Source organism: Pristis pectinata, chromosome 9 (assembly GCF_009764475.1).
Source record: "Pristis pectinata isolate sPriPec2 chromosome 9, sPriPec2.1.pri, whole genome shotgun sequence".
NCBI classification, from domain to species: domain Eukaryota; kingdom Metazoa; phylum Chordata; class Chondrichthyes; order Rhinopristiformes; family Pristidae; genus Pristis; species Pristis pectinata.
The window spans coordinates 25,941,161-26,052,391 of record NC_067413.1 but is presented as its reverse complement, the minus strand read 5'-3'; the positions used below and the strand labels follow the sequence as shown (position 1 = coordinate 26,052,391).

General features: G+C 41.8%; 2 protein-coding genes across 2 annotated transcripts; both read right to left on the bottom strand.

Annotated features, from left to right (window-relative positions):
* Positions 1–2,038: 2,038 nt before the first annotated feature.
* LOC127574452 (chymotrypsin-like elastase family member 2A) lies at positions 2,039–99,893 on the bottom strand. The gene is made up of 8 exons (XM_052023469.1): positions 99,798–99,893; positions 98,676–98,752; positions 21,896–22,005; positions 17,041–17,166; positions 11,342–11,478; positions 8,236–8,381; positions 5,149–5,298; positions 2,039–2,059 (listed from the first exon to the last, which is right to left on the bottom strand). Exons 1-8 carry the CDS (start codon positions 99,838–99,840, stop codon positions 2,039–2,041), a joined length of 810 nt encoding a protein of 269 aa, XP_051879429.1. The 5' UTR covers positions 99,841–99,893.
* Positions 47,277–68,845, bottom strand: LOC127574699 (tyrosine-protein phosphatase non-receptor type 23-like). The gene is made up of 4 exons (XM_052023983.1): positions 68,741–68,845; positions 59,091–59,165; positions 51,936–52,063; positions 47,277–47,289 (listed from the first exon to the last, which is right to left on the bottom strand). Coding segments are annotated over exons 1-4 (288 nt in total). The 5' UTR covers positions 68,825–68,845; the 3' UTR covers positions 47,277–47,288.
* Positions 99,894–111,231: the final 11,338 nt, after the last annotated feature.

Genomic DNA, 111,231 nt, shown 5'->3' with positions numbered 1-111,231 from the left:
CTCGTTGAAACATACAAGGAATTAGGGGAAGATGACAAGCGACCATTTGAGATGTTTCTGTTTGTGGGAGAGATTCCAATGAAGGGTCATAGTTGCAAGATAAGGGAGAGGTCATTTTAAAATGACATACTTAGGAATTTCTACTCACAGGTGGTGAAAAATCTTTGGAGTTGTCTTCCCAGAGGGGTGTGGAGGTTAGATCACTGGAGGATTTTAAGAAAAAGTTTCTTGAAAGATCAGTGAATTGAGGGCTATTTGCTACAGAAGAGTAGTTGAGGCCTGGGGCATATCAGCCATGGTACAAGGACACGATGAGAAAGCTTTAAGTGATGTGGTCAATTATATGAGACAGATAATATTGATAGGAAAAGTCTGAAACATCTCCTCCTTGCTGACAATCAACACAGGCGCACTTCAAGGATGCGTGCTTAGCCCACTGCTCTACTCTCTCTACACTCATGACTGTGTGGCTAGGCACAGCTCAAATGCCATCTATAAAATTGCCAATGACACCACTGTTGTTGGCAGAATCTTGATGGTGATGAGGAGGCGTATAGGAGTGAGATAGATCGGCTGGTTGAGTGGTGTCACAACAACAACCTCTCACTCAACGTCAGCAAGAACAATGAATTGACTGTGGACTTCAGGAAGGGGAGGTCACATACCAGTATTCATTGAGGGGTCAGCGGTGGAAAGGGTGAGCAGCTTCAAGTTTCTTGGCATCAACATCTCAGAGGTTCTATCTTGGGCCCAAAACATTGATGAAATCATGAAGAAGGCATGCCAGCAGCTCTAATTCATGAGGGGTTTGAGGAGATTTGGTATGTCACCAAAGACTCTTGCAAATTTCTACAGACTGGTTTCATCACCACCCAGTATGGAGGCTCCAATGCGCAGGATCGCAAGAGGATGCAGAGGGTTGTAGACTCAGCCAGCTCCATCACGGACACAACCCTCCCTGCCACTGAGGACATCTTTAAGAGGCGGTGCCTCAAGAAGGCTACATCCATCATTAAGGACCCTCACCACCGGGGACATGCCCTCTTCATGTTGCTACCATCGAGGAGGAGGTACAGGAGCCTGAAGACCCACACACAACGTTTTAGGAACAGCTTCTTCCCCTCCGCCATCAGATTTCTGAATGGTCCATGAATCCATGAACACGACCTCATTATTCCTCTTTTGCACTATTTATTTATTTTTGTAACTTATAGTAACTTTTATGTCTTCATGTCTTACACTGTACTGCTGCCATGAAACAACAAATTTCACGACATATGTCAGTGATAATAAACCTGATCCTGATTCTGATTCTAATGGTTTTACATAATCCACGAGAGACATTATCTATTAGCTGAGAGGATATCCATAGAATTGGATTATTACTGGTAGGTCTGCAGATGCTCTTGGCGTGGTATGAATAACTTCTCATTGACTTGTACAGCGCCATTGTGGAGTACATGGCGCTCATTCCCATTTGTCTGGGCGTGGCCTATTTAATGTCTGTCACAGCTGGTTCCCTATGCCCTTAAACCATTGGTGAGGAAGGAGCTCTGGAAGTTGGAAAAATTGGACTGTTGTTGAAGGTCCACCAAAGTGATTGGGCTACTCCATTAGTGCTGATCCCAAAGCACACATAATTGTGTGCTTGCAAGGAAAGAACAGGGTCACCCAGATCAGCATGGCTGATGATGAGCAGTATCTGCTGCCCACTTCATAAGATCTATTTGCAGAATTGGCAGATTTTTGAGATTTTAGAGAGCGACATTTGTCTCATGCTGATGTACAACTTAATATGGATTCAGGGGGTTAGAGCTACATAACCATTAATGTGCACAAACCAGGATGTAAGCTTAGATCACATTACCATTCAAGATTAATTCAGCCCCAAAAATCCTTCAATCTATAATGGACAAATGCTGCAAGATGTTTATGCAACCAGAGTATACCAAGATCTTTATGCAACTAAGATAACATCCTCTCTCCCATAGAAACTGAACAAGAACACTTGAAGTTTCTCAGGAATGTACGTGGTAGCTTACAGAATCACCATGTCCAGCTGAAATGGAACAATTGGGGATTTAAACATCCAGAAGTTGTTTATCTGAGCTTAAATATGAATAGTCAAAGACTTGTCCAAGAGAAGATGAAAGGCATATTTGAATGCCAGAGAACTGATGAATGTTCCTTCCTGGAAATGCTACATGTTATCTGGAATTTTTACTGAAATGAACCAGCATATTGTGCCCCATTCCACAAATTGTTGCACAAAGCAGAGCCCTGGCACTGCATTGAAGAGCTACAACAGTTGTATCAGTGATGCTATTTATAGCTTATTAGTGAATCCTCCTAGTCCATTATTGAATTATGAAAACCATTACTGCTGTCATGTCATGTCATGCCTGTAGCTATTGGGGGGACGCAGTCATAACCTATGTTAAAGAATCAGGCTCTGAGCTAGCATTTGTACATGCTTCTCATGCACTTCCCTTCAATGAGACAAATTAAAACTGAAAACATCATGGTCTGGTATGGCAAATCGAATGCGCAGGAATGTAAGTAGTTGCAGAGAGTAGTGGACTCAGCCCAATACATCATGGGCACATGCCTCCTTACTATCAATTGTATCTACATGAGGCACTGCCTCAAGAAGGCAACATCTATCATCAAAGATCCCCACCATCTGGGCCATGCCAGCTTCTTGCAGCTACCATCAGGTGGGAGGTACAAAAACATGAAGTCCCACACCACCAGGTCCAAGAACAGCTACTTCCCTTCAACCATTTAGTTTTTGAACCAACCTGCACAACTCTAGTCTCTACCTCAGCATAGTAACACTGTGACCAATTTGACCACTTTGCATGACAATGAACTTTGCTTTTTTTGTTCTAATTGTGTTCTTTCTTGTAAAAATTGTGTATAATTTATGTTTATGTTATGTTTCTCTTGTGAATGCTACTTATATAATGCTATGTGCCTGTGATGCTGCTGCAAGTAAGCTTTTCAATGTACCTGAGCATACATGTACTTGTGCATATGACAACAAACTCGACTTTGAAATATATCACTGTTCCTTCATCATCTTTTTGGTGTACTGCTGTAAATCCTGGAACCCTCCCAACAGCACTGTGGGAGAACCTTCACCACACTGCCTGCAATGGTTCAAGAAGAAAAAGAAGAAAAGATGAACTCTTGATCTCCCATTCTACCTCGCCATGCCCCTTGCTCTTTATTTGTCTACCGGCACTGCACTTCCTCTGTAACTGCAACACTATATTCTGCATTCTGTTTTCTTTTTACTCCCTTGATGTAATAATGTATGGCATGATCTGCCTGGATGGCATGCAAAACAAAGCTTTTCACTATATCTTAGTATATAATAAACAAATTACTAATTACCAGAAATATGTCTTTTTGGGATGATTCAATTTCAGAAATATCTGGTTAGCAGGAATTTGCCTCTGGTCATGGACCATAAACAGCTGATGGCAATCTTTGGGCTGAAGTTAGCTATTCTGATAATGGCTGCTGCATGACTGCAAATATAGGCTATCCTGTCATCACAACCAGAATGGTCAAAAGAGTGCTGCACCTTGAAGTAGCCCCTTCCTGGTGGTGCTTTCAAATTCCCTTCCCGGTGGTGCTGCCATGTTCTTGAACCCTTAATTCTACTTCAGTTATTGCCACTTTACCATTTCTTTTTGCACTACTTCAGTTTGCACTACTATACTTTGCACCATTCTGTTGTTTTGTGCTCGTTGTTGTATTTAATGTATTTATTATTACCGTGTATACTGTTGACTCTGTGAGCTTCACGGAAGCAAGGAATTTCATTGCATCCTGGTGTATACGAAAATAAACTAAAATGAATCTGAATCTAAATCTGAATCTGAATTCCTCTACGCATGAATTTTCGTGGCAAGAGCTAATTTAGAGTAGGGAATTATTCAATCGTAAATTGTTGACAATGATTTTCTAGTTACAGCTGATGAGATTGGTAGGGGTTGTTGTACTGATATTCCTTTATGGCAACTGTGTTAAGTATATCATCTCAGGGTGAAGTGAATTGGAATAAAAACAAAAGTAAATGCTAGAAACACTTATCAGATTAAGCAGCATCTGTGGAAAGAGAAAGAGAATGAAATTTCATGTTATTCGGAATTTTTACCAAGTCTGACCAGCAAATTGTGCCCCTATTCCACAAGTTGTTATACAAAGCAGAGCTTTAATATTGTGAGGCCAGGGTTGCCCAGGTAATCCCAATGTTTATGGAGCCTTCTTGGTAATAGTTTAGTGAGGACAGTTAGGGAGAGAGTGAAAACAAACAACTGTAGATCATAGCTGTTGCTGAAACCTAAAAGCAAAAGGAGAATGTTGGAAATGTCCAGCAGATTAGGTAGTATCTGTGGAGAGTTAACATTACAGATGTATAACCTTAGAGGAAAACTAGCCAGTTCTGATAGAAAGAGGAAAAATAATCTATCTGAAAACAATTGAATGCAAATTGAGTCTCCATTCAATCTGCAAGGATGACCCTGATCTTTCAATTGCCAGTCGCTTTAATTTTGCAATGTACTCACAATCTGACCTCTCTGTCTTTGTCCTCACATGCTATTCTAGATAAGCTCATTGTAAACTCAAGGAACAGCACCTCAGCTTCTGACCTGAGACTTTACAGGACTCAGTTCAGGACTCAACTACAGGACTCAGGACTCAACACTGACTTCATCAGTTTCAGGTGATCAGCCATTCTAGTCTTCCAGCCAACACTTCCAGCATTCAGTTCTTTGTTTTTCTCTCTTCTTCTGCATCCTCCAGATACACCATTGCCATTCTCTTTTAGCCACATGTGTCATTCAATATCTTCTGGTCTCCACCCTATCCCAAACTTTCTGTTTTGTTCCTTCCACCCTTCCACCTTTTGTTTTAAATTCTAAAATTTGTTTTAATTCTAAATTTTCTTAATTCTAATTAAAATCATCATCTTAAAACAGTGACTCTGTTTTTCTTTCCACAGATGCCGCCTGACCTGCTGAGTATTTCCAGCATGTTTTGTTTTTATTTCATATTTCCAACATTATATTTTATATTGGATAACTATTTTAGCTCAGTGACCTTCTCTTGTGTATTACAATAAAGAAGGCATACCTGGTAAATCCAATCAATGTATGCTGACACACGAGTGAAAACAGTAGGCTTCCTTTCCAGTACACAGGAGGATGGTCCAAAGCTTACAATACCCTGAACATCCCAGGTTCCAGCATCATTCTGACAATTCAAAGGGCTACCAGAATCTCCCTGCAAACAAAACAGCAGACAATAATGTGAGAAAAATTTGTGCCTCAAATGCAATAAAAAAGTCACAGATTATTCATCCATTTTCAGATCCCTAAAATTAAAGTGGCAGCAGCCCAGAATTTCACCAGTGTCTGCAGAGCTGCATTAATTCATCACTGCACAGCAGGTCTATATCTGCTTGAAGTTCAGGAGCACCTAAAGCCCATTGCTGGCTAGTGTATTTGTCTTATACACAGAAAGGACTTTCCTTTGCACACTGCACTGATGCAGAGCAAGTAATTCCTTCACCAACAACCACCCCCCCACAACCATCCCTATCCCCACCCACACACACACACAATCTGCACAACACACTCTGTTCTTCCAGCAGATTATTTGTTGCTTTTTGCAGGAGGATTGGTTGGATAGCATGATCAATATTTGAGAGAGGTTAGTTCAGGTGACTGATGCTCGGGAGGGATTGAGTCAGGTGTCTGATAGAATGGAAGGGTCTTGTGAGGGTCTTGAGCTTAGATGGTACAGAGTCAGTACTGTAGGGGCCAGGGAGTTCCCCTTTAAACTGCATAGCAAACAGCATACCAAAAACCTAATTGGTTGTAAGAACCCAATGACAGATAATGCTTTTAACAATACATTTAACTTCTAGCAACACTCTACATAAATATTGCATCAGGAATTAAGTCTATGACCAAAGTGGAAAATGACTCATCTGCAATGGGCTATACCTGGTCAGATTTCTGGAGTGGAGTGATTCAGCATTGTACTCTTCAAAAGAGCTATTTTCATTTCCATAATAAGGTGCAACCAAACCTCGAGTCAAGCATTCTCTTATGTTAGGATTAATGCACCTATAGACTTCACAAAGTTTCTTTTTCTGTACATATTCTAATCTTATTCCTAACCAAGTATTTTTAACTTCCTTTTTTTAAACAATACCTCAACTCAGAATTAAATGTGACATGTTTGGTGAGGCTTCTTATTCAATATAAAACAAAACGATTTGTGCTGCCCAGCATATTTTTATCACTGATTCTCCATAAGATGGTAATATGGGCTCTGGAATGGTGAACTGTTTACTGTGTGTTGGTTGTTGCAGGCTTACCTCCACGTCAAAAAGATGTGGCACCAAGTCCAACCATTGTGACTTGACATCTAAATTGGTATAATATAGATTGCAAACTGGATGCCACACTCTACTGGTGTGCCAATTTAGATTTTGGCACTGCCAGAGGAGTCTTTTAGTCGAGTTGGTAAAACCAAAACCCAACTGCCCTCTAAGATAGACTTAAAAAATCATTTGGCCCTTTTCAACTAAAGGCAGGGAAGTTATTTATGGTATCATGGGCAATGGCTTTGTCCTCAGTTAACATCACTAACTAGATTACCTGGTCTTTTCATAACACTGATTGAGGAAACTTGCTGTGTGCAGATCAGTTAGTGCATTTCTGACATGTCAAGTACTTCAGTGGTTGTTGTGAAAAGCGTTGTATGAATTCAAGTTTTACTTTTATCCTTCTGAAGATTATGGAGAATTCATGATGGAACAAGCCATGTGATTTTGTTTAGGGCTGATAGTGCATCTGGCATGTTATAACTGACTTTAGCAAGAATTTCACTGATAGTTCTGAAACAGACCAGGTGAAATCTCCAAATTCAGAACTAAATTGTTTGAGCATAGGCTGGGTAGAGAGGACCATTGCACTACTTTCAAAAGCTTTTAAAATATTTTATATTAATCTATGTTCTGTATTTTTAGTTCACCATACCTTTATAATGAGCTGTTTTGTTATAATTCTCTTGTAATTTATCTTACCAACTGAGGGGTTAGCCGGGAGACTGAGCCCCTCTGCAGTTCTACTATGCAGTCAGCTTTTGCTTTGATTTTCAATGGGATACCTTGCCTTTCTGTGGTGCTTGTGTAGGTGAAAAAATATCTTCTTCCATGTTACAATGCAACACATCAAATCTTCATTGTCATTATGCACTTTCCCTTATATCTCACACAGGACTGGCACTGCTTCCCAGTGAAGTGAATGGCAGACAGTTTGCTCAAGCAGTTCCCATTTTGTTTAAACTATTGAACAAAATAGGAAATGGATAAAGTAATTTGTGCTTTTAGACAACCTATCATGCTTCAGGACACACCAAAGTGCTTTAGAGTCAGTTAATTGCTTCTGTGATGTGGTTGCTGTTGTAACAGAGGAAATACAGCAGCTAATGTGTTACAACCAGAGGAAATACAGGAGCTTATTTGGAATTTCCAAATAACAGCAGTGAGATTTATAATCAGATGTTGGTTGAGGAATACATATTGGACAGGACTTCGGGCAATGACTTGATCCATTATTTTGCTTCTTACCCTGTAGATATGCATCAGGGATTATTTTCTATCTGCTACTATCCATTTTTTCCACTCAGGCAGCTGTGAAAACCCAACCCCTTAGCCTTCAATTAACAGTTTCCTTTCATTATGATGAGGCTGGTAAATCATTGTGCAATACAATCCCTTCCTTGGATAAAAACTGAAAATGCTGGAAATACTCAGCAGGATAGGCAGTGTCTGTAGAGAAGGAAACAATAGATACCATTTTAGATTGACAACCTTTCATTGATGAAAGGTCTTTGACCGGAAACCTTAATTCTGTTTCGCTCTCACAGATGCTGTCTGACTTCTTGAGTATTTCTAACATTTTCTGATTTTATTTCAGATTTACAGCATCTACTGCTTTTGATTTTTTCAATTGCCTTCCTAGGTTAACCTGCTGAGGCATTGGACAATGCAATCCAAATCCAAATTGCTAATTAACTGAATAGTGTGCTATCAAGTTGAAGTATAAACCTGCGCTGTTCCTACCCCATGGGCTACTAGACCTCACATATTCTGGTGGAGTAGGTATAAAGACTGTACCACTACATGATAAAAATGGAGTTCATTACCATACAACCACCACTGACACCATCACCCCCTGCACAAATCATGTCTTGGGTGACCAGGCTTGACCACCATTTTGGTGATGTGCATGTAGCATAGTCCACCACTCGGAGCAAGGCTTGCTGTAGCATGGGAGCGGGAAGACCAAAAGCTGAAAGATTAAGAGAGCATAGAAGAATTATTTAATTATATTTTGGTTACTTTTTAAATTTTACTATGCAATTTTGCTGCCAGACTCACACTGTCAGTTTTGCAGCCTGCTGATGAAGTGGTTGACGTGTGTAATGGGATGGGTCACTTACACTATGATTTCCTTTCTTTTGCACTATAACATTGTGCAATGATGTTAAGCTCCACAGATTAATTTGGGTAAACATCTTAAGCAATGAATCATAGAAAAAAATACAGCGTTATGCACAAGGAGACCATTCAATCTATTTCCTTACACTTTACTGCATTAAATTTCATTTGCCACCTTTCTGCCCAATTGACCAAACCATCCATATCTTCCCAGAGTTGAAAGCTTTTCTCCTCACTGTCAACAATGTGACCAATTTTTGGATCATCTATAAACTTTTTTGTAATGGCCAAATTATTAACAGCAGCAAGGGAATACATCCTTTCAAGATGTAAAGTAGGATATAGTGACACCTAATGGCAAAATGTCCAGGCTGCAATTTTGCTTCCATTTTACCAAAGATAAAGGATACAATTTTCCCAGATACCTTAGGCAGTAAATGACATACCACATCACCAAAAAAAGTTTAAACTGAAACGCTGGTTTAGCCTGCATGTAGCAAACATTGCCACCTTGCTGTAGAATTAAAATCTGGGCTGGGAATGCCTTCCTTTGAGATTATTAAAGGGTACTACTTGTGGTCATTTAGGAAGTTGCAGGCCATTCTCTTCTAACAAGAGCAAGTGGATTGGGTGCAAGTATGTAATTCCAGAGGATCTGAGTAAATGTCTATCACCTTTCACTATTTATTTGCTCATGGAGGTTTTTTTTTGAGGAAAGGAATAGGAGGTTATGATGCCAGGCAATGAAGTACCAACTGCTGAGTCAGGGATGGGCAGGAGGGGAAGTTGTCTCCCCCTCTCCTGTAGCACCCTAGGAACGGAGAACCTGTCTTCCTCCGGACCTCCTTCGCCTGGATTTCCAGGCTGATTTGTGTCCCCTGACTCTATCTATGGGTTTGGTATATGAGGAGTGATGAGGCAGACTGTGCTTGTACTCTCCTGAGTTTAGGAGGTGAACTTATTGAAGTATTCAAAATTCTTATGGGGCTTGACAGGTTAGATCAGAGTTAATCTTTCCCCCTAGCAGAAGGGAGCACTGTTTCACAAAAAGCAGTCAACCATTCAGGCCAGAGATGAGAAGAATTTCTCAGAATTCTCTACCCAAGAGGTCTGCAGAGGCTCAGTCAGTAAGTATATTCAAGACAGAGACTAGAGATTTTAGATATTAAGGAAATCAAGGGAAATGGGGACAGTGCAGGCGAGTAGCGGTGAAGAAGATGATCAGGCATCATCTTACTGAATGGCAGAGCAAACACAAGACCTTACTCATGGACTTGCATTGTTATGTTCTCAAGCCTGGTACTTTATTCCAGGCAGCACATTCCGCCACCCCCCCTCCCCCAATGGAAATGGGTGGATGGAACACACATATTTGCTGCATTGTAGAGACTGCTTAACCAGTGTTTCAATGTTAACTCTGCTTTAGCACTTCCAGCCGTGCTCAAATTATGGTAATCACCATTAGGATGAAAACTGTGTTCAAACATTATCAGTTAAGCATTACCATTGCCAATATTTCATTTATTCATGAAAATATTCTCAAGCTGCCCACCTTGAACATCATGAACATTTTTATTGTGATTATTTGGACTGGAAATGATACCCTGAATGTTTAGCCATCTGAGAGAAACCTATGATAAACACCAGCAAAATTCCCTACATGAATATTCAATTACAGACTTTTTTAAATTAACTTTGCAGTCCACTACACTCATGACTGTGTGGCTAGGCACAGCTCAAACACCATCTATAAATTTACCGATGACACCACTGTTGGCAGAATCTCAGATGGCGATGAGGAGGCGTACAGGAGTGAGATAGATCGGCAACAACATCGGTTGGTGTCGCAACAACAACCTCGCACTCAATGTCAGTAAGACCAATGAATTGACTGTGGACTTCAGGAAGGGGAGGTCACATACCAGTATTCATTGAGGGGTCGGCGGTGGAAAGGGTGAGCAGCTTCAAGTTCCTGGGCATCAACATCTCAGAGGATCTATCCTGGGCCCAACACATTGATGCAATCACGAAGAAGGCATGCCGGCAGCTCTACTTCATTAGGAGTTTGAGGAGATTTGGTATGTCACCAAAGTCTCTTGCAAATTTCTACAGATAAAGGTTGGAGAGCATTCTGACTGGTTGCATCACCGCCTGGTATGGAGGCTCCAATGCCCAGGATTGCAAGGGGCCGCAGAGGGTTGTAGACTCAGCCAGCGACATCACAGGCACAACCCTGACTGCCACTGAGGACATCTTCAAGAGGCAGTACCTCAAGGTGGCGGCATCTATCATTAAGGACCCTCGTCACCTGGGACATGCCCTCTTCATGTTGCTACCATCGAGGAGGAAGTACAGGAGCCTGAAGACCCACACTCAATGTTTCAGGAACAGCTTCTTCCCCTCCACCATCAGATTTCTAAACAGTCCATGAACCCATGGACACTACCTTGTTATTCCTTTTTTGCACTGTTTGTTTATTTTTGTAACTTATAGTTATTTTTATGTCTTGCATTGTCTTGCTACCACAAAACAACAAATTTCACAACACGTCAGTGATAATAAACCTGATTCTCGTTCTCATTCTCTAGAAACTGATTGCATAATCCAACCAACCTTGAATATTATCCATACTCTATATTAGCCTCCTTCACTTTCTTTACTGGTTCCCACCCTACGATGTTCAACTAATTTCCTTTCACCGGATATCCATGTAGCAGTGATTTCCACATTCTAATAATTATTTATATAAACCCTTTATTTGATCTGTTCTGTGGTTGTCTTCTATTTATTGTCACATTGTTTTGTACTTACGTTCCGTTAATCCCCATCCTGTGATGTAACATGGGTACCCATCGGGAAGGATCTGACCAGAAGGTGGTAAGGTAGCTACTTTTACATCAAGAGTAGTATACGCAGGCTCTGCCAGTCGGATTAGGGCAATATCATTTCTGAAGTTCAAGGGATAGATATAAAATGTAATTCCTATATGCCTTACATTGGTAAAAGATTCCCAGTTATTCCTGAGTTAACAGATCACCAAACAAGTACTACAATGTTGCCAGGATTCAGGGGCCTGAGTTATAGGGAGAGGTTGGGTTGGCTAGGACTTTATTCCTTAGAGCCTAGGAGACCTTATAGATGCATATAATATCACAAGGGACATAGAGAGGGTGAATGCACACAATCTTTTTCCCAGGAAAAGGGAATCAAAAACTAGAGGGCATAGGTTTAAGGTGAGAGAGGAAAGATTTAAAAAGGACTCGAGGAGCAATTTCTTCATGCAGAGGTTGGTGCATATATGGAACAAACTGCCAGAGGAAGTAGTTGATACAAGTACAATAACAACATTTAAAAGATACTTTGACAGGTACATGGAAAGGAAAGGTTTAGAGGGATATCGGCCAAACGAGGGCAAATGGGACTAGCTTAGATGGGTGACTTGGATGGCATGGACAAGTTGGGCCGAAGGGCCTGGTTCCGTGCTGTATGACTCCATGACTCCAATTAACCTCCTTTATTTCTCCTCCATGAGGTAAGAGAGAAGAAATAAAGTCAGCCATCATTCTCATGGTTGAGCACTACTTTGTTGCTCTCTACCGGAAAGTTTAAATATCAATTTATTGAAACCAGTGTAACTTTTATTTACATTGTGCCTTTTATGATCTTAAACCATCCAAAGTGCTTTATAGACAATGAAGTACTGTAGATGTATAATCACTATTGTTTTCACAAAATTACTGAATGGTTACAGTACGGAAGGAGGCCATTCTGCCTGTGGTGTCCATACTGGCTCTATTAACAGCCTGTTCCACTCCCCAAACTTTTCTCTCTGCAAACTCTTTCAGCTACTATCCATTCCCCTTTTGAATGCTACAATTGAATCTGCCTCTACCACTACACTTGGCAATGGATTCCAGACAATAACCACTCTCTGAGTAAAAAAAATTTACTCATGTTCTTGACCCTTCCCCCTGCGGTAGCTATCTGCTCTGTCTGTGCCTTTCCTGATTTTAAATACACCATCAGATGTTCCAGATAGAACAACTCCAGCTTCTCCATTCTATTTGCAAACCTAAACTCCCTCATCCTTGCAATCATTTTGGTAAATCTTTTCTGGATCATCTCTAAATAAATACCAGAAATACCTGTGAACCAAGGGCCTATTGAGAGCGAAGAAACAAAGGAAATAACTATTAGTGAAAAAAGTGCCAGAAAAGTTGATGATACTAAAAACCAATAAATCCCAGCAGCTCAGTGATCTAGGTTTCAGAATGGGGACTGGTACTTGGACCCCAGCAATTCACAACTTATATCAATAACTTGGCTGAGGGGATCAAATGTTATATTTCCAAGTTTGCCAATAATACCAAGGATTCACCAGGATGATGCCAGGGATGAAATGTTACAGTTGTGAGGAGAGACTGGATAAGCTGGTTTGTTTTCCGAGGAGCAGAGCAGGCTGAACGGGGAACCTGAAAGAGGTGTACAAAATTATGAAAGGCGTAAAGAACTTAGAAGTATACAGTACAGGAATAGGCCCACCGGCCCATGATGTCTGCGCCAACCCTGATGCCAAATTAAATTAATCCCACCTGCCTGCACATGGTCTACATCCCTCCATTCCCTGCCTGTTCATGTGCCCGTCTAAATACCTCTTTAGCATTGCTATCATATCTGTTTCCACCACCTCCCCTGGCAGCACGTTCCAGGCAGTTCTCACTCTGTGTGTAAAAACTTGCATCACAAATCTCCATTATACTTTCCCCCTCACCCTAAAGCTATGCCCTCTGGTAATTGACACTTCTATTCCCGGAAAAAGACTCTGACTATCTACTCTTAGCTTCCGACGCTCAGGAAAAAACAATCCAAGTTTGTCCAACCTCTCCTTATAGCTAATACTCTCCAATCCAGGCAACATTCTGGTGAACCTTTTATGCAACCCCTCCAAAGCATCCGCATCGTTCCTGTAATGCGGCGACCAGAACTGCACACATTACTCCAAATGTGGCCTAACAAGTTTTATACAATTGCAACACAACTTCCTTACCTTTATACTTAGTGCCCCGACTGATGAAGGCAAGCATGCCATGTGCTTTCTTTACCACCCTATCTACTGAAGGAGTTATGGACTGCACCCCAAGATCTCTCTGCACTTCAGTGCTCTAAAGGGTCCTGTCATTTACTGTATACTTTCTTCTTACATTTGATAGATCCCATTAGGCACTTGGGACTTATCCACCTTAATTTTCTTCAAGAAACCCAACACCTCTTCCTTCTTGATATCAACCCTGATATCATTTCCTCCACGTCCTTCTCCTTGGTGAATACCAATGCAAAGTGCTCATTTAGTACCTCGCCCGCTTCCTCTGGCTCCAGGTATAAATTACGTTCTTTGTCTATATAGACAGTAAGAAAGTTTTCCCCATGGTAGAGGTGTCTAAGACTAGAGTGCACAGGTTTAAGGTGAGGAATTAGAGTTTTACAGGAGATCTGCAGAAGAATTTTTTCACCCAGAGGGTGGTTGCTATCTGGAGCACACTGCCTGAGAAGGTGGTGGAGGCAGGTACTCTCACAAAATTTAAGAAACATCTGGATAAGCACTTGAATTACCAAGGCATAGTAGGTTGTGGACCAAGTGCTGATAAATGGGATGAGTACGGATAGGTACTTGATGGTCAGGATAGACATGGTGAGCTGAATGTCCTGTTTCTGTGCTGTATGACTCTACAACTCTTTGACTAAATTTGGTTAGATTATGAGTAGGGAGGAGGATGTCAAGAGATTTCAAGAAGTTGAAGGAGTAGATTTCCATTTTGTTCTCTTTTTGGTCCCACCTCTCCTCTTACAACCCATTACCTGCTGTCTATAGAATATTTTTGATTTCCCCTCTTCTATATTTACTGCCAGTCTTTTTTCAATCTCTCCCCTTGCCTCTGTAGCCTCCTTTTTACTTCCCCTCTGATTCTACTCTTTTTACCTGCTCACTTTTATTCTCTGTCTTTTTGGTCATTCAGGCTTTAATTTCCCTACCCTTCAGCCTCATGAAAATGTACTTAGACTGTAGCTGAAGCCTGTCCATCTCAGTTACTATTTTGCCTGCCAAACTTTGTTTCCAGTTTATTTGGCCCAGCTATGTTCCCTACCCATTGAAACTGACAGTTTCTCAAATGAACTAGCTTTCCCTTGGATTGGTCAATATTCTTTCCCATAGCTATTCTAAACCTTGTGATCTTATGACTGCTGTTTCCTCACTAATATTTCCTCCATTTGGCCTGGCTTATTTCTCAGAATCAGATCCAGCAATGCTCCCTTTGTCACTGGGCCAGAATAGTATGGAAATGCTGCAGCCAACTTAGACACAGCAGTATTCCACAAAAGGCAGCAAATAAAATGAGTGGCTTTAGTGATGTTGGTTGAGGGAAACATATTGCACAGGATAATGGAGGAATCCCTCCCTAGAAACTGGATTTCACTCATTTTTTGCTGTGATAAATGGGTACTATGTTTTTCCTTGATGCCAAATTGGGATCACCCAAAATACCTCAAAATTGGGACATCCTTACGTCAAGATATTGCTATTGCTATTCTCTGCCATCCACAAGCAGTGGAACCCATTCCTTTATCAGTAGTGTTTGTCTGGAAAAGGACAACATAAAGAAATCTCTCGGATTGACTCAGTAACAATAAAACTGATGTCCCTGTGGGGACCTGTTAAATCAAACATGGTTCATAATTTGCTGTGGGGTTAGCTTTTGTTTAGCAGTATTAAAAAGAAGGCTGAAGGCTGATTTGTCCTTCCAAAATGCAACACCTCACACTTGTCTGCATTAAATTCCATCTGCCATTTTCTGGACGATTTTTCCATTTGGTCCAGATCCCTCTGCAAGCTTTGAAAGCCTTCCTCACTGTCCACTACACCTCCAATTTTAGTGTCATCCGCAAACTTACTAATCCACTTTACCACATTATCGTCTAGATCATTGATATATACAACAAACAACAATGGCCCCAACGCAGATCCCTGAGGCACACCACTAGTCACAGGCCTCCAATCTGAGAAACAACCATCCACAACCACTCTCTGTCTTCTCCCACTCAGCCAATTTCGAATCCAGTTTACAACCTTTCCATGCATACCCATTGACTGAACCTTCTGAACTAATCTCCCATGTGGGACCTTGTCAAAGGCCTTACTAAAGTCCACATAGACAACATCCACAGCCTTACTTTCATCTACTTTCTTAGTGACCCCCTCAAAAAACTCCACAAGATTCGTTAAACATGATCTACCACGCACAAAGCCATGCTGACTATCCTTAATCAACCCTTGGTTGTCCAAATACTTATATGTCCTATCTCTCACAACACCTTCCAATAATTTACCCGCTACTGATGTCAGGCTCACTGGCCTGTAATTACCCGGTTTACTCTTTGAGCCTTTCTTAAACAATGAAACAACATGAGCTATCCTCCAGTCCTCTGGCACAGCACCCGTGGCTAAGGACATTTTAAATATATCTGCCAGGGCCCCTGCAATTTCTACACTAGTCTCTCTCAAGGTCCGAGGAAGTATCAAACATTTGTAAATCAAGCAATTCCATTCCTACTTTCCATAGACATACTGTAGTTTTACACTTGCCAAACATACTGTAGTCTTACACTGGTCATCATGATTCCTTTCTACACCTTCTTGGAATAAAAGAGTTGCTTCAATTAATGGCATTTATTACCCACCCCTCTTTAACATTAGAAGGTGGCAGTGGGGTTTCCTGTGCGATTAACTTTGCTAAATCACTTCAGAATGCCTCGAGTGATGTAAGACTAGGCGCCCCAAGACAGAGTATAGTGGATTTCCTTCTTAATGGGTATAACAATTTGACAGCTGCTGCCACATATCGAAACCATACGTCTCAAAGTGTTATGGTGAGGTTTGAACTTGTGTTTACTGCATTACTAGTCCAGCAACATAACCACGTACTGTACTCTAGGACCAGTAAGTAGTTGAAAATCAAGGCCACAAATTTGTTAAGAAGCATGCATTTCCATTGTGCGTATCAGCATAATGGGCTCATATATTTATAGGAGAGTATTTTGTACTTTCCTGAAACTAACAGTGGAAAATCCCACAAATATTGCTGCTGATATTATACGTAAAAGTATTTCCTCCCAATTCTTTTAATTATGGATGAGGGCTGACAATTCTAATGAAAAATATAGGGCATAATTTCATAGAGAAAAACTTTGTAAAAGGGAGCCATTGATTGTGAAAATAATCTGGACAATTTATATCATCCTTCTATCAAAAACAAATTGTAAGAAAGAGTTTCTTGTACATTTGCTGCAGCTTGTGTCTTTCAGAAATATTTCAGATACTTCATGCATAATTGATTATTCTTGAAGTGCGCCAACAGTCATTAAGTAGACAGACGTACCAGCTGTGCAGCTATAGATTAATTCGTAAAAAGAGCTCTCAATAGTTGAAAGTTCTAAATTTTAAAATTCTTAATTACCCATTTCCAAGATACATTGGGTTCCATTTAGGATGAGTGATGATTAATTGAGCATGTCTCAAATATTCATTGCCTTTGTGCTGCAGATCGTGCTCTCCAAGAACAACAGCAAATCTTCCCGGGACGCTGAAAGGAAAACAGGAAAGATTTCCTTCAATGTAACACCTTTCACAACCGAAGGAAACCGTAAAGCATCTTACAGTTAGTTAAGGAGTTCTGAAATGCTGCCTTTATTGTAAAGTAGAAAATGCAGCAGTCGGTTTGCTTACAACAAACTCTCATGGTTACAGGGAAAAACTGACCAGATGTAATCTGTTTTACTAATATTGATTGAGGGGTAAATATTGGCCAGGATAACATCTCATAGGAAACAGGAAATAAAATTCCGTAATTAATTACGAACACATGTATGGGAGATTCTCGTTTGAGGTGGAACCAGAAGGGAGGACTTTTTCCAACCCATCAATACTATCCTAGCCCTTGCACTTTTTCTTTGGATAGGGATTCATTTGGCAACCAGGAGTTACTCCAGTGGGCTAAGGCATCAGCAAGCAAAAATCCCACTAAAGGTGGAGACTTCCTGCAGTGCAACTGCTATTGAATTTCCAAAGATGGGAACTCATAATTTAAAAGGATTTAAAGCCAAAAAATGATGCAAATTGTCAAACATTATACTGTTTGACCAAACTTAGGGTCTAAAAAGATACCACTGCATATACATCCGTGTGACAGATATCAAATTATCCATAAATTTCAATTAATTGCTCTAGATAATGTAGATAATAAAAAACTATCCATCACTTTTTCACACTCCTCCCCTCTTTCCCTGACTCCCGCCTCCCCTCGGCTCACACTCCTCCCACCTCCCATTACTCTCTTCTCCTTCTTACGACCCCACTCCTTACTGCAGCTTCAACCTCTGCTGGATCTTCACTATCTTCTCCATCCTCCCGCTCTATGATGCTAAATGGTCAGTCCTCAACAGGGACCTTAGGTTTGTACCCCTGCACAAACTGGCAAGGAGTCCTCACCCCCTGCTGATGACCCCTTCTCATGTCTCTAACACTCCCCTTCCTCTTGGACACCCCCTTCAGGCCTTTTTCCCTCTCTTAACCTTTCCATCTCTAATTGCTGATATGACATCAACCACAGCGATTTCTCCACTCCCCTCGTCAACTCTAACCTCAACCCCTCCGAATATGCAGCCCTCCATTCACTTTGCACCAATCCCAACCTAGTCATCAAACTCACAGGCAAGGACGGTGCTGCTCAAGTCTAACAGGCTGACCTCTACCTTGCAGATGGCAGCTCTCGGATACGTCCTCATATGTCCCCTGGAGCATGACCCCACCAATGAACACCAGGCCACAGTCTCCCGCACTTACACATATCTCATCATATCAGGAAATCCCCCCTCCACAGCCTCCAACATGACAGTGCCCCAACCCTGTACTTCCTGCTGCTATCTGTTACCCAAGATCCACAAACAGGACTGTCCTTGTAGGCCCATTATTTCTGCCTGCTCTTGCTCCAATGAACTTATCTCCTCATACTTTGACTCCATCCTGTCTCCTGTCTCCTCTTCTCCAGTCCCTTCCCACCTACACCTAGCATACCTCGCTGCTCGACCTGCTGAGTTCCTCCAGTAGATACTTTGTCATACTATTCTTCACTTTATCCAAAGGATGCAGCCTGTGCTTAGAGAGGAGTACATTCAAAACTAACAATAGTTCAATAAATGAGTTGTGGAACTGGACTCCAGCCCAGTGATTAACAGAGTCCAATATATACTGAATAGACTCTTTCCATAAAAAAACATATAGGAACAACAAGTGATTGTGCACCCAAAACTCCCCACCACTGATAGTTTTTCTCACTTGACATCTGAACCTGTTGCAGAGTAATTGATAGAAATTAATTCTTGTGATCAATTAATAATTCTATTTTTGTTAAATCATAGGACTGCAGGGAGAAAGACTGTTTGCCTCAAATGATTTTATAAATTTTTATCAGGTTGTTTCTCAGCCTCCAGCGCTCCATAAACAACAATCCAAGTTTGTCCAACCTCTCCTTATTGCTAATACTCTCCAATCCAGGCAATATTCTGGTAAACCTCTTCTGCACCCTCTCCAAAGCCTCCACATCCTTTCTGTAATTCGGTGACAGAACTGCACACAATACTCCAAATGTGGCCCAACCAAAGCTTTATGCCATTGAAACATAACTTGTTAACTTTTATACTTAATTCCCTGACTGATGAAAGCAAGCATACCGTACACCTTCTTATCACCCTATCCACCTGTGTTAGCACTTTCAAGGAGCTATGGACTTGCACCCCAACATCCCACTGTACATCAATTCTCCAAAGGTTCCTGCCATTTACTGTATACTTACCTCTTGCATTTAACCTCCCAAAATACAACACCTCGCACTTGGTTGGATTAAATTCCATCTGCCATTTCTCCACCCAAGTTTACAATTGATTCATATCCTGCTGTATTCTTTGATAACCTTCCTGCTGTCAACAACTCCGCCAATTTTCATGTCATCTGGAAACCTACTAATTAGACCATCTACATTTTCTTCCAAATCATTAATATATGTTACAAACAACAGTGGTCCCAGCACTGATCCTTGCAGAACAGCACTGGTCACAGACCTCCAGTCAGAGAAATAACCCTCTACTTTATGACCAAGCTAATGTTGGATGCAATTTCCCAGCTCATTGTGGATCCCATGTTACTTAATCTTCTGGACCAGCCTACCATGAGGGACTTTGTAAAATACTTTACTAAAGTCCAGAGACACAAAAAATTCTGCAGATGTTGGAATCTGGAGCAATACACGAAAAGTGCTGGAAGAACTCAGCAGGTCAGGCAGCATCCATGGAGGGAAATAAACAGTCGACGTTTCGGGCCGAGACCCTTCATCAGGACTGGAAAGGAAGAGGGCAGAAGCCAGAAGGTGAGGGGAGGGGGAAGATCACACACAGGCAGGTGATAGACAAGTCCAGGTGAGGGGGATGGTAGGTGGATGGGGGAGGGGGGGATGATGTAATAAGCTGAGAGGTGATAGGTAGAAGAGGCAAAGGGCTGAAGAAGGAGGAATCCAGTAGGAGAGGGCAGTGGACCATGGAATAAAGGATGGGGGAGGGAAGGAGACGAGATGGCCAAGTCATCAAGGTGGGGGAAGGGAGCCACGGGAATAAGGGAAGACAAAGGAGTGGGGGGGGAAGAAAAAGGGAGTGGGGTTACCGGAAGTTAGAGAAATCGATGTTGGGCCATCAAGTTGGAGACTCTCAAGGTGGAATATGAGGTGTTCTTTCCCCCAACCTGCATCTGGCCTCTACGTGGCAGTAGAGGAGGCCATGAATACACATGTCAGTATGGGAGCGGGATGTGGAATTCAAGTGGGTGGCCACTGGGAGGTCCTGGCTGTTGTAGAGGACAGAACGAAGGTGCTCGATGAAGCGGTCACCCAATCTCCGCCAGGTCTCACCAATGTACAGGAGGCCGTACCGGGAGCACTGGCTGCAATAAATGACATCCTTGGACTCACAGGTGAAGGGCTGCCTCACCTGCAAGGATTGTTTGGGACCTTGAATAGTGGTGATGGAGGAGGTGTAGGGTCAGGTGTAGCACTTGGTGCGGTTGCAGGCATAAGTGCCGGGGGGTTATCAGTGGGGAGGGATGAGTGGACAAGGGAGTTGTGGAGAGAGCGGTCCTTGCAGAAGGCAGAGAGAGGGGGTGAGTAGACGATGTGTCTGGTGGTAGGATCCCGTTGGAGGTGGCAGAAGTTGTGGAGAATGATGTGTTGAATACGGAGGCTCGTGGGGTGGTAGGTGAGGACAAGGAAAACCCTGTTCCTGTTATGTCGGTGGGGGGAGGGGCTAAGGGCAGATGTGTGGGAAATGGAGGAGATATGGGAAAGAGCAGCATTGAAGGTGATAGAAGGGAAACCCTGCTTACTGAAAAAGGAGGACCTCTCTGATGCCCTAGAATGGAAAGCCTCATCATGGGAATAGATGCAGTGGAGGCAGAGAAACTGGGAGAAAGGGATGGCATTCTTACAAGTGACAGGGTGGGAAGAGGTGTAGTCAAGGTAACTGTGGGAATCAGTGAGTTTGTAGAAGATGTCTGTGGTTAATCTGTCTCTGGAGATGGAGACAGAGAGATCCAGAAAGGGGAGAGAGGTGTCAGAGATGGATCAAGTGAATCTGAGGGCAGGGTGGAAGTTGGAGGCAAAGTTGATGAAATTGACAAACTCAGCATAGGTGCAGGAAGCAGCGCCAATGTAGTCATCAATGTAGCGGAGAAAGATTTGGGGGGCATTACTGGTGTAGGCTTGGAACATGGCCGACAAAGAGGCAAGCATAGCTGGGGCCCATGCGGGTACCCATGGCTACACCTTTAGTCTGAAGAAAGTGGGAGGAGCCGAAAGAGAAGTTGTTAAGGGTGAGTTCCACCAGACAGAGAAGGGTGGCAGTGAAGGGCAACTGGTTTGGTCTGTTATCGAGAAAGAAACGGAGAGCCTTAAGGCCTTCCTGATGGAGGATGGAAGTGTACAGAGATTTGTAGAAGAAGTGGAGATGAGGCGGTCAGGGCTGGAGAACTGGAAGTTGTTGAAATGATGGAGACCATGCGAAGTGTCTTGGACATAGATAGGAAGGGACTGAACCAAGTGGGACATAATCCATGTAGACAACATCCACTGCCCTACCTTCATCAATCATCTTCATCACGTTCTCAATAGACTAAATCAACTTTGTGAGACAAGAGCTCCTCGGCTTGCTTCCATGCTGAATATCAGTACAAATAAAAGTAATACAACGCTTATCTTAATATAACAGACTTACTCAACAATGCATTGTGCAGCAGTCATGACCCAATTTGCAGAAATGAGGCTTCCGCCACACAAATGTTGGAAGAAGTCAGGGTCGAAGTCATAAGCAAACTGCAGAGAGGCCTAAAATTAAAAAAAAGGCCTTGGATTATTTTCCTTTTTGGTACAAAATAGACTCAGGCTTGGAAAACTGTTTGAATGGCAAAGATGTGCCCATGCTCAGTATGTACCAGAAGAGTACCTTTGAAACTTGAGCTCAGAACATTAATAAGGTTCACTGGATTACGGAAATGCAGTTCTGAAGCATCATTATTGGGCATAAAGGGAAAGAAAAGATTCAAGGAAATATGTATCCTCACATCAAACAAACAATTAAGGAAAAATTAATGTCCTTGCATTAAACAATTTCTCCTTCAAATTAAACATTGCTGTTGAGCTGTGGATACAAAACTGGTATTCTGCGCTAGTCACAGGTCAACGTGGTGGTCAGACCTAGGAAGAGGAATGGAAGGAAGGAGGGAGTTCTGAGAACTATCTTGAATGCATCTGTAATGAATTCATGCGGATACAGAAAACAAAACTAAAAATTTCCTTTCTTTAAGTACCTTTGATGAGACAATTAAATGCTTAACTTAATTCATATGGCAAACTTTACCATTTTGTACCTATATTTAACATTTAATGAATTACAATCAACAGAGACAATGCATATATTATATGTATATTATATATATTATATGTAACAGAAAACTCTATATATCATAAAGAAGAGCACATCCATGGAGTCATATGGGACTCTGCTTACTTGATAAACTCAATTTTCAAAATTGTAAGGCTGATATTTTCTTCCAACTATCCTATTGTGCATCGTCAGTGTGCTAAGAATTAATAAAGTTTGCTTACCTGCCATGGCCAGCTGTGAGGCTTTGCTTCCTGCCCACCAACAACACGCCCTGTGAGTGGGTTCGCAGCTATAGCCCCTACCACATAGAAAGGCAACATAAAAACAAATTAAGTAGAAGTAATTTCATTGACATTTAACGTGGGAAGAAATTGCCTTAAGAGTAGTTATTGTTTTTAATTCCTTTGCTTTCCAAACTGGCAATGAAGTAAAAACAATTTTAAGTCATGGTCTTACTGAGGCAAAGAGTCAAGAGCAGGTACTGGAACATGTTGAAACCTGGACTAAGCTTAATTGTCAACCAATTTCTCATAGATATATATATATTCTTGCATGCGTCACAAGACATTGTCCATTCCAATATATTAGATAACAACCGTTCAAAGGCCATTACCTTATTAGACAGTGCCAAAACTGCCTGTGAAATTGACCAGACCCACTAAAAGTCATCAGTAAAAGAAATTATTTACATTGATTGGCAATCTTGATTCATACTTTTTCCTATGCTGTTTGCTGTAAGGACTATTCCAAAGACTTTCCAGGAAGATATCTTTGAGATTTCCTTCTTTTGACACTACCATGTCTTGCCCTCTACCGTGTTTGTCAGAGTCCTCTACCACATCTATTTCCTGCAACTTCACACTCACCCCTTCTTCTCCCAGGACCAGAAGGTTCTCCTGGTTTTCATCTTCTACCCCACTGATCTCTGAATGCAGCAGATTATCCTTTCTATGTTCTGCCACCTTCAATGTAGTTCTGTCTCCAGGCACACCCTTCCCTTCCCTTCCCCTCCCCTTCCCCTCCCCTTCCCTCCCCTCCCCTTCCCTTCCCTTCCCTTCCCTTCCCTTCCCCTCCCCTTCCCTTCCCCTCCCCTTCCCTCCCCCTCCCCTTCCCCTCCCCGTGCCACAGTCCCTTTGTGTCTTCCTGGTCTGTTTTTCATCTCTAGAAGCCACCCTTTTTATGGCTCTTTACTATAGAACTGCAGTAGATATAACACCTTCTTACCATTCAGACACAAACAATCCTTCCAGGAGGTGCAGTGATTCATTCAGACTTTTTCTAATCGAGTTTATTGCATTCAATGTTCGTGTTGTAGTCTCCTCTACATTGGAGAAAACATTTGCAGATTAGGTGACAACACTGCAGAACACCTCTGTTTAGTCCACAAGGATAACCTAATCTTCATGTTGCCTGCCATTTTAGCTCTCCATCCCACTCACACTCTGAGCTATCCATCTGTGGCCTTCTACACAGTTCCAACGACGGTCAACATAAGTCTGAGGAACAGTATTTCATCTTCCATATTGGCACATTGCAGGACTCAATAACAAGTTGAACAATTGCAGATAAGAGTTTTTCTGTTTGTGTGAGAACTGGCCAATGCTACTGTGAGATTATTCACTGTAGTAGTAACACCATTTATCTCTCTCCATAGACACTGCCTGATCTACTGGGTACTTGCAACACTTTAAATCTTAAATTTTGACCCCTCAGCTAATGGAAACTAATCCTTCCTACTTACACTATCCAGCCCCCTCATATAATGCTGTACTTCATTTTACTCTTCTTCACCCTCCTCTGTTCAAAGAAAACAACCCCAACCTACTAAATTTTCTCTCATAGCCTCAACTTTCTAGCTGAGGCAACATCCTCATAAGTCTCCTATGCACATCTCCAATATAATCACATCTTCCTCTCGTGCATGTTGACCAGAACAGCAAGTAGTACTCAAATTGTGGCCTAATATTGCATACAGTGTGAGGATAACCTCCATGCTCTTATATTCTATGCCTCATTAACAAAGGAAAGCATCTAGTGTGCATTTTTAACCATTTTATTGACCTGTCCTGCTATCTTTAAGGATCTGTTAACCTGAACTCCAAGTTATGTTTGTTCCTCCACGACTCTCAATATCCTCCCATTTACTCTATATTCCCTTGCCTTATTGTTCCACCTGAATTGGCTAGCTTGTCCATAAATTCTTTCAGTCTTTCCCATTCACTGTCAACTGCTTGGAAAATCTTTGTATCATCGGTAAACTTCCTTATCACTTAAGTCAAATTTATTAACTAAAAGCAGAAATGAGTCCCTGCCCTATGGAACCCCACTGGTAACAAACCTCCTGTCACAACAATGCATTTCAAGCATTATCCTTTGCTTTCCGTCACTTAGTAGATTTTGGATCCAATGTGCCTTTCTCTCATGGATCCTTTGGGCTTTTACTTTGAACAAAGTTAATGTGCGTTTCTTAAGCACTAACCAGGATAGAACATAGAACATAGAACAGTACAGCACCGTACAGGCCCTTTGGTCCGTGATGTTGTGCCAACCTATATAAACACCTACTCCACGATCAATCTAACCCTTCCCTCCTACACAGCTCATAACCCTCCATTTTTCTTACATTCATGTGCCTATCTAAGAGTCTTTTAAATGTCCTTATTGTATCAGCCTCTACCACCACCCCCGGCAGTGCATTCCAGGCACCCACCACTCTCTGTGTAAAAAACCTACCTCTGAAATCTCCCCTAAACTTTCCTGCTTTGACTTTAAACTGACGTCCGCTGGTACTGGCCATTGCCACCCTGGGGAAAACGTGCTGGCTGTGCACTCTATCTATGCCCCTCATAATCTTGTGCACCTCTATCAAGTCGCCTCTCATCCTCCGTCGCTCCAAAGAGAAAAGCCCCAGCTCGCTCGACCTTTCCTCATAACACATGTTCTCTAATCCAGGCAGCATCCTGGTAAATCTCCTCTGCACCCTCTCAAAAGCTTCCACATCCTTCTGATAATGAGATGACTAGAACTGAACACAATACTCTAAGTGTGGTCTAACCAGAGTCTAATAGAGCTGCAACATTGCCTCGTGGCTCTTGAACTCAATCCCCTGACTCATACCCCTTCTTAGCTACCCTGTCAACTTGCACAACAACTTTGAGGGATCTATGGACTTGGACCCCAAAATCCTTCTGTTCCTCCACACTGCCAAGAATCCTGCCATTAAACTTGTACTCCACCTTCAAGTTCATTCTTCCAAAGTGTATCACTTCACAATTTTCTGGATTGAACACCATCTGCCATTTTTCTGCCCAACTCTGCATTTTGTCTATATCCTGCTGTTAACCTATGACAACCTTCTGTGCTATCCACGACACCTCTAACCTTCGTGTCATCTACAAACTTATTAACCCATCCTTCCACTTCCTCATCCAAGTCATTTATAAAAATCACAAAGACCAGGGGTGCCAGAACAGATCCCTGTGGAACACCACTGGTCACTGACCTCCAGGCAGAATACTCTCCAACTACCACCACCCTCTGATATCTGTGGGCAAGCCAATTCCAAATCCACACAGCCAAGTCTCCATGGATCCCATGCCTCATGACTTTCTGGATGAGCCCACCATGGGGAACCTTGTCAAATGCCTTACTAAAGTTCATATACACCACATCCACCGCTCTACCTTCATCAATTTGTCACCACCTTAACTCACACTGACTCAGTAGATGATCCCTCCACGACGTCCTCCCTTCCTGCAGCTGTGATATTATCCCTGATTTGCAATGCCACTCCCCCCACTCTTTTTACCTCCCTCCCTATCCCTTTTGAAACATCTAAACCCCAGAACATCAAGCAGCCAATCCTGCCCTTGCGACAGCCAAATCTCTGTAATAAACATATGGGGAACAAGGAAAAGCAGAGAAATTAAACAAGTATTTTGTGGCTATCTTCACAGAGAAATGTCCATGCTGACCAGTGGACACCCTTTGGCATTAGTACCATCATCATGTTGGGAGATGGGATTAATACAGAAAGGTGCCCACTGGTTGGCATAGATGAGTTGGGCTCAATGGCCTTTTACAAAGCTGTATGATTCTTTGACACTAAGACACAGAAATCTTCCTGGAAATAGTGGAGAATAACAAATCAGACAAGGGGCATTAAAAAAATGACGAAATTAAGGAGATTGAAAGTCGATAAATATCCAGGACCTGGTGATCTGTATCCTAAGATTTTGAAAGACAATTTAAGAAAGAAGGGGGAAGTTAAAAGAGGAATTACAGTTTGGTTAGCTTGCCACCAGTTGTAGGGAATAGCTAGAGTCTATCATTAAGGAATTGTTAATAGGGCTTGTGGAAAATAATGGTAAGATTGGGCAGAGTCAACATGGATTTATGAAATCCGTTGATTTTTTTGACATTGTAGTTTATGGATACCAGTGGATGTGGTGTATCTGGACTTACGGAAGGCCTTTGTTAAGATGCCACGAAAGAGGTTTGGTGTAATATACTGCCCTGGATTGGTTAACAGACAGAAAACAGAAAGTTAGAATAAATGGGATGTTTTTGAGCTGGGAGCCTGTGATGTTTGCGGTGTTACAGACATAGATGCCAAGACTGCACCTATTCACTAGCTATATCAATGATTTGGAATCAGGTGTAATATATCCATGTTTGTAGATGACTTGAAGCATGTGGCACTGTGGGTTGTGAGGTGGATGCCTCACAAACAAGGGATAAAGACAGGGTATGTCAATAGGCGAGGACATGGCAGATGGAAACTAATATGGAAAAATGTGAGGTCATCCACTTTGATATGATATAGGAAGGCAGAGTGTTTTTATTAATGGTGAGAGATTGAAAGGTGTTGTTGTTCAGAAGGACCTGAGTGTCCTTGTACATGAATCACCAAATGCCAACCTGCAGGCTTAGCAAGCAGTTGGGAAGGTAAACAATATGTTGACCTTAATTTCAAGTGTTTTTGAGTACAGAAGTAAATACATCTTACTGCAGTTATGCAGGACCCTGGGAAGATTGCACCTGGAGTATTGTGTGCAAGTCTGTTCTCTCTATCTGAGGAAGAAGGCATTCGGTATGCTTGCCTTCATTGGTCAGGGCATTGAGTACAAGAGTTGGGATGGCTTGGTATGGCAACTGCTCTACCTGAGACCGCAAGAAACTGCAGAGAGTTGTGGACACAGCTCAGTACATCATGGAAACCAGCGTCCCCTCCATGGACTCTGTCTACTTCTCACTGCCTCAGTAAAGCAGCCAACATAATCAAAGACCCCACCCACCCTGGACATTCTCTCTTCTCCCCTCTCCCATTGGGCAGAAGATACAAAAGCCTGAAAGCACGTACCACCAAGCTTCTATTCCACTGTTTTAAGACTATTGAACCATCCCCTACTATAAGATAGAATCTTGACCTCACAATCTACTTCGTTATGGTCTTGCAACTTATTGTCTGCCTGCACTGCACTTTCTCTGTAACTGTGACATTTTATCTTGCATTCTGTTATTGGTTGCCCTAGTACTACCTCAATGCACTGATGTGATGAAATGATCTGTATGGATGGCATGCAAAGTTTTTCACTGTACCTCTTTACGTGTGGCAATAATAAACCAATTTACCAATTTACAGCTGTACAAGACGTTGGTAAGACTGCAGTTGGAGTATTTTGTGTGGTTCTGGTCACTTGATCTATAGGAAGGATGTCTTTTAGCTGGACAGGATGCAGAAAAGATTCACAAGGAAGTTACCAGGACTGGAAGGCATGAGTTAGAAGGAGATACTGGATAGGCTAGGGTTTTTTCCCTGGAGCACAGGAGGCTGAGGCTGACCTTATAACGGTTTATAAAATAATGAAGGGCATAGATAAGGTGAATGGTCACAGTCTTTTACCCAGGGTAGGGGAGACTAAAACTAGAAGGCATAGTTTTAAGGTGAGAAGGAAAGATTTAAAGGGGATCTGAGGGTCAACTTTTTCACACAGATGGTGGCGGATATATGGAAGGAAACGCCTGAGGAAGTTGTAGAGGCAGGTACAATTACATTTAAAAGATATTTTGACAGGTACATGGATAGGAAAAGTTTAGTGGGATATGAGCCAAGCACAGGCAAATGGGACTAGCTCAGGAAGACAACTTGGTCAGCATGGATGAGTGGGGCCAAAGGGCCTGTTTCCGTGCTGTGTACCTGTATGATTCGATGTCTATTAAGAATTTACTTGCAATAGAGGGAGTACAACAAAAGTTGACCAAATTGATTCCTGGGATGAGGGATGAGGAATTAAACATCGAGTAAGTTTTTCATTGCACCTGTGCATACATGTACTTGTGCATATGACAATAAACTCAACTTTGACTGCTCTGACCCACTGAGTTCGTCCAGCAGTTTGATTTTTGCTTGGTGTCCCTTTAGTGGCTGATGCTCTTCTCTGACTGCTGTGTAGTAAAGTGACAGGAGCTATGATGAATTGAGTGTGGTCCAGTCAGGAACTGGGCAAGTCCCATTTTCAAGCTTCTTTCTGAGTGTAAACTGCCCGAATGCTGTTTCAAACTTGCTTATGACCAAGTCTGCAAAACTTTGAGGGGATCTGGTAGTACTAGTGCTAAACACAACAATACGTTAACGCTCCAAAAATAGGTGAAAGCAAATTACTAGGCAATATGATCCAATCCTCACCTAATCAGGGACGTAGATTTTGTTCTTCATGACAGAATCAGAATCGGAATCAGAATCAGAATCAGGTTTATTATCACTGACATATATGTCGTGAAATTTTTTGTTTTGCGGCGGCGGTACAGTGCCAGACGTAAATTACATAATAAATAAATAAGGCAGTGATAAAACGGAATAACGAAGTGGTGTTCATAGGTTCATAGACTGTTCAGAAACCTGATGGCAGAGGGGAAGAAGCTGTTCTTGAATTGTTGAGTGTAGGTCTTCAAACTCCTGTACCTCTTCCCCGGTGGTATTAACGTGAAGAGGGCATGTCCCAGGTGATGAGTGTCCTTAATGATGGATGCCGCCTTCTTGAGGCACCGCCTCTTCAAGATGTCCTCAATGGTGGGGAGGGTTGTGCCTGTGATGGAGCTGGCTGAGGCTACAACCCTCTGCAACCTCTTTCAATCCTGTGCTTTGGAGCCTCCATACCAGGCGGTGATGCAACCAGTCAGGATGCTCTCCGCCGTACATCTATAGAAATTTGCAAGAGTCTTTGGTGACATACCAAAACTCCTCAAACTCCTAACGAAGCAGAGCCGCTGGTGTGTCTTCTTTGTGATTGCATCAATGTGTTGGGCCCAGGATAGATCCTCTGAGATGTTGACACCCAGGAACTTGAAGCTGCTCACCCTTTCCACCGCTGACCCCTCAATGAAGACTGGTGTGTGTTCTCCCAACTTCCCCTTCCTGAAGTCCACAATCAATTCCTTTCTCTTGCTGACATTGAGTGCGAAGTTGTTGTTGTGACACCACTCAATCAACCGATCTATCTCACTCCTGTATGCCTCCTCGTCACCATCTGAGATTCTACCAACAATAGTGGTGTCATCGATGAATTTATAGATGGTGTTTGAGCTGTGCTTAGCCACACAGTCATGAGTGTAGAGAGAGTAGAGCAGTGGGCTAAGCACGCATCCTTGAGGTGCGCCTGTGTTGATTGTCAGCGAGGAGGAGATGCACTGACTGTGGTCTCATGTTAAGGAAGTCGAGGATCCATTTGCAGAGGGAGGTACAGCGACCTAGGTTTTGAAGCTTGTTGATTAATACTGAGGGGATGATGTTGTTGAACTTTGAGCTGTAATCAATAAACAGCAGCCTGACATATGTTTTGCTGATGTTTAGGTGCTCCACAGCAGAGTGGAGAGCCAGTAGGATACAATCTGTAAACCTGTAGTGGCGGTAGGCAAATTGCAGTCGGTCCAGGTCCTTACTCAGGCAGGAGTTAATTCTAGTCATAACCAACCTTTCAAAGCACTTCATCACAGTAGGTGTGAGTGCTACTGGGTGATTGTCATTGAGGCAGCTCACCCTGCTCTTCTTGGGCACCGGTATGATTACTGCCCTTGTGAAGTAGGTGGGAGCCTCCGACTGCAGCAGTGAGAGGTTGAAGATGTCCTTGAACACTCCAGCCAGTTGGTTGGCACAGGTTTTCAGTACCAGTGTGAAAAAAAATGGTGCCGGAGAGGGGCATGGCCTAACTCAAGGATTCTACTTGATTCTCAGGCTTTTATTTGCCTATATGGAACAGAAGTTTTTCCATTACTTTGGTATATTTCCACTCAATATTTGAAATATGTCAGGTTTATTAATGTCACACTTAAAATACCTTCCCCTTGTGAAATGGGAAAAATTGCACCTGGATGTAATGGAAGGCCAATCTGCAATGATTAAGATCAGATGTACCTGTAATAGTTAATCAATGAAGAGTTTTTGTTTGGTTCTTTTCCAATTTCTCCCTCTGTTACGCCGGCTCACAGTTCTCACAGTGGGGGCTCCCATAGTTGGCAACTGCCGAAAAAAAGCACCAGATCACAGGATCTGTTTGAATGAGCAGTAATACTAGTTCCTCCACCATCTTGTTGTTTTTTCATCTGTTTGAATGAACAAATGGACCAACAGTCCATTTCGTTTCAAGCTTTTTGAATAACAATTAAACTACTTTCCGAGTCTTGGCACCTGATCAGACATATGGAACCTCAGTTTAACGCCTCATCCAAGGATACAATCTCTGATCATGCAAAACTCCGGTGTGAACTCAATCGTGTCTTGATGTTGGTCTTGAAACCTAAATCATATGAGTCAAATCTCAGCCTTTGTTCATTGGTTATAAATTTACCCCTGACACAGAGGATTGTGGGTGGTCCAGAAACTTGGCTATATAATCAACGTTAGCTCTGAAATTATTCTACGGCACTATATCAGGAAGAGCTGAGGAGTTCTTCCTCGTGTTCTGGCTAATGCTTATCCTTTAACCTGCATCACTAAAAGCTTATTTGATCTTCATCTCATTGGTGATTACGGGCTGCTGTTTTCTGCTGTTCCCACATTATAACAAGGTTTACACTTCACTAGCTGCCCAGTGCTTTGAAGAAGTGAAATGTTTTATAGTCAAATCATTCCAAGAATAGTATGAGGCTAATGTAAGTTACCCTATTGGAAGAAATAAACAAAAGTTTCTTGAATAAACACCTTCATCTCAATTATGATGTTGCTTTGATCTGGTGATATGCAATCTGATATAAATGGATTCCCTTACTTTGGCTTCAACTTAAAAGTAGTTCTCCCTCAGTGAGAAATCCTATTTTCAATCAAAGGAGTGCTTCATATCAGGTAGATCAATTAGTGACATGTAACAGTCTAAATTAAGTAACTGCAAGTAATAAGCTGTAGTCCATCCACAGAAAACCATAGAAAACTACAGCACAGAAAACAGGTCATTTGGCCCTTCTAGTCTGTGCCGAAACATTATTCTGCTAGTCCCATTTACCTGCCCCCAGCCCATACCCCTCCAGACCTCTCTTGCCCATCTATCTATCCAACTTACTCTTAAAAGTTAAGAGAGAGTCTGCCTTTACCACATCAGATGGCAGCCCATTCCACACTCCCACCACTCTTTAAGTGAAGAAGTTCCCTCTAATGTTCCTCCTAAACCTTTCCCCTTTCACCCTAAAGCCATGTCCTCTCGTACTTATCTCTCCTAATCTAGGTGGAAAGAGCCTACTTGCATTAACTCTGTCTATGCCCCTCATCATTTTGTAAACCTCTATCATATCTCCCCTCATTCTTCTCCGCACCAAGGAATAAAGTCCTAACATGCTCAATCTTTCCCTGTAACTCAACTCCTGAAGACCCGGCAACATTCTTGTAAATTTCCTCTGCACTCTTTCAATCTTACTGACATCCTTCCTGTAGTTCGGCAACTAGAAATGCACACAATATTCTAAATTTGGTCTCACCAATGACTTATACAACCTCACCAAAACATTCCGACTCCTATACTCAATACTTTGATTTATAAATGCCAGGATGCCAAAAGTCTTTTTTACAACCCTGTCTACCTGTGACTCTACTTTCACGGAATTATGTATCTGAACTCCCAGATCCCTTTGTTCCTCCGCACTCATCAGTGCCCTACCATTTACTGTGTATGTCCACCCTTGATTTGTCCTTCCAAAATGCAACACCTCACACTTGTCTGCATTAAATTCCATCTGCCATTTTCTGGACCATTTTTCCATTTGGTCCAGATCCCTCTGCAAGCTTTGAAAGCCTTCCTCACTGTCCACTACACCTCTAATCCATCTCAGTGTAAAACGTTGTTTCAATCAAAAATGTGTATTTTAAGTAGGCAGTGGATCACTTATTCAGATAGGCTTCATGCACCTCAAACTGTCCAGCAGCTTCTCAGAAGTGAATGCTAATCAAAATTATGTCATCAAATCTGACTCAGAAATGGAATGTTGCTCATCAGCTAAGGCTTAGATCAGCAAACTTCACCAGATGTCAAAATATTTTGTTTCTGTTTAAAATGTATATTAGTTAATTTGAACAACCTCAGAGAGATGTCCAAACAGTTGAAAAGCTCTTATGCTTTATTTTCTTTCTTATCTCATTCTTTTTGAAGTACATTAGCAAAGAACAAACCTTGAATTAATAATTTTTAGCCAGATAGTTGCAATGGCAATGAAGTATTTTTTGACGATATAGTAATCATTCTTCAAGCAAATTAGTTATCCCATGTCCATCACATGTAATCAAACAATTACACATTAATATCAATTCAAGTCCAAGAATATAGGACATTATCCAACAACGTGGAATAATTTCTAGGATTAGAAATTGTAGCATCTCTATGTTCCTTTGTGTTACTTCTTGCTAAGGCAAATAACAAAGATAGAGCTTTGTTATAAATAACAAATCACAAAGTTAGAGCAGAACATCCTTTGTTAAAGGCAGTAAACTTTCAAGTAACAGTGGTGCCTTGTACAACAATATATCTGAAGCCATACCATACACACTTATACTTAAGCACAGGTACACTGCATACTAACTCATACAAACCATCAACTATTTAAATGTGTAAATTTATATTTAGAAATAACTACTGACATTAATATATAATTGTAAATTCAACTAACTATAAGTTCACTCAATCAATTAGCCTCTTTGTTCACTGAAATTTTCACGATAAGCTGCACCTGACATCTCTGAAATATCCACTCAAGGTATTCACAATTTCAGTGGATCACTTTTTCAGATAGGCTTTTGAAGGGTTATTCGGATGATGGGTTATTGAGCCGAAATGTTACCTTTGTTGCATTCTAGGCAGCTGCTGCTTGATCTGGTGACGATTTCTGATATTTTCTGTTTCATATTTTGTTTCATGTTTCCAACATCTGCAATTTTTTATTCGGTTCATGCTTCAGGTACATCTGTTCTCACATCTACTTCTTGATCATGATCTTCCTGGTGTTATTTTTTGCACGAAATTGTTCATATAAAACGTGACATAGAGTCTAAATATTCTTATCATCTACTGCACCAATACAACCATTTTCTTTGTATGCTATTTGATATCATGGACTCATTTGCAATAACCTCCACTTGGATTGCTTCTTAAGGCTTAGCTTTCACTTCATCTCCGCCCCGGCAGGTGATGAGAACTGGATCAGAAGAAGTATTTAAAGTGGATGTGGATAAATATTTGCTAGATCAAGGAATAGAAGGTTATGGGGAAATGGCACAGAAGAGGAGCTGACTCACTGAGGAGCCGTTCCCACTCAGACTTCAGACACCATACCATTCCTCTTTCCTGTTTATCCTCTTGTCATTTTGGAGTAACAAAGTCACTCTTTTCTAACTTTCCAAAGCTTCATACTTTTGAAATGGTTTCAATCTGTTTGCCACACTTTGGCTTTTCTCCATTTGATGAATAATAGTAATCTATCCCTGCCATGACACCCATCATAGTTTATTCAAAGATTTTGAGCAGCCTCCACATTGCAATGCACTCCATCGTAACAGTGCACAACTCAATCTGTGCTTGATTCAGACCACTCGGGAGTGCTGTAAACACGCAACACTGATTTCTCTAGAATTCGTGTGGTTTCATCTTCTCCAACAGTATTTTCTGTTCCAGGTTCAATTGCTGTTACCATTTTTAAGTGCCAATACTGAACTTCTATTTGTCACCCTGCTTGTAGACTCTCGTATAAGCACAGTCATTGTTTGGGGCTCTCTCATAATGTTTAAACAAATTAAAACCTTTCTTTGAACTGCATGCCATCGAGGTTTATGAATAGTCCTATTATACTGACAATACTAACAATTTTGATTCAGGTTGCTTATAACATCTTTATTTCTGGGACACCTCCCCCTAGTCTATTTGCTTTGCAGGTCTGTTTCCTTCAATATTTGCCTCAAGTCCCTGACGATTAGATTCTTTGTCAATATTAACCGCTCTCAGTTCAAACCACCTTCCTATACACAGCCATGTGGCTTCACCATTGCCCTTGGGTCTATGTCACTGAACTTCCTCACAATTTTCTGAGTACACAATATCTTCATGTTTTGGCCAAACTACTGTTCTATCTCCTTCCAGATGGTCTCATGTTTAACCACTTGGCTTTCCTTTCAACCCAATGTTCATATTCCTTATCGGTCAAATTGCACCTGCAATGGAGCCAGTGTATCCACAACTTGATCATGCACCTGGTCTCATGGAGAATGCTGCCTGCATTTGTTGCAAACTCATCGCAGGTTTATTTTCTCTCATTGCCCCATGTAACCGTATGGTCGCCATCAAACTAGTGTTTTCCATAATTATTACATTTGAGATGAAGCCTGCAACCCAGGTCTGCCATTGCATGCGAGCTGGTCCTGACACCAAGCTCACCACCATTTAGGCAGCGACCCCCAAAGTACTGTGGCTCCTGTGTTCCCTTGCATCCCAATGTGATGCCCCTTGCATCCCAATGTGATGCCCCTTTCAAAACACAGTTTGGATTGGAGGGCTTGAGTTGAAAGGAGAGATTGGATAGGCTGGGACTGTTTTCCTTGGAGCAAAGGGGGTTAAGGGGTGACCTTATGGAGGTTTATAAAATTATGAGGGGCATAGATCAGGTAGATAGTTACAGTCTTTTTCCCAGGGTAGGGGAGTCTGTAATTAGAGGCATGGGTTTAAGGTTAGAGGGGAAAGATTTAAAGGGGACAGCCACAGGAGATTCCCGCACTATCTGCCTGTCCCTTCTGGAGGTCACCTATCTACCTGGCTGAACTAGCAGTGAGATATTTAAGATATCTTTAATAGTCACTCGTAAATCGAAACACAGAGTGAAATGCATCTTCTTGCGTAGTGTTCTGGGGGCAGCCCGCAAGTGTCGCCACACTTCCGGAGCCAACATAGCATGCCCACAGCTTCCCAACCCATACGTCTTTGGAATGTGGGAGGAAACCGGAGCACCCGAGGAAACCCATGCAGACATGGGGAGAATGTACACACTCTTACAGACAGCAGCTGGATTTGAACCTGGGTCGCTGGTGCTGTAAAGTGTTACGCTAACTGCTACACTACCATGCCTGCCCTACTTCCCTGAAACTCCTATTTATAACACTTTCTGCTTCCTTTATGCTTCTCAATGAATGGCCACATTTCACTGTTTTGAGTCTTCCTCCAGGATTTTGACAATATTGTTTCCCCTCAGGAATATTTCTATTTCATGTGCAGGGTAGCTGGCTGCACTGCAATTTCTCTGTAGCTGTGACACTTTACTCTGTACTGTTGTTGTTTTTACTTGTACTACCTGAATGCACTCTGTACTAACTCAATGTAACTGCACTGTGTAATGAATTGACCTGTACAATCAGTATGCAAGACAAGTTTTTCACTGTACCTCAGTACAAGTGACAATAATAAACCAATACCAATAAATCTGCTCAGATCCCTTGTGCATGCCAAAGTTTCCACTCAGAGAATTCATTCGCAATCACATTAGGTCAATATCTGGCTACTGTCTCAAGTAGAAACATTGGATGCTTATGGCTAATGTAGTGTTTATAGACTCTTTAGTTCTGCTATTTGCAAAGACAAATAGAAGTAGAGTTAAACAAAGCATCCCTTATTGAAAGCAGAAAGCACTCAACTAACATAGAGTCATATGCATGGAAACAGACCCTTTGGCCCAACTGGTCTACGCTGATGGTGTTGCTCAGCCAGCTAGTCCCGTCTGCCTGTGTTTGTCCCATAGCCCTCTAAACCTCTCCTATCCATGTCTTTTAAGTATTGCTAATGTACCCACCTCAACCACTATTTCTGGCAGCTCATTTCAAATACGCACCACCCTTTGTGTGAAGAAGCTGCCCCAATGTCCCTTTTAAATCTCTCGCCTCTGATGTTAAACCTGTGCCCTCTTGTTATTAGCACCCCCTCCCTGGGAAAAAGACTATGTGCTTTCACCCTGTCTATGACCCTCGTGATCTTATATATCTCCATCAGGTCACCCCTCAATCTCTTATGTTCCAGGGAATAAAGTCCTAGTCTATGCAACCTCTCCTTGTAACTCAGGCCCCCAAGTCCAGGCAACATCCTGGTTAATCTTTTTTCCACTCTTTCTGATTTAATAACATCTTTCCTATAACAGGGCGACCAGAACTGTACACAATACTCCAAGTGAGGCCTCACCAATGTCTTATATAACTGCAACATAACTTCCCAACTCCTATACTTAATGCCTTGATTGATGAAGGCCAGCGTTCCATCAAGCTATTTCACATAGTACACTTTCAGATGTGCATCACACTTGTACATCTACAACATACAACAGTACAGCACAGTACGGGTCCTTTGGCCCACGATGTTGTACTGACCTAAATAAACCTACCCCATGATCAACCTAACCCTTCCCTCCTACACAGCTCATAACCTTCCATTTTTCTTACATTCATGTGCCTATCTAAGAGTCTTTTAAATGTCTCTGTTGTATCAGCCTCAACCACCATCCCGGCAGTGCGTTCCAAGCACCCACCACTCTCTATGTAAAAAACCTACCTCTGACATCTCCCCTAAACTTTCCTCATTCACCTCAAATGGATGTCCTTTGGTATTGGCCATTGCCACCCTGCGAAAAAGGTGCTGGCTGTCCACTCTATCTATCCCTCTCATAATCTTATACACCTTGATCAAGTCACCTATCGTCCTCCATTGCTCCAAAGAGAAAAGCCTGAGCTCGCTCAACCTTTCCTCACAGGACATGTTCTCTAATCCAGGAGGCATCCTGGTAAATCTCCTCTGCATGCTCTCTAAAGCTTCCACATCCTTCCAAAAATGAGGCAACCAGAACTGAACACAGTAGTCTCGGTGTGGTCTAAGCAGCGTTTTGTACAGCTGCAACATTAACTAGCAGCTCTTGAATTCAGTCCCCTGACTAATGAAGGCCAGTACACCAAATGTCTTCTTAACCACCCTATCAACTTGCGCAGCAACATCTGACTTAATTACGCGAACAGATGCATTTCAGATTACGTCTCACTACACACAATGCTCCTTTTGGAGCATTGCGGGGGAAATAAGACCATCCTGCCCTGGGAGGAACCATCTTTAGTTACTCCTGGGACAACTTTTATGATGCAGCACTTGGCTGCAACCCTGCTAAGGTTAATCCCAAATTTGTCTTTTATCCTTTGGGCTCAGCATTCATGATCTACTCCACTCACTGATATCACAGATATCTTAACCCTCTGATCCTGCGAGACAATCCAATGCAGGCCCTGATCTTCACTTCCTTCTCTGATATCCAACTCTGCTCTCTACCCCTACCTCCAGCCTATCTCCTTACTGATCACCATCCCAGGCTCTGATGCCAATAGAAAAACCTCTTCTCTCCCCTCATCCCAATCTTAATTTGCAATGAAACTCAGCATCAGTCTCTCCCAAACCCAATCATTTCCCTAAGTTCAAGTTCAAGTTTGTTGTTATAGGCATACATTCACAGGGTATAATTGCCATGAAAATTAGCTCTTTGCAGCAGCAGCATAGTACATTACAAACATGACAAACATAAATTAAGAAAAACTTAAATTAACAAATAATATCTTTATTAGTCACATGTACATCGAAACACATAGTAAAATGCATCTTTTTGCGTAGAGTGTCCTGAGGGCAGCCTGCAAGTGTCGCCACGCTTCCGGCGCCAACATAGCATGCCCACATCTTCCTAACCCATACGTCTTTGGAATGTGGGAGGAAACTGGAGCACCCGGAGGAAGCCCACGCAGACACGGGGAGAATGTACAAACTCCTTGCAGACAGCGGTGGGAATTGAACCCAGGTCACTGGCTCTGTAATAGCATTATGCTAACCACTACACCACCGTGTGTGCCCTAAAGGCTGCCACTGCGGTCAGGGTACATGACAAAAAAAGATAACATTAGTGCAAGTTGAAAGAGAGACAAAGAAATATAGTCTAAGGTAGTGTTAGGGTTTTTCAAGTTGGTTCAAGAACCTGATGGCAGTGGTGAAGAAACTGTTGTTGAATCTTGAGGTGTGGGTCCTCAGACTCCTGTACCTCCTGCCTGATGACAGCATCGAGAAGAGGGCATGGCCCGGATGGTGGGGGTTCCTAATGATGGATGTCGTCTTCCTGAGACATCACCTCTTGTACATGTCCTGAGTAGTGGGGAGAGCTGTGCCCATGATGGAACTGGCTGAGTCCACTACTCTCCAAAGCCTCTTGCACTCCTATGCATTGGAGTTTCCATACCAGGCCATGATGCGACCAGTCAGGATGCTTTCCACTGTACATCTTTAGATGTTTGTCAGAGTCTTCGAATAACATGCTAAATCTTCTTAAACTTCAAAGAAAGTAGAGATGCTGGTGCACATTCTTCATGGTTCCATCTAATGTACTGGGCCTAGTAGTATCAATAGCATCCCAATCAAAAGCAGCCCAATCCCTCCACTTCCAAACCCCAACCCACTGAGATCTTCATGATGCTGAACGGTAGACTTGTGTGAGAAAGTGCAACCCATTAGGTTTCACAAGATCTTTCAAATGCTGTTCTCCTATTGCAATGAATCTTTCACATTTTCCTTGCACCCTTCCCTCCACCAACAACAATCACTGCCACTCCCCCGTCACCACTCCACATGGACACATGCACATACACATATACCCACACACAGAATAACATCACTAACTATTCAAGGGACTGGACTAATGATATTTTTTTGCAGCGTGGCAACAGGCCCTTCCGGCCCAACGAGTCCGCACCACCCATTTTAAACCCATATTAACCTGCCCGTACGTCTTTGGAATGTGATTCTGAGACTGATTTCAAATCCCAACTTATCAACAAGAACATTGAATTCAATTAATTAAATTAATCTGGAATTATGAAGCTAATGTTATTAATAATACTTAGAAAACTACAGCAGTTTCGTTAACGACCCATCTGATTCACTGATAACATACAATGCAGTCCTAGCCTGGTCTGAGTAATGTGCCTTCAAACTCACAGCAACATGATTGATTCTTCATTGCCCTCTTAAGTGGCCAAAGAAGCCATTCAATTCAATGTCAGTTTGAGATGTTAATAAATGCTGGTCTTGCCATTAATATCCTGAACCCATGGAAGAATTGTTTTCAAAAAATTGGGTTTAAAATAGTACAGATCCTCCCTGGGTTATGAATGCCCGATTTATCGACACCCCGTACATATGTACGAGTGTTTGGGAGACTGGTGGGATGGATATGGATGGATTTGCCAGCTCCTGTGGGACTGCAGGCATCTTCTGCCAGATGGGAATGGGGCATTTTCACTGGAAATACTCAGCAAGTCAGGCAGCATCTGTGGAGAGAGAAAACGAATTAACATTTCAGATTAATAACCTTTCCATGATATTTTTGAGTATGGTTAATTGTAGGACAATTACTAGAGAAATTTAGAAAAAAGTGCACAATCTAAAGTTTCCCCTGAATTATTATTTTGTAAAATTCCATGGTTTTAACAAAACCTCCTTACTAACTATTTTTTTCACATTAGAAATGTAAAATTCCAGGCTGAGGAATTTTTAGCGTTACGGATTCATGTTTAAAAGGAATAAGACTACCTTTATAAATCACTTTCAATCTGCAGTGGACATCCCTCAATATCATTTTATAATAAATACCACATATGTTACAAATGTTATGTTTAGCCACAGAAACAAAAATATTGAAAAAGCTTTTGAAACGATCATTGGAAGACTGCAAAGCAGTTTAAGGGCTAACCTAATTGAGGTTTGTAAAATGATAGAGGTTTGATTGAGCAGGTATGAAGAAATTACTTAATCTGGTGCAAAGTAGTGAACGTACTGACATAATCTTAAAATTAGGGTTAGGATGACATCAGGATATATTTCTTCAAACAAAGCTTAGCAGAAATTTGGAAGTCTCTGTCCTAAAATAGCTATGAAAGCAAAAACAATTTAATCATTCATTTTGCTTGATGAAGTTGCTAAGGATATGGATGCTTTGACAGGAAAATGCGTTTGAGGCACAGATCAGCAGACCCAAAGCACTAAATAACCACATGGGACAGGACCTAGGAAAGTAAAAGAGGAAAAAGAGAAACAAAATCCATCATTCCTAAAATTGAACACAATATTCCAGGTGAGGTCGCGCCAAGGAGTCATGCATGTGGCCATATTGCTTTCTTAATTAATTGTTTATTGAGATAAATTATTCCTAAGTGATATCTTTAGAAAAGGAAGCATAAAGTGGAAAAAAAGGAAAACATTTATTGACTTCTGTTGCAGACACACCGGCCCTAACATTTTATCTGCATTTTCTTCTCTTATACAAGAAAGGGAGATAATGTGAGGTGAACATTGATAGAAACATGGAAATGTACCAAAGTAAAAAAAGTACCGGAACAGCTTTAAAGGATTTAGAGTTTGCTGTGTGGAGAGTGTCAGAAACCTGAGAATTAGTTACAAAGTTGTAACAGGTCATGTCAATCATCACAGCAGAAAACTGACTGATCTTGCAATGAGGAGCTGATTGGCTCCCCTGTTGTGTATTTGGGGTCTTCTTGGACTGTTTTGTAAGTTATTGCATCAAGTACTGTGGATAGAAGCATCAAGGAAACGTATCTATTTTTCGTGTCAGTCAACTCTCAGCTGAATCATACAATACTGCGACAGTTAACTGTGTAACATAATTGCTTAAGGTCTATAACAACCTTAGACTCTAGACACAAGAGACTGCAGACGCTGGAATTTGGAACGACAATCTGCTGGAACTCAGCGGGTTGAGCAGATTCTGAAATCAGGACTGGTGCAGGGGTTTCAACCTTAAACTCTAGTCTTGCCATTGATGTCCAGATCCCATGCAGGAAGCTGACAAAGTACACTCCAAGGAATAAAATCCCAGCCTGCTCAATCTCTCCCAATAACTCAAGCCCTCGAGTCCTGGCAACATCCTCGTAAACATTTCTGCACTCTTCCCAGCTTAGTGGCATCCTTTCTATAGCAGGGAGATGAAAACTGTGCACAATACCACTGTCAATAGCAGCTGGTGCAGCCTCACCAACACCTTGTACAACTGCAACATAATATCCCAACTCCTATGCTCAGTCCTCAGACTGATGAAGGCCAGTATGCCAAACACCTTCTTCATCACCCTGTCCACCTGTGACCCCATTTTCAGGGAATCATGTACCTGAACTCCAAGGTCCCTCTGTTCTACAACACTCCCCAGAGGCCTACTGTTCACTGTGAAAGTCCTACCCTCAATTGTCTTCCCAAAATGCAACACCTCGCACTTATCCAAATTACACTCCAATTAATCATAGGTAAATGTTGGTAAGTGACAAAAGAGCCAATGGGCATGTGAGAGATCGTAAGAGGCAGGGGAAATGACACTGATGGGATCTACTCTACTGGAAGCTGGCATAAACAGAATGGGCTGAATAGATAAGTATGGCTGGTGTTGACAACAGGGTGCCTATAACCTCTGCATGGCTACAAATTGACTATAACTCTATGGTAATTGTCCAATGGTTGAATAACGATCCTTGGTGTTATCCTTCTTGGGCTAAGACCGATCCCCAGCATTTTATGGCCTTCAAAATCAGTGTGTGAAGATTTAAAACCAAAAATGCTCTTGTGTATGTCAGCTCTTTGGCCATGTACATTAGCTGTTGAGCCCAACTGTTAATTTACAATTGGTGGGGTTGCTACTAAGTTAAGCACCTGTGTCACCTGAAAATGTAGGTGCTCTGAGTAGTAAGTTTGCAGGTGACACAAAAATTGGCAGAGCTGTGGATAACAAGGAAGGTTTTCAAAGGATACAGCAGCATAGAGATCAGTTGGAAATTTGGGCTGAGAAGTAGCAGATGGAGTTTGTGAGGTGTTGCATTTTGGGAGGCCAAATTCAAGAGGAAAGTACACAGTAAATGGCAGGACCCTTAGGAGCATTGATGTACAGAGGGATCTCGGGATGCAAATCCATAACTCCCTGAAAGTGGCAACTCAAGTGGATAGGCTGGTAATGAAGCCATATAGTACACTTGCCTTCATTGATTGGGACATTGAGTATAAAAGTTGGCAACTCATTTTGCAGCTGTATAAAACATTGGTTAGGCCACATTTGGAGTATTGTGTGCAGTTCTGTTTGCCTCATTACAAGAAGGATGTGGAGGCTTTGTAGAGGGTGCAGAAGAGGTTCACCAGGATAAGATAAGATCTTTATTAGTCACGTGTACATCGAAACACACAGTGAAATGCATCTTTTTGCGTAGTGTTCTGGAGGCTGCCCACAAGTGTCGCCACGCTTCCGGCGCCAACATAGCATGCCCACAGCTTCCTAACCCATAACTCTTTGGAATGTGGGAGGAAACCGGAGCACTCGGAGGAAACCCACGCAGACACGGGGAGAACATACTTACAGACAGTGGGTGGAATGGAACCCGAGTCGCTGGCGCTGTAATAGCATTATGCTAACCGCTACACTACCGGATGTTGGCTGGATTAGAGAGTATTAGCTATAAAGAGAATTTGTACAAACTTGGATTGTTTTCTCTGGATCATCGGAGGCTGAGGAGCGACCTAATAGAAGTATATAAACTTATAATAGGCATAAGTAGGGTAAATAGTCAGAGTCTTTTTCCAAGAATAGAAATGTCAAATACTAGAGGGCATAAGTCTAAGGTGGGGGGGGGGGGGGGGGGGTGGGGGAGGTTAAAGGAGATTTCTAAGGCAAGTGTTGTTTTTACACAGAAAGTGGTATATGCTTGATATATGCTGCCAGGGGAGACGGTAGACGCAAGTGCAATAGCAATGTTTAAGAGGCATTTAGACAGGCACGTGAACTGGTAGGGAATAAAAAGATATGGACTATGTGCAGGCAGATTGGATTACTTTAATTTAGCATCATGAATGGCTCAATGTGGTGGGTCAAAGAGTCTGTTTCTCTGCTGTACTTTTCTATATTTTAACTATTGCAGCATTGTATGAAACATCTTTCAGGAACAGTTGAGACTTGGCCAGAGCTAGCTGATGAGGCAGCATTGGTGGAGAGAAAGACAGTTAAATCTCTCAGTTCATTGTCTAGATACCCTGAGAAGATGGTGATAGCCCTCCTAAGTGAAGCAATGCAGCACTATATTAATGAGGCATAGACAATAAGACTAACATTTCAAAAGTATTTCTAATTTTTTTTTGTGGGAGGCATCAGCCTAGAACTCTCGGGTTTTGTTATGATACATCCCTTAGCTGAGTAGTCATATGTTTGATTCTTAGATTATTGTGGGTTCAATCATTGCTGTATATTCAAACCATATGAGTTATTCTGACACTACTATGGAATATTGTGGGTGATGCAGAAATGTTGATGACACTCCACTAACATTATGCTCCAACAACTTTATGCTCCTTTTAAAACTTCCTTCAACAACCAATGATCTGGCATCATAATTCAGTGACTTAACAGAGTTCCATAAATGTTTTCAGAACAAATTCCTTCTCTATAGTAATCCCTTCACAAAATTCCATATTACATTACACAAGTATATTGTGTTTTCATATTCCACTACATTTTAACAAAGGCATCAATTTACATATTCTAAAGGTATTAACACATTAAAAAAGGAATGTCAAACATTTTTGTATTTTCATGTTAATAGAGCAATCACAGCTGGGATTAATTTTATTATAAAGTCCCAAATTTATACAATTATGACACATGGCATTGCAGCCTCAATATAAATATTGAATCCTTAATTTACATTTATTGTGAAGAGAGAGAAAGAGTTAACATTTCAGGTCAATGACTCTTCATCAGAAGTTCTCTCTTCATGGATGCTGTCTGACCTGGCGGGAGTAACTATGACTCTCTTAAGGGGAATGCATGGGGCTCTCAAGGAAGTTGAGTCAAGAGATTACTCCCAAGGGAGTACACATGATTCTCATGGTTTAAACCCTGGTTCCCACCACCAGGACCATTTAAGTTTGAGTCTTGTTACACAGTAGCTGTGGTGCTCTTTCGGGGTCTCTGCATCACAGCGAGTCACGCCTCCCCGCTGCTAACACCCAACTGGTGGCCAAAGCGACTTCCCACGAACCTCATGGAGGCGGTGCTGGCTACACCCTCCTTACAAAAAAAAGCCATAATCAAAGGGCTGTTGCGTTGGAGTAATAGCCTGAGGTGGCATTTGGTGTACGTAAATCAGCAGGTTCGTTTTACGGTAAATCCTGATTGTAGTATATTTTGGTCATTCTCGGCTGGGCAGATAACCAAGGAAAGAACTGTATTTCCAGCAGTATTTCCAGTACTTAGTTCTTCTTTCAGATTTCCTTCAACAGATCTTATTTTTCAAACCTCCTACTCTTAAAGAATCGCCCTTACAGAATTCACAATCACTAACCAAAAACTTGAGATACAAAATAAACTTCGCTTTTACAGAAACTGTATGAAAAAATATTTCTTGATTTCATGCACAGATGACGTGGTTTTGTGTTACTGAAACAAAAACTACAATACAGACCGTTTTATAGGAACACAAATACCTCATTATTATAGGAGAACTACTATGACAAAGTCAACAAAATATTTACTTTATAATGGCAACTTAATTTCAATCCCTCCCCTCAAAGTTTATAATTCATCTTAGTTCTAATGGCAATGATTGTTCTCCAGTACCAGTCTCAAATAGGCATTCTTTATGGATCAATCTTAGTAGCAAGATTCAGCAGGTTGACACCACAACAAGGTTAAGTGAGCTCAGATGATATCCACATAATGCACTTTCAAATGAAGAATAGCAATCAAGAGGAATAATATAGTCTGACTTTCACCTCTGACAGCATAGTGAGGCCAACTAAAGTAAGCTACCTCCATTCAGTCCAGGAAACACACCTGAACATCTTGATGCCACCAATGTTAAACACACCTTACCAGCTGAGCAACTGCGAGAAGGCAGAGGGCAAATTTGCAAAACGTTTGAATCCCATATGAAGCGTTGCCCTTACCAGCATGAGGTTAATGTTCAGGTTGAGGATCTGGTGGCTCATGTCTACACTGAAAGAGTGGCTGAAGTGATCTCGCAAGTAGGTAAAAGCTCCCACTGAACACTGGAAGTGTGTACAGGAAACTTTCATACCCTGCAAAGGTTCAAAACAAATTCAATTATTTTATGCATTAAGGAACAATCTTTAAGAAGAGTTCATTTTGCAATTATTTGCTCCTATTGCCTACCTCCTCAGTAACTCTGTTATCCACAGCTCCAAGCATTGAGTGAAGAGCTCCTGGAAGAAAAACAATGCATAACCAGTTCAATAACTTAGGCATTCACAACCTAGTCCCTGATGTAATTATCGCAATTGTGTATTAAATGAGAATCCTGAGAGAAGCCACGAAAGGACTCTGTTGGGATCTGAAAAAGGATCATAATGACAAAATTAAGTTAATTCCTCCTCAAAATGCAACATTAAATATAATTAAGGAAACTAGTCTAAATTACTTGTATTATTTTTCTGGGGCCCAAGTTTTAACAAAGAAATAATTTGCATTACATTTATTTAACATGGGGCAGACAGGAAGAATGAAGTCAGTCCACCAGGGTTGAATAAGGCAACTTAGTTTATATGGTTCTGAATTGACAATACCATTTATAGTAACATCCAGGTAGAGCAATGAGAGATGATGTAATCAACTAAAATATAAACAGCTGGAATATTAATTATTCAAATTCTGCATGGAAGTTTCAGAATCTGTTTTTTTTAAATAGGTAAGACTAGTAAATGAGCATGAAGCAACTGGAGCATTGCTAAAATCCAGGACTGCTTCATAATTTTCTGATATGCCCACACTAATGATATTAACTCTTGAATACCTTCTGAACTATCTTTTCAAACCACTGGATTTCACCAAACCACACCATCCTATTATGGGCAACAAGGGTAGGAGTATACATTGCAGCCATGCCAGTGTCAACATTTTAAGAATGAGTTTAAGTGAAAATGGAGGGGCAAAGTAAACATCTATTCAGAACTGTAAACATAAAATTACTGCCCAAATTCCCTCCGGTGAAAAGTTGAACAATGGCTACTTACCCAGGTTATAAAGAATGCAGGCCTGCTCATAGCAAATCTCATCAACAGTTACTGCCTTGCCAGAAAAGATCTCAGTCATGTAATTTCAACAAGCAATTTAAGCTGTCACTGCCCATACATATTCCTCTAGAAATATACAAAAACGAAATGAGAGGAGTCAACAGTTAGGGAGGTAGAGTAGCCTTAGAAATTGTGTAGCCACAGAAGTTACACCTGGATGGTACATTGTCTCTTGGTGTCAAATTCATAATGTTACTGATCATCTGCAAAAAGCATCTCGAAAGGAGAGGGGTTAACAAGTAATGGACTATACTGGTACCAACAATTTAGGTAGGAAAAAGGATGAAGTCCTCTGAGAAGAAGTTAAAAAGCTTGACCTCAAAGTTACTCTCAGACATGGGCAGCAATAGTGATCAGTATAAAGAGTGAAAGATAACAGAAATGGGCAACATTAGGGACCCAACACTGAAAGCAGTTTGATAGTGTGACGCTGGAGTTCACCGATGTTGACAAGTAGATGGTGAATATTTTCTACTGTTCAAATGCCTACTTTCTAGGCTATAAGCTACAGAGCCATTCCATAGCTTCTATCAAGTGGAGAGCACATTTAATGCCACATGGACACTTCCAATGACCCAGACAACCATATGTGAAGGAAGTATCCCCCGACACGGCAGCCTTGAACTCTGGATTACAAAGATGGAGTGGCAACTGGACTCACCACGACACATAATGGGACACTGAGAAGTTTGCTGACAACACATTTAGGCCACACCACAGCAAAAGAGTATGAGGCAGAGAGGGAACTGCCGAGCTGACTAGGAAGACTAGCAAATGAGCATGAAACCACTGGAGCATTACAGGTAGTGCAGGACTCCCTAGAGTCCATGTTGCTCACAAACATATTTTCTCTTTTGAGTACTGGTAAAGTCTGTGATCCCTCAGGGGAGTACAGCCAGAATTGGGAGCATGGCAATACAAGTGTCTCTGCTGCACAGGAGGGCAGGAAGAAGAGCAAGAAAGAAACAATGGCAGAGGATTCAATGGTTAGGGAGATAAGAGGAATTGGTGTAGCCATAGAAGTTACTCCAGAATGCTACGTTGCATCTCGGTGCCAAATTCACGATGTTACTAATCATCTGCAAAATATCCTGAAAGGACAGGGTGAACAACAAGAAGTCACGAGACTACATCGGTACCAACAATTTAGGTAGGAAAAAGGATGAGGTCCTCTGGGAAGAAATAAATAAAAACGGACCTCAGACAGTAATTGCAGACTACTCCTAGTGTCACATATTAACAAGTAAAGAAACAGAATTATAGAGAAAATGAATGCTTAGTTGTGGATATGATTCAAGAGGGAGAGCTTTAGATTTCTGAGCCTTTGGGATAGTTTCTGGAGCAGTTGGGACCTTTATGAATCTAAGGATTTACACCTCAGCAGAAGTGGAACCAATATCCCCACTTGTTTGGCGGGGGCAGGGGGTGAGGGAAATACAGTAATCAGAGGACTCTAATCTATAAGCAAACTGAACAAGTCAGAAGTCAGTGATAGTAAAAGTGGAGGACAAACTCATGGAATGTACATGGTGTGGTTTTCTAGATCAACCTGTTGAGGAACCAGAGGCAAAAGGCAATTTTAGCTCTGGTATAATGGGAAATGGTTATTTAATTAGCTTGTCATATTGGGCCCTGTAAGGAGGAATGGAGGCTTGAGGATAGTTTAAACTACCTTGGTAGGGGGATGGGAACCTTAAAGAGAATTTATTAAGGATAGAAAACAAGTGAAAAAAGCAACACACTGGTCCCCACTTAGTACTACCCTGCAGAATACCAATTTGTTATGCCGCTCATTGTCTTGGGAGTACAAATGCTTACTTTGTATGCACTCCTCATAAATTAACGACGACATCTGCATGGCTTGTGCACTGCTATACACAGAACCTGGTGCTCCTGCAGAAATGAAACAGTGGTCACCTCACCACACAGCATTGTGTGGCATAAAGCACACCAACGTGCAGAGGCTTCCTGTGAAGGCTGTTGTTAGTGATGAGGCTGCACAGCACCAAGAAATGGGGCTAAGGGATGCATCTTGCTGGCATAATGATTGCTGGGGACTAGCAGCAGCTCCAAATGTTAATATACTTCCAGAGCTTACAGTCTCTCATCACCTCACACCGGATGTGATAGAAGCTGCAGAACAGCCTCCCTTTGTTTGGCTACACGGCTCTCCCCAGCCCAGAGATGTCTCTATGGTAACAAACTCTAGAGTGATGGTTGGCCATTAAACTTCTTATCATAGATAAGTTTTCACAATGGGGAGAGTTGTGCAACCAACCAGCAAAGAGCAGAAAACAATGATGGGAGTTACTTAGAGGCCACCACAAAACTGTAGTTGTAACTTTGGGCACAACAAAAATCAGGAAATTAGAAAGGCAGGAGATATGGGTAATACACTAATCATGGAGGACTCTCATCTACATGTAAACTGGACAGGTCAAATCAGTGATAATAAAGGTGGAGGACAAACACATGTCACAAACCAGCAACAAAAGAAACACACTGAGCATGATTTAGTGTTAAAAACTATTTTATTAATCACTACTTATGATAATACGTAAAATAAAAGTAAAAATGTTAGTATGTTAGAATTCAAAAATGTTAAACCTCGAACGTTAACCCCAAAACTAAACTCTTCGTGTGTGTGTGTGACAAAGTCCAAAACTCCCAGTTCCTGAATGGTTCTTAAAGTTCAGTTCCGCAAGCCATAAGGTGAAACATGAGCAAGGGCTTCTTCAACAACCACCGTTGTCTGAAGATAAGATGTAGATGTAGAAAAACAGAGAAAGAGTACATACGAAATCCAAATGTTCCACGATGGAACCCAAACGACACTTCAGTGTTTACTCGGTAGTGACTTCCTCACCCCGAAAGCATCCGAACCGTGGTCGTCCACTCACAAATACCTGTTTCCTTCTACAGGTCAGCAACAAAGTGAACTCCACCAGATTACTTCCAACTTCCATACATGGATTTCAGTGGCAAACACAGTTATTGTTTCTCATCCATCGATAGAGACAACAAGCAGGCTGGTGTCTCTCTCCCTTCTCTCTCTCTCTCCTTCTTCTTCTAACTTCTTCAACAACGTCATTACGTCCTTTATCTTCTATTGACGTAAGCACGCCCCACACACACACATACACACACACTCGCTATCTTAAAGGGACTTTCACTGAGTCCGTAACACACATGTAATGTATATGGTGTGGTTTTCTAGATCTATCTATTGAGGAGCTATCTAGGGAAGAGGCAATGTTGGATATGGTATTGTTTATAATGGGAAAGGGTTATTTAATAAGCTTGTTGCATTGGGTGCTACAGAGAAGAATGACCATAATGTGATGAATTTTATATGCAGATTGAAAGTGATTTAATTTAAACTGAAACTAGCATCTCAAATCTAAACAAAGTAATGAGTGGCAAATGGTTGTGATGGATTAGAAAACTATACCAAAACATACAAGTGGGTAGATAATGGTTACATTTAAAGAAACAACAATTTGCAAAATAAAAAATCCCAAGTCACAGAACTCAACAAGAAAAGGAGGTCTGTCCTAGGTTAACAAGGGAAATTAAACAGTATTAAATCAAAAGAAGCTTATAAAGTGACCAGAAATAGTAAGACTTCAGAGTATGACAGGACCAAGAAAATGATAAAGGAAGGGAAGATACAACACAAATAAAATGGCATGAAACATTAAAGAAATGGACATTAAAAAAATAACTTTATAGGTATGTCAAGGGGGAAAGAACAGGACAAATGGGAGAATTTGCAATGGGAATAAGGAAGCGGCAGAGCAATTAAACAAATGCTTGTGTCTGACTACATGGAAGATACAAATAAAAACCTTGCAGAAACACTTGAGGACCAAGAGTCCAGCAAAAACAAGGAACTGAAGGAAATTAGAACCATTAAAAGAAAACTAGAGAAATGAATGAAACTGAGAACCAATAAATCTCAGAGCCAAAGATCCAGAGTTTTGAAAAGAAGATAAGAGATAATAGATGCATTCATTACCATCTTCCAAGATTTTGGAATGGTTCCTACAAATTGCAGGTAACATACTGAAGTATTTAAGAAAAGGAGGGAGAGAAAACAGGGAATCACTGTCCCATTGATTTCACATCAGTAGTAAGGAAAATGTTGTAATCTACAAAAGGAGGTAACAACTGAACACAGAAAATACCAGGATTGAGCAGTCGGCATTAATTTCTGAAAGGAAAATAATGTTTGACTAATTGATTAAAGTTCTTTGAGGGTAATGGCAATAGCATAGATAAGGGGGAAACCAGAGGACGTGGTGTATTTAGACTTTCAGAAGGTTGTCAATACAGTCCCACACAAGCTAAAAGCACATGGAAAATGCTAGTGAGGTATGTCAGGGACAGGTTGCTGGGACCCAGTTATTCACGATCTACATCAAAGATTTGATACAAAACCAGGTGGGATTTTAAGTAGATAGTGGGATGTAAAGCAGCTTCAAAGATAAAAACAAAATGAGTGCGTCAGCAAAAACGTGGCAAATGCAATGCAATGTGATAAAAATGTGAGGTCATTCACTTCGGTGCAGAAGGCAGAAAAGCAGAGGGTAAAATTCTAAGATACTCACTTCCTTATATTATGAAAAGTCTTGAGCATCAGTGGGCAGGTGACAACCCAGTGCTTTCAATAGAAAAGTGAAATCCCAGCAGAAGCAAAATTCTGTTCTTACCATGTAACTGGGACAGCTGCCTCCTCTCCTGACCCCATAGGGATGCGACTCTGCAGATAGTGAAGCTGGCCAAAGTACTTTCTCAGTGTACTGCATCCTTCAAAATCTCTCGTAACATTCACAGCACTCTGCAATGCATTAATAAGTGTTCGTGCTTAACATATGACAAACTTGAACAGATACACAATTTTGCTTTCATGCACCATTTCTTTTATCTCAAGTGTCTCCTAGAAACATCAAGTCTCACTGCACATGAAATATTAAGTTGCAAGTAACCAGGTACATCATGAAGATCAACAGGGGACGGCAATTCCTGATCTAAGCTTTTCTTTCCTCTCAAATGTAAGTCACTTGTATAATATCTCTTATTTTCTCTTCCTTTGGTGTTGACCTGCACCATAACATCTCACAGAGAAAGTTTGATCTTAGAAAAACAGTACTTTCAAATCATTTTTTAAGTTAACTACGAAATGGATGTTGATCAAGATTTACAGATGTTATGCAGACGAAAGCCGATAATGAACTTGACATCAAAAGTTTTCCCAAATGATACACCGTAAACATTAACAAACAATAATTAAAAAAATCACTAAGGTACCTTCAATATAGCATCAAGTTATCTTCCTCTGTCAAATGCAATTAAAAAATTATGGGGAGCTTACTAAGCCTAGACAAAGCCCAAGAAAAATGGTTAAGATTGTAACTGGTATAAACAGCACAGCTGCAATTTAGTTTTGCAGAATTAAGTGCTCTAGCCCCATTTTCATAATACATCCGAATGGAAGTTAAATGCCAGAATTGTAATAGAAGTGTCATTGTTAATCAGACAGGATGAACACCAGTGTGGGGATTGTATTACGTTTACATAACACACTAAACTCCATCAGCTGTGGTATTCCTAGATGAAGTGATAGAGTAAGAGTACCTTTCTATAGAAGAATAACTTTGGACATGTTCTTTTGGCACCATGTACAATCAGACCAGCTCAAATAACTGCTGCAGATACCATCATAATAAGCCAGAAAAGAGACAGCAGAGATGCAAGGTTACATTAAAATACTGCTATGAAAATATGCATGTCAGCAGCAATGATGGTCTTTGTTGCTAAAGAAGGTTCAGACAAAAATATTTCATGTTATTATATTTCTCAATAGCTGATATTTGTGACATTATAAAAAATCCAGCATGTTACTTTGAAAACCAGTCACGATCCCATGCACAAGAATGGATTAGAAGTACTTACCATACAGTTACTGAAAAATAACCACATGTAGTTACATTGATTACAGCATTAAAAGAGATGCAGGATAATTTAAAAATATAGATGGGGAGAAAGAAAAATAGTATTGATTAAAACATAGGATTGCACAAAGCAGCCTCAAGTTGTACTTATCTTGCTGCATCAAAAAACTACCTCAGTTTATGCTAAAATATCTTAATTTCTAGCTCAATCACTAATCCTTTCAAATGCTTCCATTCACGCCATTATTTAAAAGAAATTGGCATGATATCAATATCCATTTAAGCAAAATGCCCACTTCAAAAGAGAATAATGATGTAATAACTCAGTGTCCTGCTGATCTGAAAAAACCCTTTTACGTAGAGCACTGCATTCTGTAACACTGCAGTTAAAAAATGGCAGAAACTTATTTTGACACCATGACTCATGACCTCCAGAGTGGTCGGGCAAGTTCTTAAGCAGGCTTTCTGAGTCAGGATTGACTTTCAAGTGAGCAATGACTGAGTCTTGACAAGCTATGCTGTGCATTCTTAGCTCTCAGCAGGTGGGCCCTGGGGTATTTTGTCCATACATGTCTTTGACAGTCCTGGAGAATCCTGAAAATCGTCATGGTTACCTGCAAATCGCTGGGCTCTTTTCACCCACTATTTGTTCAGTTCACTTTTTTTTTGTTGCACCTCAGCTTTCAATTGTCTGTTTAACAGTTTAACTCTCAAGATATAGTGGAGTTTCCACTCCAAGAATTTAATTAGCTCCTGAATCTTCTCATCAAACCAGTCCTCATGTTTTACCATGGAGAAGTCAAGCAAGTCTTTGCAGATGCTAATTATAGTAAATTTCAGCAATGTCCAGACACTGAAAAAACTACAGCTCCAGTTGGTATGGGGATATGAGGTTTTCTGCAAGGCTCTGAGCAGCTTTAAGATTTCTTTGAGAGGTCTGAGAACTTCCACATTGATTTATTTGCTGCAGGGTCTCTGCTGCCATCATTCTTTTGGGGCTAGGCCAATACAGATAAAACAGAATGAGCAGTGGTTAGTCCATCAGTACTCGTTATGGTGTGGGCCCTTGCCCTAACGAATGACATGACCGAACAGATGCCAGTGCTGGACTGGGCGTGTCATGATCAGGTTACTGAAAAAACAAGATGTTGGTTGCCACAACTGTTGATTCTGACTACATTTCTATGACAAAGGCCTTTGTTACGGACAGTGGAAGTCCCTTTAAGAGAGAGAGTGTGTGTATGTGTGTGTGGGGCGTGCTATTAAGGACGTAATGACGTTGTGGAGGGGGGGGGGGGAGGGGGGGGAGGGGGGGAGGGGGGGAGGGGGGGAGGGGGGGAGGGGGGGAGGGGGGGAGGGGGGGAGGGGGGGAGGGGGGGAGGGGGGGAGGGGGGGAGGGAGGGAGGGGGGGAGGGAGGGAGGGAGGGAGGGAGAGAGGGAGGGAGGGAGAGAGGGAGGGAGAGAGGGAGGGAGGGAGGGAGGGAGAGAGGGAGGGAGAGAGGGAGGGAGAGAGGGAGGGAGAGAGGGAGGGAGAGAGGGAGGGAGAGAGGGAGGGAGAGAGGGAGGGAGAGAGGGAGGGAGAGAGGGAGGGAGAGAGGGAGGGAGAGTTTTTAAACACTGAATCATGCTCAGTGTGTTTCTTTTGTTGCTGGTTCGTGACAAAATTGGGGGCTCATCCAGGATAGTTCCCAAGGTTAACGAGATTCGTCCGGGATCCAATCCAAAGATTAACAAGTGTCATCTGGGATCGTTCCCCAGATTGCCGAGATTCGTTCGGGATTCAATCCAAAGATTGAGGGAGGTCTGATAAATTCTTTCTAATTGGCTTGTGTGTGTGGAAACCAGCAGCAATAGATATTAAGGCATTTTTGGAGTCACCAACCCTACAGGGATTGGAGATGGCGAAAAAGGATGATTTGATAAAGATTGCTACAAAGCTAAACCTTACAGAAGTAAAGCAGTCTATGAGAAAAGCAGTTATTCATAGAATGATAGTTGACTATTATTTGGAGAAGGAAGTGTTTGAGTTGAGTGAGGTAGTTGAGTTTCCTGAGAGTAAACCAGTAATTTCTGATGTGACTTTTCAACCAGTGGAGTTGGAGGATCTGGAGGAGGAAGAATTAGAACAGTTAGAAGAGTTTTCTGGGGGTGAGTCAGAGAGACCTGTTAGACAGGTGCAGATAGCAAAGATGGAGTTAGAACAAACACGACTGAAGGTGGAGTTGGGACAAAAAAAGATAGAGGCTGAACGAGAGCAAAAGAAATTAGAGGCTGAACAAAAGATAACTCAGATGAAGTTAGAGGCTGAACGGGAATGGGAACTAATTCGGTTGAAATTTGAGGCTGAGGCAGAGGAAAGGAAAGCCCAGATGGAAGTGAGGAGGATGGAGCTGGATAGGGAGGAGAAGGAAAAACAGCGGCAGCGTGAGTTAAAAATGAAGCAAAAGAGTTTGGAATCTGATTCTGATGATGGTTTTTCAGCCAGCAGGGAGGTTTGATTAGTCCCTCCTTTTGAGGAAGATCAGGTTGATCAGTATTTCCAACATTTTGAAAAGGTTGCTGTGAGTTCAAACTGGCCAAAGAAAGGATGGACTCTTATGGTACAGAGTGTGATTAAAGGTAAAGCTCAAAAAGCTTATTCTGCTTTGTCTGTTGAGGATGCAGCTGATTATACCAAGGTAAAACAAGCTATATTGAAGGCCTATGAATTGGTACCTGAAGCTTATAGACAAAAATTTAGAGACTTGAGGAAATCTGCAGATCAGACTTATATGGAATTTGCCAATGGAAAGAGAATATGTTTTGAACGATGGTACATGGCTAAAAATGTAGATGGGGATTTTGATAAATTGAAAGAATTGATACTGGTGGAAGACTTTAAAAGATGTGTTCCAGCTGAATTAACAACATATTTAAATGAAAAGGCAGTGGAAACTTTACAAGAAACTGCTAGGTTGGCAGATGATTATGCTTTAACCCATAAATCCAAATGGGGACAACCTAAAACCTTTCAAAAGAGTTACAAGGACAATCCAGGTAAACCGGAGATTAAATTGGGAGGTTATCAAAAAGGGAAGGATGAAAAGAAGCCAGGGCTGGAGAAACCTGTTGAGCGTACTTGTTATTACTGTAAGAAACCTGGCCATGTGATAGCTAATTGTGCCCTTTTGAAGAAAAGGAAGGAAGCTGTGCCCAATGCTTCCTTTCAGGCAATTAAAAATCAAAAAGGTTTAGGAGATGCTGTTAAAGATCAGTCCTTGCAAGAGGTAAAAGCGGAAAAGTTGGAGGAGGTGAGAAAGGAATTCCGTTCTTATGTATCAGAGGGTTTTGTTTCACTGAATGATGGGTCACCCCAGGTGCCAGTGAAAATTCTTAGAGATACTGGGGCTTGCCAATCTCTCTTGCTGGACAGTGTTTTAAATTTTGGTGAAGAAAGTGACACTGGTGAGGTAAATCTAGTGCGAGGCGTTACAGATGACACCATATCTGTCCCTTTACACAGGGTGATTTTAAAGTCAAAGTTCGTAGAAGGACCAGTTGAGATAGGGATAAGACCTAGTTTGCCCGTGGAAGGAGTTTCTTTGTTATTGGGAAATGACCTTGCAGATGGAGAAATGCAGAGGGGAGGGGGGGGGGGGGGGAGAGAGGGGGGGGGGGGAGAGAGGGGGGGGGGGAAGAGAGGGGGGGGGGGAGAGAGGGGGGGGGGGAGAGAGGGGGGGGGGAGAGAGGGGGGGGGGAGAGAGGGGGGGGGAGAGAGAGGGGGGGGGGAGAGAGGGGGGGGGGAGAGAGGGGGGGGGAGAGAGGGGGGGGGGGAGAGAGGGGGGGGGGAGAGAGGGGGGGGGAGAGGGGGGGGGGGGAGAGGGGGGGGGGGGAGAGAGGGGGGGGGGAGAGAGGGGGGGGGGAGAGAGGGGGGGGGGAGAGAGGGGGGGGGGAGAGAGGGGGGGGGGGAGAGAGGGGGGGGGGGAGAGAGGGGGGGGGGAGAGAGGGGGGGGGAGAGAGGGGGGGGGGAGAGAGGGGGGGGGGAGAGAGGGGGGGGGGAGAGAGGGGGGGGGGGAGAGAGGGGGGGGGGAGAGAGGGGGGGGGGAGAGAGGGGGGGGGAGAGAGGGGGGGGGAGAGAGGGGGGGGGAGAGAGGGGGGGGGAGAGAGGGGGGGGGGAGAGAGGGGGGGGGGAGAGAGGGGGGGGGGAGAGAGGGGGGGGGGAGAGAGGGGGGGGGGAGAGAGGGGGGGGGGAGAGAGGGGGGGGGGAGAGAGGGGGGGGGAGAGAGGGGGGGGGAGAGAGGGGGGGGGAGAGAGGGGGGGGAGAGAGGGGGGGGGAGAGAGGGGGGGGGAGAGAGGGGGGGGAGAGAGGGGGGGGGAGAGAGGGGGGGGAGAGAGGGGGGGGGGAGAGGGGGGGGGGAGAGGGGCGGGGGGGAGAGGGGCGGGGGGGAGAGGGGCGGGGGGGAGAGGGGCGGGGGGGAGAGGGGCGGGGGGGAGAGGGGCGGGGGGAGAGGGGCGGGGGGAGAGGGGCGGGGGGAGAGGGGCGGGGGGGAGAGGGGCGGGGGGGAGAGGGGCGGGGGGGAGAGGGGCGGGGGGGAGAGGGGCGGGGGGGAGAGGGGCGGGGGGGAGAGGGGCGGGGGGGAGAGGGGAGAGACACCAGCCTGCTAGTTTTCTCTATCGATGGATGAGAAACAATAACTGTGTCCGCCACTGAAATCCATGTAGGGAAGTTGGAAGTAATCCGGTGAAGTTCACTTTGTTGCTGACCTGTAGAAGGAAACAGGTATTTGTGTGGACAACCACGATTCGGATGCTTTTCGGGGTGAGGAAGTCACTACCGAGTAAACACTGGAGTGTCGTTTGGGTTCCATCGTGGAACATTTGGATTTCGTATGTACTCTCTCTCTGTTTTTCTACATCTACGTCTTATCTTCTGACAACGGTGGTTGTTGAAGAAGCCCTTGCTCATGTTTCACCTTATGGCTTGCGGAACTGAACTTTAAGAACTATTTCAGAACTGGGAGTTTTGGACTTTGCCACACACACGAAGTTTAGTTTTGGGGTTAACGTTCGAGGTTTAACATTTTTGAATTCCAACATACTAACATTTTTACTTTTATTTTATGTATTATCATAAGTAGTGATTAATAAAATAGTTTTTAACACTGAATCCTGCTCAGTGTGTTTCTTTTGTTGCTGGTTCGTGACACCTTGCTCAAGAGGCTGCAAGAAGGGTCAATAACTCTTAAAAGCCAAGGAAGTCGGGTATAGGAGTCACTGGCCACACGTGTACATGCCCATCTCTTCCTCCTGATCAACAAGAAAACAGGCTGTTTAGCCCACCAAAAATGCCAACCACATTTTATTCTCCTCACATTCCTCTAAACTCCTCACAGATTCTACCATACAGCTAGAAGCCAAGAATAATTTAGTGGCCAATTAACCCACGCGTCTTTGGGGTGTGGCAGGAAATCAGAGCATTCAGAAACACACAGCGATAACATGCAAACTGCACATAGATAGCACCAGGTCAGGACTGAACCCACTTCACTGGAACCATGAGACAGCACTGAACTAGCTAGGGAATGCGTTATTCACAAAATGTTAATATTAGAGCAGGAGGATTGGAGAGGGGAATGGGGAGGAAAAGGTGCTGATATTTGCTGGACAATGATGGCTGGTAGCATCATGAAGAACTGGATTAGCTGTAACAATATATTAGGTTGATGCAAAATAAGTTACTAATGTAGTTGAAAATGTGCTGTCCATAACATTGTGTTACTTTAATTACTTTGAAAAGGAAAGCATTTCAAAATAAAACTAGTCACATAGGGTGAAAATAAAAATAAATGCAAAATAAAAATTCTCAGAAAATGTCTCGAATTGAAACAAGGGAGTTTGGTACTAAACAGCTAAAGCCAGTTGTTAAGCACCTACCTGTCTGAGCTGATCAAGTTTCTTCAGTTCCTCACTGTAGTTGTCAGGATTTTCACCATAATGCTTCAAAATGTACTGGAAAAGGTAGGAAAACAAATTCAGGACCACAAAATAATTTTCCACAATATTCGTAATTACAACTCTATGCCACAATTAACAAATAGAAAATCTCTTCATTACTGCTCGATATGATAACTTTCACCTATTTTTGGATTACAAGCAGCTCCCAGGTTATGAAAGGGTTCCATTCCTGAGAACTGATGGTAAACCTAATTTTTCATAAGTCAGAAATAAACAAAAACAATGTGGGAGAGGATCACAGAAACAGCCGTGACAGGAGGGTGAGCAGGCACGGGAAGAGCAGCTACCAGCTGGCCTCACTGACCGAGTCTGCTCAGCTGCGCTTGACCCAGTGCCCGATTCTTGCAGCTCAGAGGGTGGGGAGAGAAGGCTCACGGAAATGCCCCATTCCCACCCAGCAGAAGATGCCTGCAGCCCCACAGAAGCCAGCAAAACCATCTCCATCCATCCTGCTGGTCTCTCAAAAGCTGGGGAAATATCCTGCACAACCCTGATAAAGACCGCCTGCAACCCCTCAGCAGCCAGCAAATCCATCCCCATACAGACCTCCAGACAGCTAGCTTATTCCCGCCAAAAATATTGCCTCTGCCTCAGCAGCACACAGCTGCAGCCAGGCTCCGACCACACCGGCTAAGTCCAAATCACTTGCTTCGCCTCACACTCACCTGTGAAGCGCCACTTTAAAGTTAGGAAGCTTAACTAGTTTCAAAAATTGTTTAAAAATTCATTAGAAAATGTTTGTAAACTTAAAAATATATATCAGGCACTCATTACCCAGGAAGGGCTTGTATGTTTAATCAGCCAATCATTTCTTGCACACATTATAAATTATGCAGCTCGCCTTTAAATGTGATTGCAGTTATCAAAGATTGAACAGCTACTTTCCCAAAGTTTCATGAGTCTTTCACTCCACATGCCCATTCTTCAGTTTAGAGATTGAACATCTATTGCTCTGTAACTCAATCTGCCAGGCACAAGGTAGGAATGTAAACAAGAATAGTGATAGGGCTGTGGTGATGCCTCATTCTGCCAAAATCAAACCCACTAAGAATTAGTCACACAGATATCCTTAAGCACTTTCTGCCTGGTAATTAATTTGTTCCAACTGATAACATTATCCTATACTGCTATTTTATTCATGGTCAAAAGATGCCAAGAACAAGATTGTAGAAAATTTAAGATATAGAAAGCCATTCAGCCAATCATGTTTGAGTTGATAGAACAGCTGTAGATTAGCTTTCTTCTAATTCCACCTTTCAGCATTTGGTATACAGCACTGCAGATTAAGGACAGTTCTTCAGGTACATACCTAAGTACTTGTTGAATGGCTTATCTCTACTGTTCTTTCTGACAGTGAATCCAATGATTCCTGCCACCCTCAGGATAAAAACTCTCATCACCCCTCCAATTTTTCTAATTGCTTTAAATCAATGTACTCTGGTCTTTGTCATCTCTGCTAAGGGAAACATCCATTTTATTCACTCTGTTTAGGGCCCTAATGCAAACACACTTTCCTCATATCTGCAATATTCCAATTCTTACAACATCATTATGAACCATCTCCAATGCAATCACATTTCCCATCATGTGATGATCAGAAGCCAATGCAATAAACTGTGATCAAACTGGTATTATTTACAGTTCTAGCAAAGTCTTTTTGATCTCTTTAGGGAGTAAAGGAAAACATCCTACCTATGTTTTATTCAGTTTATTAACCTGCCCTACAGCCCTTAAACATGTACGGACATATCCTTTGTTCCACCACCCCACAGTATATTCCCTCACCTTATTGCACCAAATTATCCATCCTTATTACCTCAAAATATTCAAAAGTTGATTAGACATGAACTTCCCTAACAAATCTACTCTGACTACCTGTGATTAATCTGTGCCTTTCTAAAAATGAAGGTTTATACTTTCCATAAGTATTAATCCTTATAATTTGCCACAGAGTTAAATTGGCTGATAGTTATTTTGTTCATCCCCTCCTCCCTTTTCAAACAGTGGATTTGCAGACTTCCAAACCTCTGGCATCACATCTTCCCCTAAACTGGAACTTCAATACTCTATACTGCCTCACCACATACCCTTAAAAAGCAAGGTCTCACATTCCCAAATTCCTATCCTCATGCAGATACAACAATGAATTTTGCCACACTTCAAACAGTTACAACATTAAACTAAAAGAAAAGTGCGTGAATATTGGAAATCTGCAAAGAAAGTTGCTGGCACAACCAGGCCAGGCGTCATTAAAAAGAAAAACAATAATGATTTCATTTTCACACAAGCTATCTTGTATTTCTCCCAATCACATGCTGAAATCACGTGTTTCTTGGACTGTGTTTTAATTTGTAGTCTGTTTTTGAGTCAATGTATCTTAGCCAATGTAACTTGACTGGGAAAGTAATCCTGTGTCCCCAACTATTCTTGAAGATATTGAATATTTGATTCCTAATCTGGTCAATACTTTAGATAACCTAATTAATGTTATCTATACTCATTTGTTAATCTTACCAAGCACCATAAGTATTCATAACAATCTTGACTCATCATGGCATTAGCATTTAAATATGAACCACAAAGGACAAATGTCACAGGTACAAATTGATCTGTAATGTCAGGAAATATTTAGATTATTTGTCCATTAGACCTGCAGTCAGTTCCTTCTTGTATCTCACTGCTCCTCATTCAACTTTAGAGGTAGAAAAAGGAAATGTTGGAAATGGTCAGTAAGACAGGCAGCTGTGTCTAGAAAAAGAGATTTAGTGTTTCAGGTCAATGACCTTTCACCACAACCACAGAAACATCAAACCAAAATGTTAACTTTGTTTCTCTGTCAATGGATGCTGCCAGGTCTGCTGGGCATTTGTAACATTCTGTCTATATCTGTAGTTCCTTTTGCTTTTCAGTGACAGAGACTCAAACTCTGAAACTCAAAAGCAAAATAATTCAGCTTGTGACCTATCAGTTATTTGAAAATTAGAAACAAATCATGCTTCAATAAACAAGGATGTGTATTTGAAGAGAAAAAAAAACTTAGGGTGTATAAACATATATGATTATTAGTAAGTAGATAATTTACCAGTCTGCCTTGGATTCATTGGGCTTTAACTATTTTGATCAACCTGCCACGTGGAACCTTGTCAGAAACCTTGCTAAAATAGTTGTGCATTACATCAAACACATGACAAACCTGCCTTATAGATGGAGGGTAGCCTGCTTGCTACTTTTCAATAATTCCAAAGTCTGGATTTTTACCAAAGAATTTGGAGATGGGAAAGCACCTATTTTTCCTCAATCTCAAAATGACAACTTTGGGGAAGGGCAACATAGCGGTTGATCTCAGCAGAAGTATCCGTGCTTCTGGAGGTGGCTGAAGGATGGATTCTTTCACCCTATGGGAAAAAAAAATGTGAAAAGGATGCATTGGACCAATGTGGATTCTGTATTAGCCAAATCTTAAGACAGTGCAAGAAACAAAATAACAATGGTACAGTTGGAATGCTGAACTGTTCTTTTATAATAAACTTACTGAAGTGATCAAACATATTAATAGAATAACAAAAAAAAGAGCCAACACAAAGAAACTGGATAGGCTAGAGCTCAGAAGATGTCTCAGAGGGCACATTAAGAACTATTTAGAGGACAGAATCTACAGGTCAGCCTTTTAAAATATGCTGAGGCAGCAGGTTAAATCAGCCCTCTAAATATGAGATCAAGGCAGATGCAGTAAAGTTATTATTTTTACGAAGAGATTTATCAACCGCTGGAATGACTGATTGCTCGGGTCAGTTGACACAAAAGAGGCCAATTAAATGAACTGCATGTGGCACATATTATCCTCAATGACAGTGGAACACAGCCTGTGAATGCAAGACAGTTGATGCATATGTAACCACTTAAACATTCAATTTTCCACCTTTTGCACATTTTAGTTCTGTGTATCATGTACAAGATTCTTGCTACATCCTGCAAAGCCCTCTCTAACAAAACCCTCAAACTGTATTTCCTGGAAGGACAAAAGCAGCAGGTGTATGGTTACAAACACCGCCCTCAAATTTCAGTTCAGATCCCATATGATCCTACCAAGGATATACATTTCTTCATCTTTGCTCGGTTGAAATTCTGGAACTCTAAACACATTAACACGATAGGAGCACCTTCACTATACTCCCACTTTTAGTGCAGACATATGCTGAATTTCTTCAGCTGTTCAAAGCAGTAACTTATTCCTTTTAAGGGCAACTAGGTACAACTAATAAATAAGCATCTTATGCCCCACATAATATGCCCAATATCCAGAGAACATCTTTTACTTAAAAATGGCCTGGCCTTTCATGAAAATTCAAACATTTGTAATAAAAGTCTAATTGACATAATGAATAATGGAGCTAAACTAAGACAGTTTTAAAAAATCTAAAAAAACAAAGGATGCTGAAAATCCTGTAAAGAAAAACAAGCAGCACAGGCAACATCTGTTCAAAAAGAAACAAGTATATTCTGCCTACTGATGAAAACTCAACATCTGAAACACTATTGCATTTTCCACAGACTCTACCTGAACTGATTGTTTCCAGCAGCTTGGTGTAATTAAAAGAAATAAATATTTTGCAGTATAGATCTGAAACCATCTGTGCTAGCTTTGTGCTCCCTGGAGGTAATATGCTCATATCCTTGTATTTTAAGAGTTGGCTGCAGAGATAAGAGATGCATCTCTTGGTGATCACCTTCCAAATTTCCCTAGATTCTGCAACTGAGTGGAAAAACAAATTAAGCGGCCAGCAAAAAAAAGACTATAAACTGGTTTGCCTGACATGTAATTGAAAAGTGGAAAACTGCAGATGCTGCAAATCGGAAATAATAACATAAGATGCTGGAAATACTCAGCAGGTCAGGCAGCATCTGTGGAAAGAGAAACAAAGTTAGCATTTCAGATCGATGACCTTACAGCAGCATTATTGATTAGATGCTCAAACTCAATAAGGATTTATTTTCTATGGGAGTCATTGAACAGACTTGTAATTCAGATTACAAGACAAGTACAAAAACTATCATGGCAGCTGGGAAATTTAAACCAAGTTACACTGGTACCTCGCTTAACAGACGGGATGCATTCCCAAGAAAGAGCATGCTAATGGAATCAGTGCTAAAACTGTAGGTGCGTCACTGATAGCGTGGCTGTGTCAGGAACTTTACAAATCCAGCAATGATTCTCCACAGCCCAGTGTGGAGAGGCTGTCCACAAGGGCTGGAACGGGTGGGCTGGGGTGAGCACTGCAGTCACGCTGAAATGCGAGGTCCAGGGCTGCAGCCTCACCAACTCAAGTGAGTGTGGGCCACATTGAGTACTGGCAGAACCTGTTTCATGCGTTGACAGACTGCCCAGATCCTGTGGTCTCTCTCTCATCACCTTCTGTTGGAAGCTGCTTGTCTCCACCACTCTTTGTTTCACTGCACAACTATCCAGAGCCCAGAGATTTCCCCATGGTAACAAGCTCAATCACCAATATATAGGAATGCAAAATGAGTTTGCAATCGCATCTGCCTTTGGTAATCTTTCAACCCCCTGCCTTATGAAGAATCTATCCAACTCTGCCTTAAGAATATTCAAATACTGCTTCTGCCACCATTTGAGGAAAAGAGTTTCAAAGACCCAGGAGCCTCCATCTTAAGTGGGCAACCTCCTACTTTTAATCTGTGACTCCCATTTCTAGATTCTCCTACAGAAGTAAACATTCTTTTTACATCCACTGAACCAAGATTCCTCCAGAGCTCAGAAGAATGACAAGTCACTACATTGAAAAATAGAAAACTCTTACAGAACTTGACAGAGAATGTATCAGTGTTTCCCGAAGACTCACGTGTCAAGAACCAGGACTTACAGTCTCAAAATAAGGGATCGGCCATTAAGATAAGATATCTTTATTAGTCACATGTACATCGAAACACACAGTGAAATGCATCATTTGCGTAGAGTGTTCTGGGGGCAGCCCGCAAGTGTCACCACGCTTCCGGCGCCAACATAGCATGCCCACAACTTCCTAACCTGTACGTCTTTGGAATGTGGAAGGAAACCAGAGCACACGGAGGAAACCCACGCAGACACGGAGAGAACGTACAAACTCCTTACAGACAGTGGCCGGAATTGAACCCAATCCGCTGGCACTGTAATAGCATTACGATAACCGCTACACTATCATGCCTGAGCATTGAGATGTGAAGATATTTCTTCACCCAAGGGGTAGAGAAGCTTTGGAATTCTCTGTCCAAGAGGGCCGTGGAGGCTGAATCACTACATACCTTCATGACAGAGATAGATATATTTTTGGATTTTAAGCAAATCAAGGTATGGAGTCAGTATACAAATGTGCCACTGAGATAAAAGATAAACTACGATCTCATTAAATGTTGTAAGTTCTATGGGTATACACCTGCTTGTCTGCTCTTATGTTTTCAATTTCTTGCCTGTTTCCCCCCACCCTTCACTCCCCGACAGATTAAAGATATGGTGACACAAGAGACTGCAGATGCTGGAATCTGAAGTAACAAACAAGATGCTGGAGGAACTCAGCGGGCCAGGCAGCACCTGTGGGGCAAGATGGATAGTCAATGTTTCAGATCAAGACCCTCGATCCAAAACGTCAATTATCCATTTCCCTCCTCAGATGCTGCCTGACCCATTGAGTTCCTCCAGCATCTTGTTTGTTGCTCCAACATCCACAGGTTCCTGGGACAAAGAATTTCTGAGTCACAGCTCTCAGTGAATAAAAATTTTCTTCATCTCTCTTAAAAGGAAGATTTTTCATTTTGAAACAATATTCCCCATTTCTAAATTTTACCATGAGGGGAAGATCTTCCTGGCATTTAAAGAGGTGGCAGTACCGTGCGATGCCAGCAGGAAGAATTCATCTTGGAGGTCATCCAGACCCCCATGGAAGTCTCATGGTACAATTTCAAACACAGGCAAAGAAATTGCCTCCCGATTATCACTTACCATCCTCCCTCAGCTGATTAGTAGGTAGTCCTCAATGTTGATCAATACACAGTGGTACAAGGGGTTTAATGTAACTAGGGTGGGTGCTTTCAAAAGTATATTTCACCACTGTCTATATGGTTTATCCTTCACTCCATTACTAAGTCAGGGGACTAACTTTGGTTCAATGAATGCACAAGGGAAAGCTGCAAGTAGCACCAAACATGCCTAAAATTAAGATTCCAACAACAATGCAACATAGCTATAGATATTCTAAGCAGTGAAAGCAGCATGCAAAAAATGGCCTAGCAATTGCACAACAAATAAATTAGATCAAAGTTTGGTGGTCCTGATACATTTTATCCTAAATAGTGGTGAACAATTACGCAGCCTGTGGAAGAAGGCAACTCCAAAATATCACCATCCTCAATGATGCCAGGACCTATAATGAGAAACTCAAAGACAAGTTTGAAGGATTTAGACCACCAAGAGGATGCCCATTTTGGCTTCTTCCTGAGAATCAACTATTACAAAAGCCAGTATTCAGTGAGTAATTGGCTGAAGATTGGATATAGCAGAGGCCATAGGACCAACAAACATCCTGGCTATAATTCTGATGACTTCCACTCTGGCCAAGCTGCTCCAACTTAGTCAGACAATAATATTTTCCTGACAACATGAAAAATTGTCAATGTATATCTTTCACAAAAAGAATGATACAGTAAGTTCATTCTGATCAATTATCACCCAGTCTATTCTCAGTCAAGACAAAAGTGATGGAAGATGTTGCCAACAAAGCACTTATTTGCTAACCTGTTTACCAATGCTCAGTTTGAGTTTTGCCAGAAGCACCTAGCTGCAGACCGTAAAGAAAACTTGTTCCAAACATGGACCAATGAGCTGGATAACAGAAGTAAAGAGAAAGTGGCTGCCTTTGACCAAGGGTAGTCTCAAGTAGCCCTGGTGAAACTGAAGTCAACAAACATCAGAAGGGAAAGACTACTGATTCAAGTTATAACCTGCAAAAAGGAAAATTGCTGTGGTAGGTGATCATCTGAACCCCAGATCATTGCTGCCAAACTTACTCAGGTTCAGATCTCAGTCTCAACCATCAACTGTTGCTTTATCAATAAATTCCCCTGCATCAAACATTCAATTACATTCATAACTTCTCACAAAATGGTGAAACAGTCCCCACCTTCATGTAGCAAAACCTAGACAATATTCAGGCTTAGGCTGGTAGTCACAAGATTCATGCCCCACTAGTACCTGGCAATGGCTTACCCCAAGGAGAGAGCCAACCATCTAAGATTGCATTCAATGGCAGTACCATCTCCGAGTCCCCAGCATCAACATCTTAAATGTCATTACTGACTGGAAACTCAACTGGACCAGCTACGTAAATACTCAGGCTACAAGTGACAGAGGTGGTAACTTAGCACCCAACACCCCCAAATCATTTTCATAAGCCACAGGTCTGGAGTGCGATGGAATACTCTCCAATTACCTGGAGTACAGCCCAGCTGGACAGCTTACAGCATCCAGAACAAAGCAGCCTACTTGACTGACACTTCACCCATCACTAATATGCCATGTGTTAAATGCATTTCCAGTAATAAAACTGGGGCAAAGGGGCTGCAGGGAAGAGATACAGTAAAGAAAGTCCCAAGACAATGTCCAATGTACAAGCTTAAAACTGACAATGAAACATTCCACGTAGACTCAAGTTCAATATTTAGCAAACTAGAAAAGATATGTCATTTAAATTTTGTCCTTTAATAAAATTTACATTCAAAATTTCTCAAATCTCTTAGAAATGCAAGAAGCAATCTCATAATATCATCCTGGACAATATCTAATATATTATAAACCCTCATTTAGCAGTCTTTACTACCATTTTGTTTAAATTAATGGTTGTAACTACTACATAGCAGTTCCATTATCTCCAAAAGGATGGAAATAAGGTTTACCTTTGAGATATATCAGACCTCAATTCTGATCAAGATCTAATCTATCTTTTCAGATTCTTATAAATCCATTCTGAAATCCAACATTTTCTAAAATTTCAACCACTCGTCTAATTTCTCAAAATAAAAAGTATGACTCAACAACAAAATCCAGCAAGTTATAACAAATTTAATCCCAATTCAAAAACAAAGGATTTGACAAAGAGAGAAATCATACAAGACAAACCTATTGCAAGAACATTAAACTAATTGAAAAACCTATTTTCCAAAATTTAACTAGAAGCTATTAAATGTACAATTAGAATAAACGAAATTATACACATAAAAGTATTATGTAAATTATTTTGTTAAGATTGCTTAAGTGATCCATAAAACGAGGAAATAATACAATTTAACAAAATCAAGAGCTTGCAGCGAAAGGGAGCAAACGAGACTCAGGAACAGCAGAGTCAGATTCAGGAGCCACTGGGATTCAGCAGGAAGATCCCGAGGCCCGAGTGTCACCAGCCTCCTCCCACCCGGCGCAGCCTGACCCGGATCCCCGGCATTATTAGTGCTCGAAATACTTTTACTCAGAGGAACACTGCTGGGTACACACTCTGCTATTCTCATCCTTTCTTGTTATTTACCTGTTTGACGGCAGCGGCAAAGGAAAACTCCCCAGCTTCCTTCAAGTCGAGCCAGATCATCGGCATCCGAGGCACGGCCTCCATGTTCAAAGGATAGAAAACAGCGACCAACCGGAAGTCAAGTGCTCAGCAACGGAAATTAGTAAGGTACCGAGCATTCTGGGACTTGTAGTTTATGCTTATTTCAGCGGCATGAGTTGCCTGCCCAGTTACTTGTGGACACTTTTGCCAACGTCCTGTACTGCCGTCTCCTTGCCATGGCTGTGGATTTTTGTTGTGCAAGAAATGGGAAAGATAATTGCCACTATAATAAATCCTAAAATGGTCATTAACTTAAATATTAGAATCAAATAGGCAGTTGATAGAAAAGAGAATGTTGGACAATAATATTGATATGGTTATGCAGTTGTTGAGTTAGTAGGCTAGTATCACATGTTTGGGGTATTGATCCAGTGCGATGAGCCCAAATCCCATTTTAGTAAATCCAGATTATTAATAAAACTGTTTTTTTAAGAAAACCTGGTATTATGTAGCCATTAAACAGCCACTTTGTAGCAAAACAGTTGCCAACTTCCATGCCATCATGGTGCAAACATTAAATGGGCAGGAATTTCTGTGGGCAACCAAATTTGACAGGCTGCTTCGCAGTCTCTCTCAATATATAGCAGTTGATGCTGCTCCCTGAATTTCTCTTGGAGTTTCGTGCCAGAAAGAAAGTGTGGATTGTGTCTCTGGAAGGACAGATTGCAATTTGGGGAGCAGCTCTTTGGCCACTGGGTGGAGACAGTTGAGAACTAAGAGTTTAGCAATGACTTCAATATGAAAGACAGCAAGGACACATATTGAAGAACACTGCTATTGTATTTTTCTCCTTTCTCGAAGATGGTCCTGATTATGATCTCCATGAGGTCCCCTGGCACTGCCTCTTCCTCCTAGTTGTGGGAGAAGCACTTGTTAATTGGTAACTTAGGTTTTTCACTGCCAAACGTCAATGGGGATATTGGGTGCTCCCATGATTTTATTGTTTTTCAGTTGCCATATGGCCTTTTCTGACTTCTTGCCAGTCAGGGGTAACCAGGAGACTCAGTGCAGATCCATGTTAAGTGCAAAGTGGTGTCAAGCACTATTGCCCTAATAATTTTCTAATTCTTTCTCACCACAGTGCTATACTTCACTTCCAACAAGCTTCCCACTGGACTGGAGCTAATTACAGGACAAGTAGAAAACTGTCCAACTTATGTCACCTCTACTCCAAAGCTAAGGTCATCATAACTTCAGTCGGTGAGCTGTAGTACACAGATGATACCAGCACATACACAGATTTGGAGACTGAACTCCAAGTCAATGTTGACTCATTCACGATACAGCTTGCTTTTACTTTATTAATCAGAATTTTGAAAAATTTAACATGTATTTTGCTCCAACTTTCCAGCAATGTAGTGTTCAAAGATCAAACTACAAATCCAGCACAAAGCTGATGGACTACTGGACAGCAGTGATCCCTACCCTCCTGTATGCTTCTGAGACAGAAACTAACTGCAGCAAAATACTACCAATCCAATCTCCCTAAAATCCTCTAACTCCATTGGCAGGACAAGTGAGCAGATGTCACCATCTTCTGCCCAAGGCATCATCCCTAGCATTGACGTCCTAATTACACTGCTTCAATGGGCAGGTCAAATCATTTGCATGTCAAATACCAGACTCCCAAGTTAAACACTCTATTCTGTGCTCCATCACAACGATGGATTACTGGACGGAAGAAAGATTCAAGGATATTCCCAAAGCCTCCTTGACAATGTGCAACAACCCTTTCCCCTCTCCCCTTCTCTATCGCTCAGAGAAGCATTTGGGATGGAAATGAGAACCTTGAGTGCATGTATCTGGAGCACACAGAAACCTAGCATAAACAGAGGAATGTGCCCATCACCTCTTAAGCTGCCCACCACCTGCCCTGTGAGGCACCTCATGTCCCACCTGTGGCAGAATTTGCAGGTCCCACAGTGGCTTCATCAGCCACCTCAGACCTCACATAGTCAGTATAGAAGCAAATTGATTCCAATGGAATGCCCAAGAAAAAGAAAGCCATTGTAAAAGCACTCTGGTTCCCTAATGTTCCTTAAGAGAAGAAAATCTACTGTTTTTACCAGGTTTGGCTGGCTCTATGTGACCTAAACCGACCACGATGGTTGACTCTTGCCTGCCTTCTCAGTTCAAAGATAGACAGTAAATGCTGACATTACCAGTGATGTCTACATTCCGTGAATGAATAAAAGAACTGGAGATGTCAGACAGGCAGTAAGTGGCAAAAGGCTTCAGTCTGAAGAAGAGTAAGAGAAAACAAGGCAAAGAATGTGACATTTTTTTGAATTTATTGATGGGATTTGGGTGTCACTTGCACTGCTACCACTTATTGCCCATCCCTAAATTGCCCATGAGAAGGTGGTGATGAAGCTCCCTTTTGAACTGCTACGGTCCTTCTGGTTAAGTGCCATTCTGAATGCTGCTTCTCTATTTTGAACAGTCATGGGCCAGTGATCCCATGAGTTGCTAGGGATCTTACCAAGGTGGTTTTGAGAACAGCTTAAATATTTTCCTCTGTCCATCTGGTAACAGTGTTGGTGGATCGGGAATTTCAGGATTTTAACTCAGTGATGAAAAAGGAATAGTGATGTATTTCCATTTCAGCACGGTGTGCAAATTGGAAGGAATCCTGCAAGTGGTGATATTCCTATGCACCTGCTATCTTTGTCCTTGGTGGTAGAGGCTGCAAAAAGAAAAAGACTACAGCCACCACATAGTTGGTCTGACAGTCATTTACTTCAGGACTTGATCAGCTCCATCAGTGATGGTGTCATGAGACACTCTGATGAGGGACTCAAGACCCCAATCCAGCATGTCTTCTGTTTCTAAACTCCTCTCCTAGCTGATATTCAACATGCTGGGTACTGGTACTGATTCATGAGCTAAAGGCAGATGGTATGTCATAATCAGAAGGAGGTTTCCTTGCCCTGTTTGACTTTATGTGACTTCATTGGGTCCAATGTCAATATTGAGATACTCCCTCCTGATTGAATAGCACTGTTCCACCTCTCTGGGTTCTTTCCAGTCAGTGGGACAAATTGAAACCCACAACTGTGTTGAAGGTGTTTGAAAAGTTAGCTCTAAGTTATGATTCCAGGAGTACATCTATGTAGCCTGTTGGACTAATCTGTGAGGCAGTTCTCCCTATTTAAATGCCGGTTCTTTGATGTTTGTGAGGAGAATTTTGTGAGATTGATGGGTTTGGGAGCAACATTCCCATATCTGAATCTGGTGCCTAGCTCAATGCTGAGTGACCTTTATGTTTTAATCTTATTATGTTTCAGTTTGGCTATTTTAGTGGAACTGAATGGCTTGCTAGGCCATTTCACAGGGCAGTTAAGAGTCATCTAGATTTTACAACCATAAGTGATTTGAGCAAAAGGCCCAGAGCCAATAATGATGTGCAATAAATGCCAGTTCTCAATTACACCCACATACCAGGAATAACTAAAAAGAAAATCATCAAAACAGGACATTTTGAGGCAATAATAATTATTATTTTTCTATTGAAGTATCTTTAGTTGGGAGCCTAAGCGTTGCACAAGTTTTCTCAAAATTAGATTTACTTTTTTGCGATGACCGAAATTAATAAAAGACAGCAGAAACCTAAATTGACAAATGTGGAACTGAGGGTGTTGCTAGCAGCCAATAGTGAGATCCCCCTGTTTAATAGATAAATTACTGTGCAGTGTGACAGGGCCTTACAAAAGTCCTTTTGTTTGCTGTATACTCTGTACTGCATTACCTTAATGCAGCTGGTGTCAATGGGCAATGTCATAATTGAACAAATGACCCCTGCCTGTAATTTAGCCCAGAACTGAGTCATATATTCCAACAGCCCTATAGAAGCCGGTTTCTTAAGACAGCGTTGCCGCATAGTTGGAATAGAATCCCACATGTGAGTTGTTTTTAAGCTGATTAGTATCACAAAAGCAAAGCAGTAGTAGAGAAACAAAATGAAGTAAGTGCAGATTAAATCAGCTAAAACCATTTTTATTGACAAGATTAAAATAAATCAAGTGTACATTTCACATTTCTGCTTGACATCACAATTGATAGTGTGTAGGAATCGCTTTAAATGCCACCATTTTGTTCCATAGTCTGAAAGGAAAGAAAAAACATTAAAATTTGATTTGAAGATAGGGCTTTGCAGTTCTAGGCTTCACTGAATTAGCTGCGCTCAATCATGGTTGCAGTTGGCTGCTAAAAATACCAAATGCTACAGTGAAGAATAAAACAAAATTCCAATGTTTTATCAAATGGTCAGGTGTGGAATTAGGGTGAGGACCGGGATGATTCAGCTTTTTTAACCAAAAACATAACTTGTATTTATATTGCACTTATAACCCAGGAAAATGTGCCAAGGCACTTCACAGAAGTACAATCAGACAAAAATTCATGCCAACTTTGGATTGGATTGGAAATCCAAAGTAAAGAAACTTTGGATTGGGTGATCATAGCTGGCTGAAAGAGTTAGGTTTTCAGGAGATAGGGAAGAGAAATACAAAGAGGTAGTAAGGAAGGAAATTCCAGAACTTAGGATGTTGGCAGCTGAAAGAATGGCTGCCAATGGTAGTTTGAAGGGAGTAGAAGGGAAAGGTGATTTGGCAGTATGCAGGAAATCTACATGGGACTTCATATAGCACGGAGAAGCAGTTGTGCAGCAACAACCAATAACCCTTGGTGAAGAATAATTTCAAATCCACTGGCAAGGATACACAAAGATAATCAGAAGGTCATCTTCATTACAGCCTTCACCTGCCACTGCAGCAATTAAGAAGTAAGATAGCAAGGGAACTGAGGCAGACACATGTGACAGAATTGCAGGAAAGTAGTGTTCTTGGAAAGTTATATAGATATCTGAGGTTATCAATATAAAGAGGGAAAAGCTGAGAATTTTAACATTTAGACTTTAATAGCTTATCAGTCAATGTAGGCAGCAAGCATGGATAAACAGAACTTGGATGACTTGGATGAAATTTTGGTTCACATAGGATGAAGCAGGGTGGAACATCAGATTCTAATACCACAGATAATTGAATTGTGTGATGACACTTCTGTCTTTGCATAATTATGAAGAATGAATGCTGGTTTGGTACCAGGATTCTGTCCATGAAACATGGTCCATTGAGCAATATCAGCTTCTGGTTTCAATGATAATAATAGCTATATATACCGGACAATATGACTATCTCTGCATTTTGTTTTGTAAAAAATGTGATATTCCATCACATTTTCATTATAAACAAGTACTTTTTTCATTTTCAATGTTCTTCTCTGTACTTCATTTTCTATGCTTATAGGGCAAATGTCCTAATCTAAGACTCTGCCCATACCAGCCTCAAATTCCAAGGTGGCTAAAGGTGGCCTTGGATTAAAGTGCCCTTCCTTTCTATTAGAGCTTCTCAATTCTTATTGATCTTGTTCTGTCTCTCTAAGCTACATAGTTGTTAGTTATGTAGAGTCCAAGGCAGACACTTCATGTAAAATGTCATCAAAGGTTTCCACTTATAAAGGGTGAATAAATGGTTATACCAGGGGTGACTAAAGAAGTAGGAAGCAGGGATGTTCTTAGAAAGAGAAATGATTTGTGACATGATTACATGGGGATGATGGTATACCTGGGACAGGTTTCAGCAACATTCAGCAAATGTTGAAATCTTGGTGAGCATTTTTGGATTTTGGCTTGCAATGATTATTATTGCAGAAGGCCAATGGGAGTAATTGTAACTTTGGTGTACCATAGAACGATACAGCACAAAACGAGACCTTCGGTGTACAACAGAAGATATCAATTCAGTCATTCATATTTCTCCAATGATTTTCATTCCCATTGAAAAGAGAATAATTTGCATTTTTATAGCACCTTTCACAATCTCAGCACATTCAAAGTTCTTTACAGATAGTAAAGTGCTCCCTAGAGTATGTTATAGTATGATACAGGAAACTTGGCAACAAATTTATGCACAGCAAACTATCACAATCAGCAATGTGCTAATGTATTTCAGTGATATTGATTGAGGGATAAACATTGGCCATGAAACCAATTTCTCCAAAATAATGCCATATTGAAAAGAAACTGCTGAGAGAGTAAAAGCTGAGATCTCAGGACTGTGGAACACAGCAGCTGAATTAAAGATTGAATGTGGATAGCCCAGTGTGTGTGACAAGAAACTTCATATGGCAGAGATCAGAAATGCCCTTGCCTCCTTCTATATCCATGGCATTGTAACATGTGGTCAAAATAAGTGACTTTAGAGGGAAATTCTGAGGTCACATGTGCCTAAAGACAGGAAAGGCAATGACAAGTGTGGGTCTGGGGACTGCATGCACACAGGCCATTCCTAGAAAGCAATGGTAGATCCAGGGCTGTAAATGCAGACTTGTAACATGGTAGTGATTAACTGGTCACTGTTAAGATAAATAGACATCCTGCAAGGTTCTCGTTGAAACATACAAGGAATTAGGGGAAGATGACAAGCGACAATTTGAGATGTTTCTGTTTGTGGGAGAGATTCCAATGAAGGGTCATAGTTGCAAGATAAGGGAGAGGTCATTTAAAAATGACATACTTAGGAATTTCTACTCACAGGTGGTGAAAAACCTTTGGAGTTGTCTTCCCAGAGGGGTGTGGAGGTTAGATCATTGGACGATTTTAAGAAAAAGTTTCTTGAAAGATCAGTGAACTGAGGGCTATTTGCTACAGAAGAGTAGTTGAGGCCTGGGGCATATCAGCCATGGTACAAGGACACGATGAGAAAGCTTTAAGTGATGTGGTCAATTATATGAGACAGATAATATTGATAGGAAAAGTCTGAAACATCTCCTCCTTGCTGACAATCAACACAGGCGCACTTCAAAGATGTGTGCTTAGCCCAGCGCTCTACTCTCTCTACACTCATGACTGTGTGGCTAGGCACAGCTCAAATGCCATCTATAAATTTGCCAATGACACCATTGTTGTTGGCAGAATCTTGATGGTGATGAGGAGGCGTATAGGAGTGAGATAGATCGGCTGGTTGAGTGGTGTCACAACAACAACCTCTCACTCAACGTTAGCAAGAACAATGAACTGACTGTGGACTTCAGGAAGGGGAAGTCGGGAGAACACACACCAGTCTTCGTTGAGAGATCAGCAGTGGAAAGGGTGAGAAGCTTCAAGTTTCTTGGCATCAACATCTCAGAGGATCTATCTTGGGCCCAAAACATTGATGGAATCATGAAGAAGGCATGCCAGCAGCTCTAATTCATGAGGAGTTTGAGGAGATTTGGTATGTCACCAAAGACTCTTGCAAATTTTTACAGACTGGTTGCATCACCGCCCAGTATGGAGGCTCCAATGCGCAGGATCGCAAGAGGATGCAGAGGGTTGTAGACTCAGCCAGCTCCATCACGGACCCAACCCTCCCTGCCACTGAGGACATCTTCAAGAGGCGGTGCCTCAAGAAGGCTGCATCCATCATTAAGGACCCTCACCACCCGGGACATGCCCTCTTCATGTTAATACCATCGGGGAGGAGGTACAGGAGCCTGAAGACCCACACACAACGTTTTAGGAACAGCTTCTTCCCCTCCGCCATCAGATTTCTGAATGGTCCATGAATCCATGAACACTACCTCATTATTCCTCTTTTGAACTATTTATTTATTTTTGTAACTTATAGTAACTTTTATGTCTTCATGTCTTGCACTGTACTGCTGCCACAAAACAACAAATTTCACGACATATGTCAGTGATAATAAACCTGATCCTAATTCTGATTCTAATGGTTTTACATAATCCACGAGAGACATTATCTATTAGCTGAGAGGATATCCATAGAATTGGATTATTACCGGGAGGTCTGCAGATGCTCTTGGCGTGGTAGGAATAACTTCTCATTGACTTGTATAGCGCCATTGTGGAGTACATGGCGCTCATTCCCATTTGTCTGGGCGTGGCCTATTTAATGTCTGTCACAGCTGGTTCCCTATGCCCTTAAACCATTGGTGAGGAAGGAGCTCTGGAAGTTGGAAAAATTGGACTGTTGTTGAAGGTCCACCAAAGTGATTGGGCTACTCCATTTGTGCTGATCCCAAAGCACACATAATTGTGTGCTTGCAAGGGAAGAACAGGGTCTCCCAGATCAACATGGCTGATGATGAGCAGTATCTGCTGCCCACTTCATAAGATCTATTTGCAGAATTGGCAGATTTTTGAGATTTTAGAGAGTGACATTTGTCTCGTGCTGATGTACAACTTAATATGGATTCAGGGGGTTAGAGCTACATAACCATTAATGTGCACAAACCAGGATGTAAGCTTAGATCACATTACCATTCAAGATTAATTCAGCCCCAAAAATCCTTCAATCTATATTGGACAAATGCTGCAAGATGTTTATGCAACTAAGATAACATCCTCTCTCCCATAGAAACTGAACAAGAACACTTGAAGTTTCTCAGGAATGTACTTGGTAGCTTACAGAATCACCATGTCCAGTTGAAATGGAACAATTGGGGATTTAAACATCCAGAAATTGTTTATCTGAGCTTAGATAAGAATAGTCAAAGACTTGTCCAAGAGTAGATGAAAGGCATATTTGAATGCCAGAGAACTGATGAATGTTCCTTCCTGGAAATGTTACATGTTATCTGGAATTTTTACTGAAATGAACCAGCATATTGTGCCCCTATTCCACAAATTGTTGCACAAAGCAGAGCCCTGGCACTGCATTGAAGAGCAACAACAGTTGTATCAGTGATGCAATGTATAGCTTATTAGTGAATCCTCCTAGTCCATTACTGGATTATGGAAACCATTACTGCTGTCATGTCATGTCATGCCTGTAGCTATTGGGGGGACACAGTCATAACCTATGTTAAAGAATCAGGCTCTGAGCTAGCATTTGTACATGCTTCTCATGCACTTCCCTTCAATGAGACAAATTAAAACTGAAAACATCATGGTCTGGTATGGCAAATCGAATGCGCAGGAATGTAAGTAGTTGCAGAGAGTAGTGGACTCAGCCCAATACATCATGGGCACATGCCTCCTTACCATCAATTGTATCTACATGAGGCACTGCCTCAAGAAGGCAACATCTATCATCAAAGATCCCCACCATATGGGCCATGCCAGCTTCTTGCAGCTACCATCAGGTGGGAGGTACAAAAACATGAAGTCCCACACCACTAGGTCCAAGAACAGCTACTTCCCTTCAACCATTTGGTTCTTGAACCAACCTGCACAACCCTAGTCTCTACCTCAGCATAGCAACACTGTGACCAATTTGACCACTTTGCACTACGATGAACTTTGTTTTTTGTTGTAATTGTGTTCTTTCTTGTAAAAATTGTGTATAATTTATGTTTATGTTATGTTTCTCATGTGAATGCTACTTATCTGATGCTATGTGCCTGTGATGCTGCTGCAAGTAAGGTCTTCAATGTACCTGTGCATACATGTACTTGTGCATATGACAACAAACTCGACTTTGAAATATATCACTGTTCCTTCATCATCTTTTTGGTGTACTGCTGTAAATCCTGGAACCCTCCCAACAGCACTGTGGGAGAACCTTCACCACACTGCCTGCAATGGTTCAAGAAGAAAAAGAAGAAAAGATGAACTCTTGATCTCCCATTCTCCCTCGCCATGCCCCTTGCTCTTTATCTGTCTACTGGCACTGCACTTCCTCTGTAACTGCAACACTATATTCTGCATTCTGTTTTCTTTTTACTACCTTGATGTAATAATGTATGGCATGATCTGCCTGGATGGCATGCAAAACAAAGCTTTTCACTATATCTTAGTATATAATAAACAAATTACTAATTACCAGAAATATGTCTTTTCAGGATGATTCAATTTCAGAAATATCTGGTTAGCAGGAATTTGCCTCTGGTCATGGACCATAAACAGCTGATGGCAATCTTTGGGCTGAAGTTGGCTATTCTGATAATGGCTGCTGCATGACTGCAAATATAGGCTATCCTGTCATCACAACCAGAATGATCAAAAGAGTGCTGCACCTTGAAGTAGCCCCTTCCTGGTGGTGCTTTCAAATTCCCTTCCCGGTGGCGCTGCCATGTTCTCGAACCCTTAATTCTACTTCAGTTATTGCCACTTTACCATTTCTTTTTGCACTACTTCAGTTTGCACTACTATACTTTGCACCATTCTGTTGTTTTGTGCTCGTTGCTGTATTTATTGTATTTATTATTACCGTGTATACTGTTGACTCTGTGAGCTTCACGGAAGCAAGGAATTTCGTTGCATCCTGGTGTATACGAAAGTAAACTAAAATGAATCTGAATCTAAATCTGAATCTGAATTCCGCTACACATGAATTTTCGTGGCAAGAGCTAATTTGGAGTAGGGAATTATTCAATCATAAGTTGTTGACAATGATTTTCTAGTTACAGCTGATGAGATTGGTAGGGGTAGTTGTACTGATATTCCTTTATGGCAACTGTGTAAGTATATCATCTCAGGGTGAAGTGAATTGGAATAAAAACAAAAGTAAATGCTAGAAACACTTATCAGATTAAGCAGCATCTGTGGAAAGAGAAAGAGAATGAAACTTCATGTTATTCGGAATTTTTACCAAGTCTGACCAGCAAATTGTGCCCCTATTCCACAGGTTGTTATATAAAGCAGAGATTTGATATTGTGAGGCCAGGGTTGCCCAGGTAATCCCAATGTTTATGGAGCCTTCTTGGTAATAGTTTAGTGAGGACAGTTAGGGAGAGAGTGAAAACAAACAACTGTAGATCATAGCTGTTGCTGAAACCTAAAAGCAAAAGGAGAATGTTGGAAATGTCCAGCAGATTAGGTAGTATCTGTGGAGAGTTAACATTACAGATGTATAACCTTAGAGGAAAACTAGCCAGTTCTGATAGAAAGAGGAAAAATAATCTATCTGAAAACAATTGAATGCAAATTGAGTCTCCATTCAATCTGCAAGGATGACCCTGATCTTTCAATTGCCAGTCGCTTTAATTTTGCAATGTATTCACAATCTGACCTCTCTGTCTTTGTCCTCACATGCTATTCTAGATAAGCTCATTGTAAACTCAAGGAACAGCACCTCAGCTTCTGACCTGAGACATTACAGGACTCAGTTCAGGACTCAACTACAGGACTCAGGACTCAACACTGACTTCAACAGTTTCAGGTGATCAGCCATTCTAGTCTTCCAGCTAACACTTCCAGCATTCAGTTCTTTGTTTTTCTCTCTTCTTCTCCATCCTCCAGATACACCATTGCCATTCTCTTTTAGCCACATGTGTCATTCAATATCTTCTGGTCTCCACCCTATCACAAACTTTCTGTTTTGTTCCTTCCACCCTTCCGCCTTTCCTCTACGACTTAAAATTTGTTTTAATTCTAAATTTTCTTGATTCTAATTAAAGTCATCACCTTAAGATATTGACTCTGTTTGTCTTTCCACAGATGCCGCCTGACCTGCTGAGTATTTCCAGCATGTTTTGTTTTTATTTCATATTTCCAACATTATATTTTATATTGGATAACTATTTTAGCTCAGTGACCTTCTCTTGCGTGTTACAATAAAGAAGACATACCTGGTAAATCCAATCAATGTATGCTGATACACGAGTGAAAACAGTTGGCTTCCTTTCCAGTACACAGGAGGATGGTCCAAAGCTTACAATACCCTGAACATCCCAGGTTCCAGCATCATTCTGACAATTCAAAGGGCCACCAGAATCTCCCTGCAAACAAAACAGCAGACAATAATGTGAGAAAAATTTGTGCCTCAAATGCAATAAAAAAAGTCACAGATTATTCGTCCATTTTCAGATCCCTAAAATTAAAGTGGCAGCAGCCCAGAATTTCACCAGTGTCTGCAGAGCTGCATTAATTCATCACTGCACAGCAGGTCTATATCTGCTTGAAGTTCAGGAGCACCTAAAGCCCATTGCTGACTAGTGTATTTGTCTTATACACAGAAAGGACTTTCCTTTGCACACTGCACTGATGCAAAGCAAGCAATTCCTTCACCAACCCCACCCGCCCCCCCAACCATCCCCATCCCCACCCACACACACACACACAATCTGCTCAACACACTCTGTTCTTCCAGCAGATTATTTGTTGCTTTTTGCGGGAGGATTGGTTGGATAGCATGATCAATATTTGAGAGAGGTTAGTTCAGGTGACTGATGCTCGGGAGGGATTGAGTCAGGTGTCTGATAGAATGGAAGGGTCTTGTGAGGGTCTTGAGCTTAGATGGTACAGAGTCAGTACTGTAGGGGCCAGGGAGTTCCCCTTTAAACTGCATAGCAAACAGCATACCAAAAACCTAATTGGTTGTAAGAACCCAATGACAGATAATGCTTTTAACAACACATTTAACTTCTAGCAACACTCTAACATAAATATTGCATCAGGAATTAAGTCTATGACCAAAGTGGAAAATGACTCATCTGCACTTGTACGATTTGCAATGGGCTATACCTGGTCAGATTTCTGGAGTGGAGTGATTCAGCATTGTACTCTTCAAAAGAGCCATTTTCATTTCCATAATAAGGTGCAACCAAACCTCGAGTCAAGCATTCTCTTATGTTAGGATTAATGCACCTATGGACTTCACAAAGTTTCTTTTTCTGTACATATTCTAATCTTATTCCTAACCAAATATTTTTAACTTCCTTTTTTTAAACAATACCTCAACTCAGAATTAAATGTGACGTGTTTGGTGAGGCTTCTTGTTCAATATAAAACAAAACGATTTGTGTTGCCCAGCATATTTTTATCACTGATTCTCCATAAAATGGGTAATATGGGCTCTGGAATGGTGAACTGTTTACTGTGTGTTGGTTGTTGCAGGCTTACCTCCACGTCAAAAAGATGTGGCACCAAGTCCAACCATTGTGACTTGACATCTAAATTGGTATAATATAGATTGCAAACTGGATGCCACACTCTACTGGTGTGCCAATTTAGATTTTGGCACTGCCAGAGGAGTCTTTTAGTCGAGTTGGTAAAACCAAAACCCAACTGCCCTCTAAGATAGACTTAAAAAATCATTTGGCCCTTTTCAACTAAAGGCAGGGAAGTTATTTATGGTATCATGGGCAATAGCTTTGTCCTCAGTTAACATCACTAACTAGATTACCTGGTCTTTTCATAACACTGATTGAGGAAACTTGCTGTGTGCAGATCAGTTAGTGCATTTCTGACATGTCAAGTACTTCAGTGGTTGTTGTGAAAAGTGTTGTATGAATTCAAGTTTTACTTTTATCCTTCTGAAGATTATGGAGAATTCATGATGGAACAAGCCATGTGATTTTGTTTAGGGCTGATAGTGCATCTGGCATGTTATAACTGACTTTAGCAAGAATTTCACTGATAGTTCTGAAACAGACCAGGTGAAATCTCCAAATTCAGAACTAAACTGTTTGAGCATAGGCTGGGTAGAGAGGACTATTGCACTACTTTCAAAAGCTTTTAAAATATTTTATATTAATCTATGTTCTGTATTTTTAGTTCACCATACCTTTATAATGAGCTGTTTTGTTATAATTCTCTTGTAATTTATTTTACCAACTGAGGGGTTAGCCGGGAGACTGAGCCCCTCTGCAGTTCTACTATGCAGTCAGCTTTTGCTTTGATTTTCAATGGGATGCCTTGCCTTTCTGTGGTGCTTGTGTAGGTGAAAAAATATCTTCTTCCATGTTACAATGCAACACATCAAATCTTCATTGTCATTATGCACTTTCCCTTATATCTCACACAGGACTGGCACTGCTTCCCAGTGAAGTGAATGGCAGACAGTTTGCTCAAGCAGTTCCCATTTTGTTTAAACTATTGAACAAAATAGGAAATGGATAAAGTAATTTGTGCTTTTAGACAACCTATCATGCTTCAGGACACACCAAAGTGCTTTAGAGTCAGTTAATTGCTTCTGTGATGTGGTTGCTGTTGTAACAGAGGAAATACAGCAGCTAATGTGTTACAACCAGAGGAAATACAGGAGCTTATTTGGAATTTCCAAATAACAGCAGTGAGATTTATAATCAGATGTTGGTTGAGGAATACATATTGGACAGGACTTCGGGCAACCACTTGATCCATTATTTTGCTTCTTACTCTGTAGATATGCATCAGGGATTTTTTCTATCTGCTACTATCCATTTTTTCCACTCAGGCAGCTGTGAAAACCCAACCCCTTAGCCTTCAATTAACAGTTTCCTTTCATTATGATGAGGCTGGTAAATCATTGTGCAATACAATCCCTTCCTTGGATAGAAACTGAAAATGCTGGAAATACTCAGCAGGATAGGCAGTGTCTGTGGAGAAGGAAACAATAGATACCATTTTAGGTTGACAACCTTTCATTGATGAAAGGTCTTTGACCGGAAACCTTAATTCTGTTTCGCTCTCACAGATGCTGTCTGACTTCTTGAGTATTTCTAACATTTTCTGATTTTATTTCAGATTTACAGCATCTGTTGCTTTCGATTTTTTCAATTGCCTTCCTAGGTTAACCTGCTGAGGCATTGGACAATGCAATCCAAATCCAAATTGCTAATTAACTGAACAGTGTGCTATCAAGTTGAAGTATAAACCTGCGCTGTTCCTACCCCATGGGCTACTAGACCTCACATAATCTGGTGGAGTAGGTATAAAGACTGTACCACTACATTATAAAAATGGAGTTCATTACCATACAACCAGCAGTGACACCATCACCCCCTGCACAAATCATGTCTTGGGTGACCAGGCCTGACCACCATCTTGGTGATGTGCATGTAGCATAGTCCACCACTCGGAGCAAGGCTTGCTGTAGAATGGGAGCGGGAAGACCAAAAGCTGAAAGATTAAGAGAGCATAGAAGAGTTATTTAATTATATTTTGGTTATTTTTTAAATTTTACTATGCAATTTTGCTGCCAGACTCACACTGTCAGTTTTGCAGCCTGCTGATGAAGTGGTTGACGTGTGTAACGGGATGGGTCACTTACACTATGATTTCCTTTCTTTTGCACTATAACATTGTGCAATGATGTTAAGCTCCACAGATTAATTTGGGTAAACATCTTAAGCAATGAATCATAGAAAAAAATACAGCGTTATGCACAAGGAGACCATTCAATCTATTTCCTTACACTTTACTGGATTAAATTTCATTTGCCACCTTTCTGCCCAATTGACCAAACCATCCATATCTTCCCAGAGTTGAAAGCTTTTCTCCTCACTGTCAACAATGTGACCAATTTTTGGATCATCTATAAACTTTTTTGTAATGGCCAAATTATTAACAGCAGCAAGGGAATACATCCTTTCAAGATGTAAAGTAGGATATAGTGACACCTAATGGCAAAATGTCCAGGCTGCAATTTTGCTTCCATTTTACCATAGATAAAGGACATAATTTTCCCAGATACCTTAGGCAGTAAATGACATACCATGTCACCAAAAAAGAGTTTAAACTGAAACGCTGGTTTAGCCTGCATGTAGCAAACATTGCCACCTTGCTGTAGAATTAAAATCTGGGCTGGGAATGCCTTCCTTTGAGATTATTAAAGGGTACTACTTGTGGTCATTTAGGAAGTTGCAGGCCATTCTCTTCTAACAAGAGCAAGTGGATTGGGTGTAAGTATGTAATTCCAGAGGATCTGAGTAAATGCCTATCACCTTTCACTATTTATTTGCTCATGGAGGTTTTTTTTGAGGAAAGGAATAGGAGGTTATGATGCCAGGCAATGAAGTACCAACTGCTGAGTCAGGGATGGGCAGGAGGGGAAGTTGTCTCCCCCTCTCCTGTAGCACCCTAGGAACGGAGAACCTGTCTTCCTCTGGACCTCCTTCGCCTGGATTTCCAGGCTGATTTGTGTCCCCTGACTCTATCTATGGGTTTGGTATATGAGGAGTGATGAGGCAGACTGTGCTTGTACTCTCCTGAGTTTAGGAGGTGAACTTATTGAAGTATTCAAAATTCTTATGGGGCTTGACAGGTTAGATCAGAGTTAATCTTTCCCCCTAGCAGAAGGGAGCACTGTTTCACAAAAAGCAGTCAACCATTCAGGCCAGAGATGAGAAGAATTTCTCAGAATTCTCTACCCAAGAGGTCTGCAGAGGCTCAGTCAGTAAGTATATTCAAGACAGAGACTAGAGATTTTAGATATTAAGGAAATCAAAGGAAATGGGGACAGTGCAGGCGAGTAGCGGTGAAGAAGATGATCAGGCATCATCTTATTGAATGGCAGAGCAAACACAAGACCTTACTCATGGACTTGCATTGTTATGTTCTCAAGCCTGGTACTTTATTCCAGGCAGCACATTCCGCCCCCCCCCCCCCACCCCTAATGGAAATGGGTGGATGGAACACACATATTTGCTGCATTGTAGAGACTGCTTAACCAGTGTTTCAATGTTAACTCTGCTTTAGCACTTCCAGCCGTGCTCAAATTATGGTAATCACCATTAGGATGAAAACTGTGTTCAAACATTATCAGTTAAGCATTACCATTGCCAATATTTCATTTATTCATGAAAATATTCTCAAGCTGCCCACCTTGAACATCATGAACATTTTTATTGTGATTATTTGGACTGGAAATGATACCCTGAATGTTTAGCCATCTGAGAGAAACCTATGATAAACACCAGCAAAATTCCCTACATGAATATTCAATTACAGACTTTTTTAAATTAACTTTGCAGTCCACTACACTCATGACTGTGTGGCTAGGCACAGCTCAAACACCATCTATAAATTTACCGATGACACCACTGTTGGCAGAATCTCAGATGGCGATGAGGAGGCGTACAGGAGTGAGATAGATCGGCAACAACATCGGTTGGTGTCGCAACAACAACCTCGCACTCAATGTCAGTAAGACCAATGAATTGACTGTGGACTTCAGGAAGGGGAGGTCACATACCAGTATTCATTGAGGGGTCGGCGGTGGAAAGGGTGAGCAGCTTCAAGTTCCTGGGCGTCAACATCTCAGAGGATCTATCCTGGGCCCAACACATTGATGCAATCACGAAGAAGGCATGCCGGCAGCTCTACTTCATTAGGAGTTTGAGGAGATTTGGTATGTCACCAAAGTCTCTTGCAAATTTCTACAGATAAAGATTGGAGAGCATTCTGACTGGTTGCATCACTGCCTGGTATGGAGGCTCCAATGCCCAGGATTGCAAGGGGCCGCAGAGGGTTGTAGACTCAGCCAGCGACATCACAGGCACAACCCTGACTGCCACTGAGGACATCTTCAAGAGGCAGTACCTCAAGGTGGCGGCATCTATCATTAAGGACCCTCGTCACCTGGGACATGCCCTCTTCATGTTGCTACCATCGAGGAGGAAGTACAGGAGCCTGAAGACCCACACTCAATGTTTCAGGAACAGCTTCTTCCCCTCCACCATCAGATTTCTAAACAGTCCATGAACCCATGAACACTACCTTGTTATTCCTTTTTTGCACTATTTGTTTATTTTTGTAACTTACAGTTATTTTTATGTCTTGCATTGTCTTGCTACCACAAAACAACAAATTTCACAACACATGTCAGTGATAATAAACCTGATTCTCGTTCTCATTCTCTAGAAACTGATTGCATAATCCAACCAACCTTGAATATTATCCATACTCTATATTAGCCTCCTTCACTTTCTTTACTGGTTCCCACCCTACGATGTTCAACTAATTTCCTTTCGCTGGACTTAGTGATTTCCACATTCTACATGTAGCAGTGATTTCCACATTCTAATAATTATTTGTATAAACCCTTTATTTGATCTGTTCTGTGGTTGTCTTCTATTTATTGTCACATTGTTTTGTACTTACGTTCCGTTAATCCCCATCCTGTGATGTAACATGGGTACCCATCGGGAAGGATCTGACCAGGATGTGGTAAGGTAGCTACTTTTACATCATGAGTGGTATACGCAGGCTCTGCCAGTCGGATTAGGGCAATATCATTTCTGAAGTTCAAGGGATAGATATAAAATGTAATTCCTATATGCCTTACATTGGTAAAAGATTCCCAGTTATTCCTGAGTTAACAGATCACCAAACAAGTACTACAATGTTGCCAGGATTCAGGGGCCTGAGTTATAGGGAGAGGTTGGGTTGGCTAGGACTTTATTCCTTAGAGCCTAGGAGACCTTATAGATGCATATAATATCACAAGGGACATAGAGAGGGTGAATGCACACAATCTTTTTCCCAGGAAAAAGGAATCAAAAACTAGAGGGCATAGGTTTAAGGTGAGAGAGGAAAGATTTAAAAGGGACCCGAGGAGCAATTTCTTCATGCAGAGGTTGGTGCATATATGGAACAAACTGCCAGAGGAAGTAGTTGATACAAGTACAATAACAACATTTAAAAGATACTTTGACAGGTACATGGAAAGGAAAGGTTTAGAGGGATATCGGCCAAACGAGGGCAAATGGGACTAGCTTAGATGGGTGACTTGGATGGCATGGACAAGTTGGGCCGAAGGGCCTGGTTCCGTGCTGTATGACTCCATGACTCCAATTAACCTCCTTTATTTCTCCTCCATGAGGTAAGAGAGAAGAAATAAAGTCAGCCATCATTCTCATGGTTGAGCACTACTTTGTTGCTCTCTACCGGAAAGTTTAAATATCAATTTATTGAAACCAGTGTAACTTTTATTTACATTGTGCCTTTTATGATCTTAAACCATCCAAAGTGCTTTATAGACAATGAAGTACTGTAGATGTATAATCACTATTGTTTTCACAAAATTACTGGATGGTTACAGTACGGAAGGAGGCCATTCTGCCTGTGGTGTCCATACTGGCTCTATTAACAGCCTGTTCCACTCCCCAAACTTGTCTCTCTGCAAACTCTTTCAGCTACGATCCATTCCCCTTTTGAATGCTACAATTGAATCTGCCTCTACCACTACACTTGGCAATGGATTCCAGACAATAACCACTCTCTGAGTAAAAAAAAATTTACTCATGTTCTTGACCCTTCCCCCTGTGGTAGCTATCTGCTCTGTCTGTGCCTTTCCTGATTTTAAATACACCATCAGATGTTCCAGATAGAACAACTCCAGCTTCTCTATTCTATCTGCAAACCTAAACTCCCTCATCTTTGCAATCATTTTGGTAAATCTTTTCTGGATCATCTCTAAATAAATACCAGAAATACCTGTGAACCAAGGGCCTATTGAGAGCGAAGAAACAAAGGAAATAACTATTAGTGAAAAAAGTGCCAGAAAAGTTGATGATACTAAAAACCAATAAATCCCAGCAGCTCAGTGATCTAGGTTTCAGAATGGGGACTGGTACTTGGACCCCAGCAATTCACAACTTATATCAATAACTTGGCTGAGGGGATCAAATGTTATATTTCCAAGTTTGCCAATAATACCAAGGATTCATCAGGATGATGCCAGGGATGAAATGTTACAGTTGTGAGGAGAGACTGGATAAGCTGGTTTGTTTTCCGAGGAGCAGAGCAGGCTGAACGGGGAACCTGAAAGAGGTGTACAAAATTATGAAAGACGTAAAGAACTTAGAAGTATACAGTACAGGAATAGGCCCACCGGCCCATGATGTCTGCGCCAACCCTGATGCCAAATTAAATTAATCCCACCTGCCTGCACATGGTCTACATCCCTCCATTCCCTGCCTGTTCATGTGCCCGTCTAAATACCTCTTTAGCATTGCTATCATATCTGTTTCCACCACCTCCCCTGGCAGCACGTTCCAGGCAGTTCTCACTCTGTGTGTAAAAACTTGCATCACAAATCTCCATTATACTTTCCCCCTCACCCTAAAGCTATGCCCTCTGGTAATTGACACTTCTATTCCCGGAAAAAGACTCTGACTATCTACTCTTAGCTTCCGACGCTCAGGAAAAAACAATCCAAGTTTGTCCAACCTCTCCTTATAGCTAATACACTCCAATCCAGGCAACATTCTGGTGAACCTTTTATGCAACCCCTCCAAAGCATCCGCATCGTTCCTGTAATGCGGCGACCAGAACTGTACACATTACTCCAAATGTGGCCTAACAAGTTTTATACAATTGCAACACAACTTCCTTACTTTTATACTTAGTGCCCCGACTGATGAAGGCAAGCATGCCATGTGCTTTCTTTACCACCCTATCTACTGAAGGAGTTATGGACTGCACCCCAAGATCTCTCTGCACTTCAGTGCTCTAAAGGGTCTTGTCATTTACTGTATACTTTCTTCTTACATTTGATAGATCCCATTAGGCACTTGGGACTTATCCACCTTAATTTTCTTCAAGAAACCCAACACCTCTTCCTTCTTGATATCAACCCTGATATCATTTCCTCCACGTCCTTCTCCTTGGTGAATACCAATGCAAAGTGCTCATTTAGTACCTCGCCCGCTTCCTCTGGCTCCAGGTATAAATTACGTTCTTTGTTTTATATAGACAATAAGAAAGTTTTCCCCATGGTAGAGGTGTCTAAGACTAGAGTGCACAGGTTTAAGGTGAGGAATTAGAGTTTTACAGGAGATCTGCAGAAGAATTTTTTCACCCAGAGGGTGGTTGCTATCTGGAGCACACTGCCTGAGAAGGTGGTGGAGGCAGGTACTCTCACAAAATTTAAGAAACATCTGGATAAGCACTTGAATTACCAAGGCATAGTAGGTTGTGGACCAAGTGCTGATAAATGGGATGAGTACGGATAGGTACTTGATGGTCAGGATAGACATGGTGAGCTGAATGTCCTGTTTCTGTGCTGTATGACTCTACAACTCTTTGACTAAATTTGGTTAGATTATGAGTAGGGAGGAGGATGTCAAGAGATTTCAAGAAGTTGAAGGAGTAGATTTCCATTTTGTTCTCTTTTTGGTCCCACCTCTCCTCTTACAACCCATTACCTGCTGTCTATAGAATATTTTTGATTTCCCCTCTTCTATATTTACTGCCAGTCTTTTTTCAATCTCTCCCCTTGCCTCTGTAGCCTCCTTTTTACTTCCCCTCTGATTCTACTCTTTTTACCTGCTCACTTTTATTCTCTGTCTTTTTGGTCATTCAGGCTTTAATTTCCCTACCCTTCAGCCTCATGAAAATGTACTTAGACTGTAGCTGAAGCCTGTCCATCTCAGTTACTATTTTGCCTGCCAAACTTTGTTTCCAGTTTATTTGGCCCAGCTATGTTCCCTACCCATTGAAACGGACAGTTTCTCAAATGAACTAGCTTTCCCTTGGATTGGTCAATATTCTTTCCCATAGCTATTCTAAACCTTGTGATCTTATGACTGCTGTTTCCTCACTAATATTTCCTCCATTTGGCCTGGCTTATTTCTCAGAATCAGATCCAGCAATGCTCCTTTTGTCACTGGGCCAGAATAGTATGGAAATGCTGCAGCCAACTTAGACACAGCAGTATTCCACAAAAGGCAGCAAATAAAATGAGTGGCTTTAGTGATGTTGGTTGAGGGAAACATATTGCACAGGATAATGGAGGAATCCCTCCCTAGAAACTGGATTTCACTCATTTTTTGCTGTGATAAATGGGTACTATGTTTTTCCTTGATGCCAAATTGGGATCACCCAAAATACCTCAAAATTGGGACATCCTTACGTCAAGATATTGCTATTGTTATTCTCTGCCATCCACAAGCAGTGGAACCCATTCCTTTATCAGTAGTGTTTGTCTGGAAAAGGACAACATAAAGAAATCTCTCGGATTGACTCAGTAACAATAAAACTGATGTCCCTGTGGGGACCTGTTAAATCAAACATGGTTCATAATTTGCTGTGGGGTTAGCTTTTGTTTAGCAGTATTAAAAAGAAGGCTGAAGGCTGATTTCCAATGCTATGCAGGTTGATGAAGCCATCAGATATGTGAAATACAACAGGGACATGACACCTGGGTTAAGGCAAATCAGAACACAAAGGGCCTGCTCCAATTTCCCAATAGGCAGAAATGGCCACAGACTCATTGAAACATGTGCAAAAGAACATTTATGCATTAAAGAATAGGCAGCAATTTGTCTTTTCCAACCTAACTTATAAGCCCCCCACTGCTTTTTGTTCAGTACTTTCAATTATGTACTGTATGTCCTGTATTGGTAGGGAAGGTTTAAATTGTAGAGAGGAGGAGAGATAGAGAGGGAGTGGGATGGAGAATCAAACTGACAAGCGACAAGAAGCCCTTAACTGTGGTTTCCCCTTTACCATGGTTGAAAGAGTTCTTAACCACGCTTCTATTTTCATGCTTCTGTTCTCACCCCTTATGAATGCTGGTGACTCAAATTAACTTCTGGAGTTAGTTTTTCAAGTACAATAACCAAAATGAAAAGCAGAGAATGTATGTTGAACTAGTATAGAACTTTCTTTGAACTGAAATTGCCAGTTTCACCCTCCATGTTATGAAAGGTAAATAGTGATATTTAAGGAAGTGTAAAAAACTATAATAGACATGTCTATTAGGAAAGAGTGAAAATGCTCAGGGCCTTCACTGTAGAATGGAATACACTGAAGGGGTAACCTGATAAAAAATATGAAAGGCTTTCCTTGGGTGGACATAGTCAAGACTGTTTAACGTGTCAGATATCAGAATAAAAGGTCATAAATATGAGTTGCTATGAACTCAAAAGGAATTCAGGAGAAAGTTTTTAACTGAGAATGTTAAAATGTGGAACTCACCATAAGGAGGAGTGGTGGAGGTGGGTGGTCAGTATAGGTGCAAGTGAATGAAACATATGAGTAAGAAAGAAAGAGAAGGTTAGAAAATGTTGAAAGAGAAGGTTAGATGGAGAAGAGTAGGAGGTTTAAGTGGAACATAAATACTGGCATGTATCTGTTGAGCAAAGTGACCTGTTACTGTACTGCAGAAACTAGTATATATACTTGTATAATTCCAGGCTGCAGGCTGTGATTTGCTCTTGCCTATTACAACATCCTTATGTGGAATAAGGTCTACCACTATTCCTTGATCTATGAAGGGATACATTCCTGCTAAGCTTAATGTTAAGTGAATTTTTGTAAATTGAAAAGACTGGGTGAAATGCATTATAGATGTTTCATTGCAGTGTATTCCTATGGTAGAGAGCGGCAAATTATTTGTTGTAGTGTAAAAACGGTTCATAAATTGTAGACACATACCCTAAAGAGTCAATGGCATTATAGCAAAAATTAGCAAATCAAACATTTGTAAATCAAGCAATTCCTGTACTTTCCATAAACATACTGTAGTTTTACACTTGCCAAACATACTGTAGTCTTACACTGGTCATCATGATTCCTTTCTACACCTTCTTGGAATAAAAGAGTTGCTTCAATTAATGGCATTTATTACCCACCCCTCTTTAACATTAGAAGGTGGCAGTGGGTCTTCCTGTGCGATTAACTTTGCTAAATCACTTTAGAATGCCTCGAGTGATGTTAGACTAGGTGCTCCAAGACAGAGTATAGTGGATTTCCTTCCTAATGGGTATAACAATTTGACAGTTGCTGCCACATATTGAAACCACAAGTCTCAAAGTGTTATGGTGAGGTTTGAACTTGTGTTTACTGCATTACTAGTCCAGCAACATAACCACGTACTGTGCTCTAGGACCAGTAAGTAGTAGAAAATCAAGGCCACAAATTTGTTAAGCAGCATGCATTTCCATTGTGCATAGCAGCATAATGGGCTCATATATTTATAGGAGAGTATTTTGTACTTTCCTGAAACTAACAGTGGAAAATCCACAAATATTGCTGCTGATATTATACTTAAAAGTATTTCCTCCCAGTTCTTTTAGTTATGGATGAGGGCTGACAATTCTAATGAAAAATCTAGGGCATAATTTCATAGAGAAATACTTTATAGAAGAGAGCCATTGATTGTGAAAATAATCTGGACAATTTATATCATCCTTGTATCACTGAGACACAAAAACAAATTGTAAGGAAGAGTTTCTTGTACACTTGCTGCAGCTTGTGTCTCTCAGAAATATTTCAGATACTTCATGCATAATTGATTATTCTTGAAGTGCGCCAACAGTCATTAAGTAGACAGACGTACCTGCTGTGCAACTATAGAATAATTCGTAAAAAGAGCTCTCAATAGTTGAAAGTTCTAAATTTTAAAATTGTTAATTACCCATTTTCAAGATACATTGGGTTCCATTTAGGATGAATGATGATTGATTGAGCATGTCTCAAATATTCATTGCCTTTGTGCTGCAGATCGTGCTCTCCAAGAACAACAGCAAATCTTCCCGGGACGCTGAAAGGAAAACAGGAAAGATTTCCTTCAATGTAACACCTTTCACAACCGAAGGAAACCGTAAAGCATCTTACAGTTAGTTAAGGAGTTCTGAAATGCTGCCTTTATTGTAAAGTAGAAAATGCAGCAGTCGGTTTGCTTACAACAAACTCTCATGGTTACAGGGAAAAACTGACCAGATGTAATCTGTTTTACTAATATTGATTGAGGGGTAAATATTGGCCAGGATAACATCTCATAGGAAACAGGAAATAAAATTCCGTAATTAATTACGAACACATGTATGGGAGATTCTCGTTTGAGGTGGAACCAGAAGGGAGGACTTTTTCCAACCCATCAATACTATCCTAGCCCTTGCACTTTTTCTTTGGATAGGGATTCATTTGGCAACCAGTGGGTTACTCCAGTGGGCTAAGGCATCAGCAAGCAAAAATCCCACTAAAGGTGGAGACTTCCTGCAGTGCAACTGCTATTGCATTTCCAAAGATGGGAACTCATAATTTAAAAGGATTTAAAGCCAAAAAATGATGCAAATTGTCAAACATTATACTGTTTGACCAAACTTAGGGTCTAAAAAGATACCACTGCATATACATCCGTGTGACAGATATCAAATTATCCATAAATTTCAATTAATTGCTCTAGATAATGTAGATAATGAAAAACTATCCTTCACTTTTTCACACTCCTCCCCTCTTTCCCTGACTCCCGCCTCCCCTCGGCTCACACTCCTCCCACCTCCCATTACTCTCTTCTCCTTCTTATGACCCCACTCCTTTCTCCAGCTTCAACCTCTGCTGGATCTTCACTATCTTCTCCATCCTCCCCCTCTATGATGCTAAATGGTCAGTCCTCAACAGAGACCTTAGGTTTGTACCCCTGCACCCATACCTCAACAAGTTCCCAGCCCATCATGATGTCAAGCCTTTCCTCTGTCATCTCCGCCTTTGTGCCTATTTCTTTGGCAAGGAGTCCTCACCCCCTGCTGATGACCCCTTCTCATGTCTCTAACACTCCCCTTCCTCTTGGACACCCCCTTCAGGCCTTTTTCCCTCTCTTAACCTTTCCATCTCTAATTGCTGATATGACATCAACCACAGCGATTTCTCCACTCCCCTCGTCAACTCTAACCTCAACCCCTCCGAATATGCAGCCCTCCATTCACTTTGCACCAATCCCAACCTAGTCATCAAACTCACAGGCAAGGACGGTGCTGCTCAAGTCTAACAGGCTGACCTCTACCTTGCAGATGGCAGCTCTCGGATACGTCCTCATACGTCCCCTGGAGCATGACCCCACCAATGAACACCAGGCCACAGTCTCCCGCACTTACACACATCTCATCATATCAGGAAATCCCCCCTCCACAGCCTCCAACATGACAGTGCCCCAACCCTGTACTTCCTGCTGCTATCTGTTACCCAAGATCCACAAACAGGACTGTCCTTGTAGGCCCATTATTTCTGCCTGCTCTTGCTCCAATGAACTTATCTCCTCATACCTTGACTCCATCCTGTCTCCTGTCTCCTCTTCTCCAGTCCCTTCCCACCTACACCTAGCATACCTCGCTGCTCGACCTGCTGAGTTCCTCCAGTAGATACTTTGTCATACTATTCTTCACTTTATCCAAAGGATGCAGCCTGTGCTTAGAGAGGAGTACATTCAAAACTAACAATAGTTCAATAAATGAGTTGTGGAACTGGACTCCAGCCCAGTGATTAACAGAGTCCAATATATACTGAATAGACTCTTTCCATAAAAAAACATATAGGAACAACAAGTGATTGTGCACCCAAAACTCCCCACCACTGAGAGTTTTTCTCACTTGACATCTGAACCTGTTGCAGAGTAATTGATAGAAATTAATTCTTGTGATCAATTAATAATTCTATTTTTGTTAAATCATAGGACTGCAGGGAGAAAGACTGTTTGCCTCAAATGATTTTATAAATTTTTATCAGGTTGTTTCTCAGCCTCCAGCGCTCCATAAACAACAATCCAAGTTTGTCCAACCTCTCCTTATTGCTAATACTCTCCAATCCAGGCAATATTCTGGTAAACCTCTTCTGCACCCTCTCCAAAGCCTCCACATCCTTTCTGTAATTCGGTGACAGAACTGCACACAATACTCCAAATGTGGCCCAACCAAAGCTTTATGCCATTGAAACATAACTTGTTAACTTTTATACTTAATTCCCTGACTGATGAAAGCAAGCATACCGTACACCTTCTTATCACCCTATCCACCTGTGTTAGCACTTTCAAGGAGCTATGGACTTGCACCCCAACATCCCACTGTACATCAATTCTCCAAAGGTTCCTGCCATTTACTGTATACTTACCTCTTGCATTTAACCTCCCAAAATTCCATCTGCCATTTCTCCACCCAAGTTTACAATTGATTCATATCCTGCTGTATTCTTTGATAACCTTCCTGCTGTCAACAACTCCGCCAATTTTCGTGTCATCTGGAAACCTACTAATTAGACCATCTACATTTTCTTCCAAATCATTAATATATGTTACAAACAACAGTGGTCCCAGCACTGATCCTTGCAGAACAGCACTGGTCACAGACCTCCAGTCAGAGAAATAACCCTCTACTTTATGACCAAGCTAATGTTGGATGCAATTTCCCAGCTCATTGTGGATCCCATGTTACTTAATCTTCTGGACCAGCCTACCATGAGGGACTTTGTAAAATACTTTACTAAAGTCCAGAGACACAAAAAATTCTGCAGATGTTGGAATCTGGAGCAATACACGAAAAGTGCTGGAAGAACTCAGCAGGTCAGGCAGCATCCATGGAGGGAAATAAACAGTCGATGTTTCGGGCCGAGACCCTTCATCAGGACTGGAAAGGAAGAGGGCAGAAGCCAGAAGGTGAGGGGAGGGGGAAGATCACACACAGGCAGGTGATAGACAAGTCCAGGTGAGGGGGATGGTAGGTGGATGGGGGAGGGGGGGATGATGTAATAAGCTGAGAGGTGATAGGTAGAAGAGGCAAAGGGCTGAAGAAGGAGGAATCCGGTAGGAGATGGCAGTGGACCATGGAATAAAGGATGGGGGAGGGGAGGAGATGAGATGGCCAAGTTATCAAGGTGGGGGAAGGAAGCCACGGGAATAAGGGAAGACAAAGGAGTTGGGGGGAAGAAAAAGGGAGTGGGGTTACCGGAAGTTAGAGAAATCGATGTTGGGCCATCAAGTTGGAGACTCTCAAGGTGGAATATGAGGTGTTCTTTCCCCCAACCTGCGTCTGGCCTCTACGTGGCAGTAGAGGAGGCTATGAATACACATGTCAGTATGGGAGCGGGATGTGGAATTCAAGTGGGTGGCCACTGGGAGGTCCTGGCTGTTGTGGTGGACAGAACGAAGGTGCTCGATGAAGTGGTCACCCAATCTCCATCAGGTCTCACCGATGTACAGGAGGCCGCACCGGGAGCACTGGCTGCAATAAATGACATCCTTGGACTCACAGGTGAAGGGCTGCCTCACCTGCAAGGATTGTTTGGGACCTTGAATAGTGGTGATGGAGGAGGTGTAGGGTCAGGTGTAGCACTTGGTGCGGTTGCAGGCATAAGTGCCGGGGGGTTATCAGTGGGGAGGGATGAGTGGACAAGGGAGTTGTGGAGAGAGCGGTCCCTGCAGAAGGCAGAGAGAGGGGGTGAGTGGACGATGTGTCTGGTGGTAGGATCCCATTGGAGGTGGCAGAAGTTGTGGAGAATGATGTGTTGAATACGGAGGCTCGTGGGGTGGTAGGTGAGGACAAGGAAAACCCTGTTCCTGTTATGTCGGTGGAGGGAGGGGCTGAGGGCAGACGTGTGGGAAATGGAGGAGATATGGGAAAGGGCAGCATTGAAGGTGATAGAAGGGAAACCCTGCTTACTGAAAAAGGAGGACCTCTCTGATGCCCTAGAATGGAAAGCCTCATCATGGGAATAGATGCAGTGGAGGCAGAGAAACTGGGAGAAGGGGATGGCATTCTTACAAGTGACAGGGTGGGAAGAGGTGTAGTCAAGGTAACTGTGGCAGTCAGTGAGTTTGTAGGAAATGTCTGTGGTTAATCTGTCTCTGGAGATGGAGACAGAGAGATCCAGAAAGGGGAGAGAGGTGTCAGAGATGGATCAAGTGAATCTGAGAGCAGGGTGGAAGTTGGAGGCAAAGTTGATGAAATTGACAAGCTCAGCATAGGTGCAGGAAGCAGCGCCAATGTAGTCATCAATGTAGCGGAGAAAGATTTGGGGGGCATTACTGGTGTAGGCTTGGAACATGGCCGACAAAGAGGCAAGCATAGCTGGGGCCCATGCGGGTACCCATGGCTACACCTTTAGTCTGAAGAAAGTGGGAGGAGCCGAAAGAGAAGTTGTTAAGGGTGAGTTCCACCAGACAGAGAAGGGTGGCAGTGAAGGGCAATTGGTTTGGTCTGTCATTGAGAAAGAAACGGAGAGGCTGAAGGCCTTCCTGATGGAGGATGGAAGTATACAGAGACTTGTGGAAGAGGTGGAGATGAGGCGGTCAGGGCTGGAGAACTGGAAGATGTTGAAATGATGGAGACTATGTGAAGTGTCTTGGACATAGATAGGAAGGGACTGAACCAAGTGGGACATAATCCATGTAGACAACATCCACTGCCCTACCTGCATCAATCATCTTCATCATGTTCTCAATAGACTAAATCAACTTTGTGAGACAGGAGCTCCTCGGCTTGCTTCCATGCTGAATATCAGTACAAATAAAAATAATACAACACTTATCTTAATATAACAGACTTACTCAACAATGCAATGTGCAGCAGTCATGACCCAATTTGCAGAAATGAGGCTTCCACCACACAAATGTTGGAAGAAGTCAGGGTCGAAGTCATAAGCAAACTGCAGAGAGGCCTAAAATAAAAAAAAGGCCTTGGATTATTTTCCTTTTTGGTACAAGATAGACTCAGGCTTGGAAAACTGTTTGAATGGCAAAGATGTGCCCATGCTTGGTATGTACCAGAAGAGTGCCTTTGAAACTTGAGCTCAGAACATTAATAAGGTTCACTGGATTACGGAAATGCAGTTCTGAAGCATCACTATGTGGCATAAAGGAAAGGCAAAGAATCAAGGAAATATGTATCCTCACATCAAACAAAAAATTAAGGAAAAATGTGTCCTTGCATTAAACAATTTCTCCTTCAGATTAAACATTGCTGTTGAGCTGTGGATACAAAACTGGTATTCTGTGCTAGTCACAGGGCGACGTGGTGGTCAGGCCTAGGAAGAGGAATGGAAGGAAGGAGGGAGTTCTGAGAACTATCTTGAATGCATCTGTAATGAATTCATGCGGATACAGAAAACAAAACTAAAAATTTCCTTTCTTTAAGTACCTTTGATGAGACAATTAAATGCTTAACTTAATTCATATGGCAAACTTTACCATTTTGTACCTATATTTAACATTTAATGAATTACAATCAACAGAGACAATGCATATATTATATGTATATTATATATATGTTATGTGACAGAAAACTCCATATATCATAAAGAAGAGCACATCCATGGAGTCATATGGGACTCTGTTTACTTGATAAACTCAATTTTCAAAACTGTAAGGCTGATATTTTCTTCCAACTATCCTATTGTGCATCATCAGTGTGCTAAGAATTAATAAAGTTTGCTTACCTGCCATGGCCAGCTGTGAGGCTTTGCTTCCTGCCCACCAACAACACGCCCTGTGAGTGGGTTCGCAGCTATAGCCCCTACCACGTAGAAAGGGAACATAAAAACAAATTAAGTAGAAGTAATTTCATTGACATTTAACATGGGAAGAAATTGCCTTAAGAGTAGTTATTGTTTTTAATTCCTTTGCTTTCCAAACTGGCAATGAAGTAAAAACAATTTTAATTCATGGTCTTACTGAGGCAAAGAGTCAAGAGCAGGTACTGGAACATGTTGAAACCTGGACTAAGCTTAATTGTCAACCAATTTCTCATAGATATATACATTCTTGCATGCGTCACAAGATATTGTCCATTCCAATATATTAGATAACAACCGTTCAAAGGCCATTACCTTATTAGACTGTGCCAAAACTGCCTGTGAAATTGACCAGACCCACTAAAAGTCATCAGTAAAGAAAATTATTTACATTGATTGGCAATCTTGATTCATACTTTTTCCTATGCTGTTTGCTGTAAGGACTATTCCAAAGACTTTCCAGGAAGATATCTTTGAGATTTCCTTCTTTTGACACTACCATGTCTTGCCCTCTACTGTGGTTGTCAGAGTCCTCTACCACATCTATTTCCTGCAACTTCACACTCACCCCTTCTTCTCCCAGGACCAGAAGGTTCTCCTGGTTTTCATCTTCTACCCCACTGATCTCTGAATGCAGCGGATTATCCTTTCTATGTTCTGCCACCTTCAATGTAGTTCTGTCTCCAGGCACACCCTTCCCTTCCCTTCCCTTCCCTTCCCTTCCCTTCCCTTCCCTTCCCTTCCCTTCCCTTCCCTTCCCTTCCCTTCCCTTCCCTTCCCTTCCCTTCCCTTCCCTTCCCTTCCCTTCCCTTCCCTTCCCTTCCCTTCCCTTCCCCTCCCCTCCCCTCCCCTCCCCTCCCCTCCCCTCCCCTCCCCTCCCCTCCCCTCCCCTCCCCTCCCCTCCCCTCCCCTCCCCTCCCCTTCCCCTCCCCTTCCCTTCCCGTGCCACAGTCCCTTTGTGTCTTCCTAGTCTGTTTTTCATCTCTAGAAGCCACCCTTTTTATGGCTCTTTACTATAGAACTGCAGTAGATATAACACCTTCTTACCATTCAGACACAAACAATCCTTCCAGGAGGTGCAGTGATTCATTCAGACTTTTTCTAATCGAGTTTATTGCATTCAATGTTCGTGTTGTAGTCTCCTCTACATTGGAGAAAACATTTGCAGATTAGGTGACAACACTGCAGAACACCTCTGTTTAGTCCACAAGGATAACCTAATCTTCATGTTGCCTGCCATTTTAGCTCTCCATCCCACTCACACTCTGAGCTATCCATCTGTGGCCTTCTACACAGTTCCAACGACGGTCAACATAAGTCTGAGGAACAGTATTTCATCTTCCATATTGGCACATTGCAGGACTCAATAACAAGTTGAACAATTGCAGATAAGAGTTTTTCTGTTTGTGTGAGAACTGGCCAATGCTACTGTGAGATTATCCACTGTAGTATTAACACCGTTTATCTCTCTCCATAGACACTGCCTGATCTACTGGGTACTTGCAACATTTTAAATCTTAAATTTTGAACCCTCAGCTAATGGAAACTAATCCTTCCTACTTACTCTGTCCAGCCCCCTCATATAATCCTGTACTTCATTTTTGTCTTCTTCACCCTCCTCTGATCAAGGAAAACAACCCCAACCTACCAAATTTTCTCTCATAGCTACAACTTTCTAGCTGAGGCAACATCCTCATAAGTCTCCTCTGCACATCTCCAATATAATCACATCTTCCTCTCATGCGTGTTGACCGGAACAGCAAGTAGTACTCAAATTGTGGCCTAATATTGTATACAGTGTGAGGATAACCTCCATGCTTTTATATTCTATGCCTCAGTTAATAAAGGAAAGCATCTAGTGTGCTTTTTTAACCATTTTATTGACCTGTCCTGCTATCTTTAAGGATCTGTTAACCTGAACTCCAAGTTATGTTTGTTCCTCCACGACTCTCAATATCCTCCCATTTACTCTATATTCCCTTGCCTTGTTGCTCCACCTGAATTGGCTAGCTTGTCCATAAATTCTTTCAGTCTTTCCCATTCACTGTCAATTACTTGGAAAATTTTTGTATCATTGGTAAAGCAGAAATGAGTCCCTGCCCTATGGAACCCCATTGGTAACAAACCTCCTGTCACAACAATGCATTTCAAGCATTATCCTTTGCTTTCCGTCACTTAGTAGATTTTGGATCCAATGTGCCTTTCTCTCATGGATCCTTTGGGCTTTTACTTAGAACAAAGTTAATGTGTGTCTCTTAAACACTAACCAGGATAGAACATAGAACATAGAACAGTACAGCACCATACAGGCCCTTTGGTCCATGATGTTGTGCCAACCTACATAAACACCAACTCCACGATCAATCTAACCCTTCCCTCCTACACAGCTCATAACCCTCCATTTTTCTTACATTCATGTGCCTATCTAAGAGTCTTTTAAATGTCCTTATTGTATCAGCCTCTACCACCACCGCCGGCAGTGCATTCCAGGCACCCACCACTCTCTGTGTAAAAAACCTACCTCTGAAATCTTCCCTAAACTTTCCTGCTTTGACCTTAAACTGATGTCCTCTGGTACTGGCCATTGTCACCCTGGGGAAAACATGCTGGCTGTGCACTCTATCTATGACCCTCATAATCTTATGCACCTCTATCAAGTCGCCTCTCATCCTTCATCTCTCCAAAGAGAAAAGCCCCAGCTCGCTCGACCTTTCCTCATAAGACATGTTCTCTAATCCAGGCAGCATCCTGGTAAATCTCCTCTGTACCCTCTCAAAAGCTTCCACATCCTTCTGATAGTGAGGTGACTAGAACTGAACACAATACTCTAAGTGTGGTCTAACTAGAGTCTAATAGAGCTGCAACATTGCCTCGCGGCTCTTGAACTCAATCCCCTGACTCATACCCCTTCTAAGCTACCCTGTCAACTTGCACAACAACTTTGAGGGATCTATGGACTTGGACCCCAAAATCCTTCTGTTCCTCCACACTGCCAAGGATCCTGCCATTAACCTTGTACTCCACCTTCAAGTTCGTTCTTCCAAAGTGTATCACTTCACAATTTTCTGGATTGAACTCCATCTGCCATTTTTCTGCCCAACTCTGCATCTTGTCTATATCCTGTTGTTAACCTATGACAACCTTCTGTGCTATCCACAACACCTCCAACCTTCGTGTCATCTACAAACTTATTAACCCATCCTTCCACTTCCTCATCCAAGTCATTTACAAAAATCACAAAGACCAGGGGTGCCAGAACAGATCCCTGTGGAACACCACTGGTCACTGACCTCCAGGCAGAATACTCTCCAACTACCACCACCCTCTGATATCTGTGGGCAAGCCAATTCCAAATCCACACAGCCAAGTCTCCATGGATCCCATGCCTCATGACTTTCTGGATGAGCCCACCATGGGGAACCTTGTCAAATGCCTTACTAAAGTTCATATACACCACATCCACCGCTCTACCTTCATCAATTTGTCACCACCTTAACTCACACTGACTCAGTAGATGATCCCTCCACGACGTCCTCCCTTTCTGCAGCTGTGATATTATCCCTGATTTGCAATGCCACTCCCCCCACTCTTTTTACCTCCCTCCCTATCCCTTTTGAAACATCTAAACCCCAGAACATCAAGCAGCCAATCCTGCCCTTGCGACAGCCAAATCTCTGTAATAAACATATGGGGAACAAGGAAAAGCAGAGAAATTAAACAAGTATTTTGTGGCTATCTTCACAGAGAAATGTCCATGCTGACCAGTGGACACCCTTTGGCATTAGTACCATCATCATGTTGGGAGATGGGATTAATACAGAAAGGTGCCCACTGGTTGGCATAGATGAGTTGGGCTCAATGGCCTTTTACAATGCTGTATGATTCTTTGACACTAAGACACAGAAATCTTCCTGGAAATAGTGGAGAATAACAAATCAGACAAGGGGCATTAAAAAAATGACGAAATTAAGGAGATTGAAAGTCGATAAATATCCAGGACCTGGTGATCTGTATCCTAAGATCTTGAAAGACAATCTAAGAAAGAAGGGGGAAGTTAAAAGAGGAATTACAGTTTGGTTAGCTTGCTACCAGTTGTAGGGAATAGCTAGAGTCTATCATTAAGGAATTGTTAATAGGGCTTGTGGAAAATAATGTAGGATTGGGCAGAGTCAACATGGATTTATGAACTCTGTTGATTTTTTTGACATTGTAGTTTATGGATACCAGTGGATGTAGTGTATCTGGACTTACGGAAGGCCTTTGATAAGATGCCACGAAAGAGGTTTGGTGTAATATACTGTCCTGGATTGGTTAACAGACAGAAAACAGAAAGTTAGAATAAATGGGATGTTTTTGAGCTGGGAGCCTGTGATGTTTGCGGTGTTACAGACATAGATGCCAAGACTGCACCTATTCACTAGCTATATCAATGATTTGGAATCAGGTGTAATATATCCATGTTTGTAGATGACTTGAAGCATGTGGCACTGTGGGTTGTGAGGTGGATGCCTCACAAACAAGGGATAAAGACAGGGTATGTCAATAGGCGAGGACATGGCAGATGGAAACTAATATGGAAAAATGTGAGGTCATCCACTTTGATATAAGATATAGGAAGGCAGAGTGTTTTTATTAATGGTGAGAGATTGAAAGGTGTTGTTGTTCAGAAGGACCTGAGTGTCCTTGTACATGAATCACCAAATGCCAACCTGCAGGCTTAGCAAGCAGTTGGGAAGGTAAACAATATGTTGACCTTAATTTCAAGTGTTTTTGAGTACAGAAGTAAATACATCTTACTGCAGTTATGCAGGACCCTGGGAAGATTGCACCTGGAGTATTGTGTGCAAGTCTGTTCTCTCTATCTGAGGAAGAAGGCATTCGGTATGCTTGCCTTCATTGGTCAGGGCATTGAGTACAAGAGTTGGGATGGCTTGGTATGGCAACTGCTCTACCTGAGACCGCAAGAAACTGCAGAGAGTTGTGGACACAGCTCAGTACATCATGGAAACCAGCGTCCCCTCCATGGACTCTGTCTACTTCTCACTGCCTCAGTAAAGCAGCCAACATAATCAAAGACCCCACCCACCCTGGACATTCTCTCTTCTCCCCTCTCCCATTGGGCAGAAGATACAAAAGCCTGAAAGCACGTACCACCAAGCTCAAGCATAGCTTCTATTCTGCTGTTTTAAGACTATTGAACCATCCCCTATTATAAAGTGGACTCTTGATCTCACAATCTACCTCATTATGGTCTTGCAACTTATTGTCTGCCTGCACTGCACTTTCTCTGTAACTGTGACATTTTATCTTGCATTCTGTTATTGGTTGCCCTTGTACTACCTCAATGCACTGATGTGATGAAATGATCTGTATGGATGGCATGCAAAGTTTTTCACTGTACCTCTTTACATGTGACAATAATAAACCAATTTACCAATTTACAGCTGTACAAGACATTGGTAAGACTGCAGTGGGAGTATTATGTGTGCTTCTGGTCACTTAATCTATAGGAAGGATGTCTTTAAGCTGGACAGGATGCAGAAAAGATTCACAAGGAAGTTACCAGGACTGGAAGGCATGAGTTAGAAGGAGATACTGGATAGGCTAGGGTTTTTTCCCTGGAGCACAGGAGGCTGAGGCTGACCTTATAAAGGTTTATAAAATAATGAAGGGCATAGATAAGATGAATAGTCACAGTCTTTTACCCAGGGTAGGGGAGACTAAAACTAGAAGGCATAGTTTTAAGGTGAGAAGGAAAGATTTAAAGGGGATCTGAGGGTCAACTTTTTCACACAGATGGTGGCGGATATATGGAAGGAAACGCCTGAGGAAGTTGTAGAGGCAGGTACAATTACATTTAAAAGATACTTTGACAGGTACATGGATAGGAAAAGTTTAGTGGGATATGAGCCAAGCACAGGCAAATGGGACTAGCTCAGGAAGACAACTTGGTCAGTATGGATGAGTGGGTCCAAAGGGCCTGTTTCCATGCTGTGTACCTGTATGATTCGATGTCTATTAAGAATTTACTTGCAATAGAGGGAGTACAACAAAAGTTGACCAAATTGATTCCTGGGATGAGGGATGAGGAATTAAACATCGAGTAAGTTTTTCATTGCACCTGTGCATACATGTACTTGTGCATATGACAATAAACTCAACTTTGACTGCTCTGACCCACTGAGTTCGTCCAGCAGTTTGATTTTTGCTTGGTGTCCCTTTAGTGGCTGATGCTCTTCTCTGACTGCTGTGTAGTAAAGTGACTGGAGCTATGATGAATTGAGTGTGGTCCAGTCAGGAACTGGGCAAGTCCCATTTTCAAGCTTCTTTCTGAGTGTAAACTGCCCGAATGCTGTTTCAAACTTGCTTATGACCAAGTCTGCAAAATTTTGAGGGGATCTGGTAGTACTAGTGCTAAACACAACAATACGTTAGTGCTCCAAAAATAGGTGAAAGCAAATTACTAGACAATATAATCCAATCCTCACCTAATCAGGGACGTAGATTTTGTTCTTCATGACAGAATCAGAATCAGAATCAGAATCAGAATCAGAATCAGGTTTATTATCACTGACATATATGTCGTGAAATTTTTTGTTTTGCGGCGGCGGTACAGTGCCAGACGTAAATTACATAATAAATAAATAGGGCAGTGATAAAACGGAATAACGAAGTGGTGTTCATAGTTTCATAGACTGTTCAGAAATCTGATGGCAGAGGGGAAGAAGCTGTTCTTGAATTGTTGAGTGTAGGTCTTCAAACTCCTGTACCTCTTCCCCGGTGGTATTAACGTGAAGAGGGCATGTCCCAGGTGATGAGTGTCCTTAATGATGGATGCCGCCTTCTTGAGGCACCGCCTCTTGAAGATGTCCTCAATGGTGGGGAGGGTTGTGCCTGTGATGGAGCTGGCTGAGGCTACAACCCTCTGCAACCTCTTTCAATCCTGTGCTTTGGAGCCTCCATATCAGGCGATGATGCAACCAGTCAGGATGCTCTCCGCCGTACATCTATAGAAATTTGCAAGGGTCTTTGGTGACATACCAAAACTCCTCAAACTCCTAATGAAGTAGAGCCGCTGGTGTGTCTTCTTTGTGATTGCATCAATGTGTTGGGCCCAGGATAGATCCTCTGAGATGTTGACACCCAGGAACTTGAAGCTGCTCACCCTTTCCACCGCTGACCCCTCAATGAAGACTGGTGTGTGTTCTCCCAACTTCCCCTTCCTGAAGTCCACAATCAATTCCTTTCTCTTGCTGACATTGAGTGCGAAGTTGTTGTTGTGACACCACTCAATCAACCGATCTATCTCACTCCTGTATGCCTCCTCGTCACCATCTGAGATTCTACCAACAATAGTGGTGTCATCGATGAATTTATAGATGGTGTTTGAGCTGTGCTTAGCCACACAGTCATGAGTGTAGAGAGAGTAGAGCAGTGGGCTAAGCACGCATCCTTGAGGTGCGCCTGTGTTGATTGTCAGCGAGGAGGAGATGCACTGACTGTGGTCTCATGTTAAGGAAGTCGAGGATCCATTTGCAGAGGGAGGTACAGCGACCTAGGTTTTGAAGCTTGTTGATTAATACTGAGGGGATGATGTTGTTGAACTTTGAGCTGTAATCAATAAACAGCAGCCTGACATATGTTTTGCTGATGTTTAGGTGCTCCACAGCAGAGTGGAGAGCCAGTAGGATACAATCTGTAAACCTGTAGTGGCGGTAGGCAAATTGCAGTCGGTCCAGGTCCTTACTCAGGCAGGAGTTAATTCTAGTCATAACCAACCTTTCAAAGCACTTCATCACAGTAGGTGTGAGTGCTACTGGGTGATTGTCATTGAGGCAGCTCACCCTGCTCTTCTTGGGCACCGGTATGATTACTGCCTTTGTGAAGTAGGTGGGAGCCTCCGACTGCAGCAGTGAGAGGTTGAAGATGTCCTTGAACACTCCAGCCAGTTGGTTGGCACAGGTTTTCAGTACCAGTGTGAAAAAAAATGGTGCCAGAGAGGGGCATGGCCTAACTCAAGGATTCTACTTGATTCTCAGGCTTTTATTTGCCTATATGAAACAGAGGTTTTTCCATTACTTTGGTATATTTTCACTCAATATTTGAAATATGTCAGGTTTATTAATGTCACACTTAAAATACCTTCCCCTTGTGAAATGGGAAAAATTGCACCTGGATGTAATGGAAGGCCAATCTGCAATGATTAAGATCAGATGTACCTGTAATAGTTAATCAATGAAGAGTTTTTGTTTGGTTCTTTTCCAATTTCTCCCTCTGTTACGCCGGCTCACATTTCTCACAGTGGGGGCTCCCATAGTTGGCAACTGCCGAAAAAAAGCACCAGATCACAGGATCTGTTTGAATGTCCTCCACCATCTTGTTGTTTTTTCATCTGTTTGAATGAACAAATGGACCAACAGTCCATTTGGTTTCAAGCTTTTTGAATAACAATTAAACTACTTTCTGAGTCTTGGCACCTGATCAGACATATGGAACCTCAGTTTAACGCCTCATCCAAGGATACAATCTCTGATCATGCAAAACTCCGGTGTGAACTCAATCGTGTCTTGATGTTGGTCTTGAAACCTAAATCATATGAGTCAAATCTCAGCCTTTGTTCATTGGTTATAAATTTACCCCTGACACAGAGGATTGTGGGTGGTCCAGAAACTTGGTTATATAATCAACATTAGCTCTGGAATTCTTCTATGGCACTATATCAGGAAGAGCTGAGGAGTTCTTCCTCGTGTTCTGGCTAATGTTTATCCTTTAACCTGCATCACTAAAAGCTTATTTGATCTTCATCTCATTGGTGACTATGGGCTGCTGTTTTCTGCTGTTCCCACATTATAACAAGGCTTACACTTCACTAGCTGCAAAGTGCTTTGAAGTAATGAAATGTTTTATAGTCAAATCATTCCAAGAATAGTATGAGGCTAATGTAAGTTACCCTATTGGAAGAAATAAACAAAAGTTTCTTGAATAAACACCTTCATCTCAATTATGATGTTGCTTTGATCTGGTGATATGTAATCTGATATAAGTGGATTCCCTTACTTTGGCATCAACTTAAAAGTAGTTTTCCCTCAGTGAGAAATCCTATTTTCAATCAAAGGAGTGCTTCGTATCAGGTAGATCAATTAGTGACATGTAACAGTCTAAATTAAGTGACTGCAAGTAATAAGCTGTAGTCCATCCATCTCAGTGTAAAATGTTGTTTTAATCCAAAATGTGTATTTTAAGTAGGCAGTGGATCACTTATTCAGATAGGCTTCATGCACCTCAAACAGTCCAGCAGCTTCTCAGAAGTGAATGCTAATCAAAATTATGTCATCAAATCTGACTCAGAAATGGAATGTTGCTCATCAGCTAAGGCTTAGATCAGAGCAAACTTCACCAGATGTCAAAATATTTTGTTTCTGTTTAAAATGTAGATTAGTTAATTTGAACAACCTCAGAGAGATGCCCAAACAGTTGAAAAGCTCTTATGCTTTATTTTCTTTCTTATCTCATTCTTTTTGAAGTACATTGGCAAAGAACAAACCTTGAATTAATAATTTTTAGCCAGATAGTTGCAATGGCAATGAAGTATTTTTTGATGATATAATAATCATTCTTCAAGCAAATTAGCTATCCCATGTCCATCACATGTAATCAAGCAATTACACATTAATATCAATTCAAGTCCAAGAATATAGGACATTATCCAACAACGTGGAATAATTTCTAGGCTTAGATAGAGCTTTGTTATAAATAACAAATCACAAAGTTAGAGCAGAATATTCTTTGTTAAAGGCAGTAAACTTTCAAGTAACAGTGGTGTCTTGTACAACAATATATCTGAAGCCATACCATACACACTTATACTTAAGCACAGGAACACTGCACACTAACTCATACAAACCATCAACTATTTAAATGTGTAAATTTATATTTAGAAATAACCACTGACATTAATATATAATTGTAAATTCAACTAACTATAAGTTCACTCAATCAATTAGCCTCTTCGTTCACTGAAATTTTCACGATAAGCTGCACCTGACATCTCTGAAATATCCACAAGGTATTCACAATTTCAGTGGATCATTTTTTCAGATAAGCTTCTGAAGGGTTATTCGGATGATGGGTTATTGAGCCGAAATGTTACCTTTGTTGCATTCTAGGCAGCTGCTGCTTGATCTGGTGACGATTTCTGATATTTTCTGTTTCATATTTTGTTTCATGTTTCCAACATCTGCAATTTTTTATTCGGTTCATGCTTCAGGTACATCTGTTCTCACATCTACTTCTTGATCATGATCTTCCTGGTGTTATTTTTTGCACGAAATTGTTCATATAAAACGTGACATAGAGTCTAAATATTCTTATCATCTACTGCACCAATACAACCATTTTCTTTGTATGCTATTTGATATCATGGACTCATTTGCAATAATCTCCACTTGGATTGCTTCTTAAGGCTTAGCTTTCACTTCATCTCTGCCCCAGCAGGTGATGAGAACTGAATCAGAAGAAGTATTTAAAGTGGATGTGGGTAAATATTTGCTAGATCGAGGAATAGAGGGTTATGGGGAAATGGCACAGAAGAGGAGCTGACTCACTGAGGAGCCGTTCCCACTCAGACTTCAGACACCATACCATTCCTCTTTCCTGTTTATCCTCTGTCATTTTGGAGTCACAAAATCATTCTTTTCTAACTTTCCAAAGCTTCATACTTTTGAAATGGTTTCAATCTGTTTGCCACACTTTGGCTTTTCTCCATTTGATGAATAATAGTAATCTATCCTTGCCATGACACCCATCATAGTTTATTCAAAGATTTTGAGCAGCCTCCACAGTGCAATGCACTCCATCGTAACAGTGCACAACTCAATCTGTGCTTGATTCAGACCACTCGGGAGTGCTGTAAACACGCAACACTGATTTCTCTAGAATTCACGTGGTCTCATCTTCTCCAACAGTTTTTTCTGTTCCAGACTCAATTGCTGTTTTTAAGTTTTCAAGTGCCTATACTGAACTTCTGTTTGTCACCCTGCTTGTAGACTCTCGTATAAGCACAGTCATTGTTTGGGGCTCTCTCATAATGTTTAAACAAATTAAAACCTTTCTTTGAACTGCATGCCATCGAAGTTTATGAATAGTCCTATTATGCTGACAATACTAACTTACTTTTGGTTCAGGTTGCTTATAACATCTTTACTTCTGGGATACCTCCCCCTAGTCTATTTGCTTTGCAGGTCTGTTTCTTTCAATATTTGCCTCAAGTCCCTGAGGATTAGATTCTTTGTCAATATTAACCGCTCTCAGTTCAAACCACCTTCCTATACACAGCCATGTGGCTTCACCATTGCCCTTGGGTCTATGTCACTGAACTTCCTCACAATTTTCTGAGTACACAATATCTTCATGTTTTGGCCAAACTGCTGCTCTATCTCCTTTCAGATGGTCTCATGCTTAACCACTTGGCTTTCCTTTCAACCTAATGTTCATATTCCTTATCGGTCAAATTGCACCTGCAATGGAGCCAGTGTATCCGCAACTTGATCATGCACCTGGTCTCATGGAGAATGCTGCCTGCATTTGTTGCAAACTCATCGCAGGTTTATTTTCTCTCATTGCCCCATGTAACCGTATGGTCGCCATCAAACTAGTGTTTTCCATAATTATTACATTTGAGATGAAGCCTGCAACCCAGGTCTGCTATTGCATGCGAGCTGGTCCTGGCACCAAGCTCACCACCACTTCGGCAGCGACCCCCAAAGTACTGTGGCTCCTGTGTTCCCTTGCATCCCAATGTGATGCCCCTTTCAAAACACAGTTTGGATTGGAGGGCTTGAGTTGAAAGGAGAGATTGGATAGGCTGGGACTGTTTTCCTTGGAGTGAAGGTGGTTAAGGGGTGACCTTATGGAGGTTTATAAAATTATGAGGGGCATAGATCAGGTAGATAGTTACAGTCTTTTTCCCAGGGTAGGGGAGTCTGTAATTAGAGACATAGGTTTAAGGTTAGAGGGGAAAGATTTAAAGGGGACAGCCACAGGAGATTCCCGCACTATCTGCCTGTCCCTTCTGGAGGTCACCTATCTACCTGGCTGAACTAGCAGTGAGATAATTAAGATAAGATAAAATAAGATATCTTTATTAGTCACATGTAAATCGAAACACACAGTGAAATACATCTTCTTGCATAGTGTTTTGGGGGCAGCCCGCTAGTGTCACCACACCTCCGGAGCCAACATAGCATGCCTACAGCTTCCCAACCCATACGTCTTTGGAATGTGGGAGGAAACCGGAGCACCCGAGGAAACCCATGCAGACATGGGGAGAATGTACACACTCTTACAGACAGCAGCTGGATTTGAACCCAGGTCGCTGGTGCTGTAAAGTGTTACGCTAACCGCTACACTGCCATGCCTGCCCTACTTACCTGAAACTCCTATTTATAACACTTTCTGCCTCCTTTATGCTTCTCAATGAATG

Excerpts from the sequence above, each read along its gene's own strand:
- LOC127574699 (XM_052023983.1), bottom strand. The coding sequence starts at position 68,824 with ATGGAGGCCGTGCCTCGGATGCCGATGATCTGGCTCGACTTGAAGGAA. Across the intron at positions 59,166-68,740 it reads TTGCCGCTGCCGTCAAACAG|TACATTTTGAAGCATTATGG; the intron begins GTAAATAACAAG and ends TACCTTTTCCAG. Across the intron at positions 52,064-59,090 it reads AACTTGATCAGCTCAGACAG|AGTGCTGTGAATGTTACGAG; the intron begins GTAGGTGCTTAA and ends AATGCATTGCAG.
- LOC127574452 (XM_052023469.1), bottom strand. The coding sequence starts at position 99,840 with ATGAATCACTGCACCTCCTGGAAGGATTGTTTGTGTCTGAATG. Across the intron at positions 22,006-98,675 it reads CTCACAGCTGGCCATGGCAG|GCCTCTCTGCAGTTTGCTTA; the intron begins GTAAGCAAACTT and ends TTTTAATTTTAG. Across the intron at positions 5,299-8,235 it reads GTGTCAGTGGTGGTTGTATG|GGAGATTCTGGTAGCCCTTT; the intron begins GTAATGAACTCC and ends TTTTGTTTGCAG.